Consider the following 143,697-nt stretch of genomic DNA (forward strand, 5'->3'; position numbering starts at 1 on the left):
TACCTGCAAAATTATATATATATTTTAATGTCTAAAAAACATATTGCATATATAAAGCAGTAAAGTCTGAACAAGGGAAAGATGGGTTATTCTTTCCAGAGCTGGGATAACTGCAGCACTGTTACTTACAAACATCTCCAAAGCATTAAGGTTTCGATGTTCACACTTCCCTGCTTCTGCATGCCCGTCCTCCCCTGTGCCCCAAGACAGAGACTTAAATAGCCTGTTTTCTTTTCAGCAATAGTCACATTATGCTTTTTAAAAACAAGCTATAAAAACACACAAGCTGCTCAAATGTACAGATTGACAAAAGATGTACAAATTACATTAAAAAAATAACAACGACTGATCTGCTAGTAAAATTGCATTTGTGACCGAGGTCAACTCGTTTTATTTATTCTTTTTAATTTTTTAATTATTTATTTTCAATACTGTGAGATAATAGGAAAATAACTCTGCATAATTTATATAGTAAGTTGCCTTCTGATTGGTTGACCCTGGCCTGACGGTCTGACAAACGCACAGCGTTTGTGAATCTGTTTGAGTTTAGAAATCCCTCTGACTTTTCTAAGTTCTGGGATCCACTGTCATCATTATTAAAAAAAAAAAAAAAGTTATTCTCTTTCAGAAATGTCTGTATTTGCATTAAAATTTCTTAGTTCATATCTTGACTACTAGACAGAATGGTCACACGAATGCTGGTTGACCATAGAAGTGAATTTTGCAGTGCCCATGGCTTCTTAAATACTCACAAGCTTTCTTTTAAATTCCAGTTGGGTGAAAACTTCACTGGTCTTATAACCAGTGTTCCAGTTGCCATCCACTGAATCAGCTTATAAGATGATAAGCTTCCTACCTCTATTTTCGCTAAGTCTCCAACCAGGACATCACTGGTTAACTCCATGGTGCACTATTGCTCTGAGCCCTACCATGGTGAGACCCGTGTGTTAATAAGAAACTGCTTTGGTCATAGAAACATAAAGAAAAGGTACAGCTTCTTTCTGAGAACTATGAAACAACCATTCCAGCACTCTAAAAACTCACACGGTGACAGGCGACTCAGAATACAAACTGGCTTACTGGCCTGTGGAACTAACCATCTGTTGGTTCAGGTAGAGGAAGGAAAAAGTTACCAACATTTAAAAAAAAATTGTTTTTAAGGAACAAATAACAAAGGCTGTATTCAAGAAGAAACAACATCCAGTTTTGTGTTCTCTTCAAGGCCACACATGTCCTTTTAGAGTCCAGAGTATCCAGGAAGCATGAGGGCTGGGGCTCCAGCGGGAAGGCCACCAATGATTAAGCTTCTAGTAGTAGTTGCTTAAGTGTGAAGGCATGTGGGTGTTAGGGTGGCGGGGGACGTTGGGGTTGGGGTAGATTCCACCAGTGGGGGAGGTCCAGTATTGTGATGCCGCACCAAAGAAGCTGGAAGAGGTGACAGGCATGGAGGACGGGTGGGGAGGGACAAAGTTCACCTTCTGCTGGTGGGCGTGGTAGGAAGGTACATAGGAGATGTCGGATGGGTACTTGTACATGGAGGGGTCTGCCGGGTGTGGCTGCAGCGCCTGGGCAATGCCGTGGAAGTCAAATTTGTAGGCATACCTCTTGCCGTGAACTTTGGTCATAATGTTTTTGTCGTAGTAGTATCGCAGGGCACGGCTCAGCTTGTCATAATTCATGTTGGGCTTGCTTTTCCGCTCCCCCCAGCGCCTGGCCACCTCATCAGGGTCTGTCATTTTGAACTCCCCGTTGGTCCCCTCCCAGGTGATGCAGCTGGCGTTGGCGCTGTCGGAGAGCAGCTCCAGAAGGAATTGCCACAACTGGATCTGCCCGCTTCCTACGGGCAGTGAAGCAAACGAGAGAAGACTGTCTCAGCCTGGAGAAGTCAGCACCCAGGACCCTGAGTGGATGGCTTCTCACTCTCTACAGGAGACCCTTGGGTCCCTTTTACATAGGGTGAGCTCAACACCCCCTTCTTATCCTTGCTGGTTAGCTTTTCTCCTTGCCGCGGAGATGGGCCTGCCTAATAAGCAAGGTTAGATCTGAAGATAATTTGCTCCAGATCCTGGGGAATGGAACGTGGGCCATCAGGGGCTGGATTTGCAGGCAAGATTTCTGACTCTCTTCTATAAAGGCCACGTCACTGTCTGATTTTTACTTAGTCATGAAGCCTCTGTCAGCACCTTGAGAGTCTGGGAGAAGGTGTGTCCTGAGCTTGAGGTTCCTTGGCAGAGCCCTAGGCTTGGCTCTCAGCTCTAAGTTCTTCAGAGAACTTGGGCACAGAGAAAAACAACAGAAGATTCTGGTGCCTTCTTTTCCCTCTAGGCAGGGATGATTGGGCACTGAGGGTGGGGGACACCAGCAGCAGTTGCACTGTAGGCCTCACAATTGCGAACAGCCTATTAGCTCACCATCTCAGTGGCTTAAAAGAGCTCACTGGGAAGTTATTTTTAATAATAAATCCTTAACATTGTCAAATTACTTTATGTGAAATTAATCTCTCTCTTTTTTTTTTTTCTGAGACAGGGTTTCCCTCTGTCACCCTGGGTAGAGTGCCATGGCATCAACGTAGCTCACAGCAACCTCAAACTCTTGGGCTCAAGTGATCCTCCTGCCTTGTCCTTCCCAGAGGCTGGAACTTCAGGCGCCTGCCACAGCACCTGTCTACTTTTTCTATTTTTAGTAGAGATGAGGTCTCACTGTCTTGCTCAGGCTGGTTTCAAACTCCTGAGCTCAGGCAATCCAAACTCCTCGGTCTCCCAGAGTGCTAGAATTATAGGTGTGGGCTACAAGGCCGGGTCTAATTTTTCTATTTTAATAGAAACGAGGTCTCACTCTTGCTCAGGCTGGCTTGAACTCCTGGGCTCAGGCAATCCTCCCATCTCAGCCTCCCAGAATGCTGAGATTATAGGGGTAAGCCACTGCACCCCGCTGAATTAACCTCTTTTAGAAGGCCAGTAAACTCTGCAATACTTTCTAAAATCAAGAATAAGACACATTTGGAATATTTATTCACTTGTGCCTCACATGGGGGAGATGACTGAGAACTCAATGGAATGGTTTCCTTTTCTTTTTGTTCCCATCTTTCCATTCTGAAACATCTGCCTGTGCCATTTATTACTAACCCAAACCTCAGTGCAGACGTGCAGGGCTCATGTTTGCTTTCCAGAAGCGTCCTCACCAAGGGGTACTGCCACCTAGTAAGAAGCCCTGACCTTTCAATTGCGTGCTAGAGAAGCAGACCTTGAACCTTTCAAGGAAAGAAGTACATGTTCCTTCCAAGTCAGGTGTCCAGGCCTAGGACAGAGGTCTCTGTGACCTCACAAAGCTAAGGGAGTCAAGGTAAACTCACCAGGGTTGGCTAGGCGGCTGCTGGTTGGGCCCAGGATCTGATATGGATCTACGGAAACAGAAAAGAAAATTTGCTTCAATGTTGCTAAAAATATAGCAATAGCATCAATAATATGAAAACTCCAACGGTTTAGACTTTCTCGAAAAGACTCATTTCAAAACACTTTACTACTTTATTTGCACAAATCAAAAACGGCTAATGGCTGGTATGGTTTTCAACTCAGAAGTTACAGAGACAACAGGGATACTCACAGCATCACTTTTTCATATTTGGTGCCTATAATTTGTAGATTATGTTGTTAATACTCAAAAGAAAATAAGGAAACATTTGGAAAAGAGCTGTCTAATAGTCAATCATACAACAAGTAAGTGAAGGGGTAGGGTTCAGTGGGCTTAAGGGAGGCTTCTGGTCTTAGTTCCACCGAGTACTAGAAACATTCTAATCCCTTTTTTTCCTGATGTGGCATAAAAGAAACACGCCTGAAAACCAAGCAGCCTGGGTTCCAGCCCCAGCTAAGTTACAAACAAATAAACTGTTGGACAAATTCTGGGTATCGGTTTTTCTCATCTGTACAATGAGCTGGTTGGGCTACCCAATTCCCCTGTTCCCTTCTGTGATTTTTAAGCTTAGAAATTGCAACACTAACCATAGTTTGTATTTTAGCGATAAAATAACTGTTCTTAAAATCTCAATGTACTTAAAACTTATATGATTTTTTACCATAGAAAAATTATTTAGCCATCAAACGAGCATATTTTTGAAATAAGGTTTGGTGAAACGTAGACGGCGTGGATGGGAATTTGGGGATTTGGGGTCCTAGCTCTAATTCTCTTCTGAACCAATAGTGTGGCTTTTACCAAATCCCTGGACCTTCTCTGGGCCTCCATTTCTTCATTTTACAAACTAGAGCATCAGAAATTTAATCTTAAAGCTTCTTTTACCTCTGATATTGAAAGTCTCTATCTGATTTCGGTCCCTGTTACTTCCCTCACAGATTTATTACAGATCATCAGATATAGACTCTTCTTGAGAGGAAAAAAAAAACAACAAGTGTGACATGTTATTTAAATATTCCAGCAATTGGCCACATGGAATCAATAGCTGCTTGCGAAGCAGGGGAGAGATTGCACATCCTGGACAGGTACCTGGCTGGGGCCGTTGTTCCGTGTTCTTACTTATCGTTTGTGTTCCTCCGAGGGGGGGACCTATGACAAGGGGACAAGAAACACCGTGAGTAGGGCCATTGTCCAACAGGGGAGAGACACACCTTGACAAACACCCTCCAGAAGGAGGACTAATGTCCTTTCTCATTTATTCATTCACCCATTCCTCACTGACACATTTATTTATTTTAGGACTCTTTTTTAAATTTATTTATTATTCAATCATAGCTGTGCACATTAATGCAATCATGGGGCACCCTACACTGGTTTTATAGACCATTTGACATATTTTCATCACACTGGTTAACATAGCCTTCCTGGCATTTTCTTAGTTATTATGTTGAGACATTTACAGTCTACATTTAGTAAGTTTCACATGTACCCTTGTAAGATGCACCATAGATGTGGTCTCACCAATCACCCTCCCTCCGCCCCCTTCTCATATTCTTAGGTTATAACTGGGTTATAGCTTTCATGTGAAAGCTATAAATTAGTTTCATAGTAGGGCTGAGTACATTGGATACTTTTTCTTCCATTCTTGAGATACTTTACTAAGAAGAATATGTTCCAGCTCCATCCATGTAAACATGAAAGAGGTAAAGTCTCCATCTTTCTTTAAGGCTGCATAATATTCCATGGTGTATATATATCACAATTTATTAATCCATCTGTGGATTGATGGGCACTTGGGCTTTTTCTATGACTTAGCAATTATGAATTGGGCTGCAATAAACATTCTGGTACAAATTATTTTAGGACCCTTTATACAGAACCTACACATGACCCTGTTCCTCATGCTGGAGATTTAGCAGTGAGCAAACAGTCCATGGAAGAATTTGCATTTTATGGGGAAGACAGGGATTAACAATTTTTTAACAAGGAAATCAATAGTATAGCACATCTGATGATCCTGGGGTTGTGGGTTTCATTTTTAAATAGGCAACTGAAGGAGGTGCTTAATGAGAAGATGACATTTGAGCAAAGGTCACCAGCTTCCTATGCTCCTGTGTTTTGTGAGTTCCCCTCTTTGGTGTCTCTCATGTCACCCATCCATCCCTGTTATTGTTTTTTTTTTTTTTTTTTTTTTGCATTTCAGGTCTTTTAGGTCTGTGTGGCTTCTTGAGTGGCCTGACAGGTGTTGTCACCACTCTGGTCTCTCCCCGAGACCCATCATACACTCTTCCTTTCAAAAACCTTGGTGACTGTGTTGCCTAAGGAATTAAGGTCTGTCTTCATAGCATCGTTCCCAGCTCCTTTCTTACCTTTCCAGTCTTCTTTCCCACCACACATCCTGGACTCCAGGAACCTGGGGCCCTCACTGACTGTCAGACATGCCAAGCTTGACATCACTCCCTGTCCCAGCTCAACTGGAAATATCTGCCCTCCCATCTCCATAGGTCCAATTCCTGCCTCTAACTTCCAGAGCTAACTCAAATGCCACCAGTTCTACACAACCTTCCTTGATACCACCCTAGATGAGAAGCTACTTGTATAAATAATTTCTCTCCCCTGATTATGAGACTATTCAATGTCTGAGTCATCTATATGGATTCCACAGTACACAGTGCTGTGTGCAGAGTAAACAAATAATTAATAATTAAAATCGAAATTGCTCAGACATTAATTCATAATCCCAATCTCTCTCTTGAAATAATTCCCTTCATCACTCATTCATGTGCATATTTTACTTCCTAGAGACAGCAAGATTGACACAGGTCCAGGAGTTCTTGAGTCCACGAGTCATGCTCTTTCCTTATTCCCTTAATAGGAGATATTTGCTAGACTTCAATGTATCAATCACCTCACCCACTGGTGGGCAAGTTGATGTCTCCAACTCCTCCCATCTCCTCATCAGGTTGCCCTTTATCTCAGTCTTTCATGGAATGGGGATAGGGAATTGGCAGGATGGATTCTCAACAATCACAGGGGCAAATAAATAAATAAAGATAAACAAAAAAATCCAGGTGTGGTCGCTCACATCTATAATCCCAGCACTCTGGGGGGCTGAGGCAGGTGGATTTCTTGAGCTCAGAAGTTTGAGATCAGCCTGAGCAAGAGCGAGACTCCATCTCTACTAAAAATAGAGAAGATAGCTGGGTGTTGTAGCAGGCACCTGTAGCCCCAGCTACTGGGGAGTCTGAGGCAAGAGGATCACTTGAGCCCAAGAGTGTGAGGTTGCTGTGAGTTATGATAATGCCATAGCACTCTATACAGGGTGACAGAGAGAAACTCTGTTTCAAAAAACAAACAACAACAACAACAAAACCAATCAGAGGGGCAAGGTCAGAGTGGGTCATTGTGCCGACTCCAATCCAGCAACCTTTCCTTCATTCATTCAGAATCTTCTTCCAAGAAGCCTGCAAACTTCAAATTTCTAAACCAGGTGAGATGAGACACAACTCAGAGGTCTAAATGAAAATCCCAAGCCGTCTTACAAGGAATGGGTATCATGGAGAGGCCCTCAACTGACAAATTAGTTTTGGTATCTACTCAGAAAGCAGGGACCCTGTTCTCTACCCCAGTCCTCAGAACAAGTTTCCCCTCAAAGACTGGGATGCTAGTTACTTACTTTTGTTGAGGCCAGAATTCATGTTATTGCTCCATGCTCCTCTCCTTACTGAGTCGTAGGAAGGATCTAGCAAGAAACAATTAGGGATACATTAGCACTGTCTCCTTTAAGAAAGATTGTGTGAGGATTCTCTCTTAAGTGATCAGGGGAGATTAATTTTACTTCAGCAAAAAACAAGGACCATAGGATCCCTTTAATAGACACAGAAAAAACATTCGACAAAATTTAGCACCCTTTATGATAGGAATGTTTAAGAAAATAGGCATAGATGGGACTCACCTCTAAATTATAAAGGCCATATACAACATACCCACAGCCAACATCATATTGAATGGGCAAAAATTCCTCTTTAGAATAGCAACTGGACAAGGTTTCCTTCCCACTCTGACCACTTCAGTTCAATGTAGTGTCAGAAGCCCTAGCCAGAGCAATCAGGCAAGAGAAGGAAATCAAGGGATCCAAATGGGGAAAAAAGAGGTCAAGTTATCGTCTTTACTGATGATCTAATATTACATCTAGAAAACCCCAAAGATTCAACTGAAAGACTACTGGAATTGATAAATAAAATTACTACATTCTCAGGCTACAAAATAAATGCACAGAAATCAGTAGCTTTCATATACGCCAACAACGGTTGTGCTAAGAATCAAACAAAAGAAGTGATAATATCTTTCTCATCAGCAATAAGAAAATACGATACCTAGGCATATACTTAACAAAGGAGGTGAAAACCTCTACAGGGAGAATTATGAAACATTGAGGAAAAAACTGCAGAGGACGTAAACAGATGGAAAAATATACCAAGTTCATGAATAGGCAGAATCAACATTGTTAAAATAGCAATACTACCCAAAGTGATTTACAGATTCAATGCAATTCCCATTAAAATACCAATAACATTTTTTGCAGATCTAGAAAAAATAGTTCTATGCTTCATAGAGAACCACAAAAGACCTCGATAGCCAAGGCAACTTTACATAATAAGAACAAAGTGGGAGGCATCACTTTACCAGACTTTAAGCTATCCTACAAGGCTGTAGTAACCAAAATAGCATAGTACTGGTACCAGAGACATAGACGTATAGATCAGAACAGACAACCCAAAGATAAAATCATCCTCATATAGGCGGCGCCTGTGGCTCAGTGAGTAGGGCGCCGGCCCCATATGCCGAGGGTGGCGGGTTCAAACCCAGCCCCGGCCAAACTGCAACAAAAAAATAGCCGGGCGTTGTGGCAGGTGCCTGTAGTCCCAGCTGCTCGGGAGGCTGAGGCAAGAGAATTGTGTAAGCCCAAGAGTTAGAGGTTGCTGTGAGCTGTGTGATGCTATGGCACTCTACCCAAGGGCGGTACAGTGAGACTCTGTCTCTACAAAAAAAAAAAAAAAATCATCCTCATATTCCCATGATATTACTGACAAAATAGATAAAAACATATACTGGGGAAAAGAATCCCTTTCAACAGTGCTGGGAAAACTGGATAGCCACATGTAGAAGACTAAAACTAGGTCTGCACCTTTCACCACTCACAAAAATTAACTCACGAAAGATAAAAGACTTATAGCTAAGGCAGGAAACCATAAGAATCCTAAAAGAAAATTTTGGCCTTGGCAAAGAATTCATGAAGAAGACCCCCAAAGCAATCATAGTGATGACAAAAATAAATAAATGGGACCTGATAAAACGAAAAGTTTCTGCAAAGCCCAGGACAAAAGAGCAAATAGACAACCTATAGAACAGGAGAAAATATTCACATGCTGTACTTCTGATAAAGGGCTGATAACCAGAATCTGCAAAATGCTCAAGCAAATCAGCTACAAACAACCAAACCAACCCCATTAAAAAGTGGGCAAAAGACATGAACAGAAAATTTTCAAATGAAGATGAACAACAAATTTCTGAAAGAAAAAAAAAATGCTCAACATCTCTAACCATTAGGGAAATGCAAATAAAAAAACCACACTATCACCCAACTTCAATGAGAATGGCTAGTATAAAAATTCCCCAAACAACAGATGCTGGTGTGGATCAGAAGAAAAAGGAATTCTTATACACTGTTGGTGGGACTGCAAACTAGTGCAACCTCTATGGAAAATTCTATGGAGAATTGAAGAAGTGAAAGTAGACCACCATTTGGCCCCAGTAATCCCACTGCTGGGTATAGACCCAAAGGAAAAAAGGCCTTTTTATAAAAAGGATACCTGCACTTGAATGTTTATAGCGGCACAATTCACAACCACAAAGATGTGGAAACAATCCAAGAGCCCACCAATATATGCATGGATTAATACAATGTGGTATCCACATACTGTGGACTACTACTCAGCCATAAAATAAAAAAGGTGATCCAGGATCTTTTTGGATAACACGGAGGGAACTGGAAACCATTCTTCTAAGAGAAACAGCCCAGGAATGGAGGAACAAAGACACGTCGTCAATACCAAATGGAACTAATTGATCGATACTTAAGGGCGCGTATGGAAACAAATGTCAGTGAAAAGCAAGCTGGGGGAGTGGAAAGGACGGGATGAGTAAATTCACACTTATTACATTACACACTATGCTGGTGAAGGGCACACTCAGGTGTGTAACTTTTATTCAACTCACACGAAAACAAAGTATGTAAAAAAAAATGTATACCCCCTAATATTCTGAAGTTTAAAAAACTCTAAAATAATTAATAAATGCAAACCTCAAGAAAACAAAAAAAACAAATACTACGTAATCTCATTTACAAGTGTGGTATTAAAAGTTGAATTCACAGAAGTAAAGACTGGTTATCAGGGGCTGGGGGGAGAGGGTTTGGGGCGATGTTGGTCAAAGGATATGAAATTTCAGTTAGATGGGAGAAATATGTTCGAGAGATTGCAGTATGGTGACTACAGTTAGTAACAATGTACTGTATACTTGAAAATTGCTATGAGAATATATTTTAAGTGTTCTCACCAGAAAAATGTTCAGTGTGTGACATAATACTTATGTTGATTAGCTCAATTTAGACATTTCACAATGTATACATGTTTTAAAACAACATGTACATTATAAACATTATCTATAGATCTGGATTAAAAAATTTGTTATTTCCAAACAAAAAACAATTAATACTATTTTTTGAAAACAGTAGAAACTTTTTAAGCATCACTAAATGCTGGGAGTGTAGTCTCCCCCTGCGGTGGGGCTGGGGTGGCAGACAGAACAGTGACACTGATTCTGAGAACGTTTGAGTCTTATTTGGGAGCTAGGGTGACGGGAAGAGCCTGAATTTGAAGTACAAGGATTGGTTCAAGTTCTGTCTCTGTCATTTGTAGTGAGACTTTGGAAGAAACCTAAGACTCTTTTGATCCTCAATTTTTTTTAATATGGAAATAAAACTTTATGTGATTCGTACTTAGGGGTTGTGGTAATGATTAAATGAGATGACAGACGTAGAGCACTTTATAAAGCTTTCTACACATAAAAACTAACATGAGGTTGGAAAGGAAAAGAAATGTCCACAGCCGTGAGGCAAAATCCTTCCTGGGGGGCTGACTCCAGTCCCTATCCAGCATGCCCAGTGGGGAAGCCGTCTCAGAGCAGTGGGCACGTTTGGGCTCTCTTGGGTCTTGAGCAGGGCTGGGCCCAATGACCACAGAGAGAGGGACAAGGCCAGCAACGTGTGTGTAGAAACGAGTGGATGGAGACACACCTCCTGTGTGGACATACACCACGCCTGCTCCTGGACTGTGTTGGAGAACACTCCTCAAAACTTACACTTCTGTGCCCCCAACCTTGTGGTGGAAGGATTCCACCTGACTCCATAACCATGTTCAGAGATTGCTCAACTAACTGGCTGGAAACCTCCCTCATTTCCTCTCTCGTGGTGTGAGTCCCATGGAGACCCAGGGCAGGAACAGCAAACGAGCTTAAGGATACAGAATTAGGACTTTCAAAGTCTTCCCACGAACAACAAAGAAACCATAAAAACCATCCCAACAAACGGGGTGCAAACCTCATCAAACATCAGGCTGACAGGGTGAAACACAAACCATTCCCTCCAGCCCTTCCGAACCCCTCAGACAAATTAGAAGAAGACCTGGGGAGAGGGACGGACTCTTCCTATTGCCTGGTCTTGCTATTTCTGGCTAAGAAGAACCAACAGACAAGGCCAGTGTTCTGTTGGAAAAACCCACGTGCAGACACACATTCTTCATGCCTCTGGAAAAGTCCGTCCCGTTTTTAAATTACAGTCTTTAGTGACTGGCATGAAAAACAAAACAGAAAGTGAGGGGGGTGTGGCTGGGAGGAGGGGTAGGGCCGGGACAGAAGGGAGAGACCCAGCTCAATGCCTTTAAGTCATCTGCTTTTATTTTTGATTTTTTTTTCACAATTCCTCCTGTAAATAGATTCCTCTTCTGGCTTAAAAAAAAAAAAAAAAAAAACAAGCCACGAAAATGAAAAAGACCCACGTGCGTACAAGCTTGGAAGGAGGTCGAGAGCTCTGGTGAGCACTGAGTTGCCTTGCTGAGGATGCAAACATGTGCAGTGTCAGCATCAGCAAAAGGAAAGGTGAGATTCGCCAAAAGCTTTTCTTTGAGCAGGAAGAGGGTGCTGGCTAGGTTTCCAGTGGTTTATCTGGGCCCGGCTTGGACACTGCTCTGTGTGCCTGGCTGTGGAGTGGATATGGAGTGATAGGGAAGGGTTCCCCGTCCTGCCTGTAAATAATATGAGCAGAAAGATGGTGAGGAGACATTTGGGGCTACTGCAGGTGTGGGAGGGACAGGTGAGTGGAACTGGGGCAGGAGACGCCCTCCTGGGGGCTGTGTGACTTGAGACCTCTCTGGAGGGAGGACAGCGAACAGAGGTGACAGGAACAAGACAGAGCAGGTGGGGTGGTGCCGAGGTGACATCTAAGGACAACCACGGGTGGAACTGACCGACTAAAGGGACCTAAAACAGTGGTTCTCAACCTTCCTAATGCCGCAGTCCTTCAATGCAATTCCTGTGGGTCGCAACCCACAGGTTGAGAACTGCTGACGGTTAGGTGGGAGAGCCCGGGCACGTTCAAGGTTGTTGATGGCAGCTCAGGCTGCCTGGACTTGGGGTTCTAGGTAAAGGAAAGAAGTGTGGGGCACACAGTGATGAAACAAGAAAACAGGTGTAGGGAAGAATGAGCTTGTGATGGTGGAGAAGGGTGGCTGATTTTAGTAGCAACAGAACAGAAAGTGGAATTGATGATGACAAATTTAAACAACAAACGAAAAATCACCAACTTCCAGGGATCAGAAGTTTCGTCTTGAAGGTGTCATCTGAAGTTCTGACTTGATATCAGCTTAGTGCACCATAACTCTCTGTCTCAAGTCTTTCTGCACAATTTTTCTACCTTCAGTCGATAGTCTGTCCGAAAGCTATCTTGTAACCCTTCAGAAGCCCAAATTCAAGCCCAAATTTTGTCCGTGGGTAGAGTTACTATTGACTCCTTACCACACTTTCTTCCTCCAGGGACAGAGCAAGCATGCAAAAGTTACGCAAGGCACAAATTCCCTCTCCCCAATAGCGGTGGGTGATCGCAGGATCTTTCTGTCACTCTAAGAAACCAGTCCTGGTTTGCAGATGGTGCCTTGTCAGAGTGGCCTGAGAAGGGACGCAGAGCTTCTTGGGGCAGTTCTCCCATGGAACTACCTGGGGCAGAGCCTGGCTGAGAGGACTTTGGACGTCCCAATCAACCATGTGGGCCTTTCATAGGTGAAACAGCAAGTGACAGAAACAGAAGGCCACCCAGCTGTCAGCCTGAACTGCTTTCTTACGGAGGTTAAGAGAACCATAAACAGCACTGGCCAGGCCTTAATAAGCTGGTGTCTTCAGGTGACACCCTGCAGGGCGTGGAGTCAGAGCCGCAGGACGCCAGGCCTCCCCCCACTGTGTCCCCTGTGTGTTCTCATTCTCTGATACTTGCATACTCCCCCCACGCCCCCATACAAACCGACACCCAAATCCACAGAGGACAGGCTGGGCCCACATACTAAGAAGTTTAACAAATGCCTTCTGTAGGCTCTGGGGTTCTAATGCAAGATTTAAATTAAAACCAGCATTTTTGGAGCAATTCCTGCTCCAAAGTCAAAGAATGAAGATGGGGGTGCCAAGGCCAAGCGCTGAGGCCTGGAATCCTGCCTTGGAGATCTGAAAACTGGGGCAGCCTTGCAGAGTAAATGGGAGAGCGAAGGGCCTGGGATGGGGTTGGCCCAGGCGATGTCAACATCATTATTACCAGGGAGCATCATTGTTGTGTACCAGACAAACTCAGACCTAGAACCAGGGTGGCCGTCCTCCTCTCCCCTCCGCTCTCCTTCTGTTCTCCCACTTTTCACCCAGCTTAGTCAATCATTCATTCACGTTCATTGTTGATTGCTTCCTCCACCTGACAGTTAAGCCCACCAGGGCGGGGATCACAGGGATGTTTGTTAGACCCTCTGATGCACCCACGTGCCTTGGGCAGTGCCCAGCCCGGGGAAGCATGCCGTAAGTACCTGAATGAATGAATAAACTGGGCCAGCATTTCCTTCTTGCTAAATACACACAGTTCTTCTTGTCTATTACATCACTAGCTGAGGAGCATCCAGGGTTCCCACCTCCCACTTCTGCATTAGGCTCAAGGTCTAAGCCTGGGGTGATGAGCGGTACAGACGACGTCACCCCACGTCCTCTCTGATGACGGACGGCAGTCCACCTAGTTATGAAGCGCAGGCTGAACGCAGTTCCCATGGGGAGTCAAGGGCGAGCTGCTGCTTGCTGGAGAGGCCTGCCTGTGATTTTATGTGCTTTTAACAATGTCTTTGTGGAAACCAGGGTTCATTTTCTTTCCTACTAAAAGTCACACAAGTGAAAACTTAGCAGTGTGGTCAGCTCCAGAAATATATCTACAACCAAAATGGAAAGTCCTGGACCCACAAGCAGGCCCAGCGGCTCACACTGCGGCACTGACACGTTCCCTCCTGGAGCCTGCCGCCTGACGGGGCCGTGGGAGGGCTCCTCAGCCCAGCTGCCGGCCAGGGCAGTGCACAGAGAAGGTCTTTTTTTTCGGGGGGGGGGGGGTTACCTGCTTCCAAAAACAGCCTGAGTGTGCCCTGAGGCCGTCCCATGTAAGGTGCACGGGTCTCCTTCCTGAGAGCGGAGTTCTGCAAAGACATGCTTGAGGCAACAGCCAGAGGCACCATGTGAAAAAGTGGCCCTGGGGGGACCAGTGCACCAGTAGATACTCTCAGAACTCCCTGGGGGGACAGATGGCTTCATCAGCAGAAAATCACACCCCAGTTCAGACAAACTCACTTTTTATTTTAGTGAAGGCTGACTTGACTTGACCGAATACCAAGATGACAGATCTTACTGTGATTCCTTTTCGGAAGAGTCACCAGAAGCACTTCGCTTGGAGTTTTTGGTTTCAGGCAATCCTGAGATCAACTTCTGCCAAAGCAAAGAGATGGGAGCCCCGTTCTGGAGAACGAGTGCTTTGCCAGCCATTGTGGGTGCCTCACGTGGGCAATGGCCTAACAGTATCCTCATTATGTGATGCTCAGTGTGGCTGGGATTTGACACTAAATGGCCTCTCAGATTCTAGGAGAGAGACCCCCTGGGGTAGAGAAATATGAGCATGGTGGATTTTTTTTTTTTTTTTTTTCCTTTTTCTGAAAAGTCCCTGTTGGAAGGAAAAAGCCTTTTCTGGACATGTCCATCTCAGAGACATACCAATGTTAACTCCGTTTCTGTGTGAGGTCTTTAAACGGGTCCTAGAAATATGGCCAGACGTCTGGGGACAGCTCTTTCCCTGCTCCGTTGCCTGCAGTCAGCCCACAGGCAGCTCTCCTCTTTGTTATGACCTCACCCAGAGGCAGAGACACAGCAAGGCTAGCCCACAAAAGCCTCTCTCTTCATGCCCTATGACATAAAACCTTGCTTTCAATGACTTGGTGGAAAAAAGATGCATTTTCCCTGAAACTTCTCATTGAATTTCTGGTTGCTGCTGAGAAGGCTGGCGGCACCCAGCCCTGTTTGTCCTTGAGAAGCCTGGCCTCTGAATGCAGACCTTTCAGCCCGGGAGTGGCCGAGGCTGCTCACACTCCAAGCAAAGCGGGGGCCTTGGCAGCCAGAGCCAGCATGATGCAGGCCTCTTTTCTTGAAAGGGTGAGGATGCAAAGGAGAAATGCCCAAACAAATGGCAGCCTGAGACTCAAAGTCCTCAATCTCTCAAGAAAAAGCCAAGCTCACACGGAGGAAGACTGGCATTGTTTTTGTGGTGAGCAGTGGTCTTTGTTGCTGGGGTGGAGGTCACCACACAAACTAGTAGACAGTGGCCAAGCTGTCCCTCTATGACCCCTTCTGGGGCTGAGACCCTGTGTTTCTGGAAGGCCCAGTCTTTGAGGAGGAGCAGCCTCTTCCAGCCACCAAGCTCAGGAGAGCGAACCTTCCATAGCTCAGGGCCAGCTGCTTGTCTGGGCTCATCTGATATCTCCCCCACCCTAAGCCCTGCCAGTAGCCAGTCCAGGACTGACTCCCTCATGCCTGACCTCCTGGCCTGGCCTCTCCCACTTTACAAACTGCACAGACCACTTGCCCCAAAGCAGTGAAAGTTCAAACAGGGTTTAGGGTGCCCTCGGGAAGTTACCCTTTCTCTTTGGTGGACCCCTGGGCTATTTTGGCGGTAAGGACATAGAGTTTTGAATCAGTTCGCCCTGGGTTCAAATCCCAGCCCTGCCACTGCCTGCTGAGTGATCTTGGTCATGCTGCTGTGACCTTGATCATGCTGTTCTACCATTTTAGACTTCAGGTCTGTGTCTCTGAAAAGAACTAGTAATAACCGCTTTAGGGTTGCTATGAAGATTAAATGAGCACCTGATAAAAAAATACACCCCACATGCAAACACGTAGCATATTCAGGCTCATGCTTCTTTACCACGTCTATCTTGGTATAATGACATTGTACAGCTCATCAGGGAAGGCCTTGGAAAGGAAGGGCAGCTCCAGGGCCTTAGAGGAGGAAGGACAGTTTCTCCCCTGTGCTCCTGGATCTGTGATCCCCAAATTTAAAGGAAGAGGTAGATTATCCTGGGCCCCAGTTTGAGAACCACTGCCCCAGAAGACAGAGAGGGCTGCTGGCCTGAGTGGTGTGCGGGGATACTGGGCCTGGTTATCACCCTGTGTTCTTCTCCCAGACTGTCGGTGGCCCAGAGTCCTGCCCAGCCAGCCCTGAAACTCAGGGTGAGTCCCCACCCCATCCTCTATTCCAGGCGTCCTCAAACTGCGGCCCACGGGCCACATGAAGCTGTGTGAATTGTATTTGTTCCCTTTTTGTTTTTTACTTCAAAATAAGATATGTGCAGTGTGCATAGGAATTTGTTCATAGTTTTTTTTTTTTAAACTATAGTCCGGCCCTCCAATGGTCTGAGGGACACTGAATTGGCCCCCTGTTTAAAAAGTTTGAGGACGCCTGCTCTATTTTATGGGGGCCACTCAGCTCTTGCTTGAGTGGCATCTTATGTCCCAAAGAGCAACAAAGGGGCTTGGCTTCCATGGAGAACTCAGGAGGAGGGAAATATCTAGGGAAGGTTTTCCCCAAACTTGGAACTCACAGAAAAAAAAAAATCCTGGATCAGATTTCCTTTGCTTCAGGATCTTGTCCTGGAATCCAAACGGCCCCCTGAGCCTCAGCACCGGCCCCGCTGCGCAGAGCATAATGGAGGTACTGTTTAAGGCATTCTATGTGCAAAGGGAAAGAAAGACGTATGAGAAAAATGGTCGAGAGAAATGGATGGTTTTTAAATAGGGAACGTTTGTGAAGTCAAGTGGCACGCTTGCCAGGCACAGCCCTGCCACAGCCACATGAGGCTCCCACTGAGCCTGCGTCCTGCTTTTACTGTGCTTCTCCCGTAGGCTCTGTGTTTAAATGACACAGATGTCTAAAGGACCTATTTATTTTGATAAGGCCTCAAAGTGGGATTTTGGGCCACTCATATGTGGAAAAGCAATTCATACTGACTAGATTAATTGGGTGTTTGCCAAAACTCCCCTTCACATTGGGCCACATAGATGCAACTAAATTGCATACTTCTCTGGTCAAATCTGCCTCAGGTTTAGGAGGATTCCAGGTAGGAAAAAGAAAACATAACTGTTCACTTAGGTAACCAGGCTTAAGTACAAATGAGAGGCAGCCTCTGCTCAACCCTCTCCACCCTGCTTAGAGCCCCACCTGACCCTCTCATGTTGAAAGGAGGCTGCCCTCCCTCTCCCTGGCCTTCGTTGGGGAGGGGGGGTGCAATCCTGTATCTGCTCCACAATCCAGCTTTTGCATCATCTGTTTCAAAGTTGTGCAGGTCAAGGCTCCCTGGTAAGTTGTCTCATGTTCCTTGTTCTAGAGCGATTCTTTGTGCATGGATCTCCCTTGAAAGCGACGATCTTTTGGAAGAGAGGAACTCTATCTTAATCACCTGTTTCCCCGGAGAACTAGTTCTTGACCCCCACCAACACCGACTTATTGAATTTAATTTATACCTATATCCTACCACACATTCATTCGTTCAACAAGGTTTTATTGAATGTCTGCTCTTGTGCTGGACACTTCTACATGCTCAGAATTCAATGATGGCTAGACAAACACCTTTTCTCTGTGGAGCTTCCGTTCAAAACAAATGGGAACCTACATTACATATTAGAGGGTGAGGAATACCACGGAGTATAGAAAACCAGGGGAGGGGTGTAGGCAGTGTTGGGGTGGAAGGGCCTCCTTGAAAATACGTGATCTCAGCAAAGACTTAATCTGTCTAACATTATGGAACTAGAACTCTATATGGCACCATAATTATCTTTTGAAAAGTGATTAGATCACTCTACATTGATCTTAAAGCCCTTCTGGAAAGTCCATGCTTTTCTTTTCTTTTTTTTTTTAAGAGACAGAGTGTCATTTTGTCACCCTTGGTAGAGTGCCGTGGAGTCACAGCTCACAGGAACCTCCAGCTCTTGGGCTTAAGCAATCTCTTGTCTCAGCCTCCCAAGTAGCTGGGACTACAGGTGCTGGCTATAATGCCTGGCTATTTTTTTGTTGCAGTTTGGCCGGAGCTGGTTTTGAACCCACCACCCTCAGTATATGGGGCCGGCGCCCTACTCACTGAGCCACAGACGCTGCCCCGAAAGTCCATGCTTTTCAATTAGTTCTTTAGTGAGAAGTGCTATATGTTGGAGGAAGCAAAATTAGCTAAAAAGTGTGACAGCATCTCTTCAATGTTTGGGTGAAGGAGAGTGATAGGTCATTTTATTAGAGTTGACCAATTTGTGGTCTTAGACACACGTTGAACTAGACTTGCCATTCAAATCAAGAAACTTAACATCCCAACACTGCCTACGATTTGCCTTTTGGCCTATGTCTGAAGTGGTTTTAGGACAGGGTAAGTCTCCAGGGTCAGCGTGGGGAAAGTGGACAGGTGAATTCATCCTGAACAAACACTCCACCTTTCTTGGCCTGGCAGGGGTGTGTGACATGCTCCCTGAGCCCTGTATCCATATGTAAGATGTAGCACAGTAGTTAAGAGAAAAGGAACCTTCAATCCCTGGTAGGTAGAATGTGGTCTCACTTATTATATCATAGAATCAGAGGCTCCTTTTCAGACTGCAAGAGACCTTCAGACATTATCTAAACCAGACATGCAAATTAGCATAGGCCTGGAGGCCCAGAGCCTGAGAGAAAGCATGTGTGGCTATGTAAGAATTTTAATAGAAATTGAAAATATGACTCATAGCATAAAAACTGCCTTTCTCCAAACTTCTCTAGGATATTGGGCAGGACTGATCATTATTTTGCAGACAGGCCAAAGTCTTTTTAAGCACAAAGATTCTTCAAAATTATACGAAAAACAATTTCCATTTCTTTGGTCGAGTGGTATTTAAATCTTATCAAGCATAGGATTATTTTTGGTGTTTTAAGGATTCTTAACAAACTTGATGGGAAGAAATTCCATAATTTCTTTTTAATTTATTCTAAATAGGAAATGGTTCATTGCAAAGGAAAGAACTCTGAACAGGAGTCAGAACTTTGCCTTCCCTCTCTGCCAGGAGTGAGCTGTGTGAACTTAGGTAAGTGACTTAACCTCTCTGAACCTCAATCTATCTGTGAAAGGGAGATAATTGTGTATGTGTAGGTGGAATGATTATTCCTGAATTTAAGAGTTTGGAAAAGCAAACAGCACACTGAATCCTTGCAGGGTTCTTTGGAGAATGAATGAGATCATATATGTGAAAATGTTTCATATATAAGTGTCCTACAGAATTAAAGCCTGATTCCTTTTTTTTTTTGAGACAGAGTCATACTCTGTTGCTCAGCTTAGAGTGTAATAGAATCATAGTTCACAGCAACCTCAAACTTTTGGGCTCAAGCTATCCTCTTGCCTCAGTTTTTCTATTTTTAGTCGAGTAGCCATGGTCTTGCTATGGCTCAGCACAAGCAATCTGCCCATCTTGGCCTCCCAAAGTGCTAGGATTACAGGTGTGAGCCACTACATCCTGCAAAACTGCTATTCTTTCCCAGAGTTTAATTCATAAGAGTTAAGAAGTTAATCTTTCTTATGCCAACCAAAGTTAGTAAATCAGAAGGACCAAGTAAATATTTAATTAAATTGACAAAGTAGATTTAATTCATCCACTGTCAATGGTATTTACTGAATATTAACAGGGCTGGAAAAAAGGAGATAGGGAAAAACTCACAATTAAAGACTGCAAGATAATCTATAATTAGGTCCATAAATAGTTCCTGAACGTGGTGGGGTTTAGAGAAGAGACTGTAGCCTTTAGGAGTAAGGAAAAAATTTCTCTAGGCAGGTAGGACTTGACTTTGAAAGATATAGCAATTATCCCACTTAATATTCTTATTTTCTCATTAGATTATGCCAGACACAAGAATTTTAACTTTATCAAAGAGGCATGTTAAACTTCTGGACCTTCCCACGTGGGGGCTTACCGGTCCCTGAGACCAGAGAGGAAAAGCCCACTCATAATTCTCAGCTTTTCTTCCTCAAAGACTTTTTCTTTCGGCACAAGGATATTTCATGAGAAATAAGCTCTTCATTATCTTACATAAGGGCTTCTCTGAAGAAAGAAAGTTGTTACACTTATAAAAAGAGCATAGGAAACGTTTTTTTTTTATATTAAAATAACAAAGAATGCTACCCACACTTTGGCTTTTCAGTGGAAGAAGCCCCAAGTACTACACCTCCCTCTGGCACAGAAAAGCTTCTCTGTCTAGATAGATAGATATGCAGAAAGAATTTGGCTTACGAGCATGGGGCTAAACAAGCTTCTTTCAAATGGTTTCCAACCATTGCCCTTCAAACAACCTCCCTGTAATAGAATTTCTACACCAGTGTATTTGGTGAGACAAATGTATTTGGAATATTCTGTGTTGAAGTGGCCACCAGTGGGTCATTTGGAGCCCCAGGGGTCTTCCCTTATCTTTCCAGAATATTTTGGGAACCACCTTCTCAGAACAGCCAACAGGGAGGGGTCTCTTCTACTTTCTATTACAATCCAAGACCACATGGCCATGGCCATGGAGCCCCATCAACCAAGGCCAATTCCTTTTTGAGTCTTAGCTGTGTTGTCTGTACTGAGATCAATGTCCCCAGTCAAAGTGAAACTTGGTAAGACAGCAGACCTAAGGTACTAACAGCCCAGAGGCTGGAGATAAATTAGAAATTCAAACGCCAAAGGCCCACCTAGTGTGAACTCCCACTGAGAGGTGGTGAGCTCCAGTGGCCCAGCAGCTTTGAGAAACAAAAAGGCCAAACACAGCCCAAGGGGGGCAGGAGGACCAAGGTGGGCACTTCTGAACAGCCAGGACAGCACAGGTGGCCTGGTGCCCTTTGGCACAGGGACAGGCAGAAGTGGCTCTGTGGTGGGGGAAGGGACGCTGACCCAGAACAGGAAGGCAATAAAGCATGAGCTTGTTCTAAAAACACAAGTGCTAGTTCCAACTTCCCCCCTGTTCCTTCCCCTATCAAGGGCACACTTGAATCTATGAGTGTGGGTAGATGGGGGCGTGGCTGCAACAGAACATTCTGGCAAATGTCTTTAGGGGAATTGGGATAGCTTTTCTCTCTCCTCCTTCAGAACCCTGGGGCAATGAAGCTTGCAGTGGTAGGGAACTGCTTACCTGTAAGCTTTTTAAGGAAACTTTACAATTTGATTTAATGATCTATTATTCACTCCCAGCTTGCATTTTTTAAATTAAAATTTTTTTTGTTTCTTTTTATCAGCATATTTGAGTCCAAGCATCCCTGGCTGCTACAGGGGTAGAGCAGACAGGTAAAGTTAAGAAACACTTTATTTTGAACAAGGGAATTAATAACACAGCACTTTATACTATATTATATATTAATTTTTTTTTTTTTTTTTTTTTTGAGACAGAGTCTCACTATGTCCTCCTGGGTAGAGTGCTGTGGAGTCACAGCTCATAGCAACCTCAAACTCTTGGGTTTAAGTGATTCTCTTGCCTCAGCCGCTCAAGTAGCTGGGACTATAGGCGCCTGCCATAATGCCTGGCTATTTTGTTGTTGTTGTAGTTGTTATTGTTGTATAGCAGGCTTGGGCCGGGTTTGAACCTGCCTGCCTCGGTGTATGTGGCCGGCGCCCTAACCACTGAGCTATGGGTGCCGAGCCTATATATTACATTTTAAAAAATCCTTATTGATAGCTAGGTGCAGTGGCTCACATCTGTAATCCTAACACTGGGAGGCTGAGGAGGGCGGATCCCTTGAGCTCAGGAGTTCAAGACCAGCTTGAGCAAAAGTGCTCTGTCTCTACTAAAAATAGAAAAGCTAGTGGGACATTGTGGTGGGTGCCTGTAGTCCCAACTACTTGGGAAGCTGAGGCAGGAGGAGCCCTTGAACATGGGAATTTGAAGTTGCAGTGAGCTATAAGGCCACGACACTCTACCCAGGGCAGCAGAGTGAGACTGTCTCAAAAATAAAAAAATAAAAAATCCTCGTTGACCGAGTGTTACTCAATAAATTTACTTTTCTAAGTCTCTTCTTCATTTCCGTCATCCTTAATGTAGCATTAAATACAGAAGGATATATAAATTAGAAAGCCTAATAATGAAAAATAATCTTTAAAAACACCTAATATGCTTCTTGAAATGCATGTAAGACTGAGTTCATGGAGTCAGTTATTTTCTTTTGGACCATAGCAGGAATCAATTAATCTAATCAGGTCACCTTAACAACTAGCTATCAGCCCCGGGAGGGAATGGTCCTTTTGATGGGGGTGGTGGCCGAGCAGAAGGTCCTTGTGGAGCCCTGGTCTCTGCCTGGGTGGGGAGGGGCTGCAGGAGCAGGGGCCATTCTGCTTCTTCTTAGCCTTATGATTCGGGACTAACCAATCTGTAAAATGGGAACAGTCGCAGGGCTAACCTAGCCAGGTTTTATGCCGTGCAAATGTGAGGTGAACAGAGCAGTTGCTGCCCCACAGGAGGTGCTTAATAAATACTAGCTCTTATTGTCATGGGGTGGGGGCGGGGAGGCACCGTGGGAGAAGTGGAAGAGGAGGGTTGAAATGAACAGAAGGTGTATTTTCTCTGCAAAGTCACCTCTCCTTGGGGTGTGACCCCCCCACCTGTCAGCAGGGACACAGGCCTGAAGGGCCCTGAAGGGGAGCTCAAACTGACAAAAGCAGCCTGTGGTGGTCTAAGGGTGGGTGCTGTGACTCTGTGCCGGACACATGCTCTCTGAGAGCTCCTCCCTCCTCACCTGGGGAAGGGACTGATCACAGCTTCAGAGGTGTCACCCTGGAGTCCCACGGGTGGACATTTGGGGCAGGATGAAGAGGGGAGGCAGCCGGGCCAGCAGCTGCAGAGAACACCAGCCTCAGGGCCAGAGCATCAGAGGGGCCAGCTCGACACCACTTCCCGGGGAGCCGTTTGAGGCACTTTTCCTATTATTTTCATCTAGCCACCCAATGGTCCCTATCTCCACGGTGCTTCCCGTCTTACAAGATGAAAGACTGTTGTGCCAGAGTCTACTGAGTGCTCACATGGCAAATGGAGGGCACCAGCTGAGCCCCACAGGGAAGGGGAGGATCAGACTGCACAGAGGCAATGCCGTCTGATCTGACCTGGTCCTTAAAGGCTGGGCATGGGCAGGGAGGTGGGGACATGGGGAGAAGGATATGTATTCCAGGCGGGAGAGGATGGGAGACATTCCACCTCATGCTTGAAAATAGACAAAGCAGGAATCAACTCCTATTTGAAGGAAGGATCTTTTGATCAGAACCCGAACAGTCAAAGCTATCTCACCTCTGACCTCCAAGGTTGTCTAGATAGTTTGCAACGTGCCTCTAGCAGCCCTGCAAAGCCAAATCCTGATACTCCTGAAATAGAAACACACTGGAAGGGCAGTAGTGACCTGACTGTCCCTCAGAGTCAACCAGCTCTGAGCAATTGGAAGAGACCCCAGGGTGGTCCTGTTCCCAGGGAAAGCAGCGTCCCCTCTGAACACTAGGTGGTCCCTATTTTTTTCTTTGAGACAGAGTCTCTCTCTGTTGCCCTGGGTAGCATGCTGTGGTGTCACCACTCACAGCAACCTCAAACTCCTGGGTTCAAGCGATTCTCTTGCCTTAGTCTCCGGAGGAGCTGGGCCTACCAGTGTCCACCACACCACCTGGCTAGTTTGTGATTTTTACTAGAGACAGGGTCTGGCTCTTGCTCAGGCTGCTCTTGAACTCCTGAGCTCAGGTAATCCACCGTCTTGGCCTCCCAGAGTGCTGGGACTACAAGCATGAGCCCCCAAGCCCAGCCCAGGTGGTCAGTCCTAGTGCCTGTATCCCACACAACCTCTGGGGGGCTCACATGACCTGCACATCCTCTGCCTCCCTTCCACAGTCAGAGTACAGTGATGCCTTTCTTTAAATTAATCATTCAGTCCACACAGAGGCTGAGAATGATCAATGGAAGATATTTTTGTGTATGTTTCAAGGGAATCCTCAAAGAGTAACATGTATACACGTAGTGCCACAACAAAGCTCTTCCCAGATTGCCTGGGCCGCCTCTAACAAGTTAGTGCACAATACTTAAAAGTCTTTTGCCTCATTATCCTGGAACAAATTTACACTTGTCTTAGGAAACAGGCTGTTTCTAATAATTTAGAGAAAGTGTGTCCTTGTCACTGTGCAACCCGCGTGTGTGCAATGGCAGTGTACAAAGCACACCCACGGAAAGAAATAACAGTCCTTTACTTGGAGAAAGGAAGCATAATGGTTACTTAGAAAGTGTCCCAGACAAGCTGTCAAATTGAATTCAGAGAGCTGGAGTCTGACTCCGGGACAGGTCTGGCTGGCTAAATTCTCTTGGGATTGGGGTTTCCTGCTGCTACAGCTTAGAGACAAGGATTCTTTGTTTCCAGTTCTCTCTCTCTTTTTCCCTCTCTCTCTCCCCTCTCCTCCTCTCTAGCTCAATTTTGCTCTTACTCTCTTTGTGTGTGTGTGTGTCTCTCTCTCTCTCTGTGTCTCTCTCTCTTCTGGTGAAAAAAAACACACAACTCTCCAAAGAGGGTCAGATAAAAAGCAGACAAAACATTAACTCTGGAATTTCAAAGGAAAACAATTTAAAAAAATAAAATGGAGGGAGCAAGCTACTGTCTATCCTATAATCATAAATCCTGCCTTTGGACCGCAGACGCAGCACACTCACGACCCGCCAACCTCCCTGCTTTGGCTAAAAATGGATTAGGGGTGTTTCATCACAAAGGAAAAACACAAAACGACAGGGCTCTTCGCAGGCTGTCCTGTGAGGCCCCGTCCCCTCCAATGTAAGCGCCTGCTACTGACTTAGACGGAGCCTGTGAGCTATACAACCTGCTGCCTAAGAGATAACATTTACTCCCTAAAAATGACAGGAGGTCACCTCACAGCATTGCAGGCCTCTTCCTTTGGGGACACGTGTTCCTGACCAACCTCCTCCATGCACTGAGCTACACAGGCCACAGCAACACACACACAAGAGGCTGCCAAATACACACTTTCTCCTAGGACCAGACACCCTGTGACACTCCCATACAGTGACAGAACAGGAAACAGACATTCTGTGCTCATCTACACGTCCACCCATCACAACAAAGCTTCCTATCTTTTAAGTCAGGAAAGATTCAAAGATACATAGATGTAGAGGGAGAAGTGTAAGGAAACCTGGGAGCTTGTCACCCTGCACTGACAACTGTGACTTTCCGCCCTTGGTACCCCCCGATCATTCTGCAGCAAATCCCGGCTCCCTCCTGGCTCCTTTGCTGAGCTTCCCGTCTTCCAGTTTCTTTTTTTTAATTCTTTTTTTTTTTTATTATTATTAGATCATAGCTGTGTACATTAATGCGATCATGGGGCACCATACACTGGTTATATAGACCGTTTGACACATTTTCATCACACTGGTTAACATAACCTTCCTGGCATTTTCTTAGTTATTGTGTTAAGACGTTTACATTCTACATTTACTAAGTTTCACATCGTCTTCCAGTTTCAAGGGAGCCACCTTGCCAGAGCTACCCAAGGCTCTGTTCCTCACACCCGAGTCACACACCCCACACCCATGTCACATGGGGACCTTGGCTGTTCCCACAGAGACTCACCAGGGCTCTTTACTCCCAAAACCCAACCTGAAAACTCACAGTGTTGCCCGGACCACAGCCCCCACGTGCCCCAGCAAACACGCTGGTTTCCTTGGTGCCCACCTCCTTCCCTTCCCTGATTGTTCTCAGCTCTGCCGGGTTATGTCTTTCTAGAGGGCTCTAAATTTCACTCTGATCCCTAAAATTAAACAGGGCAGGACACGCTGCGCATGGGAGTGCAGGGGAGAGTGGAAAGATGGGTGACATAGTCCCTAGGCGCCAAGACAGTGTTTATTTGCCTGTTTGCATCTCTCAGTTTAACTAGAACCCCCTGAGGGCAGGGGCTGGGTCCTATTCATATTTCCGGGGCTTGGCTGGGGTTCTGTACAGAGCAGGTTGTCACTGAGTGGGGTGGAGGAAGGCAGGAATCACAGAATTCAGGCCTATTCCGGACTGAGTTGCCTACTGTGTATCCCAACATACATTCATACATTTGGCCTCACACCCCAGCTAGGCCCACAGATCTCTTTTCTTCTATGAAAGGTTTGGAGTAGACATTGGGCTTTAGCATTTAATGATACCCCCCCCCTTTGTTACCCTTAGAGAACTTCTTGTAGATGGCATGCGTTTTTATATTTTGATTATACAACATTGCATATTATTCCTCACTAATTTTAAAGCATGTATGTCCCTAGTTAAGTTTTTAAGCAACGTGGCTATCTGGTCTACCTGTGAAGGGTGTAGTACCCTTCACAACCCTGGGCATTGTGGGGGCATCTGGCAAACCCAGATTGTAATTATTTTACAGCACTAATGTTACTGTCTACTATGATTTTACTATATGAGTCAGAATAATAATTTACCATTATTAATAACTTTTATTGGCCACTTATTGGTGTGTCAGACACCGTCCTGACTTCTGAGCATTATATCGTGAAACTTAGGCAGGAAAAGGGGAAAGCCTTGTCCAGGGCACTGTCTGCTCGAGTGCGGAGCCTGAGCCCTTAGTCAACACATACCATGAAGGAGTTGGAGATCAAGGCCCACCTCCAGCTACTTGAGACTATTAGTTAAAGAACGTTTATTCGTTTAAGGTGTTGTCAGATGCCTGAATCAAGTATGCTGAGATAAAGATGTGAGAAGCAGCCTGGAGGGAGGAGAGGGCACACCAAAGACCCCGGTTTGAGTCCCTCTGTGCCCCAAGACCAGCGGACTTGTAATGAAGCTGTGCTCCTGTTCTCAGTGCCTCGTTTCCATTATCTGCGGAATGGAGACAATAGTCCCAGCCTGGTCATCTCACGGCAATGGCACGGGCCACAAATGAGACCCCGGTTGTGAAAACGCTTGGCAAGCAATAAAAACTGCAAAAAAGGGGTTGTTACTGTGTGCAAGCCTCCCCATCCAGAGATCTGCTTAAGAGAAGCAGGGCTTTTCAAGCTAAAGGACTCAGAGAGGTAGCTCCTCCTCTCTCCTCTCCATAATTGGCATGTAAGCAGACAGACTTTTTAGCCATCAGCCAGGCGTTTGCAGGCAGGCAATCCGCCCGCAGCCAGGCGGGCCTCAGCTTCCGCACTCTGCGGCAGGTCCCGAGGCTCCTGGCCTGGGACAGAAGCTCCGGGCTCCATGGGCTCTGGCCGGCTGATGAGTTCCAGGAGTTAATAAACAAGGAACTCAATATCCTCCATCTTTTGCAGGAGGAACTAAGGAAATGAGGGCTTAGGCATGCCCAGCAGCTCTGACCGGCAAGCTGCAGGTTCTGCAGCCCTGCTGGTGGCTGAGCAGTGGGAAGGCCCTGGGGCAGAGCTTGCCAGAAATTCTGAGGGAAGTTCTGAGCTGCCCCAGGGTGGACACGTTTGCCTCTGCAGGACTGGAGGATCTCAAGAGAAGGTTCAGGGAGTCAGCAGCCCTCGCTCCAGCATTCTTAAGTACTTAGGAAAGCCACTTCTAGAATCCCCGTGTCCCCCCTGTAAAATCAAGTCGCCAACACCATATCTACTTTTTAAGGGAAGGAATTTCTGAGATGGGAAGCTCTCTACTAAATTTGTCAAAATCATAATATCCATATAATCAAATCATCAATGACAATAATTCAAAAAATACATAATGATTATGCGGTGGCTTCTCGTATCTGTGCCCCTATCAGTATAGCAATAAATAGGTCTTCCTTTTCTAGGATGGAGCTGGGTCAAGATAAATGGCCATAGTATCAGGTGGGTCTCATTTCTATAATGCAGGGTTTTTTTTCTCAAAGTTTCCCCTAGCTTGGCTTATAGGAGGAAACTCCAGTGCCCAGGAGTTACCCATGAACCTTCTGAATTAGTGGGTCATTCTTGGGGCTTGAACATCCTCAGCATCTTTCATTTTAAATTTTTTTACTTAAAAATTATAGCAAAATATCTATAATATAAAATTTACCGGGCCAGGCGTGGTGGTACATGCCTTTAAGTAATCCTAGCACTCTGCAAGGATGAGGCAGGAGGATCGCTTGAGCTCAGGAGTTCATGAACAGCCTGAGTAAGAGCAAGACCTGGTCTCAAGTAAAAATAGAAATAAAAAATTAGATTTTTTTTTTTTTTGATGTGGCAGGCACCTGTCATCTCAGCTACTCAGGAGGCTGAGGCAGGAGGATCACTTGAGCCCAGGAATCTGAGGTTGCTGTGAGCGAGGCTGACACCCTAGCACTCTAGTCTGGGCAACAGAATGAGACTCTGCCTTGAAATAAATAAATAAAACTTATCGTGTGGAGTTCAGTGATGTTAAGTACATTCAATGTACAACCATCACCATCACTATCATTTATCTGCAGAATTTTCTCATCTTCCCAAACTAAAGCTCTTAGATCTGTTAAATAATAACTCCCTGTCTCCAATCCCTACCACCCCTGGTAACCACCATTCTACTTCCGGTCTCTATGAATTAGACTGCTTCAGTTATCTTCTAAGAGTGTTGTCCTATGGCATTTGTCATAGGGCACAGTATTTTTAAAAGCTGTCCAGGTGGTCCTCAGCAGGTTAGAACTAGTGGGTAGGGCCAAGCAGAGATTGAGGTGAGTTCCTCTTTGGAAAAGTTTTTAGCTGAAAGTGGGAAAACTACACGGGAAGAGAAAAATAATGTAAAAATTTCAAGTGTCCACCCAAATCACCTTCAGGCTACCGCACCCCTTTTGTGAGGTGGCAGCTGGAAGGGAAAGGCTGTGTTTGTAGGGAAGCCCATCTGAAGCAAGGGAGTTCATCCTCTAAGCTGAGTCTGAGGCCTTGCTCTGCCATTGAACAGTGTGTACCCTTCAGGGAGTCCCTACTGCCCAGCCTCACATTCTTTGTCTGCAAAGCGGAGGTAATAATATCTACTGTACAGGGACACTGCAAGGCTCGAAAGCAGCGCATGGGAAGGTGTCTGACTCCAGACTCTTCACAGATGACGGTCAAGACTGTTGTGGGAAAGGGACAACAGCTTCTGTCGTTTTCCAAGTTCGTCGGCCTTGACAACTAAAGGTAGAGATAGCACAGCCGACTGCTCTAGCTGGGTCTAATCCGTGTCCACAGGATATTTACTTTAAAGGGGTTTAAAGATTGTTATAAATGAATTTTTAAAATATAATCTTACTCCCTGGACACAAATAACCTTTAGAGATTGCAGCCATTTTCAAGAAATGAGATGGAAAGACAATGATGCCATTTTAAAGTAAAAGGGCATTCTAATCTGATAAGTGCTTTGAAGGTACACAGACTAACTCCTCTCCTTTGTGCTTCATGCTAGCACCTGCCCCTTGTGGCGTGCACACGTGTGCACACACATAGGCACATACACAGAGCTCTGGTACTCTTGATGAACTCTGGGGTTGTTTGGGGCTGTGTGTGTCTTATTCAAAGATGGAGTCAAGGTCGCAGGATGGCCCCTAAGAGCTAATAGAGCACAGCTGGAGAGAGGCTGGGAGGGGCCGAGGGAGAGCCCGCCAGCTTTGTCTTGCTAATGTACTTGGTTTTGTGGCGCTGTGGGTTGTTCAGACAGATTGAAACCACCTCACGTGGGGGATGCACAGAAGAGCAAAACGGCTCAAGTGGAGAGCTTTCCTGGGGACAAAAGATGCACCTGCAAAGCGCAGATTTAATCGTCTCTAGAGGCCAGGCTGATGTAGGAGATAAATGCCCAGCAGCACCTGAATGGGCCTGCATTTGCCTGGATACTACAATTAATTCATTTCAGAAGAGGTGTTGCTACCCAGCCAAAGCAAGCTGCGCCTCCAATATGCCTGAACGAGCCAGCAGCATTACAGCCACACTCCCCAGAAACAAAAGGACCAAAGGCAGGGAACACAGTGGCAGGTAGAGGAGAAGGCTGGGCTCTAAGAACTGCGGGAGGGGGCAGGTGTGTAGTGCCACATTTCAAGCCAGTTTCTAAACGAAAACCTACATTTTAAGCCCAGTATCAGGAAATCTTTCATTGGCTCAGCTGCACAGCCTCACTAACTAATTCTGATGTTGTAGCAGGATTCAGACTGGAGTTGGGGGAACTTGTCAAGATCCTTCGTATAGCACACTGGGGGTTCCTGCCTCCCTTCCTTCCTTTTTTCCTTCCATCCTTTCCTTTCTTCCTTTCTCCCTCTCTCCTTCCAGCAGTTCCTTCCCTTTCTCTCTCTTTTCCTTCCTCCAAAGAAATGGATCCCTGTCTGCAAGTGGAAGGAAGCCTCACATGTGGCTCCAGGGTCATCTCCTTAGAGGTCAAGGGCTCCTGGCTCAGGGTTTGACTCTTACTGATTTAGTCTGTCCCCTTCATTGGCAGAAAACTGAGGTTCAGGACATGAAGGGATATTCCCAAAGTACATCCAAGGTGCCTTAACCTTCGATCTAACCTGTCTGTCCCTTACATATATTTTCTTTCTTATAGACATTTGCAACATGACGCTAAAATAGGCCATCAAGTAAAATGTGGCTTAGAACATATTGTGAATCAACAGAAACTTTGTTTTTATGGTGAAATTCAACAAATCAATTTGGAAAGGAGAAACAGCAGTGGAAACAGCTGGCTCAGGATGGGATAGGAGAGAAAGAAGCAAATAAAAAACAGAGAAGTTTAAAAGCAGATTCATTACGTTGTATATTGCTCCCACTAAATGTTCTAGTCATCAAATCGCAAATTAACAGAAAACACAAGTCTTATGTGATCAAAGGTGTAACCTTTGGCAAGACACTCAGCTGGTGTTTTGGAGTCTTTGTTTCTGCCATATCCAAGGAGGATTTTGAACCAAATGGTCTTTTCCCTTAGGAAAGCTTCACGTGTCTCTGAAGTGCAATGCTGGGCTTCACTACATGCAACTATGCTGAAAACATCTGTCTGCTCCTACTTACAAGTTCCCTTTTCCATAGAATTTTTCTTTTGCCATGGGAAAACTTTTTCGCTTCCTCTCTTCTGCTTCCTAATAATTATTTGTTCACATTTTTTTCTCCCATAAACCAAGTACCATGAAGTATTCACTTGTTTAAATGCCTGAAATCTAACACGGTGTCTGGATCAATCCTCACAATGTTGTTTCATAAATAAAGATGCTGAAAAATGCTATTGTGATGTTTGCTAAATTCATTGGCCAAAACCATTTGCTGAGATGGTTTTCTTTCTCTCTCAAACAAACCAGACCAGACAAGACTGAATCCTCCAACTACTACTTTGGAGGATTGCAATGGCAATCAATTGCCATTGCTAAAATTTGTAAAGAAAATACCTTCAAAGGTGGACATGCCTGAATCCTCAGAATCTTCATTTTATTACCTTGAGCAGAGAAAAACCCCAATTTTCAGCTTTGAAATTGAGCAGTATCCATTTTTTTTTTTTTTTTTTTTTTTTGTAGAGACAGAGTCTCACTTTATGGCCCTCGGTAGAGTGCCGTGGCTTCACACAGCTCACAGCAACCTCCAACTCCTGGGCTTAAGCGATTCTCCTGCCTCAGCCTCCCGAGCAGCTGGGACTACAGGCGCCCGCCACAATGCCCGGCTATTTCTTGGCTGCAGTTTGGCCGGGCCGGGTTTGAACCCGCCACCCTCGGTATATGGTGCCAGCGCCTGACCGACTGAGCCACAGGCGCCGCCCAGAGCAGTATCCATTTCATTCTAAGAGCAAAAAGTTTTCTTTCATGCCATATAAATTTCAAGTGACAGCTTTATGATACTATCACAAGAAAATTTAAAGCTTCTTTTGTTGTATTTTTGGCAACTAGTCGCCCAAATGGGAAACACTTTGCCTTCTCGTCCTGGACGGTAGAAATAACTGAGTGGAACAAGGAAGCTGGTGGAAGACCTGACAGTCTTCACAGTGGGGTGTGTTCACCCCACATCTGGTACTACAGAAACTCTGGGGCGCTGGACAGTGGACTCACCTTCTTTGACACTCAGTCGTGAGGACTGGTCCGTGTGGGAGGTTGTATTATAGGCCAACAGTGAACCTGAGGAGCAAAGCAAAAAAACCATCTCATCACCCAAATCTTCTCCTGAGATCAACAGTAGGAGGTGGCAGGGAAAGGAGGGGAGGAGGGAAGAGGGACAGCGGGCTTCTGGAGAGAAAGAAAAAGCTAATGAAAGCCATTTCCCTGGAGCCAGTCTCCTGCGGGACTGTTAGGGTGACCCTGAGCTCCAGAAGAAAGTTAGAACCCACTGGGGCGAACAGGTCCTACCCCGCCCCACCGGGCCTCGCCCGGCCCCTGCCTCGCCTCGCCCCGCCCCCTCCGTGCCTCGCCCCGCCCCACCACACCTCGCCCCGCCCCCTCCGCGCCTCGCCCCGCCCCACCACCGCCATATTTATAGGCCTTAAGTGCTGGGCGCGCCCGGCTTTGGGGCTGGATAGGTGGGGACCCAGGAGTAAGGATCAGAGAATGCCAGTCTATCTGTCCTATTCTGCTGCTAAGTCACAATGCGATCTGACTTGTCTCCACTTTGATTTCTTCCTGAACTAGAGCAGGGGTTGGCCAACTTTTTCTATGAGGCCAGGTAGTAAATATTGTAGGCTTTATAGACTAACTGCTATCTCTGTTGCACGTTCTTCTTAGCTCTTGTTTAGTTTTGTTCATGCACCAGATTTCGCCTGCAGCTTGCCAAGCCCTGGAGGAGAAGCCGGTAGCATTCCTTCCTGCTCTGATAGCGTGTGGTATTATTTGGGGTGAGGTGGGGGTGCTGGGGAGCATGTGGGGGGCAGTGCTCCAAATAGGAACTTTAGCCTCCCCTTGCCTGTGTCCGAGAGAACACAACTAAATCTCAGGAGTAATGCACTGAATGCTCTATAGTCCCAAGAGTCTCTTAAAATTCAACTTCCACGCAAATCTGTCCTGTACCATCTTTTGTCTAGGCATCGTGAAGAGATTTTTGCTGTATGTAAAACAAATTCTCCCTTCTTTCCTAAAACTAGCTTTGTTTCTTTGTTTAAAGTAAATTCAAGAATTTTATTCTGGCCAGGTGCAATGGCTTACACCTATAATCCTAGCACTCTGGGAGGCGAAGGCCGGTGGATTGCTTGAGCTCAGGATTTTGAGACCAGCCTGAGCAAGAGTGAGAAACCGGTCTCTACGAAAAATAGAAAAATTAGCTGGATGTGGTGGTGGGTGCCTGTAGTCCCAGCTACTCTGGAGGCTGAGGCAGAAGAATCGCCTGAACCCAGGAAGGCTGAGGCAGGAGAATCACTTGAACCCAGGAGTTTGAGGTTGCTGTGAGCTAGGATGATACCACAGCACTCTAGTCCAGGCAACAGAGTGAAACTCTGTCTCAAAAAAAAAAAAAAAAAAGTTTTATTCTGTAAAATTCAGACATTTTTGGGATTCTCCTTGTGAGTCTCCTGGGGAAATCTTAAATAGCCATCAAAGCCCACTAAGGCCCATCTTAAACAGGGCCAGGTTCTGCTTTCTCAAAGACACCGTGAGCTCAGCACACGTGTTTGAGACTAAGGAGATTTTTTTAATCAACCCATCCCTTGCTCCCTGTGGCCCAGTGGACTGACGTGGGTGCCAGGGCTGGGCATGAGCAGTCAGACACTCCTATTGTGAGTCCTCATCATGGAAGCCGTCCAGCTGTGGGCGTTTGGTTGTGTGCCTTGGAGAAAGTGTGTGTGCTACCAGGCCAGACGCTGGGGAGCAGAGTTTTATAAGAATCTTCCAGCTGCCCGCAACAGGAGTGCTACTTCTAGCTCTGAGACAGTACAGACAAAAACAAGGAGGGGGCTGAGGGTGGTGCTGAGACGGCTCGAAGCCAAAGTGTGGCTTTGTGGTTCCACTTTACAAATGAGGCAGTCATGTGAACGGAATGTCCTAGAACCAGCTGCATGCGGCTAGTCCATTTTCAAGAATATCAATGAGAAAGCAAGGCTGATGTTTTGTGGAATGACAGGCTGCTTACCTGACGGCATCCCATAAGATTATTACACCATGTTTTTATTGCCCCTCTTTGCATGCTTGGATATGTTTAGACATACAAACAGTGCCCAGCACGTTACAGCTACCTGTGTATCAGTACAGTAGCATGTGTGTGGCCTGCGTGTGTAGTCGGCTGTACCAACCAGGTTTGTGTGAGTGCACGCTAGGGTGTCACACAGTGACGATCTAGCCCCACCATTAGGTGACACTGTACGTTATTATGCAAATTCAAGTTTAAGATCAGACTGGCCTCTCAGCACTGTCTAGCTTTGTGACCTCCCTCTCTGAGCCATGGGTCCCTCACCTGCAAAATGGGTTGTTGTGAAGATTAAATAAAATAAGGTAAAGAGCTCAGAGCAGCTCCTGTCTTCTAAATGTTCAACAAATGCTAACTACCACCATGGCTGTTTATATTGCTTCTCTCGCAGACACCAAAGTTATACACAATAAACCCCTTTATATGAGAGTGCTGAGCATTCATCTTGTGCCCTGGAGTTAAAGTTATGAATGGGTTCTGCTGCAATAAGAAATAATCCTCCGTGACTGAAAGGAGGTTAAGAAATGGAATCAAGCATTCCAAGGGGATACAAAAACATCCCAGGAGTGAAATCAAGAATGCGGCCTCTCCATCCCGGCATTCTCTCCCTCAGGCTGCAACCTCACTGCTGGAGCAAATAAAGAAAAACGGTGGGCTCCCAGGCGCAAACCACCTGAGCCATCCAGCAGACTTAGCCGAGAGCACGGAGCTCTGATAAACCACATTTATTAAATTTCCCCCTTGGTGAAAGTTCTTCTCTGAGCACATGTGAATTCCACAGGAAACTCCCAGAAAGCCAGAGAAAGGGTCGTTTGACCTCTCCAGAGCTTGCATGAAATACGTATTTCATGGCACCCTAGGAAGAGGATTTTGCCCTAAAGACTGTTCTCGGTTCAGGTTTCACTCCTAGGAGGAAAGGCTGCCTTCCCTAAGCAAGGGCTGGCGAGGGGTGTCTGGCTTTGCCGAGGGACCCACATTCCCTTCCCTTCTGATTTTCAGTGAGCTCCCCAGGCTGCAGAGAGGGCCCTCAGCTCCTCCCTGGGGCCTGTCCTGCTTTGTCTTTCAACTACTTTTTCAGGTTGGAGGCTCTTTGTGGGCTGGTCCTACACTTGCTGCTGAGCTTCTCACAGCTTCTCGTCTTTCCTGCCCCAGCTCCATGCTTTTCAAATACACACTTGGGGCTGGACACTTTCTTTCTAGTCCTTCCCTTAATCCTGTTCGAACCCTGCAAAGTCAGTGTCATGTTATTCTATAGCCAGAGAGTGCAGGAGGCAGGAGCTGGTCCAGGCTATCCACAAAAGCTGCTTTCAGCCCAGCAGACACTGCAGCCTCCAGGCTAAACCAAATAGGCAAAACTGCCCTGTGGGGTTGGAAGGCAGGGGGGTGCTTCCCTTTGGGGAGGAAAGGGCGGTGGGATGGAAGGAGGGCAGAGGGGGCTTCTCTCCCACTCCTGGGCCTGATGGTGCTTACATGGGTGAGTGGAGTCACTGTGTGAGAATTCCTTGAATTGTGCATTTACGATTTTTGCACTTTGTATTCCATTGCAGCTAAAGCATTTGTTCCCTTGCTTATTTGTTCAGCACGCAGGTTGTACAGATGTATGTAAGTGCATGCATGTATGGATTCTGTTTGAGGCACTTTGTTCTCTGAAAACACGAAGTGGCTGCTGCTGAGAATTGGAATGGCCTTCCCAAAGTGAAAACATACGAGAAAATTCATTTTCCATTTCTGAGCCCATCTGTCGCTGGATACAGTATTTGGGATCTGAAAGGAGCTGGGAAGGAGCAGGGTGCAGGTGGGTAGTGCCCCACAATCCTGCTTTCTTTAGCACCACATTCCCTTCACCTAACCTGCTTTTCATCTGGGACACCTGGAGCCAGGGAGACAGGCGTCCAGTGCCAGGCTTTTGTCTTCTGCCTGGCTGTGACCATGGAATCCCCAGCGCCCCTCACAGCCAGCCTATTGAATCTGGGGCTCCCCTTTCTCTGGGCTGTGCTGGGCTGTGTCAATAGTCCTGGCTGAGTGGTTGAGCACAGGGAGTGGCAGGGAGGGAGTGCAGGGTTCTGTACTCTCTCAGCCACAAGCCTGGCTTACTACTGAGTCCAGGGAAATCTGGTCTTTTGTTCTGCTGGAGTCCTGTTCTCCTTTACCCGGCGAAGCCAGGCCTGGAAGGGATAATACTTCTCCAGTATAATTGCCTGGAGCCATCACCTTTGCCCGACCATCTGAGGTTGCAGGTGGAAAGACCACAAAATGTAAAATGTGTTTTCTATTAAGTTTAAATTAAAAATGGGACTCAGGATAGATACCTTTTTTGTGGTCTCCCTGTCACACAATCACATAATATATTTCATTCTCTTGAGTAGCCACTGTTTGAAAATGCGGTTTCTTCGTATTTTTCCCAGGTCAGACCCAGATGGACATGTTCCTCCTGCCTCTGACCACCCCCACCTGGACCTTTTGGGTGCCCAGACATCCCCAAACTCCCCCCAGCGGCCTGGAGCCTGAACTGCCATTGGGGACAGGAAGCCTTCACATTTTTTTTGAGGTCAGTTCCAATCTTGGCTTGTGAAGGGCCCCTGTCATTTCCCCCAGCTGCCTTCTGCAAGTGCAGCCCCTGCCTGGCATGGTGTGTATGGAAGAGATACTGGGGGGCTGCCGGTCAGGTCCTCAGAAGGACAGGGCTAGGGTGGTGATAGGTTTGGCTTAATCAGCCTCTTTGCAGGAGGCCGCAGAAGAGTTTTCAGAACACATTTATCTCTGGGTACAAATAAAAACAGAAAGTTCTGTGGGGACAGTGGCCTAACCCTCAATGTGGAACCCCCGGGGAGTGAGGCGAACTCTAAAGTCAGCAGGAGGGGTGAGGGTGAGCTGGCTTGTTGCTGTGTCCAGCACTAGAGGCCGGGGCCTGGGCTGCAGACTGGGACTTAAGAGTTCTGCGTCATAGATACCAGGTTCTCTGCACTGGCTGTATAAAACCTTTGAACCAGTTTCTGGCCTCAGTTGTTTGGGCTTTAAAATGGGAGTGTAAAGAGTTGCCCATAAGGGGGCTTCCTTTTAGGTGAGGTGAAGGACACTGGGGCAGAGATGAGCCTGAGGTCTGGTGCTCCCCAGGAGAAGGACCAAGTCCGTGGGCACCCTGGCCAGACCTCAGGGGTGGGTACTGGTACACAGCCACTCTGCCTGGTGCAAAGAACAAGTACCTCTAGGCCCACTGGGCTAAGTCCTAGCACGCAGGCCAGCACACGGGGTATACGGTGGCTCATAGCACTGCTTTTTCTTCTCCACCCTGAAAAATACTTAAAAGTCGGCATTCAAAATTTAAGAATATAGTTCTCCTCCTAGATAGCCAGAATGGTCAAGCTCCTTTTGTGAAAGGATAAATTTGATGACAGAGCTTCTTATCTGACAAGGTTCCCCTTTTCGGAGACTTTTTTTAAGGTCCAGAAAGACTTGCTCAGAGAAGTGCCACCAATTTGGAGTCTTCTGACTGAGGACGAGGTCAGGTCCCCGCTTCTGCTCTCTGGATTTCCCTCTGCCCTGTAGGACTCCCCCATCTGCGCTGAGGATCTCAACTCTTTTCCTTCCACCTCTTGCCAAAGTAGAAATGTCAGAGCCCCCCGCCCCCGACAAAAGGACCAGACGACAGAGTGCAAGGAATTACCACCCCTTCCCCTCACTTTCATGCAGTCACCCAAATGCATCCCAAGCGCTGGCCTCCCCTCCTGAGCACACCCCCCCTCCCCAGAGTCATTCTGGAAAAACAATGAGTTTGAAGGATTTAAAAGCATTTCAAGTATTGGTCAGCTCTGGGGATTTCCCAGAAGTCCGGAGAGCAAAGACAGTCACCAGCATGTGGCCTCCTGCAGGTGCACAGTGTCCACCAAGGCCAGGAGCCCCACTCCAGACACCAACTCATGAGATGCTTGACTGGGAAGTCTCCTCCCTGACGGCGGATCATTTTTGGTTCGGGTTCCTCAGAAGGATATTGTAGTACTATGTGTTTCTAAGCTTCATACAACTAGTCGTATTTATTTTTGCTTTTGCAGGCAGACATGGTTTTTCTGCCAATCACTTTTTAGTGAGCTTTTTCACGCCGCACTGTATCATAAAGACGGCTCATGCCCTTCAACCAGAATCATTTTCATGGCAGGACAATTCCTCTGGGGCTGCCTGATACTTCGGTGAGCCAAGCACCTTCCAGATTCTGGAAGTCTGTCCTATATCCTCAGGGCCCTGCCATGGACATGCTTGACTTGACCCCCTTCCCACTCTGGAATTTTGCTCCAGAATAAGCCCCTTTCTGGAAACCTCATCTGGGACGTCGTCTGTCTACAAATAGCCTTGAAAGGGAAGAAGCAATTCCTGTTCTTTCTTGCTGTGCTGTACCCCCTAAAATGCCAAACGTGTATCTCTGCTTCTACATGTCTGTTCTCTGCCTCACCCTCTCTGGAGCGGCCCCCAGCTGCCACCTCCCTGGGCCAGGTGAGCACTTCAGTACCTGTGGCTCAGGTTCTCTGGTGACAGGAAGTACTACCAGAGACTTGGGCTATTTATGGGTTCATCAGGGCCTAGGGTCCCACGGCATGAGTGCCTGTCCCCACGTGGGGTCAGCATGCACTTGAATAACAAGGGAGCCACAGGACTGGGCCCTCTCCCCATTCTGAGCTTGCCATCCGGCTGCTCTCCTCCCACACATAAAGAAAGGGGCCAGGGTCCCACAGCCTCCTATGCAGGAGATTCTGGGAGGAGTGGGAAGGCAGAATGGGTCTGTGCTCTGCTCTGCTGGCCCTTCCCTCCCACCTCTGCATGCCCGCCCTGCCCCCACCCCTGCCTACCCCACGGCAGGACTCTGGTCAAAGATCCTTAGGTTTTTTTCTTTCTGTAACACTTACAGGCTGAAAATACGGATCGTTAGAAAATGCTAATTATCCAAAACTGGGTGGAAACTGGTCCCCTTTTTTGAAACTGTCATTTCTGGGGCTGACCTCATGTCGCAGCCAGGACTCAGACGTGAGGTCATGGCTCTGTGCTGACATCCACTGCGTCACCCACCCTCGTCCACTGCTTCCCAGATGCTCTGAGGTGGCTGGGGAGCCCAGAGTCACTGGTGGAAACTTCCAAAGGCACTTTTCAAAAAATGTTTAACTTTTCCAGCCAGTGTACGTCTGTACTGTTGCTGAATGAGACAGTAATTTACGAAGATGGTGCGTCACAGGCCCACTGAACATGAAGAGCAAACAGGGACAACACAGTCCAAAAAACCAGCCCCAGAGGTGCTGTTCGGGGTTTTCGGTTTTGAAAGGGCCTCACCATCTGACACCTTCCCAAAGCTTAACACCTGCAAGTCGCCCAGCAGCTCTGCCCATCACAGCAAACATGGTGTCTCGAGGCTACCCTGTCTGTCCTTGTTCAGGGCTGGCTGCTAGAAAGCCCCTGTGAACCCACATCTGTCTTCCTGGGGCAGCAACTCTGTGGTTCTGGTGCTGTCTTTTCAGGCCACAGAACAGCCCCCCAATACTTGGGGATAGCATCCAAATACCACCTGTCCTGGATTTTTGGTAAGAGTTAAAGCTGAGATTGTCAGCGGGTCTCAAATTGTTCCATTCCTCTGCTCTGTGTGCCAGCAAGTAAGATTCCTATCAGGCTGATGGGTGCACGGCACTGGAAGACCTCCTACTGGATAAGCCCCTTGCACAATTGCCTGCTTTCTTCTTAGACTCTCCTTTCCGTTTTCCTGGCCATAGCAGGAGAGAGCTTCCAATAAACCTGAACGCACCTGTCATGTGCACTGCTCTCCCTGTTTAGTGAGGGAGTGTGCAGACTGCAGCTCTGCGGGGCAGCGTCAGGGGTGCCGGAGTACCCCCAGGATAAAGGGAAGCTAATACATAAATTTTTGAAACTTTTAAGTCCAAAAGCCATGAACCCAGAGTTTCTCATAAGAACTTTAAATCATTGCTTAAGAAAAACCCCAGCCAGGGCACCCATCTCTATCTAATTACAGGCAGAAGTTGTTTCTGGAAAGGGGCTCTCATGGGAAGACATAGTTAGCCTCTTAAAACCCCCTCTGGAATGGCTCCCCATTGCTCTCCATCCCTCGCTGTACTGCCCTTGACAGGTCAGGAGGGGGTCAGCAGAGGCCCAGGTGACCTCAGCACCATCACAGGCCCAGCTGGGCTGCTCTCGCCGCATCTCCCAACAGGAATGGGGGCATCAGCTCTCTTCCCCTGGGCTGGCTCAGGAGACCAGCAGGGCCAGCAGAGCTCCCCGCCCGGTGCCCGGGCTGCACTTACTCTCCCTGAGGTAACTGAGGTGTGACAGCAGCACTTCCGTGTTGTAGAGGGTGGTGGCGCGGAGGAAGTCCTCCTTGTTCATTTTACATAGTTCTTTGCCGTCCATGTTCTGGAAAAAGGATGTGTCAACCTCCATCAGGCCATACTCCTTTATGGCCCACTCCAGCCACTGGCGCACGTGCTCCTGCGTCCACAGCGTGGGGTCTGCAGGGAGAAGGGAGAAGGTGCTGTCAGCAAGGGCTGCGGGCACGGGCCCCTCAGCATCGCGGCAGCTTCCTGGGCAGTGTCCCGCTCTCCCCATCTCTGTCCCTCCCTCTCCATTCCTCTCTGTGGGAAAGCCACCTTCCTTCCAGATGGTTCCCCCAGAACGGCCCTCTGGCTCCCCGGTGCTGCAGGAAGGGTCTGGGCTGCCTCACCGTGCATCCCAACAGGGTGCGCTTTCAAGAGTTTGGAGGCAACTGAAACCTTGGCCTGAGCAATGGCAACATCAAAATGAACATAGAGGCTCAGCGCCTGTAGCTCAGCAGCTAGGGTGCCCTCCACATACACCAGAACTGGCGGGTTCGAATCCAGCCCGGGCCCGCCAAACAACAATGACAGTTACAACAACAACCACCAAAATAGCTGGGCATTGCTGCGGGAGCCTTTAATCTCAGAAACTCAGGAGGCTGAGGCAAGAGAATCACTTAAGCCCCCGAGCTGGAGGTTACTGTGAGCTGTGACGGCACAGCACTCTACCCAGAGCAACATAGTGAGACTCAGTCTCAAAAAAAAGAAAATAAAAAACTGAAAAGAGACACAAGTTCACAGAGCCAGAGACCAATATTTCTGGAAAGGGGAGCCATCTGTATTTTAAGCATACTAATGATTTTATGAAAGAACGCGATCTCTCAGAAAGCTACAGGAAAGCAGACACTAGGACCACTGGGAGGTGACCACCCAAGGGACTGTAACAAACTGGTCAGCAGATGGAGGGGTCGACATAAGGGTCTAGGCCTGCTGTGCTGAAACGAACATGGCGTGCATGTCTGGTCTACGCCAATCTGGTCAACTGAAGGAGGTGGTCAGCACAGGAGGTCCCACCACATGTGTCCAGGGACTTTTACTGTCATTCCAGCTGTGCAGCTGGAAGACCCAGTGCTGTTAGTCTGACCCAGTGGTGTTAGTCTCAATCTGAATTTTCTCCTTCAAGGAATAGCTGTGTTGAAATTTATACTGAATCACCCCCCAAAACCCCCAAAACTTTTTTTTAGATATTTAAATATCCAAAGCTGAGAAATTATGTTAGAGAGAGTAGAGCGTCCAGTCTCTGAGTGAATGTACATAACATAAAAACTGAGGCTGTCTCCACCTGAGGACCTCATGACTTCTTCTCAGCCAGTGCTGTGTGTCTGAGGGCAGGACCGCAGGTGCCGAGGCCCAGCAGGTCCGCTGCAGGGTGAACCTTGGATTTTAGCGCTCAGTACAGTCTGGAACCCATTTCTTCACTGGCGACTGGATGTTAATGGGCCCAATAAGCCCCTTAACCATGCTTGTGACGGAAGGATAACCACACAGCTTTCCTACCTGGGACATTCAGCTAGGAAACCACTCGGCTAGGCGATGGGTTTTGCTGTGCTAATTCAAGGACTCATGGGTGGAAGGGAACAGTGTGAGTTTAGAGGGTCAGGGAAGACTTCCTGGAGGAGGAGACACTTGGCTTTTCATTGTCAGTCTGCTGTCAACCTCCAGCTTCTAAAAGGCCTGTTTTATTCAGCGCCTCTATTTGGCAGGAAGATTTGTGCTACTCCTCAACCAACTCGCCCTCTCATTCTGCAGTGTCTGTGAAGGCTCTTGGCAATAACGGGCACCAGAACTGAATGATTAGGAGCAGACTGGGGCAGAGGCAAGGCCCTGCTGCCTGCCCACACCCTGCGGCTGGGCGGCCAGAGGCAAATCCCCTAGCGTTTGACTCTGATCTTCTACTGACAGCCCTCGACGGGCCTGGCTCCTCCACCTTGCCTTGGCTTTTACGTGCGAGAATCTGGGTGGCAGAGGCTGAGTCTGCTCTCAAACACTTGGCACCAGCCTGTGTATCAGAGTGGCTGCTGGAGGAGCTGGCAAAAAGGAGGGGTTAGAAGAGGAGAGTTTGGGGTCCCAGGGTACAGACGACCACCGCCGAATGTCATACAACCTAAGACCCTGTACCTCGTGATGGCACGGATGGTGGGTGTTTACTACGTACCAGCTGCCCGCTCTGTGATTACGTCTTGCAATATCCTCATTTTACAGATGGAAAGTGGACTTTTGAAAAGCCAAGTCACTCGCCTAAAGTTACTTGGCTGAGTTGGGGTTGCGACTGGAGTCTTCACAGGCCTTTTTAGGTGAATGGTAGTCCCCCCAGGAGTTCCTGCTCCTCTTCCCACCTGCCTGGCCCCACCTGTGAGTTGCTCTGTTTTAATGTCAAAAGCAGTGCCTCTAAGGCATCACTGTACAAATAATGCATTTGTCTCTGTCCCAGATAAATTCCTCACTTTACCATACTCTTTTACTCTCCAGAAGCAATTAGGCATAGATCATTGGCAAATGGAAATAATTTTGCACCTTTTCAGAATTCTAAAGAAACATGTCCTGGGGGGAGTTGGATTATGTACAGATTATTTCATCCTTTACTTCTTCTAATTCCTGTTAGTACCCAAGGCCTCAAATTCAATTTAACACCATTTTTTTTAAATTTTAATATTTCATCTCCTGCTTTAGGCCCTATAACAATACCATTTCCCTCCCTCTCCAGAACAATGAATTATAAATCTTCCCTTCTGGATCACGCTAACTCTTGTAATGTGTTTCCTTGATGATTCAGTCTTCGTTTCTCCCCATCTGCACACAGCTGGTGATTAACTCGGGCCCACGTTTAAACTTGTCTTAAAATCCCGTCATAAATTCAGTCGGTTATTCCACTAATATTTCATTGCCCTGATTTGTGGACTTGCCCAAATGAGACTTTCTCTCATGTCCAGAAGGCTGACCTGGAAGAAGCCACAATGTCTGAGGATCTAAAAGATTAGCCCGAGGTACAATAATACAGCAAATCCCTAGCTCATACATTCACTGAACACAGTACTTTGAAAATTGTTGGTTATTAATTTATGCTATTTTCATTACTAGTGCCGTAGTGAACTTGGCCCACTGAAGGCTGTTTTGCTATTACTCCTTTTGAAAGCATTTCAAACACTGGTTGAGGGTTGTAGGATCAACTAGCAATCCGGACCCTTCTGACTTATTTCCAAGTCCCCTCCCAAAGAGTTAAATGAGATGGTGCCAACAGAGACATTCTCTGATCCCCTAACACTTCAGTCCCGGAAGATCTCCTGCCCGTGCTGGTAGCGGGGAGTTTGATGCCATCTGAGCGAAGACTCAGGGCTGCCTGGCTTTGCCTGGGAGAGTGTAAAGAGGCTCTACTCTGTCCGTTATAGCATGGTTTCACGGGCTGCCTTCTTCTAGGGAGGAGAGAGAAAGCACAGGCAGGCTGAAGACAGCTAGCTGGTCTCCTGAGGGAGGGGGGAGGTCCAACACGAAATGTCGCAAGTAACTGGGAGATGGAGCAGTTTACATGGTGCCGGGCACCTGGAAAGCTCTTGGTGATCAAGCTACTTTGCCTCTTCCTTTCTGTGGATTATACGCGTACACTTGCAGAAGAAGGATCTTAGAATTGCTGTATGAGTTGGTTTTGAGTCCTGTAGGGTGCAGTGAAATTCCTATCAGCCCTCCTCTCTCTTGTCTCACACTTTCCCACATCTTCCTGAAGCTGGCCGGGAATACGTGGGGCAGGACGAGACGCTGCACCCCATGGAACACACCCAGAGGGCCTGCACAGGGGGTCGGTACCAAATCCTGCCCATATACCAACACACAGATGCCTTCGGACTCCCTCTGAAAAAAAAGTCTAACCTCTCAACCTTCAGACATGACTGCATTCACTTTTACAAATACCCTGTTTCCCCAAAAATAAGTGTCTTATTTTAAGGTGTGCTCCCAAAGATGCGCTAGGTCTTATTCTCAGGGGACGTCTTATCTTTCCTGTAAGTAGGTCTTATTTTCGGAGGATGTCTTATTTTCGGGGAAACAGGGTAGGAGTTTTGCCTCTTTGGCAAAGTTACTTCGGAAAGGTCGGCTTTGCTGCCTGCCCTGCAATTCCCTTGTTCCTTCCACCTGGCCCCAGTTCTACATGGGGCACTTTTCAAACTCCCTTCTGATCCAGGTGGCTGAGCTTACTGAGGCAAAGTCTGGCCAATGGACCCGGGATTGAACAATGATTTTATTTTCTGTAACCCACAACACCAGTACCTAGGAAAAAGAAGCTATTTTTACCTAATGACATAACTTGTGCACACATGTCAAGGCGCTCCGTTCGTTAAATATAGTTATTTCTATTTTAAAACTGAAAGAGCTGGCTCTGGTTTTGGAAAGGTGGAACCCAGCAGATGCCAGGAAGTACACGCCTGAAGGGAGGGGCCTACCCTGCCACTGCCCTCCTCCTCATAGGCCAGGATGCCGTTTCTGGGTGTGCCAGGCTCCTTTTGGATGGGAGCAGCCTTGCCTCTGCCCTCAGTGTGGGCTCTGTCCTCGGGTACCAGGCCACCAATGGTGTGGTCTGTTTGAAGGGACGGGGATTCCAGAACATGCATGGTAGGGTCCTGGTGACATTTCGGATACTGTCTTGGGGGGGCAGCAAAGGAGGAAGGTGAGATGCAGCTTTTCTGATTTGCATTTCTGGGAGGGTGACAGGAGAGGGCTGAGATGTCCCCTGAGGCAGGCTACCCTGCAACTGTGGGCCCCCAGAGAGTGGGGATGTTCATACCGGCGGGAGCCTGGTTCCCAAAGTACCTGCGGGGACGATGACCCTCCGCTCGTTGGTGGTCATGTTGGGGGGAGGAGGGCCATTCTTCTCGTCCATGTAGCTGTTGTAGTTCATGGGGTTGGCCTCACCCCCGCCGATGAGCTTGCTGCACTTGCCGACGCTGCAGTCCACTGGAGACTCCCTGGAATAAAAGGACACACCCGGAGGAAGTTACGGACACGGCCGCTCACCTCAGCCCCAGAGGTCCGGCCACTCACCCTGAGGACGACCCAGAGCTGTCTCTCAGCCCCCTCGGCGTCATGATGGTGACAGTGGGGATGCTGCTGCTCTTTTTCTCTCCTCCACACTGCCACCAGTGTTCTCTCAAATCCCAGCCCCATCCTGTAATTATGCTACGGAGAAATGTCCGGCTGCTCCACAATGCCCTCAGACCAGAGTCTCAACTTCTTCACGTGGCCCTGTAGCCCGCCCTGGCTGACTGCAGCTTACATTTTTAGCCTCATTGCCCAGGCAACTTGGTCCTTGCTCCTGGACACACCTGCCCCACTGTCCCCCAGCACTTTGTGTCCACACTGGTTATGGCCTTGACACCCTCTGTGAGCCTTGCCTTGGTATGTACTCTCCCCTGCTGGCTTATGAGTTCCTTGTGATGGGTCATCACTTTGTTTAATCCAGCACCCTACCCAGTGCCTTATTGGTGGTGGTAGTGAGCAGCAAATGTTTCCCCAGTGAGTTATTTCTACTGCTTATATATCATTTTAATGCATTTCTCAGGCACTGTTCTGCTTCCCAGTGACCTTCCAGGATAGGCATGGCAAGGGTTCCATCTTTTTTTGGAAAAGGAAACAGAGAGGTGGGCTGGCTGGGCCAGGGTCACACAGCTAGTACAGGTGGAAGGCGGGACTCAGCTCTTCGGCATTAGGTTTCACTGTCAAAGCTCTCATGCAAAGGAGCTGGGTGGTGCATGAAGGAGGAATAGAATCCAGGAACTTTAGCCCGGTTGCGAGGCTGTGGCTCCCGTGGCATTCTGCAGCCCTGGCCAGAAAGCTCATGGGGGGGAGGGGGATATGGACATGCGCGGAGAGAAAGCAAATCACCCAACTTAGCCCTGAACTACATAGCCCAGTGGCATCTGGGATTTTGCAGCATTGGTGAGTGAGCAGCCATCGGAGAGCTGGGCTGACAGACACCCTGCCTGCGGCCACTGGGTGCCTAGGAGCAGGCTGGCATCACAGTGCGCACACCCCACCCAGTGGTGCACCTCCAGCGTGCTCAGGGGAGGTGCTGTCCCCCAGTGCCCAACTACTGCTCAGCCACTCTGGCAGCAGCAGGACCAAAGGGAGACGCTGGGAAGGCCAAGGAGAGGCCGCAGCTGTGGTTATGCCGAGCAGGAAGCATCGTCTGGCAGCCGGGGAGACAGCCAGTTCTCTCCAGAGCTCCAAACCAGGCCTTAAGGCCCAGGAGTTCAGATAAGGTTCAGATCACAGCCTTCCAACTCCGGCTGCATAGCCTCTCCAGATGTTTCGAGGGCCTGACTGCTGCCCTCCATTCCCTGCTGTGGGCAGGACCAGACCAGGGCAAAGCCTTGAGGAGCAGGGCTCTGCCAGAGAGCGCCCCGCCCATCCCCACAAGCAGGGGTGTGTCACTAACCCAGGAGAAGAGACAGCAGCCTCCGGCTTCCTGAGACTCAGGCAGGGCGGGGAGCCTGAGCACATTCAATAAAGAAAATTAAATGAATTTGTTTCTTAATCTGAAAGGAAAAAAATATTGAAGATCACTTATCATAGCTGGGAGATAAATGCTCCACTGAGATATTAGAAGTCAGACGGTAATTTTTTCCTGATGTCTTAAAGAGGGGAACATGGGCTGAAATGAAAATAAGATGTATAACTTACACATGTTAGAATTTAAGGTTTTACTATTCGCCTACTGTTTTTCCAGGCAGAGAACCAAGAACCAGCCGTCAGAGTCCCAGATTGTTGAAGGTTTAAATGTCCCCATGGCAGTCGGCGGGGAGGCGGTAGCACATCGGGGCTTTTCACCAGCGCTCGGCCCTTTGGCTTCTGCTGTGAAGGACTTGGCCTGTGATGAAGGTCCCAGTCAGCCCCGGAGCTGGCGTCTGGGCTGGGCTCTGGCCGGAGCGCCAGGTCCTCACACCCACCCTGAGCTGGCTGCAGGCCTGCACCGGTGCACACACACTCCAACCCACGGAACATGCATACACACGTGTACATGTGCTTCGACACACACAGGCATGCCGTGCACATTCCAGCACACACGTGCCCACCGCAGTCTGGAGGCCTTTCCCAGCACCCTTGTCAGTTGTGAAACAGCTGGAGCACGGCAGAAGTCTGAAGGATTAGGCTGGCCTGCGCCCAAGACAGCAAGGTTTGCACTGGCTGGGCGGCCGCTGGAGGACGTCCAGTGCCAGAAGGCGTGGGCAAGGGCCAGAGGTCTCTCAGAAAGCGTGATGTCGGCGGCCAGGGGATGGCAGGGAGGAGGCGCATGCTCCACGGGCCTCTCCTCTTTACGAACACGGGGGGTGAGGAGGGTGGGGGGAGATTTTTGAAAAATTCTTTTCCCCATCAGCTGGGGGAAAACTGACCTCTGAATTAAAAACTGACCTCTTGCCATGCAGAGAGGTCAGCACCTGAGCAGTCACTGAAATTAAGCGACCCTGTGTGGTTTGTGGCCGTGTGTGGTAGGCACAGACCATGGCAGGGCTGGTGCCAGGAGTGGGAAACATAAATCTGAAAAGACGGAACATTTCACGAAGGCTGCCTGATGCATGAGCTGGTGTGGAGGGGAGCCGAAAGTGCCTCAGGCAGGTTGGCGCCGAGGGAGGCCTGCACAGGATGGTGGGCACTGTCCGGCCTGCAGCCTCCTCATTGCTGACCCCAGCAGTTGATCTAGCTCTGCTTCCCTCTGCTATCCCTCCTCCAGCCCTGTGCACACCTGCTCTCCAGCTGGACAGGTGGTCTGTCTGGCTGCCCACCTGGCTGGGCATTTCTCTCTGTCCTCAGTCACAGGCCTTTGCTCAGGGTTTGCAGAGGGGTGTCCTAGGATGATGCATTGGCCCCCACCCTGGACCGTTATCCTTGCCCACTGGCCTTCCTTCTGTGACTCAGGGAGAGAAAGAAGGAAGGCCATCCCTTGCCAGGCTTCCCGCCATCCTCCCAGCTCTAGGGCACAGAGCCTCGGCCACAGGGCTCGAAGCTACTGCTGAGGGTGGGTACAGGTGAAGCAGCATAAAGGCTGCTCTTTAATGAGGCAGCTGGCGCCTGTGAAGAAGGCTGGATGAAAACAAGAGGGAAGGAAGGAGGGAGGGTGGAGTGTGGATCCAGATGAGGTTTTGCCGTTCAGTTTCCCTTCACGGCTGCTAATTTGTATTGAGACTTGTACTTACAGCCAGCATGGGGCTGGGGCAGCTGATAGCACTGGGACAGGGACAGGGGCAGGTGACCGGAGGGCCTGCAGCTGCACAGTGGAGCAGGGTGGAGGTGGCACTCTGAAGACATCCCTCAGCACAGCTCTGGGATGGAGATCTCGGGCAAGGACAACCAAAAGCCACCGTCAGGAGGCCACAGCAGAGCTGCCAAAGGCCCAGGACCTATGTCCTTCACAGTCACCACTGGACATAGACTCTTTGCTCTTTGGGTTCTGTTTCTGTGTGTTTAGTAAACATTGCTTAAAAAAAAAAAAAAAAAAAAAAAACTTCGAAAAGTGCCTTGCAGTCTGTTAGGCAATTAAAACAAGGTGCAAAATCTTAGGTGTTTGGATGAAAGGAGATTTCAAAGCCTCCTCCTGAAGATCTTGCCTTCAGACTCTACAAACGTCTTCTGCACTTTCTTATTCAACTCAGTGACTGAACTCTGGCTCCTTGGTCAGATCCACACAGCAGCAGCCCAGGCGCACTGTTGGGTGCACCATGTCCACGCGATTGGTCACATTAGGACCTACCCATGTGCCTTCCACATAGCACACACGTTGTACACAAGGCAAGCTGTCTGTGTCACCTTTAGGATTTCTGTAGAATTCATGCAGACATGTGACTTTTGCATTTGAAAAGGAGATGGAATAATTTAAAAGCAAATTTCAAGAAAAGAAAAAAATCCCCATTAAAAAAAACCTTGCCCCTGACCCCCCAGCTGTTTTCATCTCTGTATATAGTAGAAGCCGAGGGCTTGGGCAAAATCCTGAGAACGTCCAGGTCATGTGGGGGCATGTCTGACTGTGCAGGGGTCAGAACGTGGGAATTTAGGAAGGTGCTTTGTATTAGGGAGTCACAAGGGACAGGGCATGTGGGGTTGCTCTTTCCGTGGGAGGAATGTGAGTCTCTGGATGTCCAGTGCTTCTGGAACCTGTGGGCCAGGCCAGGGAGCATCGGGATAGCATAGCGTGGGACTCAGGTCCTCAATGCCAGGCACACAAGGGAAGCCCTGTTTCCTCTCGTAAGTTGATATTCTTTCCTTCACGGGATGTTTTCCTCAATCCCTGTGGCTGAGACAGGATGCAGCTGAGAGTTATTTGCAGACCACAGCTTGGATCAAGTAACTGAAGTCGACATCCAAGATGGAACCTATGGGCCATGCTGTTTCAAGGCAGGCCAGCCTAACAGAGTCAACCGCAACGGAAGACATGAAGAAAGACCAAGCAAACCTCCCCAAACACAGGCACACAGACTTCTCTGAGCTCCGCAGACCACACTCTCTGGGTTTGACCCTTTGCCCCGGGCCAGGTGGCTTGCTGCTGTGATGAAAAGCATTGCCGCTTCAGGCGCACCCAATACCTCCTTCCCAGCAGAGACACAAATATCTGTGGGGTCTCCAGTGAGTGTGAAGAAGTAATTCAGAAACCCATGTTATCAAAGAACTCGGAAGGAATGTCCTGTGAATTGCAAAACCTTCTGGTCTAGCACTGTCCAAAAGAAGTAGTAAGTGAGCCGTGCATGTCACCCACATAAATAATTTCAAATTTTCTGGCTGGGTGCAGTGGCTCAAGCCTGTAATCCTAGCACTCTGGGAGGCTGAGGCAGGAGGGAGGATTGCCTGGGCTTAGGAGTTTGAGACCAGCCTGAGCAAGAGCAAGACCCTATCTCTACTCAATATAGAAAAACTAGCCAGGTGTGGTAGGCACCTGTAGTTACCCAGCTACTTGGGAGGCTGAGGCAAGAGCCCAGGAGTTTGAGGTTGCAGGGAGCTATGACGCCATGGCACCTCTACCCAGGGTGACAGACTGAGACTTTGTCTCAAAAAAATAAAATAATAAATATATACGTTTTTGAGCTGCATTTTTTAAATTTAAAAAACTGGATGAAATGGATATTAATAAAATATTAAAATACATTACTATATTAACTCAATATAGCCCTCAAATGATAAAGGATTATCATTTCAGCACTATCAATGAGATATTTTACATTTTTTCACCACATTAAGTCTTCCTAATCCAGTATTATTTTACCTTGAGCACACTCAACTTTGGTCCAACCTTTCCAGTGCTCAGTGGCCATTGTGGCTACTGCACTGAACAGTGGCTACTGCACTGAACAGCATGGCCCAGCATCCCAAACTGGACACGCTGCCTTGTTTTTCTTGTCGAAAGTTAGGCAGCAACCTCACCTACCTTTTATTATGGTGAATTATCCCTTTGCAAATGATTAAATCGTATACAAGTAATAAAGTGCCATCATCAGTAACACTCAGAAGGTACTAGAAGCCCAGCGTTCAGACTGAGAGACTCAAATGGCCTGGCATCTATATAATCACATTATTTTTGCATAAATAATGGGATTTGACATGGTTCCACCATAAGCAAAGACTTTTTTTTTTTGAGACAGAGTCTCACTGTGTCACCCTCAGTAGAGTGCGATGGCGTCACAGCTTGCAGCAACCTCAAACTCTTGGGTTTAAGTGATTCTCTTGCCTTAGCCTCCCAAGTAGCTGGGACTACAGGCGCCTGCCACAACACCTGGCTAATTTTTTGTTGCAGTTGTCATTGTTGTTTAGCTGGCCCGGGTTGGGTTCAAACCTGCCAGCCTCAGTGTATGCGGCCAGCACCCTACACACGGAGCCACAGGTGCCGCCCCAAGCAAAGACATTTTTCTAAAACTCTTTGTTCCCTGCTAGCCAACTGGCCCAGCTTGTATGTGAGCACTTAGGGAATATTTATGAGATGCTGGCAATGGCTGGGCCCACCCTGCTTAGTTCTGAGAGTTCCCTGGATCATCTTGTTTCCCCAGGGTCTTTTCTTTTTTTTGAGACAGTCTCAAGCTGTTGCCCTTAGTAGAGTGCCATGGAGTCATAGTTCACAGCAACCTCAAATTCTTGGGCTCAAGTGATCCTCTTGCCTAAGTTTTTTGTTTTTTAGTAGAGATGGAGGTGGGGGGGGGGCCTCACTCTTGCTCAGGCTGGTCTCAAACTCGTAAGCTCAAGCGATTCACCCACCTCAGCCTCCCAGTGTGCTAGGATTACAGGTGTGAGCCATGGCGCCTGGCCTACATCAGTCTTTCTGAACCTGTTGTGTCTCCTGCTGATGCTCTGGGTCAGGACAGGCAAATCAAAAGCAGACAGGCTGCTGCTGGGTGCCCCTGAAGCCCAGTTACTACCCTGACTTTCACTGACGTACTCAGGCAGCCTCCCACAGCCGGCTTCTGGTGCGACCACAGCCAGTCTGAGCTGGCAAGTGGGTTCTGAAAACTGATTTTCCTGGGGTACCTTCTGCCTGGGATTCGTATCCTAGAGTTTGAGGCTTCTCCAGAAGCTGGGGCATGAGTGTGAGCACTGAGCACCTGCTCCACACGAGAGGGCTAACCTGGCAGGCATGGGTCTCTGTCCTGGTTGTTCACTGAACACCTGCATGACTTCAAATAAGCAGCTTCACCTACCAGTGTGTTTAGCTCCTTCTTTCAGTAATTCATTTAACGACTATGTAATGAGCACCTATCATGTGGCCAGCATGGCTCAGTAAACAAAAGCCCAGCCCACATTTCTGTGGGGGAGGGACAAGAACTCCAGGGATAATCCAGGCAGGGCCAGGAGCCAGCAGGTGCAGTTAAGGCAATGCTCAGAGTTGGATGACCAGATGGAGTAGGGTGTTCCAGAAGGAAGGATCCGGGGAAGAGACTCTGAGGTGGGACCCAGGAGCAGCTGGAGTCTCAGGAGGCTGGTGTGGAAGCTGGACGTGGGATGAAGAGGGTTTAGAGAGGAAGTTGGAGGGCTGGCGCTAAGGACTTTGAATTTTGTCCTAAGCCATTAAAGGGTTTTGAGTAATATAATGAAATATTTGAAGGATGAACCTTTGCTGTTTGGAGAACAATCTTTAGGAAGATGAGAGGAGACGGGGAGAGGAGGATGCCCAGGAGAAGCCTAGAAGAGAAACTGCTGGCCCAGGGTGGGGGCCGGGCAGTGGAGGTTGGGGTGGGGGAGGATTCAGGCTACAACAGATCAAAGAATATCCAACGGTGGGGATTTGGATTTTCAACAAGCATCAAAAGCTCCTGGAGGCCAGGCCAGGGTGTGAAGCATTGCTGAATAGGCCTCCTCACCTAGTGGGTGTTGGCAGAAATGAGATCACCAGGCAAAAGCATTGCACATGTAGAGGGGGCCTGGGAAAGCTGCCTCCCAGGGGCACACGGTCCTGGGGCAGGAAGCTTCCCCTCCTCGGAGCCTTAGCAAAGGCCAGCTTGCCCTCCTGTGGAACAACAGAGTTCCAGTATCTACATCACAGGACAGTGGTGGGGAGCAAATGATAATATGAAAAAAATGTTCAACAATTCATTCCCCATGACTGTTAGGAACTATGGTGTCACTAGCATTGTCTCTGGAGAGAAGGTCCTTTGAGGGGCTCAGAACCTCTGAGCCTTCCTGAAATCCTAGAATCCTAGAAATTCTAGAATCTGGGAAGGTGGCTGAGATCCCAGGGGGCTGGTTTAGGTTAGCGGGATGGAGCTGTGGTAGGGCTGGGAGTTTCCACAGGCAGGTCTGAGACCACGGCTGCTCCAGGCCTCCCCTGCCAGGCACGCCCCTCCCTGATCACTCCTCCATCTGGGCAGTTTCCCTCCGTGGTCCTCACCCACTTTGCAGTTAGGACTCCTTAGAGATTATGTCCAATCCTAAATTCCAGCCCTAAAATATTATCTGAGCTTCTGTCTCCAAAGCCAGGTCGACAATGTTCTCTGGATGTTCTACTGATTGTTCACAACGAACGAAGGGAACGCTGACGGCCCTCCAGGGCATCCCTCTCCCACCTTCCCGGGCGGCTGACGGCACCATCTTTCAAAAGTCCAGGCTTCACGCACCCTGATTCTTTCCTCTCACCTGAGCAAAACTTACTCCCCTAAGCCCCGTTAATCAGCTCATTAATATGACCCTCATGTATTTATCCTTCTAAATCTCCATATTCATTGCTGTTGCCTTAGTTCAGAACATCACTATTTCTTATCTGGGATGTTTTACTAACTTTTAGTTTGTCTTTCCGACTGTCCGTCTTCACCCTCTGTATGACTGCTGCCTTCTAGTCTTGCTTCACAGCTGTGACGGTGTTAACGGTCACACCTGTGCTTAACGTGGCCTTCTGCCTGCGTGACAAATGACACTCGCTCTCAGCCTGCCATCCGGTGCCTTCTCTCACCTTTTTTTCTGTCTCTTTGTGCCTGGACCCCATGGATTCCCTGATATTTGGAGAACGAGACTGATATTCACTCTCTCTTAGACCTTTGCTCGTAATGACGACTGTCACCATCGTGCACTCTCCTGGGTCCTTTTCCTACAGTGTTGGTGACACTACAGTGATGGCCTATGAAGAGGGGACTACTCCATCTTGGAGGAGGAGGAGGAGGAAGCTGTGCTCGGAGGGATTTAGAGAACTCCCCCACGGGGAGGGAAGGAGGCTGGACCAGAAACCCAGGCTCCTCGTCCACCCGGCCCTGCTCTTCCTTCACCCGGTGACTTCCTCTCCCTGGGCTCTTGGGTCCCCATTTCTAGAAGCAAAGACCTGACCTGCCCCGACCCCACCTCATTCATGCTCACTCACTGGTGCCTGCTTTCTGCCCGTGTAGGGAGACCCCAGAAGTCTCCATCTTTCCCACCACTTCTCCACTTCCACTAAAGAATGGTTTGGCCATCATGGCTCTGCTGAGACCCACCCTGAGAGACTAAGTGTCTCCAACAGGACAGGGAAGAGCATCTTACTGCTGAGTTATCCCCAAGAGGAGCTGTACCAGGGCCAGGGGCCCACACAAAACCCCCAGTATGTTCTGCACATGTCTGCATGGGGTCTTGGGCCTGTCACCTGGCCTCTGAAGGTTACACAGGCCCCAGAGAGGCAGGTGGGCTTCCTGGCCTACTCCACCCCAGCCGTCAGTTCCCTGGTCTTCTCTTGCCTCAACTGTCTAGGGACTGATTCAGACATTCTGGTCTGTGCCAGGGAGCCATCTGCGGTGGACGCCCTCAGCACCAGGTGCCCCTGGCACAGCTCCTCCGACCGACCTCCTAGAGCCCAGCCCTACCAGCCCCGGCTTACCTGGACCCGTTCATGTGGTCATACTCCCGCTTGACGTTCACTCTCACCGGCTGGTTGATCCACTCCTGCTGCGGCGGGAGGGGGTTGATTTTGTGGGTCTGCCCATAGTCAGGACTCCCCGAGGCGGTCATGTCGGCCTTGGGGAGGTGGGCGGCCGCTCCGTACGCCGAGTCGAAGAGGGACTGGTCGTCGCTTACCACCGACAGAGCCTCCTGCAGGGCCAAAGAAGACACAGAGAACCCAGTGTCACTCCTCACCCAAGCAAGTGGCACTCTCACTTTGAGCTGATAGGGTAGCACCTGGGCTGCCTGGAAATCCCAACTGTGCCCCAGCTGACCGATCACAATCCAGGGGGCAGATGTGCCCTCATGTAAACTTGATGGGTCCTTCACAGCTTACTTGCATGGAGAAGGAGTGTGGGCAGGGGGAGTGGGGGTGGGAGACCCCTAGAAGTGGGTTCATTTGTTGGATTTAGAGATTGGAATCTCTGAAAAGGAGGGTGGGGAGGGGGAGGCCAAGAAAACAGCTCCTGACGTGGAATATTGTGTCAGGGTGCAAGCGCTGGGCTCTCTCAGGTGCTGACAGAAATGCAACTTACTATGACAGCCATGTGGCGGAGTCCAGCAAAGGAAGGGAAACACAGTCCAGCCCTTACTTTACAGGTGAGGCCAGCGAGACCGACCAGAAAGGTTAAATAAATGCCGGGCTCAAGATCACAGAAAGAAAGGCGGGGCCCAGGGCTGTGGCTGGGTCAGTTTCCGTTTCCATGCTGGCAAATACGAATAGGTATAGCTTTTTGACAGAATTGACAGGTGGCCCTAAGGGGATCTGAGGCAGGGGTCTGGCTTGTAAGCATGCTCAGCAGTTTGCTGAGGGCTCTCCTGGTGTGCTGGACAATCTTACAGGTAATGGTTTTGATGATTGGATCTGCCGAGGGAGGAGGGATGAACCCAGGTATGGGTTCTGCCGTCTGGGAGGAGGCTGCGTCCCCCCACTCATCTGTCCCATCACCTGACTCAGGTTTGATGTTTGAAGCTCATGGATTAAGACAGGGAGGTTTGTCCTTTCCTGAGATCTTCTACTGATCAAAGCATGGTGATAAGATCTCCTGTTATTCCAAGTTGCACTATATCACAGGGACCCACAGTCAGGGACTGGGGTGTAGTGTTCACTTTAGTCACGTAATTGCCCCAAGTTAAGTGTGCAGCTTTTCAGAAAAGGTGGTAGTTTTCAAAGAAAAACTGGAAAAATTAAATTCAACAGTTTAATTCGGCAAAGAACAGTTTGGGAACCTGACAGGTCCCAGAACCAGCATCCATGCCCAGTGACCTGGGGTTGCCAAATAGTTGGATGATATTTATGGATAAGGCAAAGGGAAGTGACATCTAGAAAAGGGAAACGGGGCACAGAAACAGCCCAATCGGTGACAGCGCCACATTTGCCTTTTGTGAACACGGTTTGAGCAGTTGGCTGCCTGTGATTGGCTAAAAATCTGATTGGTACAAGAGTGGGCTATCGTCTGGTTACAGTTCATCAGGTATGGAGAACCCTCAGGCCGACCTTTCACATAGGTAAGGAGGCAACTTTAGGCTAAAATTAATTTAATAGTAGTAATCTATAGTTGATCTATAATCTATATAATCTATAATTATATAACCCACGGTTATGATGAATAGAAGGAATAATACATGAAAAATGCTTAGAACAGTGTCTGGCACGTGGTAATACTGAACCCACATTAGCTGTGGTAATTACTAGTATGTAAAGATTCTCTTAGGCACCTGTCATGTGCTGACCTTAGTCTCTCCCAAATTCCTGTGCTGAAGCACCGGCCCCCAGAACCTTGAAATGAGACTACTGGGAGATGGGGCCTTTAGAGAGATGAGCAAGTTGGAATGAGGCTGCTAATGTGGCCCCTTACCCTGTATGACTGGTGGCCTTATATGAGGAAATACAGATACGTGGGGGGCAGGGAGAAGATGTCACTGCAAGCCCAGGAGAGAGGCCTCAGGAAACCAGTCCTGCTGGCACCCTGCTCTGGGACTTCCAGCTTTCAGAACTGTGAGCAAATGATTTTCTGTTTCTTGAGGCACCTGGCCTGCGGTGTGTTGGTCTGGAGGCTCCACACATCACCTTTACTTGAAAATGCAGTGGCAGATGAGCAGCACCTTTCCATCTGAGATTTGCCAACCTTTGTTGCATAATTCACATTCCTGACTTGACTATCTCCTGCAGAACAAATGTCCTCTGTACACCTGCAGAATTACAACCTGCCCCACCGGCCAATGCTCACCCCCCACCCCCATTCTCTACCCTAGCAGGAGAAAAGCCACGCTTCAGGGAGAAAGGCTCTCCTGCGCCTGGTTCCTGCTGTTGAGACGTACTTAAGGAGTCTGCTTCAGCAGCAGAAGGCTCTGGATGGCGTGAATGTCCCCAGAGACGCATCAGAACTGAGATGCCCACCCAACGTCGAAGGGCTCTCAGCCCTCCATGGAGACTTGGGATCTGGAGTCTACTGGGATCCTTCTTTGTCCCCCCTCCCAATGTCCCTGTGTAGTGTTCAGAGGGAAGCAGTTACTTCTTGGAGCCATTTTTCTGTTATTGTTTTTTTTTTTTTTTCTTCATTTGTCTGTTATTGTATCAGCCTTCCATCTCAGTTAGGGCTCAGCCCTGACTCCAGATTCAAAGCAAATTTTGAACTATTACCTGGTACAAGTTTCTAGGTTGAAACGTGGGGCACTGTAACCTTTCAGAGGCCTGACCCTGAACCATGAAATTCCCTGGGCTCTACTAGTAGAGGCTGGATACTACTTGGGACCGGATGTGCCCTTGTAGTGATAAAAAGAAAGACCCTCTAGCACAGTTCTGTTGCAAAAAGAGCTTACATCTAAGGCCCTGGGTATTGGCTTCTGTTGGGCAGAGTGGCTTACGTTCTTGGTTAATTATCCATGAATTGTGGAGTTTATAGTAAAATAATTTCTTTCACCTCTATCTTCTAGGTTACTGGGGAAGATGATGATGGATAGCAGAGGCAAAGAGGCCTGGCATGCAGGACTGGGTACAGGAATGTTCTGGCAAAGGGTGCAGGGTCGCTACCGTCATGATCAAGAGGGCGGGGCCAAGCGACAACAGAAGGCCGCTGAGCAATTCCCAGCAGACGAGCCAGTGGTACACAGCGGAGAGGTTGCAACAGAGAATGGAGAGGATGGAGCTGAGGCCTCTGAGGCAGACCTTGGAGAGACTTCCTAAGGACATGGATGGTACATAGTGAGAAAAAATACATTATGGGACAGAGTGTAGGTATCAAGGGTACAGAACCAGTCTGAATTCATTTTGGAATAACAGTTTCTTTTAGAATATAGCTCAGAGTCAAAGGGAACTCCAGTGAAGGGGAACGTCACAGGAAGACAGCGCCCTGAGTCACCCCAGAGGGCCTCACACTTCCGTCTGGTCTGCGGCCCTTTCCTCCTGGGCCGCACACCTGCACACACCTCCCTGGTTCAGCCCGCAGCACCCTCCCTGGCTAGGTCCTGCTCCCTTACCCGTGCTGAATGCCAAGTGTGAATACTGCTGTCTTGCTATGACAACCCTGCTCAAACTCCCCCAAGGGCGCCCTAGAGCTCCACCACAGCACATCTGCTCCCAGCCACTTACTTTCCAAAGGTCAGCTGCCCACCTCCCACCCTTACGTTTCACCACTTCCCTTTACTGCCACCTCTGTCCAATTCTAACTGCCAAGCCCTGCCCTGGTGTGGTTCCGTATCTTCATCCTGCCTGTGCTGTGGCTGTGAGTAGCCTTTGACCTTGATGCACGCTCACTCCTTACCATTGTGTGAGACCTTCCCCACCTGGTGCAGGCTTCCCTGGCAATGCCCTCTGACTCATGGAGCTTTTAAAAGCCTAGTGAGCACTCGGCTTGGGTATGTGTGTGCACACCTCCTGTTTGCAATCATTGGTAGACAAAGAGTTTTTTTGTTTGTTTGTTTGTTTTTCCTGTAACAACATGGAGAAAAGAATTGGTGGCTTGGGAAGAGAGAGAAGGTGAAGGAGGAGGTTTCTTGTCTGGCGCACTGGACTGAATTTGAATGCCCAGTGTGGGCTGCGGAAGGGAGGTGAGGGCCACGAAGCAGGAATAAAAGATGGGAGAGTTGGGGCCCAGGTGGAAAAGCTGAGTGGGAGAGGAGAACGTTCCTACCGGTTCTGCAAGGACATAGCACCCCATTTGCCACTCAGGGCTGAGAGCTTTGGGAGCACCCCTAGACTCCGCCCTTGGCAAGCACACGGCCACTTTTATAATGGCAGCGACAGCTGGGGGCCTTCTCCAAACTGCTTTGGGGACAGTGGGCCTCGATGAGGGAGAAAGGAGCAAGGCCAGAGACACATCTTCAAGTGGAATGAGCCTGGGTGATGGCAACTGACCATCGTGTCATCGTGGGGACTTGCAGGGGTCACGATGGGGTGGGAAAGGTGACGTGGGTGCCAGCACCGAGGTGCTGCTGTCCACGGGGAAGCCGCAGAGCAGACAAACATGTTGGTCACACCCTTGAGCTTGTCACACAGGGAGCTGTTGCTACTTCATTTGTATCTGACAAAGCTCTTTACTTAAACTCTTAAAATGTTTAAAGCTTCAGCCTGGAACTCTTTACAGCAATGTGCACCTTGCTGGTGTTCAAGAACTTTCTACTGACGAATCGTTAGTGTTTAACTTTGGGATGACAGACTTGGGGCGGAAAGGATACGAAAGTGAGTTCCCCAGTGAGTCTCAGATGGTCCCCTGTCTCTGAGGACTTTGCTGTTCCTGCTGACTGGGGACACTGATACTTTCATTCAAGGGAAGAAAAGTTGTTCTCTAAAAGACTCATGGAGCCCACCTGCTAAAGACCATGTTACATACACAACTACAGAGCAATATCATTTATGAGCACAGATACAAAAATCTTCAACAAAATACTAGTAAACAGAATTCAATAGCACCTCAAAAAGATAAATTTGCCATGTTCAAGTGGTGTCACCCCAGGAATGCAAGTAGGGTTTAACATACACAAATGAATAAATGTCATTCACCACCTAAAGAGAAACAAAAACAAAGATTATATGATCATCTCCAGAGATGCAGAAAAACGATTTGATAAAATTTAACACTATTCTTGATTTATAAAACCCTGAACAGACTAGGCACTGAAGGAATAATAATGATAATAAAAGACCATGTTACATGAAACCAACCTCAAAGTGAGGTAGACAGGAGGGTGCGCTCCCAGCCCTGTGTGGTACTCAGCTTTGGGGGCCCTTCTTGACCCACAATTATCCCTGTGAAAGGAAGCCCTGAACTGGCTTGGTAATTGGATTCTGAGAAGCACTTTGCTTTGCAGGATGCTGGAAAGGCTAGGTCTGAAGGTCAGGATGCCCGGTTCCTCAGCCGCTTAGTCCTGGATGCAGAAGACAGTGGTGCCCACGGCCCCTTTACCAGACAGCTCTGCAAGGGCCCTGCTTGGGCAGCAGTCTGAGCTCTGAGCTAAAGCAGGAGACTCACATTTGCCCATGAAAATGCTTCCTCTCCAGAACCGCCCTGCTGGCCTGAGCATCAGGAGAGCTGTACCCTTGGTAATGCACCTGCCTGACGGGGCTCCCCTGCTCACCCAGTGGAGGGTAGGTGTCTTTAGCGCATCGCTTATAATACACCATGTGTTATTATAGAAAACAGAGAGATATAATTAGTGGACAATTAGCAAAGTACTTATTAAATGTAAAACACTGTTTACCTAAATAATCTAATGCAATCTTCCAGGCAATTCTGTGAAGGATGTACTATTATCATTATTTTTTTACATGAGAAAATGGATATTCAAAAAAGTGAAAATTCTCAGCCATACAGTAAATGAGTGTGATCTGGGATTCAAATCTACCCAAGCTCATGGCCACTACTATTCGCTCATTTCTTCTTGTGAATTTTCTGTACAATCTCTTGGAAGGGGAGTCTTGTATTTATTATAATTTAGAGCACATCTTTGGAGCCAGAGAGATTTGAGTTCTGATCCAAGCTCCATCAGTTGCTCACCAGGTAACTAGCAGCATTTATTTTTATGCTTGTGAATGTCATTTTCTTATTTGTAGAATGGAGTAGTAAGAATCTAACCTGGGAGATTTAGAATAAAGACAAAATGAGATGTACCCCAAATTTGGGGGACGTAGTAAGTACTTAAACATTTTTAAAAAACATAAATGAAGCCCAATGCTGAGAAATAGCACGGGAACCAGTGGGCTGGGGATGGGTGGGGAGGAGGTTTAGATAAAGCCAGAGAGGCTCCTCTCTCTCCCCCAAGTTGGTTGTTTAAAAGGTTCAAAGTTAGAGGGTTTGGTGATAATAGTTAGATTCTGAAAGGCAACTCCCAAGGGCTTCTGAAGAACAAAGCCCTTTTCACTAATCTGCGTTTTCATTCTTTGTTTTTGACACGGGTGTTGTTCCTCTGTGGGCTCAGCCCTCTCAGACACTGCAGTAGCCCCGCCGGCCAGAAAAGGAGGCACATGTTACCACGGTGATGACAATACCAGGTGGCCAGCACCTACATACCACACGCTCATATCACGGGCTGGGCGCACGTTATGCACACTGTACGTGTATGAAGAATGCCCTTTGTATGTCCGTGAACTCACTAATGAAAAAACCTTCATTTACTTTTGGTATTTGTTATATGTGCATATATGTATTTTTCCCCCGTTTTAGTCTCACAGATGTATCTTCCAACATTTGTTTTCCTTAGATTAGCCTAATACCATTTTCCACGTGCACATCATTGGGTGGTGGGGTGTGGTCGGAGCACGGCTACATGGTGGCCCGGCTGGTACTGAGGATGGGCCAGCAATGGCATCTCCAAATCACTTTGCTACAGCAGAGACCGCAAAGCCTCCAGAGGGGTGAGGGAAAGTGAGCTCTCCAGGAAGACAGGAATGACGTTTCTGTCACTGTCCCCTGGGCAGGACAAGCGCACAGGGCTCACAGCTCTGAATCAAAGAGGAAAATCTGGATACCAGCACGGATGGGAGACCCTGGCCCTCTGCTCGTCCTCACGCTCAGGCTGAGTTTTTTCTGATGTAGGAATGACCATGGATTCTGAGACGCACTCCTCCTGCCCCGCTGTACCCTTCCCTTCCTTTCCCTAATCCTTCCCTGGGGACAGTTTTCTGTGGTCGGTGACCTTTGCTGGAGGCAACGGGTGAAAGGAATGTTGAAGGCAGCTGGACCAAGTTCCCTGCTGCTGCCCGCTCAGTGGGACCCTCAGCTGCTCCCAGACCGGACTCTGGAAAGCAAAACTTGGGCATATCTGTTACCCACGGTCACCACAGGGAGCACACAGACTTTGGCTTTTTATTACATTCTTTGCATAATGACAAGAAGTCCCTTCTTTTGCCAGCCAGAGAGCACGGGAAGGGCAGATAAAGCTCACGGGCGCAAGGCCGTCTGTCTTCTGCTTTTGGAAGCAAGGGGTGTCCAGACTGGGGTAGATGTCACTCCAAATCACGTCTGAAGTGCCAAGAGGGGCGGCTGCCTGTCACTAGGTCACACCTTTGCTTCTTACCCCTCCATGTGCCCATTTCTCGCTCATTATTCCCATCCCATAGAGGGTGGCGGGGGCAAAGAAAAAGCAAGTTTTACGGAAAGTTGGATGAGGGGACTCAGCTCTGAGTACCGACTGTACAGTCTTATTTTCCCCAAACGGCTATTGAAATACTCCGAGTCTTTGTCTCTCTCCATCCAAAGGCAGGGTTTACTTCCTTTCCCTTGGAGCCCAGAGGAAGCTTTGTGCTTGCCTCAACAAACGCCCTTGCCTGACCTTCAAGAGTAGGTGATAAAAGGCATTATTACTTCCACCTGCTTCTGGTTCTCTCCTGGGCCTCCAGTCCTTGGAAATCAGCCACTGTGCTGTGCAAAAGCCCAAACTAGCCCAGGCAAACTGTACGGAGAGGCCCACGGAGAGAAACAGAGGCCACCAGCCCACCGCAGCCCCAACCTCCAGACTTGAGTGACAGACCTTTGGATGACGGTTGACAGATCTTGTGAGTGTAATAGTTGGTATATGACATTATGTTTTCAGGTGATTTCTTATAAAGCCACAGCAACTGGGACATCTCCTATCACTTTAATCAGCCATTAAAGAACCAACACACAAAGTTTGTGGAGGTGACTGAACGTCTTATCTCTGTGGTTACTGATCCTGGCTGGCAGGAATTGGCACCACGAGCAAATAGATGGGAAACTGAGACACAGAGCAAAACCTAACTTTTCTAGCTTCTTACAGTAGGGAGAAACAATGCCAGCCGCGAAGCCTAACTCCTACAGCGTCCACGTCGTGGACTCACCCCTAACTCTTACAGTGTCTACACCGTGGAATTACCCCCAACCCCTACAGCATCCACGTCGTGGAATCACCCCCTAACTCCTACAGCGTCCACATCATGGACTCACCCCTAACTCTTACAGTGTCTATGCTGTGGAATTACCCCCAACCCCTACAGCATCCACGTCGTGGAATCACCCCCTAACTCCTACAGCATCCATGTTGTGGAATCACCCCCTAACTCCTACAGCATCCACATTGTGGAATTACCCCCTAACTCCTACAGCGTCCACGTCGTGGAATCACCCCCTAACTCCTACAGCGTCCACTTCGTGGAATCACCCCTAACTCCTACAGCATCCACGTTGTGGAATCACCCCCTAACTCCTACAGCATCCACGTCGTGGACTCACCCCTAACTCTTACAGTGTCTATGCTGTGGAATTACCCCCAACCCCTACAGCATCCACGTCGTGGAATCACCCCCTAACTCCTACAGTGTCCACGTCGTGGAATCACCCCTAACTCCTACAGCATCCACATTGTGGAATTACCCCCTAACTCCTACAGCGTCCATGTCGTGGAATCACCCCCTAACTCCTACAGCGTCCACGTCGTGGAATCACCCCCTAACTCCTACAGCGTCCACGTCGTGGAATCACCCCTTAACTCCTACAGCGTCCACGTCATGGAATCACCCCCTAACTCCTACAGCATCCACGTCGTGGAATCACCCCCTAACTCCTACAGCATCCACGTCGTGGAATCACCCCCTAACTCCTACAGCATCCACGTCGTGGAATCACCCCCTAACTCCTACAGCATCCACGTCGTGGAATCACCCCCTAACTCCTACAGCATCCACGTTGTGGAATTATCCCCAACCCCTACAACATCCATGTTGTTGAATTACCCCCTAACTCCTACAGCATCCACGTTGTGGAATTATCCCCAACCCCTACAACATCCATGTTGTGGAATTACCCCCTAACTCCTACAGCATCCACGTCGTGGAATCACCCCCTAACTCCTACAGCATCCACATCATAGAATTATCCCCTAACTCCTACAATAACCACGTCATGGACTTATCCCCTAATTCCTACAATATCCATATCATGGAATTATCCCCTAACTCCTACAGCGTCCACGTCATGGAATTACCCCCTAACTCCTACACTATCCATATCGTGGAATTACTCCCTAACTCCTACAGCGTCCATGTCATGGAATTACCCCCTAACTCCTACAATATCCATGTCGTGGAATTACCCCCAGACAATCAACAACAAAATGAGCAACAGCAAACAAAACTCAAACAAGGACCACTTTTTTAAATTAGAAAGAACAAATAGAACATGAGTTTCCACAGAACTTCTACAATCAATATTTCATTTAGGCTTGGCAGCTATAGCACAGTGGTTACAGGGCCAGGCACATGCACCAAGGCTGGGGGGTTCAAACCCGGCCCGGGACCTGCTAAACAGCAATGACAACTGCAACAACAACAACAAAAAGAAAAATAGCCAGGCGTTGTGGCAGGTGTCTGTACTTGGGAGACTGAGGCAAGAGAATCACTTAAGCCTAAGAGTTTGAGGTTGCTATGAGCTGTGATGCCACAGCACTCTACCAAGGGCGACATAATGAGACTCTGCCTCAAAAAACAAAAAATCTCATTTAACCTCTCAAAACTTGAGTTAGGATCCTTGTATTATTGAAGAGGAAACCAAGGCTCTCTTTTAACCTCTCAAAACTTGAGTTAGGATCCTTGTATTATTGAAGAGGAAACCAAGGCTCACAGAGGAGTGAGTCTTGCCTTATGTCCCACTGCCAGTGAGTCTGTGGCTGCGCAAAGCTCACGCTCAGTCCCCAGACCATTTCTAGCTGGTCATCTCTATACTAGCGCTGGCCACACAGCCAAATCCACCACGGAGCCCCAGAATGTGCGGCTGATTTAAAGTCATCTTATTGAACATAATCCCTCCTCCCAAGGCTCATCCCCCCAGCAGTTAACTCTGCACTTAGTGGGGAGGGGACTCTGCTATGGGTGACCCAGAGAAACAGCCAAGCTGAGTGCCTAGGAGACGGAATCGGAATTGCAGGAGGAGAAAGCACTTTGTCTCATGGTGCTTAAAAATCAAGGGTATGGGCCTGAATGAGCTCAGAGCAGAGCATCTCCGAGGGCTCCGAGGCTGCCGTGTCACAGAGTCCCCAGCTGGGCCTTCTGCTCATCTCAGCCTCCCCTCAGCTCCAGGTCTTCCATGGGTATCTACCTTCACCTGTTAACTTTGAGAGTTCACAGTCACTTTTTTGACCATAACCACATTTAAAGGGCATCTCTAAAGATCAAAGTTGAATTCGCCTCCCACAGAGAATGATTTTACTGCTGAAAAGAAAAAAGTGCTGAATCTGGAAACTCACAGAATGAGAGACAGAAGGCCTGTCTGAGCCCCAGGAAGAGAAAACTTGATAGTATGGTTTTCTTTCTGTATCTTTGCAGAAATTAACTTTTTCTAGGTGACAGAGGAAACCCCAATGTGCATAATTTCTTCACATTGGACCCTCCAGGACCAACCTTCTCTCAGATAATAAAGGGGTGACCTGACCACTATGGTGGCCCCACAGTGTCAGAGGGCAAGACAGAATGAAGGTGAGATGTGGAGGCTACTAAGGTAAAAACTTAGATGGTCTCTTCTGTAAGACAGAGCCGGTATTCTCCTGCCAGTCCTCAAGGGTGGGAAGGGTTAAGTAGAGTCCTCTCTGGCTTGAAAGGGTGATGATTAGAAGGGAGGCACAAACCCAGAGGGTGATGCTGTGGGCTGCAGTCGGGGAAGGCCACACAGCCTCACCAGCAGAAGTGGTGTCCCACAGATTTTGCCTCAAGTCTCTATTCTCCCTGGAGTGGCTGCCCCAGTCATGAAAAATTCTGGGACCCTGTTACCGGGTGCTGCATTACCAATGCTCAAGTCCCCTTCCACTCCTCTGCCCCTATGCTGTAAGGATTGCTAAAGAGCCAGTGGTGGGTGCGGTGGCTCCCCCAGGACCCTTGCTCCAGGACAAGGAGCTGGAGTGCTGGTGCTGTCCCTTACCGGTTGTTACCAAGTTTCCCTGACACGGGGAAAGGCTTACTGGTCCCGGCAGCAGTGCCACACTGGCATGGGTGAGGGTCTGGGTTAGGCTGGGGGCAGCCTCCTTCCTGCACAGGGCCCTGGCCTGGCAGAAGACGAGGTCCCACTGTCTTCACCCTGCAGGCCACTGCTGTCAAGTTCTGTTCTGACAAAAGGCACCGGCTACCACCTGCCAGCGGGGCAAGTCACCTCATCCTGGACACTGTAAATCATCTTCTACTGAAGTTTTCATGCTCCTTGAAGATGACAAATGGCCAGACTTCCCTGACCGCAGAGGGCTGAGAGCGTGGAGGAGCCTCCTCTGCAGGGTGGCTGCAGTGTAGAGTCTGAGCCTTACTGTCTATGAGGATGAGAGAATAGCCCAGAGCCACGATACGGGGTGGCCATAACGCTGGTGTGAGAATCGGTCACCCTGTATTTCCTGGGCCTTCCTATTGTTTGAGAGAGAGGCTGAGTTTCCTCTCCGGGCCTGGTCTTTATGGGAAGCAAAACCAAGAGGATCTCAAGCTGGGTGTGTGAGGACAGGGACTCTGAGTGACAAAAAGAAGGATGAGCATGAGGCTGTTCAGATCAGAATGGATGGGCTTCCTGGGGCCAAATCGACACTTATTCTACTGGAGTGGAGACTTTTGTAAGTTCTGGGGATAGGGAGAAGGTGGGTTACCTGTATCCTTGGGTATTTCTTTGACTTCTGGGTCCGTGGGAAATTCCCCATCCTTTTTCTCAAAGTCAAAGACCAGTTCTTTTTTTTTCTTTCTTTCTATTTTTAATAGAGATGAGTCTCACTGTTGCTCAGGCTGGTCTCAAACTCCTGAGCTCAGGTGATTCACCGGCCTTGGCCTCCCAGGGTTCTAGGAACTCACAGACCAGTTCTGATGTTTTCAGCTCCCTGGGGAGGTCAGCCTTGTTAGACCGTTCATTGTTTTTATCCCCCGTTGCTTGCACACTTCCTGGCACCTAGTAGGTGTGCAATAAATTATTTCAATGACTAAAAACCTCAGCACACAAGGGGGATGTGGAGACCCTCCCTCCAGGGCCCACGCCTCTCCCATCAGCCAGACTTCTGTTTCTCTCTTTGTGCTTTGAGCAATTTCAGGGAAGCCTTGCCCCCCCAGGCTTGTCCATTTGTCTTTTTTAAACCAGCCACACCCAGCGACCATTTCTTGTTCAAATTCAAACAGATGCCACTGACTGGTCTCCCCAAACAACCGCTTGAAGTCCTATTCCTAGAAGCTATGATCTTATCCGACAGTTCCCTCATGTGACAGTTGCCGTGGCAACCGGGTGCCCTCACAATCACAGGAAGCCCAGGAGGAAACACACTCGGGGCCTGTGCTCTCACCCTTCCAGCAACCCCCAGGAGCACCTGGGGAGGAGGAGGAGAGAAAGACCAGCCTCACCAAGCCAGTGTCCAGCCCTGCACGTGCGCACAGGGGCTGGGAGGTGTCTGAGCCCTTCGGTGGGTGCAGCTGGCATTGGCCTGGGAGAATGCCATGTCCACAGGACAGACGGAGCGGGTAGAGCACAAACGGCCCCATTTTATTTCATTTCCTCCCAGGGCCTGGGGAAGGGGAAGGCCCGGTCTCTGCCCCAGGTCTCCCAAGCTGCTTCCTCTCTGCGATTCACGGCTGAGGAGCCAGCTCAGTGACCTCACGCCCATTAAGTCCTGAAGGTGCAGGGTTCAAGCACTTCTGAACAAGCCATTCTACCCGAAGGGTTCAGCTCTTCTGTGGCTCTGGAGCGAGTGGTTACCATATTGTTGTAGCGGCATGCGGCAGATACCTTGCGGTTGGGAGTTGGGGAAGGAGGGGGCCCAGCGAGGTCTATTTTCCGCACGGCCTCAGCAGCCCGGCCTTGCCTCTGCCAGCTGCCATTTCATTCTGACCCTCCTGTCCCCTCACCATGATCCGTTCATTTTCCCTCAGTCATCTTCCCTTACTCTTTCCCCACAGCCCTGTTCTTCCCCTGATTTGCTCTTTCTCCCACACTAATGCCTCATTGGCTAACCTGCACTTCTAACCTTTAGACAAGTATTTAATATACATTTCTTCACCCCTGCCCCCACCCCCTTTTTTTGAGACAGTCTCATTCTGTTGCCCAGGTTACCGTGTTGTATTCAGCCTTGATTACAGCAACCTCAAACTCCTGGGCCGAAGCCATCGTCCAGCCTCAGCCTCGGCAGGACTACAGGTCCCTGTCATAATGTCTGGCTAATGTTTTTATTTTTAGTAGAGACAGGGTCTCACTCTGCTCAGGCTATTCTCGAACTCCTGAGATCAAGGCATCCCTGCACCCTCCCAGAGTGTTGAGATTACAGGTGTGAGCCACCGTGCCCAGCCTTATTTATTTATTTATTTAGAGACAGAGTCTCACTCTGTCACCTTGGGTAGAGTACCATGGCATCATCTAGCTCACAGCAACCTCAAACTCCTGGGCTCAAGTGATCCTCCTGCCTCAGCCTCCCGAGTAGTTGGGACTACAGTTGCCCACCATAACACTTGGCTAGTTTTTCTTTTTTTAGTAGAGATGGGGTCTTGCTCTTGAACTCCTGAGTTCAAGCAATCTTCCTGCCTTAGTCCCTCCCCTTCCTTCCCTTCCTTTATAGTCTCAGTCTGTCACTGCCCTGGGTAGAGTGCCCTCATGTCACAGCTCACAGCACCCTCAAACTCTTGGGCTCAAGTGATCCCCTTGCCTCAGCCTATCAAGTAGCTGGGACTACAAGGGCCCACCATAGCACTCAACTAGTTTTTCTAGTTTTAACAAAGATAGGGGTCTTGCTCTTGCTCAAGCTGGTCTGAAACTCCTGAGCTCAAGCGATCCACGTGCCCTAACCTCCCAGAGTGCTAGGATTACAGGTGTGAGCCACCATACCAAGCCGCCTAATATACATTTTTTGATTCCTGTTAATATTGATGGGAAAATCAGCTTTATTTTTACTTCACTCAGTCCAACCTCCCCTGCCTAGAATTGCTTTCCCATCCTCTACATAATCAAATCCCATTCATTCACCAAACTCTGGAGCACCTTGGACTCCGCCACCTCCTCTGGAAGTCCCTGTTCCCTCTAGTCTACCGCAGGAAACTCACCCCACTGAGGTCTGCTGTGCTCTGACTCCACCACTGTGTCCCAGACTGCCTTGGGCATTGATTTTATTTTTCTTTATCTCTTGCCTTCTATTGTGGTTTTTTCGGAGGTTTATGTTCTGTGTCTTGAGCTAGATTGTAACTCCCCCAAGGATGGATTTTCTTTGTGCTTTCCTATGGCTGTTATTACCACTTACTAGCTGCCTCGGTCTTCTCACCTCTGAAATGGGCACGGTGACAGAGCCTTCCTCAAAGGGCTGGTGTGAGGGTTGAGTGATCTCATATGTGTGAAGGGGCCCCTATGCAGCGTCCCCTGTGACAAGCTGCCTGTGAGCCAAAGTCAGCATCTGAACTCCACACCTGCTGCACCTCTTGTGACCTTGGTGCCTCAGTTTCCTTTTCAGTAATATAGAGAGAATAACCTACTCGTGCCCATCTCGTAGTAAACACATGTAAATGTACTCTTTTTACTGTAATCTACAGATTCTAATTCGGGAAGACACCACATTGCTCTGGGCTTGCTTCTGTACCTTTGACATAAAGGGCTGAGCTAGATGATCTGCAAAGCCTCTTCTAGGGCCTCACCCTTAAAATCTAGGTGGACTGTCCAGCCCCATTTGCCTGGAACAGTTCCACCTTATGCCTGCTGGAGCCTCCTTTCACTCTCAAAATTACCCTGGTTTGGAGGATGCTGTTGTCTGGTTGCCTACCTATGAGTGAGCTCAGATGGCTCAGTGGACACGAGCTTCACGGCCCTGTGGTTGTCATCCTACCTCTCCCTTCTAGAGAGGGGGTAAGGGGAGCCGAGGACAGCCTGGTCTACACACGAGAAGCCAAACTTGGACACCATGTCCGGGACACAGCTGGTTCCATAGTCGGCAGCCACCCTCCACGCAGTCCCCCACTGGATTGGCCTTCATCCTGGTGAGAGCCTAGTGCCAAACCTGGGCAGCCTGGCACTGGGCCTCCTGTCTCCCTGCATTCATCCACAGGAAAAGCAGATATTTTGTGAACAAGTCCTGCCCTGGCCCTCCAGTGAAAATATCTCAGTGGGATTACATGGAGATGTTTTCCTTGTCAATCTCAGTAAAGCTCTCTGAGCAGAAAACCCAGCTGAAAGCCACTGACGGTTCCTAGGGGCTTGACACCGGCTTAGTTACTGTATAAAGGCACTTAGTGTTCTGCTCTTGGAAGCTTCTGCAGGTACTGGCCTTGCCCAGCAGGAGTCAAGCCTGTCTGTCTGTCTCAAGGACACATGTCATAGCGGCAGTGAGGTTTAATCCTTGACATTCCAAAAACTTATGGGAATGGGGAACTAACTTCCCAAGCTCAAGATGCCCTGACGGGATGCCCCAGATCTCAGCAGAACCTTTTTAGCTCCTCTTCCTGCTCTGTTCTACCTACTCTGAGATCCGCCATCAAAGGCTTTCGAATTCTTTTCTGCTTGGTTTGCTGGGTAGTTGAGGCCGCCTGTGTTCCTTACGGGGTTGGAAGCCAAGTCCATGAGGCCGACCTTCCCAGCCCCAACTTCTCTCCAGAAACTGTGGCAGCAAAATGCCCAGGGGAACCTTGTGTTTTCCTTGCTGCTTCTAATTCTGAACCAAGAACAGTCTCAGGCCCAACATCATCAGCCCGAATGGCTTGTAAAATGTGCTGCGGATTCATACTTGTTAGCATCAATCTTACAATGAAAGCAGAAGTAAGCAACAGGCCGTGCCTGTGGCTCAAAGGACTAGGGCGCTGGCCCCATATGCCGGAGGCCGTGGGTTCAAACCCAGCCCCGGCCGAAAACTGCAGAAAAAAAAAAAAAAAAGCAACAGAAAGTTTACCTAAACCTTTTATTCATTCATAGAGAAAGAAGCTGAACTCTTTAATTTGGTCCAGAGGAAACTTCTGGGATGATAGGACTGTTCTAAAAGTCTGTGTAAATTCAGAAGGTTCTAGCCACGGGTGGCTACTAAGGACCTGGTTTATGACTAGTGGGAATGAGGACCTGAATTTTTAATTTTCGTTCATTTTCATTCATTTTAATTTAAATAGCCACACGTTAGCAGTGGCAGCATAGTGGACAGCCCAGGCCCTAGGCACTTGTGTTTGGTGGCCAGGCTGTGTGCTACTCATGCAGAGGGCATATCTTGTCTCACAGTGAGATCACACGAAGGGCCCCCATCCATCGATGCATGCATTCAATTAACAGATATTTATTGGGCATCTGCTATATGCCAGGGACTGTGATAAAAGTTAGAAATATGTCCAGGGAAAAATGATGCTATAGAGTTTTAATGGCATTTGTTAATCACTATAAAATTAGGTAATTATAGGGCTTTTCCTCCATTGATCTGGCTATGACTCCACAGTGAGGTCATTGGTGACCATTGTACGTATCATCCTGGGAATACTTTGGTCTCTCTGGACGAGTAAGTAAACACAGGCGGTGCTCACAGGGTAGGAGGTGACCTGGGGAAGGCGGGGAGATCCTGGATTAAACAAGGTGGGAAATATGGCGTGTGCAGGGATAAAGGAATTACGAACAGGTGCTCAGAGGCACTCACATGTGGAGGTGGCGCTGTGAATCCTGCTTGAGTGCCTGGAACATTCTGAAGCCAGGGCTTCCCCAGCTGCCCCCATACAGTGGCTCCCGGAGCAGCCAAGCAGGGGACCCACTGTCTCAGGAGAAGGTGGCGGGACTGTGAGGTTAACAGAGGTGGCGGGATCAACTGCCAGGGAGGCCTAAGTCAGAGGGGGCACGGCAGCCACCGGTGAGGACACAGCCGGGGCAGGGCGTGAGCACTCCACTGACCCTGGGACTTTCCAGCAAGGACCTCGGGGGGACACTTGTCCAGCCTCTACCCAGCACACAGCAGGAAGGAAAAGGGACACAAGGGCACTGTCTCCATGGAGTCAAATGCTGTGGTTCTCACGGCATTGAGATCTGGGGTGATCTGGAGCCCTGAAGTGAGGGGCCCCTACATCCTGGCTGCTGGCGGGTCAGGCCCTGGGGCCCGGAAGTCACAGTGGCATGGCCAGACTTACAACTTACACTGTTGTAAACCAGAACATGCAGACTGGGGTCCTTTGGCCCCTAACACGCCATTCAGTGCTTTTTAAATGCACAGGGCCTGGCCTGGTTCTGGAAGGATCAGATGGAAAACACTTCCTGTTGTAACCCAAAGGGGTCGCTGCGCTGCACGGTTGGAGGGGCCTCGCCTCCCTCCCAGCACATCAACCCCTCTCATTATTTTTAATTTAAGCCAATGTTAAAATATGTGCATTTTCTCAGGATGCAGAAACACAGGACACGTCGGAGGAGAGGAAAGCAGAGTATCTGGGACCCGTGGTCAGGCCGCGGGCAGAGGCCAGGCTGACCATGTGTTCTTGGGGTCTTCTTCTTTGATGACCCAACACCGTTCTAGGATTCTCTGATCTGGCTTCAGGACCACCACAGGCCGTGACATCTGTGAGCACAAATGTTAGTGCCAGAGACGAGACGCCAGTAGGTAGAAAAGTGTTTTCTTTCCCCACCATTGTTTGTTGCAATAACGGATTTCCTCTTGGACCTGTGCGGAGCTCCGCTTTAGCCTGGAGAGGTCCGCGCACCCCCCATCCACGTACACACCGGTCCGCGGTCCTGACATGCATTTTAGCCCCTACTGGGGACCACGGGGCTTCTAGGGACATTGCTTTCTGCACTCACAGGGCACAGGCTTGGTGTGGAAGTGGGTGACTAGGAGGTATCTGTCCCTTCAATATCGGGGCATGGGGACCCAGTGCCCCTCACACTTGGGGATGAGAGGCCCAGCCACAGGCTCTGGCCAGGCCAATGCTGCCCAGACTGGCCCTTTGCTCCTGCAGCAGGAGGAAAATCCTGTCAAAATGGCTTAACGATCTTCTAATATTTCCATGCAATTAAGGCCACATCTGTCTCCCAGGCCCCCGCACTCCTTAGCTTGTGCACAGACATGAGCCAAACAGTCTGTCTTGTCGATCTGGAAGGTAACAAAGAGCTCCATTCATTACTGTAGGCACTTTCTCCGTTTTTTTTTTTTTTTTTTTTTTTTCAAAGTAAAATAGAGTTTTCACTTTGAGTATAACCTGTGTGGCAAGCAAGCGAAGGATTTTTCCCCCCTAATAAATCAAATTCAACAGCCTAATAAAATGCCGGCTCCCCTCCCCCCCTCCGCCTTCCTCCCACTGTCCCTCTCTCTGCCAACAATCCCTGGGAAAGAAGAGTAGTGAATGGACCCAAAGGAAAAGGAAGGTGAGCTGGGAGCAGAGGACCTGGATTAGAATGTTTTGTTTTTTTTTGTTTTTGTTTTTTTTTTTTGCAGTTTTTGGCCGGGGGCTGGGTTTGAACCCGCCACTTCCTGCAGATGAGCCACAGGCACCACCCCGTGGATTAGAATGCTTTTTGAAGGCTCACGGCTTGTTTGGCAGAGTAAGGACTGGGGTTGGTGGGAGTAGGGGTCGGGGTCAAGGCACTGGGTGGGTAGGCCACCTTGTACTCCTTTCCCCCTACTTTCTTGGCCTTTCTGGACTTTTTACCAAAATACTCCTTTTCTTCTCCTGCTCCCCTACACTGCCCATCCCCAAACATTCAGTAAACCTCCTGCTTCCTTCTTTTGCTGGGGGAGGAAAAAGAGAACCAAGTTCCTAAGGTTGGAGCCAGTGCCCTTGGGCCACACCTGCAACCCCAGCCACAGCCCAAGAGCTGCTAGCCTTTCCTGTAGGGCAAGTCTCAGAGATCTCCCCTGTCTTTGAAGCCTCAGAGAATGAGTTTGCAAGAGATAACTGCTGATAAACATCAAGTTTGGTGCTTATCCGGAGCAAACACAATCTTTTGAGGTTCTCTCTGTACTCCCAGGCCCTAGAGAGTCTAATCAGAAAACAGAAGGGAAAATGCAAAACCAAGCAGTATTTGCTGCTGCTTTTTCTTCTTCTTTTTTGTTTTGTTTTGTTTCAGTTTACACACTGGAAAGCCCAACATAGATACTGTAATGCGGGGGACTCCAGAGCAAAAACGTGGCCCCAGGTCTTTGCTTTGTTTCATTTTGGCGGGGGTGGGGGGGGCAGGAGGTGTCTGACATCAGTGGAGGAGCTTCACAGGCCTGCCTGGACATAAAAAGGGATGAGCGAACCACTGATAACAATTACAGGCTGCGCACAGCATTTTCTTTTCCAAAACACTTTTATAGTCGTTGTGCTGTTTGGCCCTCGGGACAACTCTGTAAGGAAGGTGGGACAGACAGTTCACAAGTGAAGAGACCACGCCTGAGCTAGGTACACGCGTGATCTGTGCAGCCCCACGCAGCTTTAAGTGCTTCAGGTGGGGGAGCCAGGAGTAAGAGCCAGAACTTTCTGCCACAAAGCTGGAATCTGCTCACTGTATCCCAGCAAAGGAGATAACCAGAAATCAGAATGGCCTTGAACTTGGAAGCACTGGGTGCTCTGGCAGGTGGGCAGTGGGTAAAATCAGGTGGAGGGCGAGGTATCTGTACTTAGCATCGTTTGAGTAATGAGAAGAAGGTAGAGCCTGGTCCTCCAGTATTTCAGAGCATTGGTTCTGCCTTATTTTTTCCACATAGGATATTTTCAAGAAGCAGACAAGGAAGCTCCCTGAGCCATGCCCAGGTCCAGAGGTCTAGTCTCTGCTCCAGCCCTGACTAGCTCTGGGGTCTTGAGCAAGGGTCTTGCTTTGAGTTTTGCTTTTCTGTCTGTACAGTGCAGGACAATACCTAACGCAGGAGGGTGGTGGGAAGGTGAGGTCAGCACAGTTTGTCCCTCCCTGAACGCATTCTTTGATAATCATACTACCATTACGACAGCATTAAGGTGAAACACCACCGTGACTTGCTAAGCCTACATAGTTGTAGGTTCTGGTTAAGCTTATCACACCCTGCTTCAAAGTTCAATGGTGCCGATGTAGGAGTCTTAAACTTGGGGAACTACTGATGCCATTTATACCCATCAAGAAAGATAACAGGCTGTTTCCATTTGAGTTTTTTTTTTTTTTTAGAAAGAGTCTCACTCTGTCATCCTGGGTCATAGCTCACAGCAATCTCAAACTCCTGAGCTCAAGCAATCCTGTTGCCTCAGTTTCCTGAGTAGCTGGGACTACAGGTGTGCACCACTACACCTGGCACGTTTTAGTAGCGACAGGGTCTCGTTCTTACTCAGGCAGGTCTCAGACACCTGAACTCAAGTGATCCACCCGCCTTGGCCTCCCGGAGGGCTGGGATTATAGGTATGAGCCACCGCACCTGGCCTCCATGAGCGTTTTAATTAAGCCATCCTGCCTCCAGTTGCCAAGCCCCCACCCCTTATATACATTATGAGCCCAGAGAGTCCTCCTGCAAGTGGGTAGAAAGTAGACCTTCTACAAAAGCCTCACCCATAACATTACAGTAAAAGTAACTGGAACTCAGATTAAAGGAACACTTCCTCGGGGAAAAGGCGATTTATTGGGCAGTGCCTGTGGCTCAAAGGAGTAGGGCACCAGCCCCATATGCCAAACCCAGCCCCGGCCAAAAACTGCAAACAAGAAAAAGAAAGAAAAGGGTATTTATTATTCAAATGAGCTAGCTTTCTTAGGAACCTCTCAGTAAACCTAGGAAGGGAGATCGTGGGTTTGGGGGTTGAAGGGGGGGCAAGAGGGCTTTGGCTTGATCTCTATTTGAATGTTCTGCAAGAATAATTCATGCATTATTTATGTTATTAAAAATCAGTTTTAAGAGATGGAGATAAAAAAGAACATCTTCATGGAGGAGTTCATGGATTGGAGACAGGTGGACTAGATTCTCACTAAAGTTCCTGCAAGTTCTAGAACTTGATGCTGTCAGAGAAGAGCGCTGTGCTGCAGAGAGCCCATGTGTGGGCGCTGGGGGCTGTCTGCAGAGATGAGAGGCAGCCCCGTGTGTGCCCACCGTGTAAGTCTCATTTAAGGAGACCTCACTTTGGGCTCTGGTTTTATTTTTCACCTCCCATGGATGTGGTCCTCACAGTGACGCTGTGGTGAGCCAGAGGGTTTGCCCATTCTGCAGACAGGGGACGGAGCTGAGCTGGCCCCCAGGCCTCCTCTCTCTGTCCTGCGTGCACTGAGGGCCCACACCATCACCCCCATGTAGCTAGCTGGATTCAACAAATTCAGTTTAAAAAGGGCCTCTTGAGCTCTGAAAGATACCCATTTCTTTCTTTTTTTTTTTTTAACATAAACTTATATATTCTTTTGAAAATGTTTGGTTGGGTTTGGGGAAGGAAGCTGGGCACGGTCATTTGGTTGGTAGAGTGTGGGTCTGCTACAGGGCTTGTGCCAGGCTGTTGAGTCAGGCTTTCCGCTCAGTGACAAAGGGTCTTTGTTTTTCCCAGGGTCCCCCCATGTACACCTGCACACACACACAGATACCCACACACTACAGTGCATTAGGGAACTAGCTACAAGTGGTGGCATAGTACTCAGCTCATGCAAATACTCTTATAGTGGAAAGTGTGCAAATGGACAATGCAGCAGCTATATTTTCTAGAATATGAAAAATTGTCTTCCATTGATCATACACGTGGTATTTGCTGAACTTTGCCTTGCGAAACCAATGAACAATGTAAGTTATTGGTACAACGTTAGTTGTAGGCTTCTGTTCTGAGAGGTTTCAGCTTCAGGGGAAATTTTTATCTGTACCTGCCAATGTGTCTGGGTGTGTCTGAAATGGGCGCGTCTCAAGAAATCTCTCCAGGTTTCTATATTATCAACCAAAGTTGCTCAAGGGACAAACTGACTCGAGGTATCGAGCCACCAATTAGAATTTCCAGTGCGAAAAGGCTGCCACAAGTGTATACCTTGATGATGACCTCTGGGGTTTCAGAAGCTAGAGGACTCAAACCACCTTCAAAAGATGCAGTTGTACACCATTCTCTGGATGAGCCCAGTGTGTAAGAATTACTGGCAGGTCTTCTTTTTCTAGAGATTTCTGATTATCCGGCATATATGAAATGGATATATATAGCTCATAAGAAAGAGAAGCAGAGAATAATGTGCCTAAGGGGTGGGGGTGGGGCCTGGGGTGGCTGCCTGCTCAGCTAGGTGGCTCGCATTTCCTGTTTACTGGGTTAGGTGTAGGGCTGCAACAGGAAAGTCTCCCTGCTCCACTGGGTAGGTGGCCTCACTGCTCATGCCCAAGGCATCTCTGCCCAGGATGGTCACTCTGGACTCTGGACACCGCATGGAGGTTTTAGTGTTAGGAGACTTCAGGATCAGCCACATCCTAATTCTAGCTACTTATTTCAATTGTCCTTTGTCATGTTCTTCCAAAGAGCCCTTCAAAATTATATTAAACAACTTCTCAGACCAATGGAAGAAAAACTGAAAAATATATTAGTCTCTTTTTTGTGTGTTTTTGAGATAGAGTCTCACTCTGTTGCTTAGACTGGAGCACAGTGGCCTCAGCCCTGCTCACAGCAACCTCAAACTCCTGGGCTCAAGTGATCCTCCTGCCTCAGCCTCCTGAGTAGCTGAGTACAGGTGCCCACCACAATGTCTGGCTAATTTTTCTATTTTTAGTAGAGATGGGGTCTTGTTCTTCTTGCTCAGGCTGGTCTTGAACTCCTGAGCTTAAGGGATACACCCACCTTGGCTTCCCAGAGTGCTATGCTAGGATTACAGGAGTGAGCCACTCTGACGGCCTGAAAAATATTCTTAACAGTATTTTCTGTTTGCGGGAATTGTATGAATTCCTAAGGGGACCTGGCACCCAAGGCAGTGGGAAAGGAAGCACAGAAAAGCCTGGGAAATTCACAAGAACTTTACTGTTTATTCTCCAAAGCGGACTCGTGGTTCATTCAGCTGCCTGTGAATCACCTATCATATAGGTGCGACAAAGTTAGCTTGATACAATCAAGCATATATCTTTATGATATAATCATAAAGATGGTTTCTCCATCATTAAACTGATCTTTCAATATAGTTAGCTCTCTGAAAATTGAAACCAAATGGTATCTTAGGAAATATATATATTTTTAGGTGTCTCCAGACTGTAGAAATGATACATTCACCTTACGTCTTTGAATAAAAAATGATAACCATGATTACCGCTATCTTGTATAGAAGAATTTAAACATCGAGGTGTCAGAGCAAAGGCCTGGGCAGATGTAACTCTATATTCAGCTTAGTTTTCCCCCCACCCCCGCCCTTTAATGGAAATGGCAGAAGATACATTTTCTAGATTTATTTCCCTCCATACTATTATTATAACAATGATAATAGTAAGTGAAATGTATAGACGATTTTATAATTTAAGACATTGATCTTACTAGGAGCCTCCTCACCCTTACAATCTTAATTAATCACTCTAATAAACTGGAGAAGTAGGCAGGAGTATTCCTCTCCCCATTTTGCTGATGAAGAAACAAAGGTTCTGAAAAACTAAGGACCTCATTTAGTCACATGAGCCCAGCCCTCTGGATTTCAGATCCAGAAAGGCCCTTCCTACAGCCACCCTCTTGGCCTGTAACACCGTGGCAGGGAGGACATTCATTTCTCTATATTGATGTTATTTTTCTTTCCCTTTTGATCTTGCCCCTTTGGTTAGATCGCAGGTGGTTTTAAGACTAGATCTTTATCTGTTTGTTACTGTTTGAACTCAAAACTGGCTCATTGGGGGTCCAGAGACTTCTGCAGATTGATGGCACGCACTGGACAGGAGCCTGCTGCTGTGACATTTCCAAACTGCACACTTCCTTCACTGACAGAGTGCCCAAGCAACAGGCCTCCTGACATTTTCTCAAAACCAGGAAATGAAACTGGCCACCAAGAGCAAGTGACCGCCTGCCAGGGCATTGGTGCAAACCAAGCAAAACACCACTGTGCAGGCAGCGTGGGTCACAAGGATGAATGCATCCCATCCACAGTTATCTTTGAAGAAATGCAACCTGTTCTTTCCTCTCACCCTGGTTTCAGCCACGGTTATCCTCCACTTTTAAACACGATACATTATGTGCCTGTATCTGCATGTGTACACAAAACTCCACCCTGAACCTGCTCTTCCCCATAATCCTGGCCTCTGCATGTGCTCAAGGACTGCCTTTTCCTGTCCAAGTCCCAACTCGGCCCGACCCTGCTTAGCCTCTGAGATTGGATGAGCTCAGGTGTGCTCAGGGCGGGGTCTCTATGACAAGTGCAGCCTTCTCTAAGCAGCGTGGCCAAAAGGCTGAATGTTCTGATGAAGACAAGGCAGGGCTATTTCAACTGCAGAACACTCCTCCCCACACACACATGTTCTTTTTAAGAATCAGAATCTCACTCTGTCACCAGGCTGGAGTGCCATGCCATCACCAGACCTCACTGGAGCTGATCTCCTGACCTCCTGCAATCCTCCACTGTGGCCTCCCAAGTGCTGGGATGACAGGCACGGGCCTGGCCTCACATTTTTCTTTCTATACTTTCTCTTCTGTCTTCAAACTCCCAACCTGCACTCGGTTTCTCTTTTAATCAAGTCAAATCTCTAGCAAATGGCAAAAAATTAAGAATTTTTTTTCGGTGTGTGGCTACAAAGGTAATTTTCTGTTTGTGGCCGTGGAGCCCTTTGGCACTGTGGGGAGCCCCCCAGGTGCACACGCAGCACAGGTCGCAGAAATCTGAGCCCTTGCAGCTCAGCTCAGCAGCAAACCCCCCCTCCCCCGCCCCCCATGGTCACGTGCTCTGTGCTCTGTCACCCTCTCCTCTCTGGGCCGATCACAACCCAGATAGGAGGAGCATGTGGGAGCTGAGAGCCAGTTTCTTGAGTGTTTTACATTCTGGTAGGCACAGAACAAGAAGGGGGTTTGGGGGGTTCTTCACCTATAAACACATCAAGATGCATCTTTCTCAGGATGTTTGTTCTATTCCAAAGGAAGAGAGGTCTCCAAAGAGATAGGGCCAATCAGGCAAGACAGGTGGGGGAGCAACAGAAAGAAATTCTGCTGGGTCCTGTATCTGCACAGCCTCGGGCATCTTATACCACAAGTGATGTTTCCCGCCAAGTTAGTCCAAATGGCACATGTGGTCTTTGTACCCTGATATGTGACACCCAACAATTTCTAGCCTATGGCTCACTTTGCATATTATTGTGTTTTCAATTTTTATCCGTTCGGGCCTAATAACTTGTCTGTGTTCACTCAACATCAACCCAGCTAAAAGGAATGAAGGGAAACCAGAAGCTTGAGTGGGGGACCATGTAGAACGGCTGAGACTCGCCTGGAGCTCCCGTCTGAAGTGTGGTTCTTGGACTTGGTACATCAAAGTCACTTGGAATGTGGCTTTCCGTTCCAGAACTAGGGAATTAGCATCTCTGGAGCCAATCAGCATCCTTTACACACCTCAGGTGAGTCTTGCAGAGATGGAGTTTCAGAGCCCCTGAGTTAGGGGCTTAGTGGAAAAATTGTTTTACAACCAAATTCAACTGAAAAATGCTGCAGACTCCATCTCCCCGCCCCTTCCCTCGGAGCTTCAGGGCAAAATCGCTTCTCATCTATTTTGGTCACCTGTGTACTCAGGGCCTTAGCACATGCCGTTTAGTCAAGTGGGAGTCCCCTTTCCCACTTGCCTCTTCTACTCAAAAACCACACCGTGAGATGCCTACGTGAGCACTTTGAAGTCCCAAGCGAAGAGCTGACACCGATCCTCTGATAGCGAGCTCCACTTCAGCACGACAGGCTCCCAGCACACGGCCATGAACCTGGGGCTTTGCTAAATGCTTTCTCACACAACTTCACTAAGGAAGTTCCTGACATGGCCCCTTTAACAGAAAAAAGGACTGCTCGATTTGTTAACCACCCTTTCATACGCGACCTCTTGTTTTGTGGTGCAAAAGTTACACAAGCAGACCGTTAGCTACCAGCGCTGGGCTGCTGGTGTGTTCACACCACTGTCTATCTACAGTCAGGTGACCTGTACCCAGAGAAGACAAGCACAGACTCACTGTCCCCAACATTCAGGTCTTAGGGGTCTCTGCCGCCGGGCGGCTGGGCTTAGTCCAGCCCCGGCCATAGCAGCACAGGAGGCAGAGGGCTCAGGTGCACGTCACCCTGGGCTGCAGCCACAGCCTCACTCCACCTTGCAACCTGCAGTAGCTGCCAGAGCAACAGGAAACGGCCACCAGTCTATATATAGCCGTGCTGGGTTTGTCCAAGGGTGCTACTTTGCACAGATCATCACAAACTTATTCCCTGGAAAGGGACATGATGGCATATGCCTTTTCCTCTGGGTGTTCCCTGAGGTCCTTGTTGAATTAACCACTCCACCCGAGAGGGAAGACGGGCCTTATGCCTTTTTGGTTTCTTCATTTTAGAGGTGAGCAGAATGGTGCACTTTCTTTTCCAAAGGATTTCCGGATACATTCAGCAGAGGCTGAGAGAGGACGGGAAACGGCAATGGAAAAATGCAGGGTTTCCGCGAGCCTCTACATACAGCCCATCTGGGAAAATCGTTCATTCCGTACATTGAATTTCCCTTGAAACTCATGAATTAGGCTTTGCTTCCCTAACCAATTCCGCTGGCAAATAAGTGGACACATACATCCCTTTGTGATGTCTCCATTACACAGCCTTGGTAGAGCGCCCTGGGGTCCAGCAAGGGCACCACGGACCACCTGTGTTCTCAAAGGGGTGCCAAGGCAAGGAGACAAGAGCAAGGCTGTTCCAGGTCCACCCTGATAGCACCCTGAGCCCTTCTTCACAACTGCAGAGGCGACTTTCTTGGAGTGCCTGTTCATTTACCAGCCCTGTGGCCTAGAGCCCATTCTCCACGTGGGGCAGCAGTGGCAACGCCAGTTTGCTCTGCCCCTTCTCCTGTCCCCACTGGATAAGCACAGACATGGGTCGTGTGAACAGTGGAGCCCCTGAGATGCTCATCCCACAAAGCAGGGTGTAAACCTGTCAGTCTGCACATGCACTCTGGGGTGACTTTTGAGATTCAAGTTTTCATCTGTGAAATGGGGCTGGTGGGCTGGAAGGCTGAAGTGAGGACATATAATTGAAGTTTTTAGCACAGTGCTCACAGACCAGAGGCACAAAGCATGGCAGTCACACTTGAGTAGCTCTGATAGGACAATTGGGGGGACTTCAGAGCAGAAAGACTCCCTGGAGGGGAAGCCTGGAGTCAAGAGTTTCAACTTTTCTATGTCCTGAAACTTCTCACGCAATCTCAGCAGACCGGCTCAAGCAACATGGGTGAACTTTGTATTCTGAGGTCAGAAGTGCTTCGAGATCAGGCATTGGGTCAACATAATTCCTCCAGGCCACTCTCTAAATGGTGCCACCAAAAACTGTGGTGCTAAAAATTCTCAGTTCTTCCTGTTCTGTAAGGGCACCGAAGACACGAAAGTTATAGAATGCATTTTGGAAAAAAAAAAAAAAATAGGCTTCCCTTTGGTACAAACATCTGGAGAACCAGTTTTAAAGGTTTCCTGTCCTCACAGATCCAGCAGCCAACATCTGCAATGCCTTGTCCCAGGCTGATTCCCAAGAACTGGGATCTAGGAAGCCCTGGTGGACGCTCTGGTTTCCTTCCTTTCAGAGAAGGTGGCAGGAACATTTGTCTATGTGGTACAGGAGGGGTCCTGAGCCCTGGACTCATTCTGGAGCCCGCCTGGCAAACCTGTATTTTCCGCGGAAGCCCTATCTGCTCCCCACACCTCACCCCTGAGCCTTTTCTTTTCCCATCTCTTTCATTGTGCTGAGTTCCCCACCAAATCACCAAAAGTTGAAAACACAGTTGGCAGAAGCCAAGCCCGAGGCTGTGTGTGCCTGAGATTAAGACTTTTATCTGATCTTTAACAACGTGCTGCAGAGGAAATCCTGTTCCAAAACCCTGAGCCCTCTTCCCTCCCACCTGCGACATAAATCAGGACGCCTGAAAGGTGAACATGCTCACTATTTATAAATATAAAAGCTCACTTCCGGGGCTCCCACTAATCCCTCCCCCTACCTTTATTCTTTGAATCACAGAGCACAACAAATCCCTCCACGGAGTCCCTTGTGTTGCCCCTGGACACCTGGGGTCACAGCACAGAGATGCCTCACAGAAGAGGCCCCCAGCACAGGAAAGTGGAGGGCTGTGTCAGGGAGTCGCACCAGCGCTCGGCCAGCTCTTTCTGAACCCAAACATCAGCCACTGTGTCACTTCCGTGGAGACCCAGAGGGACTCTGGTCCCTCTCATTTCCCTGCCCTCACTAGCTCAGGGGCTAATGTGGTTACCTGATGATTCATCATCTCCCCGGGCATGAAGGAGGCAGGGTTTACTGGTCTCCAGGTAGGACTGGTGACGCCCCCTGTAAAGGTGAAGGGGAGAGACCTTTCCCGCCCCTGGAGGAGGGCTGCATGGCCTGATGCTTGACCCTTTGATTGCTTCCTTTACCGCCACACAGGGGCAGATTTGCCTCTTCACCTGCCAGTCCCTGTGTGTGCCCAGGGCTATGCCGGTTGTCTGTGGGGACTACACAAAAGACTACTACTGATGGAGCTTATAGTCACAGGGGCCGCGGCAACAGCAGGAGAAATGGGGTGAGAAAAGTGTCAGAGCATCAGCACACAGGAGTATCGCCCAGCGGCTACCAAGAGAGAAAGAGCTTTTGGCCTCTGGCCCCAGCACCCTCACCTGTGCAGGGAAGGGTCACGGAGACAATCACTAACATCTTTCTGGCCGTAGCGTCCCATGCTTCTGGGACAGCCTCTGCTGGATAATTCGCTAAAGATGAAGCCAGACCCTCCCTGCCACCCTAAAGGGAGCCTGGATTTGCATGTGGGGGGGTCACCTGGCCTCCTGCGCCAAGGCATGCCACTCCTGGCCACTCCACTTGCAGGGGGTGGCGGGTGGGGGGGCACCAGCCCGGCAGTGAGTGTGCAGGTAGACTGTGACCTCCAGACTCCTGCACCTGGGGCTGCACCTTCTGTCCGTCTCACACTATTCTGCCCTGTTTTGTTAGAGCTTGCAAGTAAGTGTGGAATTGGCCTGAGGGGACGTGCGTCCAGGGAGGGAAGCTTTCCTTCTGCCCATGGGACAGAGGAGAGTGCAGGACCAGCTGATCTCCCAGGCCCTCCAGCTCTCCCAGCTCTACTTGAACAAGAAGCGAAGCCAGGCTGGGCACAGAGGACGGGACCCGTTCTGCCCTGAGATGGAGTCACTGGATGCCGTGATGTCCTCCAGCTCACACAGGGCCCTGACACCCACCGTGAGCATGTCTTCCTGAACCCGTGCCAGGGACATCATACTGCTAGCATGAAGCTGGCCATCCTGGGAGTATCGACACCACGGAGATAGGGGACATTAGGCAAACCCAGCGGGCTGGTTGTTCAACATTTATAAGCGCACGTGGCTGGATGCAGACTCAGGCCCCAGCAGACGTGCTTTTGAAGCTGATACTGTGGACCCTGCCCTTGAGTTCTGTCCAGGTCCCAGCTGATTTTGTCACCCTTAAAGACTAAAGCAGGGCCTAACTTGCTGAGATCACATCTAGCCGCCCCAACTCCTTACACTTTTCCTCTTGAGGGCTTAAAACATTTTGCCTTGGCTGCTTCTCTAATCCACAAGCTATAAAATATATAAAGGATTGATTTTAGAGCTACTATTTGCCAGGTATGGAACTAAGGACTTTGCATGAGTTATTTCATTCTCACTCATGGCCTTATGAAATAATTTCATCATTTTACGGTTCAGGGAGATAAGGCGTGGGAGGTCACCGGGCTTCTAAGTGGCAGAGCTAAGATGTAAACCCAGATCTGATTCCAAAGCGTGCTCCTTCCAAAAATCTATGTCCTTTCCCTAGAGACATGCCTATTAGGAATATGCGATTCTTTCTTTCTGAAAATATAACCAAATGATATTAACTGCAGGGAGGACCTCCAAGGATGGCACAGCCTGCAGCACCACAGTACAATCACTACTGCCCTTCCCAAAGACAAGCCGCCCTCCCCCACAGAGCCTACTTCCTCTCCCTCCTGCCCCGCCATCGCTCTCCCCTCCTTCAAACTCTGCTCAGAGCTTACTTCCTCCTTGAAGCTTTCTGTCATTAACCCCACCCAGTTTTGGTCACTTCACAACTTTGCTTCTCCTCAAACACTTTAACTCAAATTCATGCTAGAGTCCTCTTGTCCTGTTTTGTACCAATGGCACCCACCTGAGGCTACCTCATTAAGCTGAACCTCTGTGCAAAGTATCATAAGACACTTGGCCCTGGCGTCTTTGTCTATGAACGACCTGGCCTTCCTTTCCAAAGCAGGGCTGTCTCCCACCTGGCTGGCCAAGGGGCCATGCCTGCATATCCTTTTTGGCCAAAGATGCTATTGGTATGGGGCTCAGGCAGGAGGATGGGAGACACGCCCGGCCCAGTTAGTGTCCTTCCAGGAACTCTCTTTTTCTGGTCTTACTATTTGATTAAGGGGTCAAGACTTCCCTTGTCCAGCTCTGGGGCCAGACAGGCTCTCGGGGCAGGCCTCTCCTAGGCCTGCTCCCTACTCCCTTAGACTGGCTTGTAGGTGGAATCCAGCAATGGAGTTTGGGGAGGCGTCTTTGTGTTTAATCGGCAGTGCTCTGAAAGGTGCAAACACAGGTGAGCATGGGTGGGTGTGGGCTACACCCACATATGTCAGCTGTGCTTTAAAAGCTTCCAAGTGGGCTTAGAGGGGAGGCTGGGCCTTGGGCCTTCTGAGAGAAGATGCCAGAATGTGACAATAGCAGCTGGTCTGATTTGCATCTGGGAAGCTGTTTCTGAGAGCTCAGCTGAAGTAGGGGCCATGTCTGAAAGGGTCTCCCTAGACGGTTGGGACTCCTCCCTCCTCCCCCGCTGTGTCCTCCCCCCCCCCCGCCCGTGTCCCATGCCTGGGCCACATTCTGATGCCTCCTCTCCACCGAGGGCCAGCTGTGATCTCACGCTGCCTGCTTCTGTCCCCTGGAACGTTAACAGGCTTCCCTCCTGCACCGACTACCACTTTTAGACTGGTACACAGTTTTCACAAGACAGGGTTTTGTGGTTTGGGTTTTTTTCCTTCATAAGTTTGCAGCTGCTAGTTTTGAAACCACCAGCCCTGAGGCAACTCAGTCAGAGAGAGAAAGAGAGAGAGAGAGAGAGAGAGATGGAGGAAGGGAGGGAATAAAAAAAAGGAATGACAGATGTCTTTCTGTAAATCAGTTATCACATTCAAAAGTTCTCTGTGGCAGCCTAGTCCTTTCTTTGTCCCTCTGCCAAGATGCAGTTGGTGACAAGCTCCCAAGCACATTTGAGGGTCTGTGGGCACTCTGTCAAGGTAGATTTGACAAAGAGGCTGCAGGTGTCTGGTGTCCCTGGCTGCCTGAGGGCCACAGGTGGGCTGTGAGGGGCCGAGACTTCTGGTCACCATCTGAAGTGGGCCTGCCATCCTCCTCTGTCCTGCGCGAATGGGTGTGTGTGTTGCGGACAGGGGAAGTGGGGGAAGGGCGACTCAGGGAGACCCTGGCTGAGTCTCATGGACTGTGGGTCACTTTTCATTCACAGCTGTAAGCATTTAGCTGAGCACACATTTGAGCCAGAAATAAATCAGGTCTAGAGAAAACTATCCACATTCAGTCCTCCGCCTTCCTCCTTCCCCCTTCCACGCTCGCTGGCACTTGCGGTGGTTAATTATAGTTTTCATTCAAACCAAGAGAACACCTAGGTCACAGCCTTGGTCCTCTCACTGTGCAGAGTGAGGAGGAGTCAGGGGTGAGCTGTCAACCTGATCTGGGAGGCTTTTGTGTGTCACCTATTGCCTGGCCTTCCGACTGGAAGCCTGTGACTCTCCGTGGGCCTCATAAAAGCACTTTTGCTGGTGGGAGAAGGGAGAATCATAGTGCTGTGAACAAGAGAAGGGAATGAGAAAGGACTGGGCCTCCAAATCAAACTTGCTTTGAGAGAGCAGAAAGAAATGTGGGAGCCTCTATCGTCATAAAACTTGGCTCCGGCCTCTCCTAGACCCGTTCCCATCTTATATCAAAATTATCTGTGTTCTTGTTTCTTCTCGTGCTTTCTCCCCACTCCCCAAATTTATTGGGGGCCCCCTGAGGAGCTGGTATAGGTATTTTTTTGCACAGTCCATAAAACTACCCAACACAGTGAGGCCTTTGCATACAGTAAGTGCTGTACTGTGTGAGTGCTGTACTATGTAGGGGCTTATTTAGCTGAAATGAATGTTATCATACTCTTAGGCGCCGATTTTCCCATGATCGATAACAGAGAATCCAAATTCTCTACTGCCTGGTACAAAAGGTTCCTGGGGGTCAGGCCCCAGCCTGTTTGCCGGCTGCCCCGTGCTGGGGGCTTTCTCACTGACCAGCACTTTGCCACGTTCGCGCTCCTGTCCATGCAGGTTCCTCTCCCTGGATTACCTTGTGTGGTAAATTCCAAGTCATGTTAAAAATCAACATCAGTGTTTCCTGCTCTGTAAGTGCACCCCGATTCTCTTGGTTGCTCCTTAGGTGGTGGTCCTGTGATGCTCTGCGTGCAATACCGTGAAAGACTTGCTGTGTGAGTATGCAGTTACACCTGTTTCCTTCACGAGACCCTCAACCCTTCAAAGATAGGGCCCACGACTTATGCACGATTCATTCTCAATGCTGTGCACTGCCCAGAAATAGTAGGTGCTCAATACATGCTAGATGATTGAAAGGAAAAGACAAATGAGTTCCATTGATTTGTTCTTGGAATCCAGGCTGGTGTTTTTACACCTCTCCTCCTTCCCTTCTCCCTCACGTGGCTGCCTCCTGGGGCTCAGGACGTATACGGCACCAGGAGCACATTTATTTCTGTCTCTAAACTCCCTCCATCCTTGTGGATGAGTTCCGTAAGGTTACCCATAGGCCTTCCTGCTCCCTGTGATCCTGGGCTTCTAATGTTTGCAAAGGCCTGGATCAGCTACCTGGAGATGTGGGTGCCATGACAATGAGCCTTCCTGCATCACAACGCACCTCCCCCAGGGAGCCCTCCCACACACGCCTAAGCCCACAGGGGCTTTCCTTTTCTTCTGCACCCGTTCAGCTTACCCCAATTACACTGCCTGAGCCTCCACTCAATGCTTTGTTTTCTTCAATTGCTCTGCTCTTCTGGGTTTGTACACACAGCATGATGGACTAAAACTCTGTGTCCTTCCAAAATTCATATATTAAGTCCCAGCACCTAATGTGATGGTGCTGTGAGAAGAACCTTTCAGGGGGTGGAGCTCTCAGGAATGGGATTCGTGTCCTTATAAAAGTGACTGCAGGGAGCGAGCTTGCTCCCCAGGTGAAGTCACTGTATGCAGCCTGGAAGGGAGCCCTCCCCTGCAGCCAGCCATGCTGCACCCTAGTCTCCAACTTTCAGCCTCTAGAACCGTGAGAAACAAGTGCTTGCTGTTTATAAGCTACCAGCTACCGTCCTGTGTTACAGCAGCCCCATCTGAGACATGGCTATTTTCCTTTTGATTCGTTAGAGTCTCCCCACATGGTGGCTCCCAGTGCCCAACACGGGGGCCGAATGCAAAACTGGTGACTTGGTCACACGTTCTGCATTGCTGGTCTGCCCATTCATATCCATCCCTCACTCCCCAGGCTGTGGGTTTTCCCACGAGAAATCTACTTTATCTCAGTAGCTTATTATGAATTAGCAACATCTAAATGGCTGTAGTTCTTGTTATGGAGTAAATCTTTGATAATTTATGCATCCTCTGATTATATAGTTGCACTTTCCTGCGGAAGCCACACAAATCCCTTTTGTATTTGGTTCAGATATTACTAAAAACTCTTTGCAGCAGGTGAAACCGTGTTCCCTGGCACCTGAGCACACGTGTTCCTGCAGGGTTGCTGGCATCCTGGGTGACAAAGATGGTAAGTGCTATGTGAGGACCAGGGCCAGCGAAGTAGGCCAGCTGGGGTTTGGTGTCCACCAGACTGGTGGCTCCAGGCTGCTCTCTCTGCTCCTCACCTGCACACCTCCTGCCCGCCTGTCTGAGAAGCAGCCCTCCACCTGGGTCAGCCTCTCCTCTCCTTCTCTTCGGCCCCACCCCAGCACTCTTTCAAAGTTTGCTAGGTGGCCCACATTCCCAGGACCTTGTGAGGCTAAACTCGTATAGCAAATGTCCTATGTCATATGAAGACTCATATGTCAAATGTCATATAGCCAAGTCTCCTAGGGAGGTAATTTTTTCATTTTGGTCTGGGCCTCCTGGACATTCAAAGGCATGAACTCACAGAGAGGATTTTGGGCAGACGGGAGCTGCTGCTGGAGACTTTTGGGGATGGGTCTTCCAGAACATCCACCATACAAGCTGGGACGTCCACATCCATGTCAGCTGTGGATGGACAGGAGAAGCTCCCCCCCGATCCCCATCCTCCAGAATGACCAGGGAACCTCTGCCTCTAAAGCCACTTAGTGGAGCTGTAGAAAATTACATTAGTGGGATTTCTCCTTAGGCAGAAGAGGAGTGAGTGGGGTCCCTCCAGTTTCTGCCTGGCCTGAGTCCCCTAGCTTGGAATTCAGAGTATGGAAAGTCAGTCAAATGCCTTCATCCCCAAACCTGACCTTCTAGAGAGCCTGGAGCTGGCAAGTTCCAGATTCATTTGTGTCAACATGTCGTTTGGTTAATGCAGCTGAGAATCTAAGCCCATTTTCTTAGAAACAGGAAATCCCAGTGTGCCAAGAGTAAACAGATCCCAGCCCCCCAAGGTCTGGGCTCATGTAGGGGCTCCCTGACCACAGGGTCCGTGCAGCTGAGTGCTTGAGCCAGGCTCTCGTGTCCATAACTGATCTTGTACGTGTAAAAAGAGATTGTGTCTCTGCAGCTCAGGGACTGAACTGTGAGCCTGAACTGCTCCAGGCTGGTTAGGGACAGACTAAGGATAGAGTCACAATTTCAAACATACAGCAAGGAGTCTTCTACAGCTCGGCAGGCATTTCCCCTGCAGTCCCTTACACAGACTCTTCAATCCTAATCGCTTGTCTTTTTGTTCTTGGTGTCTTCCATGAGAGCATCCGCCATTCCAGCCCTACATTCTAGCCCTCTGCCTAGAATAAGGTGCGAGCCAGGTGTCAATAGCAGAAAATGAATGAATGAATGAATGATAGAACAAGCAGCATCATGTCAGTCAAGCCGGCCTTCCGCCGAAGATGGCATTAGTGGAGAAGGGCTTGACTGTCCTAGCTCTCCCTGAAACTTATGCAGGTGTGAGGCTCACATAATGCCTAGTCTAGAGGGGCTCAGCGATAATTAATTCTCCCTCAAACTTGCCAGCCCCTCTGTTGGCAATGACACAGATTCTCCAGAAGCTTCCCTGGGTTCGTTGAGGGAGCTCTGGTTAGCTGGGGCTGGAGGGGAAGAAAAACTTTGGCCTGCAGAACTTGACTGGGTGGAGGGGGAAGGGCCAGGCGGCCAGAGGGGGCTTCTGCTCGCCAGACAAAGAGCCCTCAGAAAGCTCCCTGCCCAGCCTCCGCCACACACGGAGAAGACCAGAGGGCCTGGCCTGTCTCTGACAACCAGCCGCTGACCCTGTTGCTGAGAGGGGCAGAGCGAGGGGCAGACAGCTGCACCGAGACACGGGAGTTGCTGAGCGGAGAGTGCAGAGTCAGACTTGGGAAGAAAAGAGGCAGCTTCTATTATTAGTGGCTGCTTTCCACGCATGTGTAAATCAAATATCCTGAGCAAAGAGAAGCCTCCTAGTAGCAGGAAATTCAGAGTTGTGGGTGTCTTTGTGCTATCAGATTGGGCCGGCCTGCTACAGTCCCATCTCAGACGGCCTCCCATCTGGGCTGCATTACTCGGCAGAAGGAGGTGAGTGAGGCCTGGCCCTGTGTTCTGGCTTTACGACTCAGGGGGGCTTTGTGACGTTTTTAACATCGCCTTTGCAGCATTTCACGTGGGCTCACTTTTAAAGCCTATACTGAAGATTTTATTACAATAAAAAAGAAGTAAGTCTAGCTCTGTTACAGAATGCCATCGGGATAACTAAGATGACACAGACCATTCAAAAGCCCAGAATTTAACTTCTTTAATGGTTAACTGCATGTCCACTAGATGGTGGTGATGTGGGACCAATATTTAGTGATGCAGGAAAATGTCCATAATTTGATACTAAAAGAATAAAAGAAGGTTTCAAAACAATATGATTCTGCTAATTCAAAAATAATACATACATGCCTATGTCTCTGCATGAAATGGACTGGGGGAAACGTACCCAGTGTCAGTAGGGTCTTTTATGGGTCTGAGACCACAGGTGCTTTTGCAGCTTTCTTTATTTTTCAAATTTTATGCAAGGATGAGATGTTACTTGGGAAATCATTATTTTTAAAAACTTACAAAGTACGCATTTAATGAGTTAGAAAAACAAGTAAGCCAAAAATAGAGGCGAGGTACCAGCTCACACAGGGCGGGCGTTCTAAGGGGCTGCCTCTCTGTAGTGGGTGGGATCCTGACCTCTTCCTCCCTGTCCTGACTCTGCATCCCCCCTCCCTTCTCGCTCTACACAGCTCTCATCCGATGGTGCTCCCCTGGGGCACCTGCTTTCTGACAGTGCCCAGCATCACTCCCCACTTTGCGTCAGGAAAGCAAGAGAGGCCCCAGAAACAAGAGAATGTTCAATACATGCAACTTGACTTCTAAAATTTATAGTAGGTCTCACTTGTCACTTGAGTTTGCCTGAGATCTCACCAGCCCCGCAAAGCTCACACTGTCTGAACACAAAGCCACCTCTGCCCCTGAGGAAAGCACCAGAGCACAGCTCATTAGGTTGATTTCAGCAACTACCAAAGGCCACGTCTGTTAGAAGTTAGCTGCCCAAGACGCCTGGGGGACTCACTCATGTTATAAATAAAGAGATAGTATGAACATATTGTACGCCCACACGTCTACGAATGCATATATTTTGTATGTATGTACACAGATACGTGTATGTGTGTGTGCGTTTACACACACCTGTCTACGTACGTGGTCAGTATATCTGAGAGAAGAAGGGAGAGGGTGTAGACAGACTGAGGACCACTCCGTGCTCCCCGCATCAGGACCCATGTGTTTTCATCAGGTAACTGACGAGGAAACTGAGGCCTGAACAGGCCAAGTCGCATGGCCGGAAGTCACTGAGCTGGAATGTGAACACGGACCTGCCTGTCCCCAGCGCCTGGACTCATTACCAAAATGCCTTTCTCCTCTCCATGCTGCCATCCAGGCAGGCTGCTGTGGGTGTAGCGAGTCCTGGAGCTCCATAATTACTGGGTTCAACTTGGCCTCCAGAATAACCATGACAAAATTTGTGGAAATGTTCACAACAGCTCTGTACTTCCAGGTTCTGAGATCAGAAACGGAAGTTTCAAAATACCGAAAGTTCGTTTATGTTGAACATACTGCTTGGGCTAAAAGCAGGAAGTCCAAGAAAACCTGATCTCATGAGATTTTTCAGCTCAATTTGGATCCACATCTGCAATTCTGAATTTTCCACTGAGTCTAACCTCAGCTGCTCTGCTGGTCTCCCTGAGCCTGCAGCTCCAGCAGAGTAGGGAATACAGCCTATTGCTGTTCACTAAGATTTATCCGGTGACTGGTCAGTTGGAGGGTAGTGACCTGAGACAGGCAGTAGAGAGGAAGAATTAGAATTTGAGAAATATAGGAGTTTCTTTCCATAAAGTAAAAAAAAAAAAGCTCAAGGGTGGCGCCTGTGGCTCAGGGAGTAAGGCGCAGGCCTCATATACTGAGGGTGGCGGGTTTGAACTCAGCCCTGACCAAACCGTAACAAAAAATAGCTGGGCGTTCTGGACCCAGCTAACTCGGGAGGCTGGGGCAAGAGAATCACCTAAGCCCAAGAGCTAGAGATTGCTGTGAGCTGTGATGCCACTGTACTCTACCGAGGGCGACAAAGTGAGACTCTGTCTCTAAAAATAAAAAAACTCAAAACAAACAACAACTCTAAACAATAAGTCATCCAAATAATGACCTTGTTCTTGTTTCCAGGAGCAGGAACTTGTACCACCTGCTCCTTCCCACCCCAGCCCTGGTTTCCCCATTGGTCAGTGTCGACTGGTGGCAGGAAGGGGGAGGTGGCGGTGCCCCCACTCCCTGGTTTGCCTGGGGCTGCCAGCTTTGGGGGGGCCTCAGGATGTTGGGGAGGATCATTTTGGAACCCCACTCCCACAGCTTGAGAAACTTTGGGAAGCAGAGGAGGAGACGGAGGCCAGAAGTTGGAGGACTTGCACGTTTGGTTGGGATCAGAGCCTAGCTCCACGTGAACCGTGTTTTCAGTGATAACAGCTGCCCTAGCTACCTCTCAGTGCTCAATGGTTAATGGATGTGACAGAGCTTTTAAAGGACCAAATATAAAGTAAATGTGAGCTGTTGTATTTCTACATATTCCAATTGGTGGGCTGGTCCGTGTGGCTGGTGGTACCTATAATGTGGGCCCCATTCCCAAGGTGGAGTTTTCTGGGGATGCCCTTGTCTATGCGGCTTCCCTGCCAGAAGGGCTCAGGATCGCCTGGGACCCCCCCGACCGCCCCAGTACTCCCTTAGAGGTCCCTATGGGAACGCCTGGGGGACTTCAGGATCCCAGGGATCCCAGTGCATTGAGCTTTGGGCTCCTCTACTGTGGAGTAGAACTCATTTTTTGAAGCACTATTTCAAATAAGCCACACCCAAGCGAAACAGTCCAGGAGAGGTGAGAGACCGCTTCCTAGACCCGCCCCTTTTCGGTTGAGGAGCTCAGACACACAGAGGTCACCTACTGTCCTCATAAGCCTGTTGCAGAAGGTGCAAAGGGGAAGCAGCATAATGCAGTTAGTAGCTGCGTGGCACTCGGTCAACGATTGAGCATCTCTGAGCCTCAGTTTCCTCTCAGAATATGGCAATTGCAATATATACTCGTAGGTTGACGACAGAACTAAATTAAAGGGGACGTTCGCAAACCGCCTGGCATACACGTGAACGGGCTTCCCCTGCCCTCCCTGCAGCCATGCACTACCCTTCAGGGTAAACCCTGGCACCTCCTTGCCTCAGATATAGCCCCTGTGGGCTCCAGAACTGCCACAATCTGGAAGAACAAGTCCTCCAATTTTGCAGTACACTGTTTTGTTTTGAAGGAATTCCATACACTTAGCAATTATTGAACAAATGCCACCTTATAGCCAAAGCGTCCCGAGCGTGCCTTTCTGTCGGAGAGGCCCTTCTGGGAATCTCCTCTGTGCTTACATGGGGCTGGCAATGCCTCTGGGGCCGCGTTGCAGGTGTGCACTCCTGGCTGGGGAGTCTGGCTTGGGGGTCACTTGGAGCCCAGGTGAAAAAGGTAATTTCCCCCATCGATGGAAGCTGAAGCGGGAGGAAGTGGGGCCTTTTATGTGGTAGGATTGGGCGTTCTCCCCGGAGCTGTATGTGCCCCAGAAGCCAAGCTGGTGGGCAGAGGCAGACGCTTGCCACTGCTTCCCCCACCTTGGAAAATTACACAGAGTGCGCTTGACCTGCCAGCTGCCAGGGAGATGCCCTGCTGCTTCCTGAAACTGTTCGACCTCCTTAGAATGAAAAACAACGATGTGCCCGTGCCCACAGTGACGAGCTTGGCCCTTCCTCTTCCTCCTCCCTGCCCTGGAAAAAGTACAGGGTCTGTAAACAAGTCATTAGATCTGAGATCCTGTCCGATTTAGACTCTTTGTCTGTTTTGTCCAGAGTGAGCTCGTGGTCACACCCACCCAAACCCAGCACAGCCCAGCAGGAATGCAGAGCCGGTGGCCAGGCTCACCACGGCTGACCCCACAGTGCCCGGGGCTCGGGCTCCCTTGCACTGGAAGAGGAGAGTGGAGAGAGACACCATTCTGCTGGGAGAGGGGCAGCGCGGCACCGCCGAGATCTCAGTCTCTGGGTTCAAATCCCCCAAACAGCTTTTCCTTTTAGAAGCGCCACCCCAAACTATCAGAAGTCAAAAATCCACCTCCTTTGAAGTCTGGCGAGAAAACCCCAAGATCAGCTTCTCTCTTATTCCTGTACTTCCGGTACAGGCAGAGCTTCTAGAAAACAGAGGCTGGAGAAAATGAAAGTCAATGCCAGATACTAACCAGACAGAAGAATAACCGCTTTTCCCCACGGGTCCCCCCACCCCCAGCTCTGGCATTATGGGCTGGAGAACGGGGCCCCTCTCCTGCTGCTGATCTGTTTATTTTGCACTCCATAAAGGGAAACCAGGCCCTCCTCTGACATTTTGTCTTGGAGGGGGTGGGGAGAGAAGGAGGTCCAGAATTTAAACTCAAAACCAGATCAACTTTTCTAAATCTCCTGGTGCCTTTGCTGTGATTCCTAAATGGGCCACATTGTATGAATCGGGCTTTTAACTCTCCCCACCCATGTGCCTCCGTGTCTAACAGTTGGTTCCTAACCCCCACCCATTCCATAAACTGCAATGACCCCTTCCTGACTTCTAACCACGCAAGTGCTCCCCAGATGACATTAAGGAGAGACACATTCACAAGCGACTTGGCAGCTCTGCGTTCCCTGCTGTGCCACCAGCTGAGCTCTGTTCCCTGCCCCCAGCAGGATAATCTGTGCCTGGGACACAAACCTTACTCTCCTGAGTGGAAGGTGGCTTCCTTTAAACAATAAAACAGGGCACGTCCTTTGTCCTGGAAATGTTCCGCTTGTCATCAACGTCATCCTTATCAGCAGACCACAACCCAACCAGGAGAGGCCCCAGTGTTCAGGACCCTGGGGTGTCACTGCAAAATGTTTTCTTCAGTTTTTTTTTTTTTAATTTTTTCTCCGCCCTGAATTCAAAGCATGACCTTTACCAGTGGAATTCAGTCAGGCCATCCCTCAGGTTCCCCAGTGGGGAAATAAAAGTGGCACAAGTGGAGTCTAGGTTGTTTCCATTCCAAGAAAGTAGAAACGTTGTTTTCTATCATCCAACTAAGTGAGATGGGGATAGGGAAGGTCATAAAAAGACCCTTAAAAATGGTTTAAGATCTTGTTAATAAAACACTAGACCCTGGCATTCCTACGGACCATGGGTTGTACTTTCTTCCAAATATCATTGACGCCTCAATTTCTCCAGTCTCCCACTGTGGCTTTCATTGTTTTTAATGTAATTAATTTTCTATTTGGACAGGTCGGGAAATAGATTTTTTTTTTCACTTGAAACAACAGGCAAGCCATAGTTAGGAAATGGGGTAGAGGCATTTGGGAACACTACAAGGCCAAAGGAATTGCACAAATAAACTTGTCCTAATGTTAACACTCTTGTATTCCAATGGAGGAATAATTAGTTGTATACGTTAAATCGCTTAGCAACCCCGAGATCTTATTCTGAAAGGCTCAAAACATCTCCCATATGTAGCGAGCAAAAAGTCTTTGGTGTCAGACAGGCTGTACTGGTGGCATCATTTTTGGTGAGCTACTTAAGTTTTGTATGCCGCAGTTTCTCCAACTGGGAAGGTAGTTATGATGGATGCACGCCACAGGGCGTGGTGGGGGGGCAGCTGGAGCACCTTGAGGTGGGCAGCATCCGCTGGGCTGATCAGAGCCTAGTCACAAAACATCATTGTAATCGTCACTGTGTCACTGATACCTCCGCCAGTTGTCTTTAAAGCAATGATAAAATGAAGGGCACGGCAATTCTAGAAAAGATCTTGGAAGTCAATCCCTGTTCATAACTTCTCTAGAGTCTTAGGGAAGTTTCCTCTGAAATTCTAGCAAAAACCAGATACAGTTAGCATGGCTGTTCAGTAGGCGGGTTTTTTTCTTTCTTTCTTTCTTTCTTTTTTTTTTCCTTTTTAAATGCTTTTACCACCATCTTTGTTACAACATCACTTCGAGGTAAAGTTATCATTAGAATCTCCCATTCTGCAGCTCAGGAAACCGAAGATCCAGGCCCTGGGTTAAGGTCAGATAGCTGTTTGTGTCAAAGTCGGTGAGTATGGTCCATTTGCCAAAAAGCTGCCTTCCTTTGCCAGAAAGGAAGTACATCCAGTTAAAACCAAGTGATTTCAGGGGCTGGGATGTGTGAAGGTGGAAGTCAGCCTTCCAGAACCTTCTTGTCCTTGACATTTCTGGCTGTACATGAGCTGACACCCCTGTGTTCTGCACACTCAGCATGACCTTGGTTTGACAGCACCTTCCAAGGTAACCGCCATCTCGGGGTTCACCATGACACTCAACTTTCCCTACTGAAGAAAAGAGTGTCTTATGGTCACCCTGATAATGCTGAGGGGACTATGGTTAGGATGACTAAGCTTGGGTACTTAATTTAGAGATGCCACAGGCAGCCATTCCATTCACTAGCTCGCTGGCTCAGCAGAGACTCATCGAAGGCCCATTTTCCAGCTTATCAGGCAGGGTTCAGCCTGAATGCCACTTCCTCAGGGAAGCCTTTGACCTCTGAGACTAGGTTAGGTCCCACGTTCCACCCTTGGAGGCACCAGGCTTCCCCTTTCACAGAACTCTTTGCACTTGCCAAATACCTGTTTTCTCTGCCCAACTATAATCTCTGTCAAAGCGTGAACCACACCTGCCCTTTTCACTACTGCCAAAAAGCACCTGGCACTCAGGAGTTGCTCAGTAAGGGCGTGGTTGAGCGCGTGTCAGGTCTCTGAGGGCTCAGAGATGAATCGGCAGCCTCTGCCTCCAAGAAGCTCATGGCGACATCAGATGCTTAGAGCGACCTCTCTGCTCACAGGACTGTACTCCGTACACACTCTTCACGTTATTCTCAATGCAGTCGGAAAACCACGAGGACAGAATCTTCCAACCGGGGAGTGATTTTTCTGACAATCCATGAGCTACAGAATTATTGCACTAATGATAAGCTCTATGCAAAACAGTCAGGGTCAGACCATTGGAGACTCCAAGTGAGCAATCTCTAGGGCCTTTGGGCTGACCTGGTCATCTCAGCCTCTCTGGGGGGTGGGTATGAGCAAGAAGCAGTGACTTCACACCTCTGAGACTGCCATGGAGAGCTAGAGCTCAGGGAACTTGGCCCCACCTTCTCTGAGGAGTCTGCCCATCTTAGTTTCAAAGAATTAGCTCACAAATTAGCTCCATGCCCCAGGTTCAGTGGTAGACACCGGATTGACCTTTACAGTGATGGGTCCCTGAAGGCTTCTGCAGCAGAAGCCACTATCAGTTTGCTTGTTAGTCCATGAGGTCAGATGTCCGTGGGCATTTTTCCTTACGGTAATTCTATACACACAGTAGGGCGGGGGCATTTTTCCTTACGGTAATTCTATACACACAGTAGATGCAGCGTGTCACACACTCCTGTTATCTATGGTGAGGGACATGAAGGGAGGAGGCGCATGACTTCACGTCTTGGGAGTGTCATGGATGCTCGGCATACCCAGTGGAGAGAAACTGGGTTTCGGAGGCTGCCACTGTGGCTACTCATGTGCTAATTAAAGTCGCTTTGTTCACATGTGTACTTAAGAAGAAATCCTACAGAGAGTGATACAGATCTGGAAACTAGAAAAGCAAACCATCTGGTAATAGTATAAAATCCTGCAGAATAGGAAATCATATTTTCATGGTGGCCTAAAACACAAAGCACCAGGGCTGAAAAGGACCTCAAGAATAAGTTAGGAAATGCCATATTTCACAAATGAAAATCATCATGTTGTGTATAGGGCTTTCTTTGGCTAAGATTATTTTTCCATGAAAAGGGATAGATCAAGAGCCCACACCTCTCTTCGAAAAAGCCCCAAATACACACATTCAGTCATGATTTGTGAACATCCTTCGGATAAATTCCAAACGCCCCCATTTTATAGAAGGGAAATAAAGTATGACAATCTCAAGGGTCAGTGCAGACTTCGAGATGAAGCCGGGAGGCCAGCGCGAAGGTTCCAGCCGCAGGCCAACAGGATAATGCTGAGCATTCACTTTTCATTTTGTTTTGCTTTAACGTTAGTCATGAAAGTAAATGGAAGTGTCCGTCTCCATGTGGACGACCCATTGCTGACTCAGATAAAAATAATCCGCGTGAATATATCCCTCTGACAGATTTCAGACTTTAAAATTATGGTTTTGACCTGAATCATACAGACTTGCACGGTCTGCTATGGGAGCCACTAGCCACATGTGGCTATTTAAATTTAGATTAATTAAACTTAAATTAAAAATTGACTTCCTCTTTGCACTAGCCGCGGCAACATTTCAAATTCTCAATAGCCACTTGAAGAGTGAGGCTGGTGTTTACCATATTGGACAGTACATAACAGGACATCTCTACTTTTGCAGAAAGTTTTATCAGACAGCCCTCATCAAGACAGTGTTCTTAATCTTTGACTTTCCTTGGTTTTTAAGATAAGAGTTAAAATATTGAGATAAATGGATGAAGTTTCCTAAGTCTTTTCTCCAAAAACTTGTGCAAGAGTTGTGTCTCTTATGAAGTTTCCTATACATGGGTGACTTTAAGAGAAAGATGTTGGAGCCTTTTATAGCTCAAGAAAATATAATTGCTCCCTTACACCAAAATCGCATTCAAAATCAGACATTTAGAGTTACTTGAAAAGGTTAGAAAATATTACATTAGTTATTTCCAAATCTCTGAATTTGGGAGCACACACAGGGAATAGTGACCGTGGCACCCCAGTGAGGTTGTCCTGAACTTTAACGCAATCCAACCTGACTAAAGTAGATGCCACTGTCAAATAAATTTCCTGCAAGGCTGCATTGATGCCATTGTGCGAGATGTGCTTTGTAATTTGAGATGTTCTCCAATACCTTTACCTTCACTCTGTGGGGTTGGTGTGGAAAAACACAGAATGCTCCTTCAATACAAGAGTCTAGGTCTTCGTTTTCATGGGGGGGGCCCCACATCTAGATTGTGGTCCCTAAGACCTACAGATTGGTGTCTGAGCAGCTCAGGGTCCCAGGCCATGGACTTTGAAATCCGTATACTGTTGGTCAAAAATAAAACCCTAATATATAGTGCAACACATTCAGGAAACAGATTTAAGAAGTTTTTAGTCTTAATTTTTAATGTTTGAATGAAAACAGCCACTTTGCTTTCTCTATCTCATTATTCAGCCACTCCAGTGTGGGTAGAATATGGACAAAACTTCTCTTTCCCTCCACTCTGATCCTGCAACCATTTTTGGCTGTTTAGTGTATCATAAAAGGCAGAAATACAACTTCTCCTAAAATCCTGGTGATGTCCGATGAAGGCAAAGACGGAGCTTGCCTTTCTTGGACTCTGACAGAAGGGCCACCATACTGGCAGAGGACCATCTTCCAAGCAAATTACGCCCTTTGTTCTGTTGTCCCTTCACTTACAGTGAGGTCAGGAGAACCTATCAGCAGTATCTCCACTTAAAACAGACCTTCGCAACCAACCAAATTCGTATCCCTTGAAGAGGGAGCTTAGTTCTACCATTCCTCCTAGGCTGGAGGAACTGAAATGCTGGCTTCCTTCTGGATTAACCAACTTCTGGCCTGGCTCTGTATTCCCTTAGCCCATCACCACAAGGACATAGAGGAGGTAAGAGAAGAGGTGGCCCAGATGAATGGGTGGAGGCAGCCATGGTGTACATGGCTAGCCTGATGGGAGTTTTAAAACTATCCATAGGGGTGTCGCCACATAGGTTGGATGGGATAATTAGTTTCTCTCTGTTTTGTGCTTGACACAACTCCCTTTATCAGCAGCACAAGCCTGGAATTCCTGAAGCCACACTCATATCCTGCCATCGGTTTTTACGTAAAACCCCCCATTGATTGAGATGGGAGTTTCTCCACCAGAACAATAGCCGGATATGAAGGAGGGAAGGGAGGAATATGGATGTTTGATCTGTACTGGTGAATTTCTAGAGGATGGTGTCTATGTGGGCAAAGAGATATGAGGAAGCAGCTCGCTAACAAATTTAACCAAATGCAAACAAGTCTTTAGAATCATGAAGGCCACAAAAAAACAACCCCATGGATGCAAGTTAAGCAACCTTTATTATCTATCAAGTTAAAGTACTGACCTGAATGAGAATGATAACTAAGATAATAATGACTAGCGTCTGTACAGCACTTTGCAATTACAAATACATCTACTCCCATCATTCTTTGGATCCTTATAATTAGTAAGGTAGACAGAAAACTTAATGTTATTGTTACTATCATTGCTATTCTTACTTTCCATTGAGGAAAGGAGAGAAGAGAAGTTAATATCTGGCCTAAGATCACACAGCAGATCAGTGGGATTGAATTTAGATTTTCAAATTTTAGTTGGCACGTGGCTTTCACAGAATTATTCTGCCACAGCCGTGATCATCTAGCAAACACTCCAGAAACTCACTGCCAGCCTTACTAAGATTTTGTGTCACCTTCCTTATGCAAGAATCACTTCATAACACATGGGCATTCCCACGTAATAATGAGTGCACACAAGATACATTTTATAACTTTAGGTGAATGAATATTGCCAACCAGCCCCTTACGAAGAAAAGTGCAAGGTGTGGGGGTTCTCTCTTTAGAAAAAATTCCAAGCAAGGCCCAGAATCTGAAATGTTGCATGGGTTTGTAATTGGCATTGAGAGCAATCCCATCATAAGCCACCCAGTAGGTAGTTTGTAGCGAGTAATTAAATCTTTCCTTCAAGAAACTCAGAGCAACTCCAGGTTTCTACCAAACCTGCCCCAGGATAGTACCATCCTAGTCTGAATCCTTTTGGGAAGACGGAGCTGCTGTGGTTAAGAGAGAGAGAGAGTAACGTGGCCAATGTTGCCCAGTCAACCTAAGTCAAACAGGCGCAGAACTCCAATTACCCAAACCAGTGTGTGCTTTAGCAAGTTAGAGGGACTGACATCAGAAGATGGAAAGGCTCTCAAGGCCTCAGAGGTGTTCCCAGACAGGGTCACCATCAAAGATTGTCCAGGACAATGAGAGTGAAGGGTAGAATGAATCGTGTTGTAATTGCAGACAACCGGTACCCTCTGATCACAAGGGAGTTAAAAGCGGTCTTAATATCTCCTGATACACCTGTTCCATCTCTGATAAAACTGACCATTCAAAACTGCTTATTGATGTCAACTAACACAGCAAGAGGGACTGTTGCATTTCACGGAACATTCCCCTACCCCTGCCAGAGGTCTGAGCCACCCACCCCTGGTGATGGGCAAAGCAAGGCACCCACTTTCAGGGACATTCTCTGTATTCCCTGGAAGTTCACCTCTATTGAGGCATTTGTCTCTTGTATGCACACTCACTACTAAAATATCCTTTCCTGTTTCCAGTCATTTTTAACGATTAAGCATGCAAATGTCTGAGCAACAATTGTTAAACTTCTGTGGCCATTTATGATGAAGGAAAGATGAATCAAAGAGAATCTGAACCATCAAAGAGCTCTTACAACACCAGTATTTTGAGCCTTTAATTGGAAGTGAATCAGAAACAGGCATGTGAAATTTCCCTTGAAATACACATAGGGTTTTAAGATTTTAAAGAGGAGTCTGGGTCATACCCATTCTAGACTGATGGGAAGAAACAATTCTGATGTGCTCCATACCAGCCCCTGATCACAGCTTGTCTACAAAACCTGGGGCAAACTGGCAGGGCAGGGAGGTGGCCATGGTGATTCCTTCCCCATACTACAGATCCCATAAGTACAGAGTGATCCACAGGCCTCCAGGAGCTTAGAAGCCAGGGCAGCAAACCCCCATGGCTGGATGCCTTCCCTAAGGCACTCTGGGGAATTTTACCTCTTCACCCGGCGATTTCCTGAAATGACATTTTTAGCAAATCTGTCTGCTCTTTCTCCCTCCCCTTTCTAGAAAAGTACAGAAAGTACAGGTGTCTCACGAGTTTCTGACCTCTACAGAAGTCCTATGTTACACCGAAGACCTGATTTGAGCAAGACTGCTTGTGCCCTTTGGACTAATGTGACATTGTAAAGAGGGCTCTCTACAGACAGCGTATCAGGGCCAGGAGTTGCACTGCTCCCCACAAAATGCATGATCTTTGCTCTGGGATCACTGACCATTCAGTAGTCTGGGTATAGGCCTCAAAAGAAAGCTCCCAGGCTCCTCCATATGGGCACAGTCACCAGGCCTAACCGTTCCCCTGGGCCTTGTCCATGCAGGTGATGTGAGGCTGAGCACACCACCCCCACCCAGGCCCACCCTCACACACTCCCCTCATGCTACAGAGCTGCTCTGTCATCTAGAGGGGATGACACCTCTAGATGACACCGTGGACCGGGTTAGAAGTCAGCATGAATTAACTGTGATGAATGAGCCCTCTGCAGTGATACCTGTTGCAGGGGGATGGGAGAGGGGTACAGTTCATTTTCATTTCTTTTTCCCTTTCCAAATCCGTGATGCGTATAAAGAGAAAGGTGTACTTGAGTAACATTTGGGTGGCTACACCATTGCCTAGTGCCCTTTGCAGTCCCCCAGGAGTATTATAATGGTCAGGGGATAGGACCAGGAACCAAAGAAAACATGAGTCCTCCATGTCTTGGCTCTAGACAACACCCTTCCTATGGAATGTGGGGTTTGGGTGCGTGAATGTGTGAGTTCTGAGCCCAGTATCTCTGGCCCAGGTCTTATCTTTGGACACGCTGTGTCCTGAAGCCCCAGTGATCTCTTCTGAGCAATGGTCTCTTACTTTGTAAGAGTGGTGTGGAGTGGAGTGGAGCGGGACCATAAGTAGGCAAGGTGTGATAGATGCTTTCGAGATACAAAAGATGGGAAAGCAGGTCTATGAACAGTGCACCTCTATTACCCTGTTTCACACCGGCAGGTCTTTCAGTAAGAACAGACCTTGGGGCCAACTGAGGAAAGCAACAACCTCAACCCAATTTCTGGAATTTCTCCTTCAACTGACTTTGATGATTCTTTGTATCACTTTGAAGCTTCTTTCCCTATCTGCAAGATGCTATGGTTAGAACACCAAACACAGGCTGAAACCTTTATACACTAAGGTTTCTTTGCAGACCTGTTATGTTGAATTAAGGTAACAAAAGGTTGAATCCAATGGAGAGAAACATTACTTATAACTTTTTGAAGTACAAGCACCTATGGGGTAGGAGTGTTCATGTACCATCAGGGAGAATGAGTTCATTTTCCTTCCTTGAATAAAATCAAACCACAGCTACAACAACTTTACTGGCTCATTGACCCCCGATAATTGCACATGGGGCTCATCATGACAGTTGCAGAGAAGGCTGTGAAAAAACGCAAAGGCGGACACTTGGCCCTCTGCATTGAGAATGAAAATTTTAAAATAATAGGTTCTTCAGTGCTAAATTGTGTTTGCTCCCAAAGATCCTTGGAGCGCTGGTTTTCTTTGTTCTGCCAAAGGAAAAAGGAAATATATGAGGAAGCTGGGCCAGTCCACAGGAAGTCTCACTTGGTCTGATAAAAGGAACTGGTGTGAGGTAGCTTTGGATAAGCAGTTATAAGTCAATCAGCCTTGAAATAACAAGAAAGCCTATTCAAGAGAAACTGGAGCCTGAAGTCAGCCATTCTTGATGATTTCCTTTTAACCTTGCAAAACATTCCCTTCTTTGTGTTTTTTATAACCTCCCGAATCTGTTATGTTTTAAAATCGTGTGTAGGGGTATGCGTATATGAGTGAAAAAGAGTAAAAAAGAGCAAGAGTTAGAGCAAAAGAAAATAGAAGTTGTAAGGGTAGAAGAGGAAGCCTTGTCAGGTCACCCTATTCTGCAAAAACTTAAAATTTCGCCTCACTGGCTCTTTATGGTAACACGGAGCCTGTAGGTTTCAGGCCAGCGCATCTGGTACCAAAGGCAAGCAGGCTCTTGCACCTGAGAAATGCAGGGCTTAGGCCTTCTTGAGTAAAGGGTGGTGCAGAATTGACCAATTTACTGAATTTGCCCAGTGCATACTGTGGCTGGGTCACTTAGACTAAGGGACAAAACATGGCCAGGCCCAGGGGTCCATGCGTGTAATCCTAACACTTTGGGAGGCCAAGGTGGGAGGATTGCTTGAGGCCAGCAGTTTGCGATCAGCCTGAGCAAGAGCAAGACACCATCTCTACAAATTAGAAAAATTAGCTGGGTGTGGTGGCATGTGCCTGTAGTCCCAGCTACTTTGGAAGCTTAGCCAGGAGGATTGCATGAACCCAGGAGTTTGAGATCCCTGTGAGGTATGACAGAGAGTCAAATAGCTTTACTAATCACACAGCCTTATTACCCTGGGTCAGGCCTAAAGGTCTTTCAGTAAGAGTAGATAGTGAGGCCACGTAGTTATGATGATGCCACTGCACTCTAGCCAGAGTGACAGGAGACCCTGTCTCAAGATAAACAAATAAATAAATAAAGGACAAAACAATAACAAAACCTATGTGGTCCCCAATAGAGGGGTTTGGAACCCTAAACAAAACCCTTGCAGGTGGACAGGACTGGATTCAAATCATTGCTTGTCTATTTTCTGCCTGTATGACCTCAGGTAAGTGATCTATCCTCTCCAAAACAGAAATATTACATCCATGCTAGGGTTGTCTCAAAGATCAAGTGTATATCTTAAAGGTTAAAAGAGCCAGAGACACCTGGAGGTGGACAAGAGACCTCTTTCCCTTCTCCTAACTGTGATTGCTTTTTCTTCTTTTATGCCCTCTTAGTTAAAGGGTGATTGTGCCTCCTGCTCTCAGGTGAGTTTAGAGACAGCCAGGCCTTGGCTGGGGCCACGGGGGCCATGCCACATGGTGGGTGATACAGCTTCAGGCTGAACTGGGGCCCCGGGGGTTACTTGTTTGCCCACAGCACAGCTCTACTTCCTGTTTTGAGAAGAAGGGGGAAAAAAACCTTTCAGAAAACTCATTAAGAGGCTGAAAATTCTTCTTGGACATCAGATTGTTGTCTTTGTAAGAGCTAAGTGTAAATGAATCGAAACCAGATAAATTCAATTTCCTTTCAATTAATTACGGGATTTTTTTTTTTTTTTAAGTCCAGAGGAAAGACAGTCGAGGCCAAGTGTGTTTTGGGTTTTAAAAGAAACCAAATTCTGAAAAAGAATCTAAGAACATAGAGTGGAGTCAGGCCTTATTCTTAGTTTGCATTAACAAAAATGGATTAGCACAGCTCCTGTGTCACTCAGCAATAAGAATGACCAGCTCTCAGAGAGAGTCACCTGCACTTGCTGAGAGCCACGGCCTTGTACGGGCCTTGAGGATCACTTTTGCAGTAGGAAATTTGCCCTGGGATTGCAGGAGAAGTTTCACACGGGTCCCCATGGAACATCTACGAGAGGTTCAGCCTTCCTCACTCCAAAATAAATGTTCATAAACCCTGTCCAGGATCAGAGTCATAGGCACGAGAGAGCAGAAAGGAAGTTTTAAAATCATCTTTTCATTTTATAGATGAGAAAACCTTTAAGATAAATAATGAAGAAATGAAGTGACTTGCCCATTTGGGGGCAGAATGGGACATAAACTCAGGTCTTCAGATCCCAGGCTAGACTATTTCTCCCTGTGCTTATCTGGTCATACAGCCCATCCCCTTTTCTACAAGTCTCTTCCGAAGAGTCTCTATTTTTTAAATCAGTTCATTAAATTATAAAAGATGTTAATGATTAAAAATAAAATACTATATAAATTTACTGTATGAAAAGTAAAAGTCTACTTTCTCCATGCCCAGAGGCAGCCACTATTAATAGTATCTTCTGTATTCTTCTAGAAATTATACACAAATAATCTTACCTGGGTGCGTTTAATTTTTTTTTTTTTTTTTTACCTAAATGGACTATCCATTTTGGAACTTGCTTTTGTCCGTGTGATTTTATACATTGGAGAACCTTTTAAATTAGTGTATACGACACTTGGTTGTGTTCAGTAGTAGTTACATGGACTTTCTTACATGAATCTTCCCTGATTAATTCGTCTAATTCCAATTTTTCTATTATAAACCATGCTACAATAAACAACTTGTACAGATGTATAGGTATCTACATGTAGATCTATAGAATTGGAATTACCAGATTTGTATAAATATTTAACTTCTCAAATAGCTGTTTCCCTCTGGAAAGATTATACCAAGGTATATTCCTAACAGGAGAATAAAACAGTGATGTTTTCCTTTACTTTTTCTAGCTCCAGGGTTTATTAATCTGTTTCAATCTCTGCTGCCCTCTCAGGTCATAGATGTTGGAATTTTGTTATTTTCTTTTGAATGAAATTATGCCTGTGCTAGAGATTCTTTTCACATGTTTATTGCCCATTTGTATTTTTCTCTAACATTGTCTGTTCATAGCATTTTTGCCCATTTGTCTGTTAAGTGGCCTTTTTCTTGTTTATAAGTAGTCTTTGTTAATGAGAAATTTACTTATTACCTTGTCTTGTGTATGAGAAATATTCTTTCTCAGTTTCTCATTTATCTTTTCATTTCACTCATGGTAATTTTGTTTTCCTGTTAATATGTAGAGAAACTGACGCTGAGTGAGGGGAAATCAGAGGGAGTGTTCCAGTGGAAGCTCTGTCTTTTCCAGGAAGGTCCTTACAGAGGACTAGAATGAAAGGGCAGTGGTTACTATAAACCAGATATCAGCTTTGGGGAAATGTGTCTAAATGTTCGTACGATAGTCACATCATAGATAAAGATCCCCCCCCCACCCCCGTGTATAGTTTATTTTGGAATCTCTGATAGCCAGAGCTTAGATTCAGAAAGCAGAGAAGCCTTTACCCTCTAGAGATCTGGAAGAAACAGTATAGACATCTTGGTCTTATTCATTTATGTGATACTCTGTCGAACACAGTGCCTGGCAATTTATTCACCTTTTGGGTGAATAAATAAATAAATAAGTATGAATTAAATGATAGATGTCTAAAAACAAATGACTCTGCAGACATGAGAATTTCAATCTAAATACATACTTTTGTATAGACTGTAATAGCATTAACTTAATGACAACTCCAAACTGAGTAGTTTTTATAATATTAATCTGTTTGTTGTTATGCTTCTGCTACTTGAGTGGTGCTGCAGAATTATTCACTCTGAGACTCTTTCCCACACAAAATCAATGAATACCTATATATTCAGACCCAGTAACTCTCCCACTGGCATGTTAGATTCCGGTAGACATGGGAAACCCACACGTCTAGAAATTCAAGGTTAAAGCTCCCATGGCACCTGTAATTCTGGCCTCTTGCATGTGTGTACTGAGATGTGACATTAAGGTCTTTCATTACGTTGGACACATAGCACTGGCTGGGTAAACAGGTCTTGCTTTTGGGAAAGCATTTCAGTTTTCACAAACTCATTCTCTTTGAGGTGGTGTGAATAAATTACTGGGATTTTGATCATAAACTACATGGCAGACACACTATTCCCTCAAGGTGGCAAATACCTTAAATATTTCAGAGTTTGGTTCATTTTCGTAGGTAGGAACCATTTTGAAGCTGATACATTGGCGCTCTGCATTAACTGAAAACGCATCCGAAGACTCAATCTCTGAGCCTACTTGGGAATGAAGCTGGTAAATCTGAGTCTTTGCTTTGGCTGGATGAAATGTCAGGGTTTCTAACTGGGGCAAGGCCCAACCAATGCGTGAAAGAACATCAGATCTGTCCGAATTCGCATAGAAATTTGATTTGAGTTCCAGGGAAACAACCTTTCCTTTGGTCTCTTCTCAATTGCTATTTGCTGACTCATTCTCAAAAGGAACTAAAATTGTAGCCCAGGATAGATGGCCCAATTGAAAAGACAGCTCCCGGTGGAGTCTCCAGAGCCCTAGGACAGAAGAAATGTTTAAAGAGGCAAAAAGCATAATCACATTTTTATGACATCTGGCAAAATTCAGTTTCTTCTTCTTCTCTTAATATCATATTTAATAAGCAGATGTTTTTGAAGACAGCCAACAGCACTTCTTACTGTCTGAACTCATCACTGGGTAGGCAGACTAATCCTGACTGCTGCTGCTTCTTGAGTGACTTCTGATAAGCGGTGGAATCCCTCACTTTCCTAAGGATACAGCAAGAACAGGGAGGATCTCGTCCCTAAGAGATCTGTATAGCTATAGCTATGCAGCTCATCCCTCTGTTTATGACTTTCTGATTCCTCCTTTCTACTTGTATTGCAAGATCCAAGTTCTCTGCGACAGTATTTAAGGTCCTTCATAATCTCGTTCCTCCTCGTCTTTCCACTCCCACCTCTCTTTCACATGCACCCTCCCCAAAGCATTCCACTTTCCTAGAAAGCTCTTGACCATGTTTTCCTATGCAAGGCCTACAGCGTTCAAGGCCAAGGTCTACGTCCACCTATGCCAAAGGATGATGTGGCTGTTATATGTAGAAAAAGCAAGAATTATGGAATCAGAAACACCGGACTGGAAACCCAGCTCTGTCACTTGTTACCTGTAATCTTAACAACTTGCCTTAGTCTCTGAATTTGAATATCTTCCCTATAAAATAGAGATGCGATGATATTCCCTTCCAGAGGGTTATCGTGAGGAAGAGATGCCAGGATGTATGTGAAAGTGATTTTCAAACAGTAAAGAAGTACCCACATAATTATTATTATATAATATAATAATTATCGTTAGGTCTTTTTCTGTCTGTCCAGTTCAAGCTGTGCTTGAAGCCCTTTTAGGGCCACCAGAACATGTCCTGGGCACACACACACACACACATAGACACAGAGCTTATCTTCTGGGGAGGGCTCCTGGTCAGCAGCCCCTTTGCCGTGGTGTTCTTTCTTTACAGAACTTAGTTACCTAGTTCAGTCTCTAAATAGCAGTCAGGCAATTGCATTCATGTGATTGATCAGTCCACCAGCCCATGAGGCTGAGGTTACAAACCCCCATAAGGCCGGGAAGCTTTGTATGGAAAGGGGTTATTTCGTAGATTGCCTGATTTGTCGAACTTCCAAGATACTGGCCCAAAGGGAGGCAGTGTGGGGGTCCTCGACCCCATACGTTGCCTCTGGGGAAACATCTCAGTGCACAAACTCCTGCTAGTGGGTGTATCAGGTCAGTAGCACAATTGTAATATTCAAAGAATGGCATCACTTGGCGACACCATCGAACGAACACGTGAGTAGGGTCAATCATTACAGCAACAGAAAACGAAACAGGGCGTAGCCTTCTGTAGAGGAAAAGACACCTGCCCAGCTCTGAGGTTACTAAAAAAGGCCGGTTGCAGGTTTTGTGACATTGTGTGTGTGTTTGTATGTGTACATAATGAACAGTGTCTCTTAGCCTACTCAGCTTGTTATAAAACAAAAAACAGAACATACACTTAGACTGGTTTAAGTACAGACCAACACATTTTTGTTAATCAATATAAAAAATTTTTTCCCATTCTTTTTTTTAACTGGGGGCAACTTAGTATTAGCCATTAGACTAATGCTACATTATCTGGAAAAAGAGGGTTGGTTTAAATCAACTACTTTTTAAAACAAATGTCAAGTTAACTGGTTGACATTTGAAGGTGATATTGAAATCCTACATCTTATTTAATGCCGTTGTTATTCACAGTCTGGGAGATGGATCCAAATGATACATTCTAGTATGTCTGAATATGTTGTGTTTAAATAGTGAAATATTCAATCATGCAAAGAGTTGCAATAGAAATTCAGCCCACCTGCCCCTAGCCTGAAGAGAGGTTGGGTTATTAAGTAAAATATTATATTTCTGGATGTCTCCTGGTAATGGAGACTTTGTCTACAGGAAAAGAAGGATTTACTTTGGAAAAGAGCTGTCTAAAAATTCTATCTAAAAATTAGAATTTGTTTTGTCTTTAAGTATGGAAATAATTCAGGGTGGCAGTGATACATTTTTCATTAAATAACAGAAGTGTCTTTGGTTCAAAGTGCCAGATGCTTTATGATTTTTCTTTTAAAGATTTTTTGTGTCTCTCCTCCCTCCAGGATTCTATAATTCACAGTCATGAAACAAAAGCAAATGCCATTTTCATAGTGTAATGGAAAGAACACCAACCTAAGGGTTCGGAGCCCTGACCTTTCACCCTGACTCTGTCAGTAATGAATCGTGGGATCCTGCACAATTCACTTAATGCCCTTGGCCTCATTCTCCCCACCCGCAGAATAAGAATGTCAAGCTACATATTCTTTAAAGTTCTGAAGTTGACAACCTATAAACTTAAATTTAAATAGCAGTGTAAGTGAAAGGAAGCTTTTTGGTACAAATTATTCACACACAAAACAGGATTATTCATTTTGGTAATTACCCGAGGGGAGCAATTCTGCATGATCACAGGGACAGAAAAAGTGAATGACAAAATCTACCTTGCCTAGAGTTCTGTGAATCCAGGTACCCTGAAGGTTACAAGGTGGTTACTTGTGCCCCTCTTCCTGGGGGCACAATTCAAGTCTCTGGTCTCAAAGGTTCCTCACTCAGCTGCTTCTCCCCCAAACCTCATCCTGAAGTTTCCCTGCCCTGCCTCCAGTGACCTGTCCCCCAGGGTTTGCAGAGCCTGGTGGTAACTCCAAACTTTCTTTCCAGTTTTGCTCTCCTATCATGAATGGGTTTCGAGGTGCTACACCCTGATGAGGTAGAAGATGGTGAGTGACAATATCTCTGCTCAGTCTGTCTGGCTGGTGTGGCCCTGTCTCTACCCCAACCTGCTTTATTGTTCTTCAGAGGATAGATCACAACAGACAGAGATTATTTTTCTTTGTGTATCTGGTGCCTTCACTAGAGTATACATTCCTGGGAAGTTTTATTCTGGATACTTAAAACATAATAGACACGTCGTAAATAGTTGTCGAATTAATGAAATATACATTACGCTAAATAAGACCTATGATCTAATTTTCAGACCAATCCTTCCCAGCACGCCAGTCCCCAACAGGGAACTTCAACTAAGATGCATCCAGCTAAGATATCAGACTTTACTTAATCCCTACTGGGCCCATAGGGCGAAGGGGTGCTTTGCCCTCTTGTTACAGATGAGGAAGTGGAGCACCTTGCTATCAGGCACACAGCAGCTAAGAAGCAGAGCCTAGAATGAATCTGGGTTTTCTGACCCGGAGTCTGCTGTTTGTTTCCATATTTCCCAGTTTCACGCACCGTGTCTGTGTCGCCTCTCATCCTCCCCCGGTCTGTCACGGCACCCTGTGCTTTGCGCCAAGCTTCCATAGATGAAATCGATTGATTTCAAACAAAGTCTGCCTAGAACTTAGATGCAGTTTTTGAAACCAGGTCATTTCTTAAAGCGGCGACCAATATGATGTGCTTTTCAACACTGATACTATCACTGTGGGAAGCAGAGGTGGGGTAGGGTGTTGCTTAACATTGCAGGTTAACTCGTCAGTGGCAAAAGAAAAGCAGTATGGCTCTCGTAAACTGTGGTGCTGCCAGGGTGATGCTCTTTCCCTAGTGATGATCTTGGGAAAAGGAAGAGAAAGTAACCAGGACTCATTATTACAAAGGACAATACGATTGGCATTTTATTGTCACCTGGAGTGTACATTATGCACAAAATAAAGGACTTCTGGGAAGAAGCCCAGACCTCCCTGGCTTCCTAGACCCCAAACCTCCTCAGCACTGAGGCCCAAAGGTTATTTTGAAGTCCAGACTGAGGAAGAGATGTGCAGGTGCATGAAATCACATCTCAGAATCATTCAAAGCTGATTTTTAAAGGCCATTCAAACCAGGAATGCACATTCTGGATCTGTGCCCACCATCTATAGCATCTCAGACTCCTATCAGCACAGGAATGGATTCAGCGCACACACAGGTAAGAGGAGTTCTTGTAAAAGCAAAAGCATAGGAGCATAATTTTCAGGCACAGAAAAGATCAGAAAGGTATTGTAGAGGTAACTCAGTCCTCCTATTTCATTTTTAGGAAGAATTTGAAGCTCAACCAGGCTTAATGGACTGTGCATTAAGACAGTGGCCTCTAACTTGGTCCAGTGTCCCCCCCAAGTTCAGGGTCTGCACCCTTGTGGGAGGGGAGTCCCCAGATATAGAGTTCACATGTGAACAGAAAACTGTGTGGCTTTCACACAGTTTAAATCCCAGATTATACACTGAAATGCACTAAAGACTCAATCCTCTCAAATATTGGACATCAAGGACGGCTTCAAAAACCACCGCTCTGTGGGTGACTCAGCCTAGCCAGGTAACCTGGGTGACAATTATGGTGCTCCCATGGAGAGTTTTGAGGGGTTCCCAGTGTCCTACCACCCATTGAAAAGACAGAACCATCACCATATCCTTGGCCTGAAAGGCTAGGTCCAAGCCTGTTCTTGGTGCCTGCCACGCCAATCTGTATGTGTATTAAAGAGGTTAGCACATCCTGGGTACACAGCCCACAGCTTCCTCCCCTGCTCAGGCCTGTGCTTAGAGATCTCAGCAGTCTGGAGATATTTCTTCACTTCTCCTTAGGGTATCCACATCAAGACCCTGGAGCTATTTGACCCTCTCAGATGAGAGAGGGTCTTTGGGGTAAGTGGCAAGGGTCCTGATGGGAGGAAGAGTTTTCTAGAATGCAGCATCTCACTACTAAACCCAGGGCAACAGAGACACTTGCACACACACACACACACCAACAGGAAGCCGAGAAGCAGGCATTAAACTGGCCCAACGATGATCCCCACTCCTGGGTCTCAGCAGGAATCCTGGCACCCACTCCTCCCACTGCTTGGTTCCCAGAGCCTCCCTTGAACACTTCGCTATCAGTCATCTCATCTCCAGATTTTCAAGTTCCTTCAGTTGGTAGTTTTTACCTAAGTCAGCATATTTCAACCTTTCAGAAAAAAAAAAGAGGCTTAAAAAATAAAAACTATGACCGCACCCAGAAGATAAAAATCTCTTGACTTCTGTAAGCCCCACAGCGTAACATCTTGGCTTCCTCTCATTCAGCACCGCGCGGAGAGCTGATTTTTCTGGGTTCTGGGGAATGGCGGGCTCTGCCAGTCCCCACCTCACCGGGCTAATGGTTTTTCCAGACGAGCTCCTGCTCTGCCGCTGCCTCCTGCTCCCATTCATTCCCCTCGGTCCTCTAAGGCCAGACTCACAAGGGGGTGTCCCTCCTCTCTGCTCTCGGCCCCACTTCTAACTCCCTTCGCAGGCAGCAACCAACCCCTGTGAAGTCTGACTCGGCCCCCAGACCCTTGCCCGTCCCTCGGGGCTGCACTTTTTGCAACCTGGACCCAGGCGTGGAGGCCGGGGTGGGGGTGGGACGGCCAGGCGGGCCCCGGGCGCGGGCTCAGAGCCGGTCACCGCAGGGGGCAGCGTCTCTGAAGGGCCAGGGACCCCGTTTGAGAAGACAGCCCCGGGAGCCCTTCCCCGGCAGCCGGCGCATGGCCAGGGCGCCCGGAGGCTGCGCGGACCCAGGCGGGGAAGGAGTCGCTGCCCCAGAAGCAGCAAGGCGGGCCCGTTAGTCGGGGGAGCCGATGGCTCCGGAGCGCCGAGAGGGAAGGCAGAGCAGCCGGCGCTGACATGTAAACAGGGGCTTCCATGTGGAAGAGCGGCTCCGACAGACCCGACACGCTCCCGCAGCCCAGAGCTCCTGCGAGGACTCGGCCACCCGCCCCACGGCCCGCGGCGCAGGGGCCGAGCCGGCTGCACCGCAGCCCCCCGCCCCACCGCGTTCGGCCTGTGGCCAGAGGCAGCCTGCCGCCCCGCGGGTGCCCGCCACCGCGGCCAGGGGCGCCCCGGGTGCCGGGTGGGAGTGGTGGGGCCGGAGCTCTCCGCCCCAGACTCGGCTCCGCACCCCGGGTCCCCAGCTTTCACGCCGCCCCCTCGCAGCCGGGCCGGCAGCGCGGTGGAAGGGGGCCGGACTCCGCTCCGGGGCAGGGGGTTGGAGGAGCTCGCCCTCGGTGGGGAGCCAGGCTACCCGCGCCGCGAGTGGGACTCGCCGCCCCGAGCGCCGCGGAGACCGCGCGAAGCCGGGGCGGGGAAGGAAGAGACAGCGGCCACGTCTTCCGGGCCCCGAGCCCCCGCACCGAGCCCGCCCGCCGCTTCGCAGCCCTGGACCGCCCCCGCAGCCCCCAGTCCACTGCCCCGCCGCTTACCTTAATAGTTCCGTCCATTTGGCCAAGTCTGCAGCCGAGCCCCCCAATATTCCACACATGACCCGGTTACAGCCTGACCTCGCAGCCCCTCTGGATTAGCCCGGCGCGGCCTCCCTGGCGCCCTGGGCCCTGCCTGCGTGCCCCCTGCGAGCGCCCTGCCCTCGCTCCCCTGAGCACGTTTGTTGTTGTAGCGGAAAGAAAAAGAGACAGTTAACCGGATGAAACTTTTTTTCAGCTAATTTTGGGAAGTGACTTCACTTTGCGAATCGGGGAGGAAGTCCTATCTCTCTCTCTCTCTCTCTCCTCTCGAGTTCTCTCTCCTCTCTCTGCGCTCCCCTGTCTTCCCTCCCCCCAACACCCCCTTTTCCTTCCCTTGGCTGGTCCTGCTTTTCACATCACGCACTGTATAAATATACCCGGAGATGCCCAATACATCCATGCACCGCGCACACAGGATACTTGCTTCGGGGAGATAAGAGCCCGCCGGGAACAATGACATGACGGGGTCCTCACCCAGCGCCCGCGCCCTGATTCCCGCTGTCTGCGGCCCCCTCCCCCATCACCTTCCCCGAAATTCCAAAGTCAAACGCTTTTGGCTTCTTTCCTTTTCCCGGGGCTGTTGGCCGAAGGTGGCCCTCCTGACTCATTCACTTTCCGTTTCTTCCCACAGATATGTTCATTAATGCTTTTTCCAGCCGGAGACAAACTTTTAGGGGCTGGGGGGGAACGGCGAGAGCGTTTACTAGGGCTGGGGATATCCTGGCGCCTACTGCCGGGGGAGATCCGGACGCAGATCCAGGCAAACCAACCATCACAAAGCGCATCCGACCAGAATTTTTCCACTCGGGCCCTCGGCTGCCGAGGCGCGGCGGACTCCCGGAGCGGCTCACCCCTCATCTAGGCGGATTCGGGGCAGTTTTGGGCTGACCCGCGCCGTCGGGGGCGCGGACTGCGCTCTGCGCGCATTGTTAGGAGAAGGGCGCCCTCCCGGGCAGCGCGTCTAGACTCTTGGCTCCAGGCGCCCACGGACTGCGAGGCTGACCCGCCGCACCCCAGGCCACCAGTCCCATCATCGGTGTCAGACCCCTAGCGCCTACCAGAACGCGACGGCCCATGCACCAACTCTCAGGCCAGAGTCCTTCCAATTTCACCCTGGCCTCGAAGGAACTGACGTTATGGCAGGACGTTTCCTCCGCCAGCAGTTCCTGGGAGCGCAGCACGGAACCGCTCGCCGCAGACCCAGACTTCTCCCAGGATGAGACCTGGCGGGCCGGGCTCTGGGTCATCCTCCCCACCTTGCCCTGGGCCTGGCCTCCCCTGGCCCACCGCGCCGCCCAGCCCACCCGCGGACCTCCCCGTCTCCCTGCTGAGCCGCCAGCCAGCTACAGCTCGGGCAACCTCGGGGATCTGCGGCTCTCGGCTTGACTCCCTTCTCCCCGACCTCCAAAACAGGTTACCTTGTCCAGCTCTCCAGACCACGCTTTGGACTTTCTCACTTTTATTAAAGAGTCCGCCCAGGGAAAGAGGAAAAAAATCCAGGAGAGATCCAAGTCAATGGAAAAGAAAAAAATTCAAAAGGGTGTCCACGGCGGCGAAGAGGTGACATTAATTCTTTATTTCTTCAGGAGCAATTGAGCCCAAGAGCTTGCTCGCCTCCCTCCCACCCTCCCCCACCCCCTCTCGAAATTAGTCTCATCAATTCAGCTCCAATTTTGGGTTCGAATACAGACACGGGTCTGAACGTGACCAGACCTGGAGTGGCGGGTGTAGCCTGCCAGCAGTTGAGACTTGGTGTGCGGGTGGGGGGTGGGAAGGGGGCCGGCTGACTCCCCCCTCCTGTCTGCTTTTCAATCCAGGGGTCTGCTCCAGGGCTCCCCTGGGACTGCCACATCTGGTTACTGCTAGCGGGGTCAGTCCCCCCCTTTGCCTGGGGCCACCAGTTCTGGAGTTCAATTAAAAGAAATCAGGCTTAACCCTTTCCTGCCTGAAGCCGACCTAACTGCCCTCTCTCGCTCCTCCCTTCAGCGTTTCCACATGCTTTCCAGAGAGGAAAGAGGTTAACGGGAAAGGAAGAATGAATTACATCCTTTCAAACCCCAAATTGTTTCCTTTTCAGCCCAGACTCCACCGACCTTCAAACGACAACAGGGCTTTCAGGAGGGTGCGGGGAGACCGCTTCCCACCCTGAACCTCGCCAGAACCCCACGCACCTTCAGCCACATTGCTCCTCTTTCACCGAGAAAGGACGCCAACTCCACCACCAAGAGGCCCCCTTCCCAGTGCTGGGCAATCACAGAGGCTGTTAACGGCCACCCCACACGGCTGACTGCCCCCTCCTAACCACACTGCTCCTAGTTTTTCGGAAGGCATCACTATGGCAAACAGGATGGCCGGGTTCCTTTCCAACTCCTGTTAGTTTGGCAAATGAGGACTTGTCTTCACTTCACAGATGGGTGGTCACCCCAACAGCCCTAGCACAGCCTCCCAACTCCTTTTAGCACTAGCTGCCTTCCCTATTGGAAGCATTCAATTTGGAACTAGATTAAAAGGAGGATTTGCCCTCCTGTTTTACTGTTGAACTCAAGAGCACTCTCTTTTTCTACCTGTAAACCCAAACTTACGGCACGTTCATGATTTGGAAGACCGGCTAGTGGAGAGGCTGGCATAGGCAGCACTGTTCCTTTTAGATCCTTGGATGGATGCTGCTGCCACTGCCTTTTTTATTTACCAGCCCCCTTGGTAGGGAGCTCCCATCCATTCACTGGGGTCTCCACTCAGAAGAACTGCCCTCCCACCCCCAGCTCTGAACAGATCTGCAGGAGTATCGGGTTCCCTCCACCAGCACTGTTAACACTGGTGGGCAAGGCTGCCTCACTCATGTAACTCTGGGTTTGATGCTCAACTCTGCTGCTGCTGTTGCTGCTTTTTTAAATCCCAAAGGGGGTGGGAGAAGCCCTAACCAAGCACAACAGTAAACAAGTCTGCCCTGTTTAATGTGGTTACCACCAGACATCTGGAAAGATGGTTTGATCCTGGCAGCTCACATTGTTTTCACGAGCAGCCAGAGAGAATATTTCAAATGTTTGCATTGAGACAAATTGATAGAGAGCCTGTGGTGAGGCCCACTACAAATGAAAACTGTCTTGTGTTGGGGGCACCCCCCTTCCCTCTCCTCTTCCAGCCTTCTCTCCCCTCACCCTCTCCTTCCCTCTCCTCCTCCCCACTCCCTGGTGTACCCGCCTAGCTTGGGGACAGGTTCCAGGGCCTACACACTAGTGCACACCCTTTCCTGGCTCACCAGTGTTCTGCCCTGGCTCTGTTTTTCCAGAAAGGCTGGTGAGCAGGGGGTGGGACGGGTCCCACTGGTGCCCATTCCCAGGGCTGGCTTTCAAGTTAGGGGAAGCTCACAGCCAAGGAGCCCAGCCCAGCATTTAAAACAAAACTACCAACCAACTGGAGGAAAAAAGTGCCCAACATCAAAACAGCCTGCCACACATTTCTCATCTGGGTCACTGACAGCAAGAATACATATGGGGGCAAATATTCAAGAAATGTGTGGATTTGGAGCGTTTTCAGTGGAACGTGGTGAGATGACTGGCCTCACACCATTTGCACTTGACAATATTTTCAAAGATGCGGAAGTCCTCCTTCTCCCAGGAGGGGAGCGGCGGGGAGAAACGTGTCTTGGCTCGCTCAGTGTCAGCCCTTTTGACCTGGTCAAGACTTTCCAGACGAGGGCTTCCCGGGATCAGCCGGTCTCAGCCTGGGTTGGGGTAGGGAGGACGCGACAATTGGAGCCAGGTCCTTGGGGGAATCTCTGGACCCCAGGGCGGCTCTGTCACTTAAAACTCCGGGAAGATGCCAGGCCTGGCAGAGCATCTCAGGAGGACCCTTCTGCCTCCGCCCTGCAGCCTCCGCAGCCCCTCGGGTTCAGCCCGCCGCCGCCGCGGGTGTCCGAGCTGGCAAAGGGGGAGGAGAGCGGGCGGGGAGGGCGGGCAGGCCAGCGCCGAAACTCCAGACTGCACAACTGCAGCTTCAAGTGCCTGGCCTCTTGCTTGAGGCCATAATTAATTTGAGATTTATTTTTATTGGAGAACTCGAGTCTCGTCTGACCTTAGCCAAACAAGGCAGCTCGAGCCGCCCCTGGATGCGCTTGAATGCCGGGGAATATTTCTGCAGGACGGCTCTGCAGGCGCGCCTGCTTTGAATTTGTTTCTCAGACTTCATCTACTCACAGATTGAAGGAAGATTTAGAGCCTCCGCTCGCCCTCCCTGCTCCCCACGCCGATTCTTGCCTTAGTGCCTAACCGGCTCAAAACGCTACGTGGGAGGCCGCGGCGGCTGGAGGGCCCGCGAGGGGGAGGGTCTCTGCGCCCCAGCTCTGCGCGGGCGACCCCCAGACCGTGCGGCGTCTAGGAGGAAAGCCCAAGGGAGCCCGAGGCTGACCAAAGAGCTGCAGGCTGACAAGAGGTGGAGACCAGCCAAGTGTCCAGACCGGCGCGCAGCAGGGCACCCTGGGTTCAGCTTCTCCAATCTCAATCAGCTCCGTTCTCCAGCTGCCCCAAGTGACATTTATTCTAAGTATGACCACGAACCTTGAAACGCAGCTTTGGGACCTGTCAGCCAGATTCCACCGCTGGGCTGTGTTGCTGTGACCATTCTGGGGGTAGCTGCCTGCTGTGGGATGGGGGCCCAGAGGGTGTCTCCCCCAGACTGAAGGATGGGCTGAATCATCAGGCTGCTAGCAGCAAGGGACAGCAAGGGGTCTGGGAGGTCATTCAAGGAAGAAAAGAGGAAGACCATGCCAGAGAGTCTGGCATGGGACAGGGGTGGGAAGGAACTTTCACAGCTAGAGAGACACAAACTTTGCACCATGGTGGTCGGAGCTACTCCCCTGGGTCTCCTGGTCCCTCACCTCCACCATCCTGAGCAGATACTTCTGTTGGCCTTCCTGTGTTTGAGTTCCAGGTCTGCCCTGAAGAGCCTTGTAGCCTTGAATAAGTTCCTCAACCTCTCTGTGCCTCCTGCCCTCGTGTGCATATTGGTGTTACACTAGGAGCTTTCTCAAAGGGCTGCTGTAAAGACGAAACGCACACTTAAACCTTGCCTTGCAGCTGGCACAACCCTTGTCTTGGTTCTGCCCCTTACAAAGCTCTGTTACACTGACCTCACAATGCCTCAGTTTCTCGTTTACAATGCATACTACCTCCTCGTTATTAATATTAAAATTTAATTAGTACAAATACAGCGCTTAGAACGGGCTGGCAGAGGTAAGGGCTATCGGACAGGTAGCTATTACAATCAGTTAGCACCTCTGTCAGGGTCTTGGAGAGTCTCCCTCTTTCCAGCCCCATCCTCGCCTAAAGCCTCTCTCCTTGGAGCAGGTTTCCTCTGGAGCTTTCTGTGGACCCCTTAGAGCCCACATGCTCCAGATCCAGACCCCAGCCAAGTAAGCAGCCTTGGTCCTCAGGCCAGGCTGGGCCCTGAGCTTCTGGGGCCCTGGCACCTTGGCCTCCAGTGTTTGTCAACACCCCCTGAGCCGCATGCCTGAGTAGGAAAGGCTTGGCAGCAGGCAAATGTTTGTGCCCCTCTGGCAAATGATCTGTGGAGGGAAATGGTGCAACAGACACAAGATTGTCTCGCCACTCAGACCTCTGCCCGTCATCAATGCACGCCTTTGTGCAACAATACAAACTTTGTGGCTGCTGAAAAATCAATGTTTTCCCCTTGAAAGGAGTTCCTGCAGTGAAAGGCTCCTCTGGCGAGCTACAGCTCCCAGACCGCCACCTCCTCCCCGTGCCCTAGGACCCTAGGACCCCATGACCCCCAGGAGGTCCACTGTGCTCTCTGGACTGATTTCTCTTACTGCCCCTTGCCTGGGTCAGGCCTCTGGGCTCTCACTTGCCTGTAGAGGGGTCATCATGCCTGAGGTTCTGGCTCCGGCTCAGGGGGTGGAGGAAGGGAGACAGCATTTATAGTCCAGAGCACAGAGCAAGAAGTGGGAGTTTCTCTAGCTGGCTGGGCATGCCTGGAGTGGTGGGGTGGGAAGGGTAATGCTTCCTTAGCATTTCAAGAAAATAACCTTAGGAGTGTGCTCTGGTACCTCCTGGAGCCCTGCGTCCATTCACTGGTCGACACGTTGATTTACTCATTTTTCATTCATTCATATATTCAGTCAATTGTCATTGATTAAACACCCCTTTGGGGCCAAGCGGTGAGGATCTGACCTCCCAAAAGTAACCTACCCTGTTTCCCCGAAAATAAAACAGTGTCTTATTTTAAGGTGTGCTCCCAAAGATGCGCTAGGTCTTATTTTCAGGGGACGTCTTATCTTTCCCGTAAGTAGGTCTTATTTTCGGAGGATGTCTTATTTTCGGGGGAACAGGGTAGGACTCCCACACGCCTCCTCGAGGGAGTGGGAAGATACTTCCCTGTGTCTGTAAGTTTCCCTTCAGAGAGGCTTGGATGCATCATTGGTGCCCCTTGGACGAGACTCAGGAGTCCGCACACCACCCAACAGGCCCTGCCCTGCCCTGGCATTTGCGGGCGCTGGAGCGAGCTCAGCTGGGAGGCGTGGATGGGTGGGTGGGGCACTGGGAGGCGGGGCTGCCTTAGGGAGTGGGCGGGGCTGCCGGAGGGAGTGGGCGGGGCCGGGATCTGAGAAGGCCGGGTCTGTTGGCTGAGCGGGTCCTCTTGGATACAGGGCGGGGTTCAGAGCATCCCTGGCTCTGGGCGCGTACGGGAAGGCTGGAGGTCCCCGCGTCGCGGCATGAGGACCTCGCCACCGCCATACCCCAGGCAGAGCCGACCGGTCCGCACGCTCCGCCCCTCCCAGCCAGCGGATTTTCATTAAACTAGTAACCCAGATGTTTCAGCCTCGGTTTGTTTACATTCTTGGGAATTGTTGTGGAAAAGAAAAAAAACAAACCCTTCGATGTGCTGTCACATACAGCAATCTGCGCTTTCCAGGGGTACGAGGGGCTAAGGAAGATGAGCTTGAGGGCTGAGCGGGTGTGAAACCGGGAGGAGAAGCGCGTCGCGTACGCACGCCTGCACACAACCGGGCACACACACACTTGCACTTGCACACTGCGCGCACACGCACACGCGCGCACACCCCTCCCCCGGGGAGTCCGCGGCAGCTGCTCGGTGCGCACCCACCGCTGCGACCCGAGGCGGGAGGCAGTCTCTCCGTCTTCCTCCGCAAGCTTCCCCAGGTCCACCCACCCCCAGTCTCTCCAAGAGAAGCCGCCCGGAGTGTTACTCCTCAATTTAGGATTCTCAGAAGTCTCTGGCACGCTCGTCTGGCCCCACAAGCTGAGAGCGCAGCCGGCTTCCACCCCTACGCCCTTTTTCCCAGGGAAAAGGGCGAAGGGACCATAAACCAGGAGTGAAGGTGGGGTGGGGGCCGGGAGTCATTTACCTGTTTAAAGACGCTGTCAGGTCTTACCTTGACGTAAGACGACGTGTCGGGGACTGTCTGAAACATCCTGGGTTGGTGAGGAAGGGTCGGGAAGGCCCAAGAACCAACCTGAGTGGGAGAAACTCAGTTACCCGCGAGTGGAGCAGGGGCCAGACGGTGGTCAGGTGGGAATGCAGGTGGAGAGGTCTGCAGGAGCTGGGAGGCTCAGGGCTGCGGGGTCCACGCCTCCGCCCGGTACGGACTGAGAGCCAGCTCACACCTTAGTCCCTGCAGTCCCTTTCCACTTCCCCGCCCGCCTCTCAGAGAGGCTGGGATCCCCGCGGCTGGTGGGCGGCCAGGGTAGAGGTAGGACTTCTCCAGCAAGCAGCCGAGGCCCCCAGGGAACAGACATTTACTGCGCTGGCAACGCGCTGGCCCTCCAGGCACAGACCTGCGGGACCCCACCTCCTCCAGGTCCTGCCAGCCGCGGGCTGCGCGGCTCTTCCCCTGCTGGACCGCGTGGGGAGGAGACCGGCGGGAGGCTCAGGAGGTCGGGGGCGGGGGGGGGCTCCTTTCCCAGACCGCCCCCCTCCATCCTTCTGAAAGAAAATATTTGGGGGCAGAGATAGTGTCCAGGTACTCTTTTTGGTGGCAGGAAAGCTGGTGTCCTACTTAGGTCTGAATATTTGGGAAGCAAGTCACAAAAACCGCTGTGGGACCCCAGGCGCTTCTGCGCAAGTGGGTCGCTTCCCTGGCTGAGCCAAGCTGAGCTGCTGCCTCTGTCCTCTCCCTTCTCTTAAACCATCTTTAACGTGGCAGTGCGCAGCTTCTCCTGCAGCCAATGTGTTTCTGATAAAGCACTTTTCTCCCCGCTAACAGATTCCAGCTTTTTTGGGGGGCTCCTGAAGCTACAACACACACACACACACACACACACACACACACACACACACACACACACACACACACACACACACACACACACACACACACACACACACACACACACACACACCCCCGCTGGGACAAGGTACGTTTCTCTGGCTCATGGACTATCTTCCATGCCCCCCACACCCCACGCTTTTTCTCCTTCTCCAGGCCTCCTTCCGCCCATTTTCTTTGAAAGTCAGAGTGTAATTTGCAAGAAAACAGAGGAGGTGTAAAAAAAAAGAGAAAAAAAGAAGGGAGAGAATGAGAGGAAAAAAGAACCCCAGAAAGCCCAGCATCTCTGGCACTGAATCAGAGCCTGCCGCGGGCAGGAGAGGCGCCCTGGTCCCGCGTCACCAGCGGGGCATCCGACACTCACCGTAGACCCCCTTTCCTGCCCAGCCAGCAGGGGCAGAACTCGGGCAACTCAAGGACGCCCTGGCTTTTGGTGCATTGTCTGTGCCCAGAGCTCCCCGGACCTTGGCAGTGCAGAATCGAGCCTACTGGCCGCCTGGAGTCAACTTGCACACCGGAGGCCTCAGCTCCAGCACGTCCTAGGGAGCTGCAAGAGCTCCCGGAGTCTGTGTGGCCCCGCAGCCTTCCTATTCGCTGTCTCCGGCCTGCTCTCCGGGTCCCTCTTCCTTTCTCCTTTCCCCTCTTGTAATTTGATTTCCGTTTTCTTATCAATATTTCAACTGCTGTATGATGAATTGTCCTAATAGGACAGCCACCCGTCTTCCCCCCCACCCCCAGCTGCTTTTCGGAAAACCTCCCCATGTTACCAGAAAAATTCAAGGAACCCTTGAAACCACACACACACATAAATACAGGGCCATGCGGCTATGTGGAACCAGGATGAGACACGCAGATCAGACCTCTTTGAGTTTATTCTTTATTCTTTCACAGTTTCTAATTATTGTTATGCACATCATCGTCCCTCAGACTCACTATCAGTGAAGACCTCTTTTACTTTTCAAATGCTGAAGATTTTTCCTGCTTGAAGGTTACTCCCTCTCCTTATTGGGTCCCTGGAAGGAAAGTCCTCCTCATCCACATTTTCTAAGCAGCCTCTTTAAGAGTCAAGTGGATTGCAAAGGGCATAGAAATAGCCCTATTGCGGGGTTTTACTTTATAAAAACTTGAGCATTTAAAAACAGGCTTGCTAAGGAGTTGTTTCTGAGTCTTGGAATTTGTGTTTTCTTACATTTGGAACGCTGCTCATTTCCTCACTTTTCCTTGTAGACCTGGTCTCCAAAGGGGCTCAGATTTCTGAGTCAATGCTCAGACCGCCCCGTTGGCAGCCCAGTGCCAAAGCCGTTCTCACAGAACAGAACTGGCCTAGGCAGGGATCAGTCTGTTGTGCTCTCCACAGCCCTTTCTGGGTCTTCTGCAAGCAAGATGGGGTGTGTGCGGGGTAAGAACAGAAGTGGGAGTGCATTAATTTGCAATACAGACCAGCCAGCCTCAAGCATCTCCCAGAATTGGCCTCAATTTCTCAAGTTTTCTTCTGGATACCCAGGTCCCTGACTGATTTGATTCTAGACTCTTGGAGAAAATTTCCTTACTACCTGCTTCTTCCCTCCCCTTCCACTGGCTTTGGAAATTTCAGACCAAAAGGCAATAGCTGGGATTCCATTTCAAGAGAAATCACCCTTATCACCCAGATCTCCCCACATGGGGGGTATGAGGACTGGTGGCCCGGTTATTCATTATTTCCTTCACAACAATATCCTGATTTTTCTCTCCCCTCCCTCCCCCAGAGCTCCACATATTGAAACATTTTGCTGCTTAATAAGAGCAGCCGGGGAGAGCTACGAGGTGAAAGGCCAGCCTGAGACCGTGACTGGGGCTGCCTGGGCTGGGCGCTGACGGCCAGGCTGCCCCCGCTCTGCGCATTCCTGACCATTGCTTAGGAAAACAAGACAGACCTTGGGAAGGGGAGGAGGCTGAAGGACAGAAGCCACTGCCCCTGGATTTTTTGTTCTTCAGATTTTGGGGGAGATCATCTTCCCTCCCAAAGGAGCAAGCGTACTGTTCCAAACAACAGCAAATAAAGCAGTAGGTGTTCCACGTCACATAATGCGTCCTACCCGGATGTCATGCATTTTAAAGATGAGTTCTCTTTAAGAATGTTGAAGGTTTGAAAATGACAGCTTCAGCTATATTAGAAGTGAGAAGTAAACAAATTGTCTCACACACACCTCACCATCCTCAGACCTTCCTTTATTTTCTTCCCCCCCTCCTTTCTTCTTTTCTTGAAGGAAGTTTCTAAGGAAACTTGGATATATCCCTTTAGGGTTGAACTTCTTCCTTTTTCATGCTTTCACACTTCCTTTTGCACCCTTACTTGTAGATGCCTGTTTAATGTTTATCTCCTTCTGTTTGCCCGCAAGCTCTCTGGAAGCAGGAGTTGAGTTTGTTTTTTTCACAGCTACATGTGTGATATCCTCAGAGAAGGGTGACAGGTCATTTAGCTACTTCTCATCTTTGTGACCAATAACTAAAGAGGAGATGCAAGACAAATGTAACCAAACCATTGCAACATTATTAAGGAAAGCTGGCAGGAAAGGTCCACCTGGGTGATACAGATTCATCTTCTGCTCTGCAGGGAGGGTTCCAGACAATCAGTGCTCATATGTTTTCTGCATTTGTATATAAATGGTTTATGGAAGGAGGCTGAGCTCCTCTCTCTGCCCAAGTGCATTGGGTGTGGCCAGCTGATGGATAGTGTCCAGTGTCCAGGCTCTGTACCAAAGTCTTTGTGTGCAGGGGATGGGGAAGGTTGCTATAGGTCCGCTGGGGAAAGTGTCTATAGCCTTAACTACCCAGTCTGCCAGTGTGGAAGTAGGACTCAGGTATCTCATTCTTCAGGAGAATTTTGTCAACTTCTTTTGTCACCTGGAGCTTTCAATTCACCAGAAGAAAATTGTTGAAATTGGTAACAGCTGCCGTAAGGCAAGGGCAAGCCAGAGACGGATGGGGGCAGGGAGGACTCATTAAATCCAGCTTATCCCTCCAACCTTTTCCAGAGGGAGGATGAGGGGTGTTCTCGCTCCAGGGTTCTGCTTTCTCTCCCACAGGCCTATCCCAAACAGCTTCCCTGGCCCATAAATGTGTTATCCAGAGCTTGGGTAGCAAGTGACCCTGATGTGCAGGTTGCAGGAGACTGGAACTCTAGAAAGGGTCTGGAGTTGGGGAGCGGGATGTTATCTGGGGGTTCCCCTCTAGGTCATCCTTGGGTTCTAGGATTCTGAGCAAGACATTTGGGACTTGGCTTCCTTATTTGGCAAATGAAAGGCTACAGTTAGATCTGAGATCCCTTCCAATCCGAAGATGCCATAATTCTGTGAGATTGTTTAGCCTGGGAAAGGATGTGAGCAGAAAATTAATGCCCTAGGGAGAGGAACTTTGGGTTGTAGTCTTGTTCTGCTCCCAATGACTGGTGTTATGGGCTGAGTTATGTCCCCTCAAAACTCCTATCCTCAAGCCCTAACTCCCAGGACCTCAAAATGTGACTGTATTTGGAAACAGGGCCTTTAAAGAGGTGAACAAGGAAAGATGAGGTCTTTACAGTGGGTCCTGTGGAAAGGGTTGGAGAGTTAAGCTTCTTTATGCAAGTAAAAAGGAATTAGCAGTGCAGACCCATTTTACTAAACTCTTCTAGATCTTGCTATAATGATCAATATCTGTTTATTATGTACCAACAATGTTGGGTTTTTAAAATTTTTGCCACATGTAGCCTTGTGTATAAAGCAGTATTCCTACCCCTGAGGCTCTTTCTACCCCCAATAAAGCCCAAAGCCACATTGAGTTTTAGCCTCCTTTGTGGATTTTCTATCCTTTTTGCTTTTAATGATGGGGAAGGAAGAAAGCTGCTTCCTGCTCTTCAAACAAGCAATTTCAGATTTTAAAGGGTAGCCATCCAGGAGTCACCTCCTTATCTGTCATTATCTGTGTCCCTTGCAGACTGGCTGCAAACTAGACTGAGCTCTTGGACATTTCAGGGAGAGAAATGAGGCGGGAAATCTGGTGAGGGAGATAAGTCCAGGAAATAGAGGCAGTGACTTGGGCAGGGTCCATGGAAAGAGCGGGCACACAGGGGTCTCTTTGGATTCCAGGATGTTGGTGACCTTTGATTCCTGTCATGTACCAACACACACACACACACACACACACACACACACACACACACACACACACACGCACAGTCACACACACATGTATCCTCAGTGTGAAAGAGGTCTTAGGATAGGTAGCAGAAGATGCAAAGATAGGGCACTCTGGGGCAAGAGACCTGTGTGATCCAAACAGGTACAACACAGAGGACCACCCAGCTAACAGGTTCACCCTCCTCACCTATAAATCAAACATATGCAAATTTCCCACCATTGAGGTGACTGGGAGTGAAACCATGTATTAAGGCAAACAGGCATTCTAAAACCAGAGATTTTATAGACTGTATATTCATCCCTCCAACTCCCTTAGCAAGTTTTTCTTTTCAAGTTGATCTCTTCATGAATGTCAGATAATTAACTGTATCTTATTACATAATTTCTGGAGTCCATTTTAGCTTAAATTATAATTCTAAGGAGCATACTGCTAGTGTTATCTATTGTTATGTTTTTTTCAGGTTCTCTCTGGTTTATAAACTATGGAATTAATTCTTTCTGATAATTCCAGCATGACTCAAGAGAGATTAATACTTTTTGTGATTCAATGCAGTCATTCATTCATTCTCGTGTGGCAGGAGGACAGAGAACAGGTCTGAGTAACATCACTTTGCTACTGCAGAGAAGGTGGAGGTTTGCAAAGACAGTGTCGATTGCTCTGGCCTTACTCAACCCCGAAAAGGAGGAAAGAGAAGAGAAAAGAATTAAAAGAGAGCATCCGGGACTCTCACCTTTTTCCTTCATGAGAAGGACCCGCTTCCAATTCTCTTCGGAAGTCTTCTAAACTCTCTGTTCTTCCTAAATAAAATCTCTGTGTTACCCTGAAAAAAAAAATAAAGAAAAAGAAAGAAAGAGGGCATCAGGTTCAGAACCTCTTGTAGAAAAAGTAAGACATTGTAGTTTGAGGGGGATTGAATCAACAATTTTTGGGAATTCAGAACATAGTTTCATAAAGAAGGGCAACTGGTCTACCCCTTGCAACTTTTAGGTAGATGATGATTATATTTGTTGAAAACAAAACACCCTGAAAAAACTTTGGGACACCATTGAGAAGAATGCCACAGAAATACAAGACAGACTCTAAGCACTGAGAATAACTGAGACCAGTGCTGTCTGTTTGAAGCAAAAATGCCATATGTCCACCCTTTCCTTCCTTCCCAGGGCCAATTTAAAAAGTAAGAAAGAAATTAAGGGGACAGCACCTGTGGCTCAAAGGAGTAGAGCACTGGCCCCACATGCCAGAGGTGGTGGGTTCAAACCCAGCCCTGGCCAAAAACTGCAAAAAAAAAAAAAAAAAAAAAGAAATTAAGGAAGGAAGGAAGGCAGAGAGAATCAAACTGGACAGAGCCCACCTGGGCTTATGGCAATTGTATTTGACATGAAGCTTGTCTGGGGATATTTTTAAAGAAGATGCTAGGACTGGGGTGAGAGAGTTGCATGATGAGAAAGTGTATATGACATCCCTAATAATGATGCCTAAAGATATTCTTTGGAAAACTAAAATCATTTGGCCAAGCGCTTCTACCTTTTAAAGGGAAAATAAACCCCATGCAAATACTTGTTAAATACTGATCTGAAGTGTCGTTATTATTATTGTTACTGTGAGCCTCAACTTCGACAGACAGGGAAGAGTGCGGCCCTAGAGAGAGCATGACCCTCAGTCTTACTTCAGTGCCCTTCACAGCTGAGCACAAAACAATGTTCTCCACTTAACACAATAAACAGTGGGGTCTCACGGCCTTGAGAGTCCCTCCCAGGCAACCTGGTTTCCCTAGATAAGAGATGAAATGTGAATGATATGTTTTCATTTTCAGGGTGTATATTTTTAAATCAGACTTTGTGAATGAAGGACTCTCCTAGATTCTTTGGCTGAGGGAAAGAGGGCATAGATTTTTTTTTTTAATTTTTTTGAGACAGAGTCTCACTATGTTGCCCTGGGTAGAGTGCCATGGTGTCACAGCTTACAGCAACCTCCAACTCTTGGGCTTAAAAGAGTCTCTTGCCTCAGTCTCCCTAGTAGCTGGGACTACAGGCGCCTGCCACAACACCCGGCTATTTTTTTGTGGCAGTTGTCATTGTTGTTCAGCTGGCCTGGGCTGGGTTTGAATCTGCCAGCCTCGGTGTATGTGGCCGGCGCTCTAACCACTGAGCTACGGACACTGAGCCAAGAGCATAGATTTTTATCCAAATCCCATTTTCTCTTTTTAAAAGATCAGCCTTATGCTGACACATAGTCAAGATGACAATTTAACTCTGAAATTCTCCCTGCTTCCCCGAGATCTGTAAAGCAGAGATGGAAGGGGAAGGACTCTCTTTTACGCTGTACAGCCTGGACGCTGCATCTTAGGGCAATGAGTTTTAGGGATTCTACTTTACAAAAATTGACTAGAAGGAGTGGGATGGAGTGGACCCTAAAGAAATAGAGTCTTCTTTCAACAGGCGATGCCCCCCACCAGCCCTCACCAGAGAGGGGTGGTCTGTGTAGTCCCCAAAATGTGCATGATTTTAAATTGAGCTAGTTCAGTCAGCCTGTCCTTTATTAGCTCAGCTCGCTGCCTCTGCTGGCCGTCTTGTCCTCTTGAGGTCCTATCTTTTTCCTTCTATGAAACAATTTCTGTAAGTGGGATCAGCAGCAAGACATCAGATCCAGGGAGGAGTGCTTCTACTGAAAATTTCACAGGTCAGCAGAGACAAAAGACCATGGGCAACATGACTTCAGCTGTTCACTTAGGGACCAAGATAGCCCAAATTTTTACACATCCCTCCTTCTTCCTAGGCTATGTGCTGTCAAGAGCCAAGTTCTCTTAAATTGCTAAGAGAAAGAATACTCCTTGTGCTGAAAATTCAGCCAGTTGCTTGGAGTGGTTTTCTCCCAAGAACTGGCAGGGTGGACCATGATCCAATTCTTCAGTGGTATAGTACTTTCGATTTGGAACCAAACGTTTGGCCTGTGTCTCTAGAAGAGAAATTGGCCGTGGCTGTGGGGCCCAGAACCCAGTGAGATGATAAGCACTTGCAATCTTGAGCACTTATCTCCCCCCGTATCTGGCTTTCTTGCATTTATAGAGTAAATCGGGAAATCTTACCGCAACAGGCTTTCCTGTGAGGAGGCTGGCATTTCCTGCCTGCCCCACTGGGGACAGGAATGGAGGGAGGACACCACTGCTGCTTTGACCCTCTCATTTAGCTCCCTTGCAACTGCTGGGGCGGGGACAGTGGCACCCACCAGGGTCAGCAACAGTGTGAGCCAGAGCTAAGGAGGTGGTTATTTTACAGGCAGAGTTTTCATATCATATTCTAACCTATAAAATAGGAAAAAAACCCATGATTACTCGTTTGAACCCCCTCCACACCCACATGTGTACATTTAACATATGTGTGTTGCATAGGTATGCAGATGATGTTGATTGATACAACTGGTATGCTTTTGAACAACTACCTTACAGTGAGATTAGGTTATATTTTTGCACTGAAAAAGGATTATATAAATTTCATGGTTTAGCATTTTAAATGTTTTGTCAACAAATAAAGCTTTGGTAAAGGGAATTGCCCTTTTCCAATTCTCACATTGATCTTTCTATTTACTTATTTTATTTTATTTATGTTTTTGAGACAGAGTCTCACTCTGTTGTCCCAGGCTGGAGTGCTGTAGCATCAGCCTAGCTGACATCAACCTCAAACTGCTGGGTTCAAGTGATCCTCCTGCTTCAGCCTCCTGAGTAGCTGGGACTACAGGAACCCACCACAAAACCCGGCTAGTATTTTTCTATTTTTAGCAAGATGGAGTCTTGCTCTTGCTCAAGTTGGTCTTGAACTTCTGAGTTCAGGTGATCCACTGAGAGGTAATCCATCTGCCTCGGCCTCCCAGAGTGCTAGGATTACAGAGGTGAGTCTATACTGCACCCAGCCTTACTTATTTTAGAGGCAGGGTCTTGTTTTGTGGCCCAGGCTGAAGTGCAGTAGTCTGATCATAATCCAGTGTAGCCTTGAACTCCTGGGCTCAAGTGATCCTCCTCCCTCAGACTCCCAAAGTAGCTGGACTACAGGCACAGACAATGCATGCCCAGCTAGTTTTTAACATTTTTTATAAGAGATGGGGTATTGCTATGTTAGCCAGGCCAAGTCTCACTCTTGGCCTTGAGTGAACCTGACTCAGCTTCTTGAAGCTGAGACTTTGAAGGTTACAGGCATGAGCCATTGCACCTGGCCTCACATTTTTCTTTAAGGTATATTTTATTCAAGTTTTAATAAATGTGCTATTTAAAAGGTCATGCATGCAAATAAAAGAGCTCACGTATCACTTCTGTCAAAGAAAGGTAGGAGTGTATGCTGAAAACCTGACCTCATCCTATTATTATAACATTTATGTGATACATTCAGTTTTGTTCTAAGTGATAGCACGTAGACTCAGGCATATGTGCCTGGGCAGGGGCTGAGAGAAATTGGTGCTCAATTTCCAGACGGAGAAGCAGAATCCCAAACAGAAAGTATTTCTTTCCTCATAGCACAGTTCAAATATGCCATTTCATTAAGGGACGTCATTGTTGTTATTGCCACCTTTAACTTGGGGAAAACTGAGTTTCATTTGAGAAGCCTGAGTCTCGGTAACATTAAGTAATTTGTCAGACCTTGCAGAGTGAGCCCTAGAGCTGGCCTGTAGCTTATTCTAGTTGTTTGACACAGTATTTGCTGGTGGAGTTTCTATCAACATGTCCTCTGAAATAGTTTCACTTTCCATCTCCTTGAGGTGGTAGTGGGGACTGTCCATTAATACCAGTTCACCGATTTTCCTAACTTCCTTCTATCTTTCCACATCTAACTTTCAGGGTTACCTTCCATTTCCCTTCCTTTCATCCCAGGAGGAAGAGCTGCAAAGATAGGATGTGGGTAAACTCACCCCCCGCCCTGTGTCCTTCCAATGTTACTGTACTGTAAAACCGCGGTACCATGATCAAAATTTAGCATTAGGATAATACCATGCCTCAGTACAGTTGACTACTCAGATTTCATTGGTTTTTCTAAAATGTTCTCATTCTGGCCCAGGGTCCAATCCAGGACCCAAATTGCATGCAGCTGTCAGGTGTCACTGTCATGTAACTCTTCGGTCTGTGACAGTTCCTGTCTTCTTTTCTCCTTCATGACCTTGACATGTGGACTACCTGTCACTGTCAGTGCCTCACAGAGGATTCATCTGGGTGGGTGTCCGACATACCCTTATGATTAGACTGAAGTCCCGTAGTTTGGGGAAGAATGGCCCAGAGCTGATAGGCCTTTTGTAGCACACCATGCCAAGGCTCATGACCTTCATCTATCTTAACTACTCACTGGTGCCATTAACCTTGAGCTCTTGTTCAAAGTGGTGCTGGTCACTGCTTTCCTTGGTAAAGTTGCTCTTTCTTCTTTTTGGAATTAACAAGGACTTGGGAGGAGATGCTTTGCAGATAACAAGTGTTATGGGGGAAGAGACTTTGGAAGTATACAAATATCCTGTTTGTCACTGATTTTATTACTCATCAGTGGATTTCATTGTGAGCAATCATTACTGTGGTGCTCTTTCACATGTGTTACTTGGAATTCTTACCTCCTTATTTCTGGCACAAGATGCTCCAGGATTTTCTTTATTTTCTCTGTTCCAGCTCTGCAATCAATTGCTTTTTAAAGAATCTCTGGTTTCTTTTTTTGAAGAACAGGATTTAGAAACCAAGATTTGGGAATTAAGGGTGCTCAGTGCTGCAAGGTCTCACCGATTTAGATCCTCTTAGCAAACAAAACAAGGAAATATACACATATTCTCTCTCCCTAAGCTATATACACACATATGCGTTTCTGTTTTTCTCTGTTTGTACATAGATCTGGAGGCTGGAAGCCTGGAATGAAGGTATAGGCTGGCTTGGTTTCTGCTTAGGATTCTCTTCATAGTTTTTGGGATTTTTTTTTATTAAGACAGAGTCTCACTTTGTTGCCCTCGGTAGTCCTGTGGCATCATAGCTCATAGAAACCTCAAACTCTTGGGCTCAAGTGATTCTCTTGCCTCAGCCTCCCAAGTAGCTGGAGCTTACAGGCACCCACCACGATGCCCAGTTATTTATTTATTTTTTTAGAGATGGGGTCTTGCTCTCGCTTGGGCTGATCTTGAACCTGTGAGCACAGGCAATCCACCCACCTCGGCCTCCCAAAGTGCTGGGATTATAGGCCTGAGCCACCTCACCTGGCCTCTATCTTTCCCTATAGGGGACACCAGTCATCCAGGAATAGGGCCACCCCATATATCTCATTTAACCTTGATTACTTCCTTATGGACCCTACTTCCAAATACAGTCACATTCAATATATGAATTTTGGGGGAGATAACTGAGCCTATATCAACCTGTATATTTATATGTATTTAAAAACGAGTTGATGCTGGTACCACGGGGCTCCTTCTAGAATTTTCTCTTTGATTTTTTGTAATCTATTTCCCCAACAATGAGAAATCTGGCATGCATTACTTGCAATGTACTTATTTATTTGTTCAACCATAGCATATCTATAAATTATTTTCAGAATTGCTAATCTATCCTCTTGGGGAAACAAATTCACCCAAATAAGGCACAGTATTTAGGTGTAGTTTGCTCTGGCTTTAGCCTACAGTATCTGGTCCACACACTGTTCTGCAAAGTCATTTACATCATCTCCACTCTTCTTCATCCCTTCAGTGTGTTTATGACATGAATTTGCAGCTCACTTATCACAGTTTTCATTTTATCTTGGGCTCGTTAGAGAGTGGGGCTGATTTTTAAATCCTGCACATAACGATACTTGCTCTTGGTGGTATACAGCTCAACCATGCTACACGCTGATTCACACACACCCCCTCCCAACTCCTGCGCTGCCCCTTCCTCCCACCCGCAGTCCCTGGTAATCACTGATTTGTCTGCCTTCCCCATGGTCTTACCTGTTTCACAATGTCATGTAAATAGAATCATATAACATACAGACTTTGGGATCTGGCTTCTTTCACTCAGAAAAACACATTTAAAATTCATTTATGTCATGTTGAGATTTTGAAAAGCATGCTGGGATTGTGACTGGGATTGTGTTCAATCTATAGATAAAACTGAGGAGGACTGACATCTGGACATTATTTAGAAATGTAAACATCTGCAAGCACCTTTTAAAGAAGTTACAAGTACAATCTTCTGTTTACGACAGCATCGGATCTCACGATGATTGTTCAACATTTTCATAAGTGATGAAGATGAGCTTCAAATCCCAATATTTTAAAATCTCATAAATGATTTAGTACTGAGATATAAAATAGAAACATTAATTTCCCCTGGATTATTAAGGATACCATGTCTCCAAACTAAGATTTGAATAATCATACAATTCTGTGCTTCAATAGAGACTTGTGTCTGTATTTTGATTATAGTTGTAATTAAAAATCAACTCATTTTTTTCTCTCACTAGGAAACTTCTTGAAAAAGAAAGATCTGTAGAAATTTGAGCATGTATTAAGGGCTCTGATTGACTAATAGTGTTGTCAAGAATGATTTAACAATTACAATTAGACTACCGTTACTACCTGTACAGTGAGGCAATATTGGCGTGGTGGTTTAGATTCCAGCTTTGGGTCAAACAGATGTGGGTTTGTGTAATGGCTCTGCCATATGTGAACTGTATTACCCGGGCCAGTTACCTGGCATTCCTAAGCCTCAATTTTCCCATCATTAAGGTAAGAATAGGTAACAGCAGCCGTAAATATATCTCTAGGGTTCTAATAAAGGTTAAATTATGTTTTAACTAAGCACAGGCTCTGGAACTTAATTCTTAACTGATATTAGCTCTATTAATAAGTAGATTTTTTTTATCTTAAATGTTCCAAATTTTGCTTTGTACTTAATTGATGGAATATGGTCACACCAAACTCTACAGCATTCAGTGGTTGCCACAGTTGGCCAAGGGTACTTATTCTGACATGTGCTGCAGTGACCTTACCAGAAAAACTTCTAATAAAAAATGTCGCCAAATTATTTGCATTGAAATCAGCCTACCTATAAAGGAGGTATTCATAACTTGCCATTTGTCACACGTTTAAGGGATTGATTGCTGGCTTATCTTTAACCAGAGCTAGGCAGCAAGGTAACTGTTTATTTTATTTCTTTTTATTTTTTATAGTTTTTGGCCGGGGCCGGGTTTGAACCTGCCACCTCCAGTATATGGGGCTGGTGCCCTACTCCTTTGAGCCACAGGTGCTGCCCAAGATCACTGTTTATTAAAGTGATAAAGCTTCCAGTTCACAGATGTTAATGCGCACACACACATACACAGACAAAGTGCAAAGTGAGTTGTGTTTGGTTGTAGGAATTAATCTAGTTCGGTTTATAAAAAATCCTATTTGGCTACTTAAAATGTTTTTTAACTCTCTCATTACCTTTACATCAGTGTAAGGAAAGCTGCCTCTCTCCCACCCCAAATCTCCATCATTTATGTGCCTTTGTGTTATAGCTGCAGCTGCCATACACGTGCAGATCAAAGGCTGCCTTACCTGCAGCAAAGAGCCCTTGGATATTAAGTGCTGCCAAAGGCGTCTCCATCACCAGGTCCACAGGACTCTGCCCTCTGCTTTCAGATCCATCCTATGTCTGAGCTGGTGAAAACTGGGGACAAAAGTGATGCAAATGGCTTTCAGGGTTTTTCATGTGAGCAAGGCTGGGACCACATGGGAGAGTTCTATGTACAGCCCGACCCTCCAGTGATCCAAAGGTGTCAGAGCAGCCCCAGCTAGTGGGGATGCAGACCCAAGCTCTGGAGGAGCTCAGGAAACGCCCTGGGCTGATGGCCTGTCCGAGCCCTGGAGGATTTGTTCAGGTGCAGACTGGCCTGGGCGTTTGGGACCCGGAAGAGCTCAGAAGAGCTGGAAGCACCCTGGGCTCTCCATGGTGGGTAAGTTTGAGTCTCTCTTCTCAGATTCCATTTCCTGCTCCTAACTGTCACAACTTGATTGTAGAGACGTAGCCACCCGTGACTGTTAAAGGAAATAGAGGGAAAATTGAGCTGCCGCGTTTATCTCCACTCCAGGCACAGGGGCAGGGCCAGAGATGCCTGCACCCTGCCTGAGCTTGTCACTCACTGTCACCTTCTGTCTGACCGTTCTGTGGCCAGCCAGGGACAGAGGTTTTGAGAGCCCTGCAGGGAGCACTTGCTGCCCTAAATTTCTTTTAGTTTGAGCTTAAGGATGAAGAAATCAGGCTGGGATAGAGAAAGTCACAAGTAATGGACAATGAATGGATGCTATTTAAATTCTAGGGAGACAACCAATGAGTAAATATTGGGAAATGGAGATCAGGAATGATGGAAGTCAGCCTTTGCTCTGAGAAGGGTGGTTATCAAGGGTTCTTGCGTGTAGACATTCACCTCTATTTCTCACTGAGAACCTAGACAAGTCATTATCTGGACCTCTGTTTTCTTAGTCTTTTAAATGGGAATACAATGCATGGTTGAAAACAAAGGTTGATAGCTAAGGGCAGCAAAAGTCCTGGAAATTACACCCCAGGTCCAAATGCAGAGAAGCATGCCTAAACCTTGACTTTAAAAATTCACCGATGGCTAAAAATACCCTGTTGACACAGGCCTGTCTGCACTCTCTGATTTTTTATTTTACGTGCAAAAATTTATGTTTTTCCATTTTTGTTGGCCAGGGTTATGTTATTTGAAGGTAAGGTGTGGGAAGTCCTTCAGAGGTTCAATGGGAGACAGGGAATCGGATATAGTTTTTCTCTCTGGAAGGAACTTTCATGGAGATTTTAAAGAAAATGTTTAGGCTCTGCTAGCTACTGTAACCTCTAGTCTTCTGCCAAATGGCAACACAACAAAGAAAGCCTCCTTTTCAAGTTTCTGGTTAATAAAACAACACAACGCAAGACAAATAAACAGAAACAGAAGGCTTGAGCTCGCATAACTTAGTGAGCACATGTGTGGACCGAGGAGAACCGCTCTGCTCGGACAGGCTGACAGTGTTTGCCAGTGACCACCTGATCTAAGACCTGTCACTGTGCCTGGATCCGAGACCCCCAGCCCAGGTCCCCGCACAAATGGAATAGTGGGCCTGGGAACATCTCACAAACAAGTAGGCCTCTTCTTTTTTTTTGCACTGTCCTCCAACTTTGGAATTTGTGCTCAGGGACATTTGAGTCGGTGCCTGAGTTTCAAGAGACATGCCAGTTGAATCGTCCCTGACTTAGTGATGGGAGAGCTGGGGTAGCACCCCCAGGGCAGTTGATTTCTTTAAACCAGGTCAGCTGTCTCGGGCGTCTGTTCTTTCCTTTTAGTACCATTCTTCCTCTGAATCCACCTGTGAATGGGCTGAGCACTTGGGGCCTCCTGCTGGACTGCAGGGAGGACAGACGGTGCGGAGGGCCTGGTGGCATGCAGGGGCCTGGAAGGTCATAGGGCTCTTGTCACCATTCCTTCCCACCCTGTGTGCTGGGCTCTGCACAGGGAGTTGAGTGTTGTTGGGAAGCAATGCAGGAGCAAAGTCCCACTCACTCGCTGGCTCGCTGCCTGCTTTCTGTCCTTCTCTTTGTTTGATGACCATCGGAACACTACCTCCCCTCTGGAATCCCCTGGGTCCCCTCTTTCCACCTCCTACCAGGACGTGCACAGAAGTGGCTTTCACCACGGGATTGAACATAAGCTCTAGCCCGGAGGAAAGCATTTCCTAGCAGGCACATGTCCTAGGCGTGGAGGGCAGGGTTTTCTCAGCTCTTCATCTCTGTTCTCAGGGGCTGTCTCCAGGCCTTTATCAGGCAGTATCTGTGGATCAGCTGCTGCCAAATCCCAGAGACAAAGAGTAAATCCAACCCTTGAAGAGCTGCTAAAGATTTATGGTGTTTCAGAGGAGAAACTGCTCCTAACCAGGCTGATCAGCCAGCTTCCCTGCAATGTGCTGGATCACACGCTGGGGGCGGAGAGCTGCTTTCTGTTTCAGGGAGCAAAGTAAATGATGGGAAAGGCCATGGAGCTGTCAGTGGGATGTCTCAGTCTTCGAAATTCAACCTGGGAGGAATTTTCATCTTCCTGAGGATTGGTGCATCCAGCTTCTCTTCTCCCCGACCTGTTGTTCCTCCTGGGTTTGATCAATTTCCTAGGCTCTCTTCTGGGGTACGTAGTCCTCTATATTCTCTCAGGACACCCCTCACTTCCTTCTTGAGAGCGTATCAGTCTCATCTCGAACTCCCTTTTTTGGACAATGTCCCCCTGGGCCTTTTGTGGAACACCATCCCGGGTGAGAAGGCGGCCTCCCTGGCACCTGTTTCTGCCTCCTCCCTCTCTGGGGACCCCAGGCAGGCTATGTGCCCCTCCCGGGCACTGCCTGCATTTCTGAGGCACAGCAGAGCTATCTGCAGCTCCACAGACGGGCTAAGATTTCACTACATAAATCAGAGCAAGTTTGTCCTTCTTGAAAACTTTGTTTCGGGGTAGTCAATGACCTCATTGCCTCATCGAGGCAAAGATCACAGAGGTTTCTGTGAACATCCTTTCTCCCTCTAAGAGGAACAGTCTACATCTGTTTTCTTTCTCTGCCTCAGTTTCTGCTGGTGGCTTCTTATGACCGAAAGGGAAGCAGCCCTGAGATGATGCCCAGGGAAAGGGGGATGGAGAGAATCTCAAGGAAATTAAGGTAGAGACCTATGAATGTTGTGGGGCTTATCCAATCTCCAGACACCCAGTTATATATGCAAACAAATTCCTTATTGTTTACGCCACCGGGGTAAATCATCCTCACTGTTTACGGGGTGCAGACTCTCAACGTGGCATTAGGGGGCTCTGATGAGAGAGGACTTAGATAGGAATCTTGGCCTCGAGCCTTAGGTGACCAGGCATGATGCCTGTGTCCACAGCAATGCTGGGGCTCCTTCAGCACTGGTCCCTGAGTTAGAGGGGAACAGGATCACTGCACATGTGTGTCACAAGGCTGGGTGAAGTCCAGATATGTTAAAGCTTCAAAACATGCCAGTTCAATCCGTTGACCTAGCATCGTGACAACTCAGCAACAGCTCATTTTATTCACAGGTTTGTGTCAGGCCCTGAGCTGAGTGCTTCAGGGGCTGAACTCAGTTCATCTTCACTGCAAGCCTAAAAAAGTGAGTCCTTATGTACTGTAGACCTACTTTGTTGATAAAGAAAAAGCATCAAGAGCGGCGCCTGTGGCTCAGTGAGTAGGGCGACGGCCCCGTACACCGAGGGTGGTGGGTTCAAACCCGGCCAGGCCAAACTGCAACAAAAAACTTGCCGGGCGTTGTGGCGGGCGCCTGTAGTCCCAGCTACTCGGGAGGCTGAGGCAAGACAATCGCCTAAGCCCAGGAGTTGGAGGTTGTTGTGAGCTGTGACGCCACGGCACTCTACTGAGGGCAACAAAGTGAGACCGTCTCTACAAAAAAAAAAAAAGAAAGAAAGAAAAAGCATCAGAAAAAATTTATTAACTTTTCCAGTGTTACACAGCTGGTAAATGGTAAAGCTTACTAAGAACTATTTAGTAAATATTTGCAAATGGTGACAGTAGCCTACGCCTACGCTCAAGAAATTATCATTTCCACCAAAGTCACCACCAGCCTCAAATTCTGTATTAGGCTTGTTCCCATCTCACGATTTTTACCACTTGTACTGTTCTTATCTAGCTTTTTCTTTCTACTCCCTAAGTCCTCAAACTAATACAAATTTCTCCCTTGTAATTGACTATACTATTTATTTTATATTTATTTACTGTGCTAGGAAAATCAAAGTTTGTGCTGGTGTTGGTTTACACCACAATTCTAAAAGTTTGTGTGTGTGATGAAGTATCAGTGGAAATAGTGGGGGCTGCAAATGTTTTGGGACTGTTATTAATGCCCTTACTGGGACAGTGTCTGAGAGGGTGGCTTCTCCGTTACAGATTGTTGCTGCAAGGGGTCCAGTGCCTTGACCCAGAACACTTACTGGGAACAGATTCCTTGTGGTAAGGGAGGGCCTCCTACCTATCTAAAGAGACCCATAATTTTCAACCAGGACAGTTTTCCCATCCACATTTTGATTGTCACAACTAAGAGGGGCTGGAGTGCTGTTGGCACCAAGGGGGTGGAGACCAGGATGCTCTAAGCATCCCGCAAGGCACACACAGCCCTCAGCAGCAAAGAATTATCCAGTCCCACACATTAACAGTACTGAGGTTGACAAAGCCTGGTCCAAGAGTTTTCTTTCTATCCGTCACTGTTTGATTAGGGGTAGGGCAATCCATCCTGTTCTAGGGGGTCCGCATGAGTGTCCCGGAAAAGTCACAAATTGGCATCCACTCTGAGGTTCACAAAGTCTTGGAGCCAGCCAGGCCTCCTTCTATTGGAAGAGACACAGGCCTCTTGCAAGAAGTGATCGATGGAAGACCTGAAAGAGCTGAGGTCAGTTTATAGGCCCCTCTTGAACAGAGTGGAGTGGTCTTCAGACATTCCATCTCTGCTGGGGCCTCCATCTGCTGGAGGGGCCTGACCATCTCTGTGTGGACGCCCCCCTCTCTGACTCCCTCAGGCTGATGTTCACTGAGGTCCCAGACACCTGCCAAGGTCTAGGCTTCAGCACCTTAGTTCCTCTGTTGCTGACGACCAAGGTTACCAGCGTCTGGTGTCTTAGGATAGGGACCTGACGACTTCCCTGTCTCTGACTCTCTCTCAACAGGTGCATACACATCATGTTGCTATGTACTTGACAGCTTCTCTTTTGAGTCCCAGGAGCTTAGTTTAGAATATTAGAATTCATTTTCTTTTACTCCTTTTGCTATAGAAGTCAGACTTCTGTAGGGCCATGTGGATGCCTCTGAACGCTGAGGAGAGAGTCAAAGCATACAACAAAGACAGAAAAATAGCCCCAAAGATGGATATGTCGAGAGCTGATTTGACTACACGACAGAGTTCAGAAGTTTCCTCCCCACCTATACCCTGGAGTTAGGAAGGCGGCGCTGGTGATGGAGGCTAGTTTGTGGGTTTAGCCAGATATTAGAGACATCTAGTGCCCGAATGTTTGTTTTTTAAGCATTTTTGATTTTGTGCTGGTAGGATAGGAATTGGGAGTTGAAACATGGCTGCCCTGGCCACTCAGAGACAGCACGGTGTTGAGAGTAAGGGTTAGGGTGGGAGTCAGGAGGGGGGTTTGGGCCTAGCAGAAGGCACTCTTTCCTCTTTCCTTGAAGACATGACCCTACCTATTCCTGCTATATTAATCACAATAATTCTAGCTGCAGGGTGCCAGTGTTCCTCATAAGATCAGCACTGAACTAGGCCCTGGACTTACACTTTCCCATTTCCATTGGGTTCTCACACCTTAGCATCTGTGATGCTCCCAGGTGTCTCCTAACTCTTCATTATCTGGGTGAATGTCATGCTTTGAACTTAAACATACTGTTGGCACATTTAGGGGTCTCCCTGTTACCAATCCCAGTGTAATTCTTTTTATTTCCTAGGTTCCTATGGGTTCTTGATGGGTTGTCTTGGAGAAGCTGCTACATTAATGGTGTTATTTGGGATACAATGGGGATACTGTGGGATACAATGTCCAATGAACTTTCCCACCCCAGCGTCACACCTTGGTACCTTTGTTTCATAAGCTCGAGGCTCCAATCAGGTGAACCAATTAAGACCTTTGAAAAAAGGGGTAGATTTTTCTGGAGGAAAAAGCTCTTGACCTTGAGTCTCAACAGAAGCCGGCGGATGGAAAGAGGACTGAGTTTGGTGCTCAAAATTCCTACTTGAGGCAAGAAAATGCACTAAGAAAAGTCACGTGCGGTGTGGACTTGGAGGTGATGGAAGCAGACTGAACAGAATTTATTTCTACTTCTCCCCAAACACGCAGCCAGCACCTAGGGCCTGTTTGTTGTGGATAGGCTCCTGGTGGCTTTTTACTGATGCTCCCGTGCACCATGGACCAGAGAAGGCTCTAAGGCAGTGGTTCTCAACCTTCCTCATGTCGTGACCCTTTAATACAGTTCCTCAGTTTTGTTTTATTTTTTTTATTCTTTTTTTTTTTTTTTATTGTTGGGGATTCATTGAGGGTACAATAAGCCAGGTTACATTGATTGCAATTGGTAGGCAATGTCCCTCTTGCAATCATGTCTTGCCCCCACAATTCCTCAGTTTAATACAGTCATGGCGGCCCCCAACCATAAAATTATTTTCGTTGCTACTTCATACTGTAATTTTGCTACTGTTATGAATCATACTGTAAATATCTGATATGCAGGATGTATTTTCATTGTTACAAAGGAGTCGTGACCCACAGATTGAGAACTGCTGCTCTAAGGGGAGAGTTTCTAGAGTTCTAGAGTAAGTAGTCAGAGGCAGTGGGAGACAATTCTAAAGCAAATAGGAAAGAAACAACCAATGACAGACACATGTTTGGGAGGGAAAAGCCTGGGAGATTTTCAGGGAAAGGAATGGTGGGTTGAAAAGGAGATGAAGGAGAAAAAAAGATCAAAAAGTCCAACGGGTAAGGCCAGATCTTGACTTGGGAGCCTGAGACTAGAAGCCTCGTGAGAAAACCACAGTCAGGTGTCCAGAGCGTGCGGCTTCCTGGGTGCCCTTCCCACCCACCCCCACCCACTGTAGTAGACAATCCTGGAATTGCTGGGTGCAGGGTGGCAGGACCCATGGCAGAGATGGGGAAACCAGTGACACAATTGAGCAAGCCTGCACTCTGGAGGGCTGTCCTGCCCTATTTGCTCTGAGAGGACCCCTCCAATGCTAGACACTTGTCACTCCCACGGAGGGGATTTATAAGGGATTTGACCACCGCTTTGGAGCAGGCTGTGGCATCTTGTTTTCTTAAACTTGGTGGGAGGGATTTTAGTTGTGAGGAGTCCCCTTAGCATCGGAGAGTGAGGAGGGGTAAACTGTGGGGTGGGCTGAGTGAAACTTACAGTGGAAGAGGAAATCTTGTTTGGGAGTCCACACAATGACATGTGAACACCTCCTCGCGTTTAGGAAAGGAAGCTGATCTTTTTCAAAAAACCCA

General features: G+C 48.2%; 1 protein-coding gene and 1 non-coding gene across 3 annotated transcripts; both read right to left on the reverse strand.

Annotated features, from left to right (window-relative positions):
• Positions 1–427: 427 nt before the first annotated feature.
• On the reverse strand, positions 428–115,514 carry FLI1 (Fli-1 proto-oncogene, ETS transcription factor). 2 transcript variants are annotated; one of them, XM_053594550.1, is made up of 9 exons: positions 115,186–115,514; positions 54,764–54,975; positions 45,268–45,422; positions 40,402–40,605; positions 32,053–32,118; positions 7,085–7,150; positions 4,498–4,557; positions 3,353–3,400; positions 428–1,837 (listed from the first exon to the last, which is right to left on the reverse strand). In XM_053594550.1, the coding sequence occupies exons 1-9, from the start codon at positions 115,201–115,203 to the stop codon at positions 1,308–1,310; spliced, it is 1,359 nt and encodes a 452-aa protein (XP_053450525.1). In that variant the 5' UTR covers positions 115,204–115,514; the 3' UTR covers positions 428–1,307. The 2 variants fall into 2 exon arrangements, with proteins under 2 accessions (XP_053450525.1, XP_053450526.1); XM_053594551.1 differs by lacking the exons at positions 54,764–54,975; positions 115,186–115,514 and adding an exon at positions 46,892–46,983.
• LOC128589462 (small nucleolar RNA SNORA63) lies at positions 21,349–21,477 on the reverse strand. Its single transcript, XR_008381032.1, has one exon. It is a non-coding gene; the product is annotated as a small nucleolar RNA SNORA63 (small nucleolar RNA).
• Positions 115,515–143,697: the final 28,183 nt, after the last annotated feature.

Source organism: Nycticebus coucang, chromosome 6 (genome assembly GCF_027406575.1).
Source record: "Nycticebus coucang isolate mNycCou1 chromosome 6, mNycCou1.pri, whole genome shotgun sequence".
NCBI classification, from domain to species: domain Eukaryota; kingdom Metazoa; phylum Chordata; class Mammalia; order Primates; family Lorisidae; genus Nycticebus; species Nycticebus coucang.

Excerpts from the sequence above, each read along its gene's own strand:
- FLI1 (XM_053594550.1), bottom strand. Across the intron at positions 7,151-32,052 it reads ACGACTGAGTGTCAAAGAAG|ATCCTTCCTACGACTCAGTA; the intron begins GTGAGTCCACTG and ends GTTTCTTGCTAG. Across the intron at positions 4,558-7,084 it reads GAATTCTGGCCTCAACAAAA|GTCCCCCCCTCGGAGGAACA; the intron begins GTAAGTAACTAG and ends CCCTTGTCATAG.